Source organism: Sander vitreus, chromosome 6, assembly GCF_031162955.1.
Source record: "Sander vitreus isolate 19-12246 chromosome 6, sanVit1, whole genome shotgun sequence".
In the NCBI taxonomy this organism is placed as follows: Eukaryota; Metazoa; Chordata; class Actinopteri; order Perciformes; family Percidae; genus Sander; species Sander vitreus.
The window spans coordinates 14,870,267-15,010,477 of NC_135860.1; the positions used below are offsets into that span (position 1 = coordinate 14,870,267).

At 40.2% G+C, this 140,211-nt stretch overlaps 12 protein-coding genes and 1 pseudogene across 29 annotated transcripts in view; 6 read left to right on the top strand and 7 right to left on the bottom strand.

Moving 5' to 3' along the window:
- The window catches only part of rundc3b (RUN domain containing 3b), an 11,447-nt gene extending 6,354 nt beyond the window's left edge, over positions 1–5,093 (bottom strand). Inside the window, exons 1-3 of one of the 2 annotated variants that reach the window (XM_078252949.1) lie at positions 4,876–5,093; positions 920–1,035; positions 113–246 (exon numbers count right to left, since the gene is read on the bottom strand). In XM_078252949.1, coding sequence (XP_078109075.1) covers positions 113–246; positions 920–1,035; positions 4,876–4,970 — 345 coding nt within the window. In that variant the 5' untranslated portion in view covers positions 4,971–5,093. The remainder of the gene's footprint in view (positions 1–112; positions 247–919; positions 1,036–4,875) is intronic. The other variant, XM_078252948.1, reaches the window with a different exon arrangement.
- Positions 5,094–12,646: 7,553 nt separating this feature from the next.
- abcb4 (ATP-binding cassette, sub-family B (MDR/TAP), member 4) lies at positions 12,647–32,874 on the top strand. Of its 2 annotated transcripts, none has more exons than XM_078251854.1 (27): positions 12,647–12,711; positions 12,865–12,934; positions 13,562–13,724; positions 13,825–13,873; positions 14,176–14,367; positions 15,430–15,601; positions 15,762–15,886; positions 16,719–16,890; positions 17,046–17,159; positions 18,167–18,277; positions 18,373–18,498; positions 18,750–18,953; positions 19,044–19,214; positions 21,515–21,676; positions 21,798–21,983; positions 22,965–23,111; positions 23,231–23,335; positions 24,481–24,558; positions 24,854–24,937; positions 25,065–25,268; positions 25,360–25,460; positions 25,603–25,743; positions 27,222–27,378; positions 27,486–27,683; positions 30,150–30,356; positions 31,796–31,942; positions 32,668–32,874. In XM_078251854.1, exons 1-27 carry the CDS (start codon positions 12,647–12,649, stop codon positions 32,872–32,874), a joined length of 3,858 nt encoding a protein of 1,285 aa, XP_078107980.1. The 2 variants fall into 2 exon arrangements, with proteins under 2 accessions (XP_078107980.1, XP_078107981.1); XM_078251855.1 differs by having other exon boundaries at positions 21,798–21,950.
- A 4,139-nt stretch (positions 32,875–37,013) lies between these two features.
- On the bottom strand, positions 37,014–47,070 carry crot (carnitine O-octanoyltransferase). Of its 2 annotated transcripts, XM_078252953.1 has the most exons (17): positions 46,932–47,070; positions 45,296–45,435; positions 44,409–44,533; positions 44,149–44,330; positions 43,894–44,018; positions 43,671–43,779; positions 42,727–42,820; positions 42,475–42,600; positions 42,264–42,365; positions 41,989–42,072; positions 41,775–41,882; positions 41,532–41,662; positions 41,316–41,439; positions 41,139–41,217; positions 40,380–40,473; positions 39,597–39,716; positions 37,014–38,864 (listed from the first exon to the last, which is right to left on the bottom strand). In XM_078252953.1, the coding sequence occupies exons 2-17, from the start codon at positions 45,408–45,410 to the stop codon at positions 38,744–38,746; spliced, it is 1,839 nt and encodes a 612-aa protein (XP_078109079.1). In that variant the 5' UTR covers positions 45,411–45,435; positions 46,932–47,070; the 3' UTR covers positions 37,014–38,743. The 2 variants fall into 2 exon arrangements, with proteins under 2 accessions (XP_078109079.1, XP_078109080.1); XM_078252954.1 differs by lacking the exon at positions 39,597–39,716.
- Positions 47,071–48,171: 1,101 nt separating this feature from the next.
- On the bottom strand, positions 48,172–49,492 carry acbd7 (acyl-CoA binding domain containing 7). Its single transcript, XM_078252955.1, has 4 exons — positions 49,481–49,492; positions 48,577–48,694; positions 48,423–48,482; positions 48,172–48,329 (listed from the first exon to the last, which is right to left on the bottom strand). The coding sequence occupies exons 1-4, from the start codon at positions 49,490–49,492 to the stop codon at positions 48,256–48,258; spliced, it is 264 nt and encodes an 87-aa protein (XP_078109081.1). The 3' UTR covers positions 48,172–48,255.
- Positions 49,493–50,395: 903 nt separating this feature from the next.
- Positions 50,396–53,817, top strand: rpp38 (ribonuclease P/MRP 38 subunit). Of its 3 annotated transcripts, none has more exons than XM_078252958.1 (2): positions 50,396–50,507; positions 51,235–53,817. In XM_078252958.1, the coding sequence occupies exon 2, from the start codon at positions 51,263–51,265 to the stop codon at positions 52,094–52,096; it is 834 nt and encodes a 277-aa protein (XP_078109084.1). In that variant the 5' UTR covers positions 50,396–50,507; positions 51,235–51,262; the 3' UTR covers positions 52,097–53,817. The 3 variants fall into 3 exon arrangements, with proteins under 3 accessions (XP_078109084.1, XP_078109083.1, XP_078109086.1); XM_078252957.1 differs by having other exon boundaries at positions 51,256–53,817; XM_078252960.1 differs by having other exon boundaries at positions 51,261–53,817.
- A 2,597-nt stretch (positions 53,818–56,414) lies between these two features.
- On the bottom strand, positions 56,415–62,508 carry nmt2 (N-myristoyltransferase 2). Its single transcript, XM_078252956.1, has 12 exons — positions 62,329–62,508; positions 61,741–61,858; positions 60,946–61,087; positions 60,143–60,261; positions 59,695–59,786; positions 59,455–59,571; positions 59,179–59,349; positions 58,951–59,059; positions 58,678–58,848; positions 58,416–58,583; positions 57,876–58,013; positions 56,415–56,724 (listed from the first exon to the last, which is right to left on the bottom strand). The coding sequence occupies exons 1-12, from the start codon at positions 62,439–62,441 to the stop codon at positions 56,704–56,706; spliced, it is 1,479 nt and encodes a 492-aa protein (XP_078109082.1). The 5' UTR covers positions 62,442–62,508; the 3' UTR covers positions 56,415–56,703.
- Positions 62,509–63,259: 751 nt separating this feature from the next.
- On the bottom strand, positions 63,260–86,357 carry fam171a1 (family with sequence similarity 171 member A1). The gene is made up of 9 exons (XM_078252961.1): positions 85,970–86,357; positions 78,118–78,345; positions 77,213–77,305; positions 74,493–74,651; positions 73,305–73,481; positions 69,012–69,128; positions 68,699–68,813; positions 67,380–67,497; positions 63,260–67,069 (listed from the first exon to the last, which is right to left on the bottom strand). Exons 1-9 carry the CDS (start codon positions 86,079–86,081, stop codon positions 65,513–65,515), a joined length of 2,676 nt encoding a protein of 891 aa, XP_078109087.1. The 5' UTR covers positions 86,082–86,357; the 3' UTR covers positions 63,260–65,512.
- Positions 86,358–89,979: 3,622 nt separating this feature from the next.
- LOC144518959 (class II histocompatibility antigen, B-L beta chain-like) lies at positions 89,980–93,817 on the top strand (annotated as a pseudogene). The gene is made up of 4 exons (XR_013502060.1): positions 89,980–90,046; positions 90,174–90,447; positions 91,291–91,568; positions 91,671–93,817. The product of XR_013502060.1 is annotated as a class II histocompatibility antigen, B-L beta chain-like (transcript).
- A 532-nt stretch (positions 93,818–94,349) lies between these two features.
- On the top strand, positions 94,350–96,764 carry LOC144519663 (SPRY domain-containing SOCS box protein 4). Its single transcript, XM_078252962.1, has 3 exons — positions 94,350–94,724; positions 95,546–96,316; positions 96,392–96,764. Exons 2-3 carry the CDS (start codon positions 95,584–95,586, stop codon positions 96,520–96,522), a joined length of 864 nt encoding a protein of 287 aa, XP_078109088.1. The 5' UTR covers positions 94,350–94,724; positions 95,546–95,583; the 3' UTR covers positions 96,523–96,764.
- A 1,294-nt stretch (positions 96,765–98,058) lies between these two features.
- Positions 98,059–108,590, top strand: msh5 (mutS homolog 5). Its single transcript, XM_078251857.1, has 25 exons — positions 98,059–98,151; positions 98,232–98,355; positions 98,527–98,607; positions 98,933–98,986; positions 99,118–99,239; positions 99,369–99,478; positions 99,797–99,832; positions 100,426–100,508; positions 100,601–100,646; positions 101,336–101,474; positions 101,672–101,734; positions 101,822–101,950; positions 102,076–102,148; positions 102,301–102,410; positions 102,602–102,682; positions 102,789–102,876; positions 102,992–103,059; positions 103,995–104,113; positions 104,282–104,408; positions 105,026–105,175; positions 105,262–105,336; positions 106,541–106,687; positions 108,081–108,218; positions 108,299–108,372; positions 108,470–108,590. The coding sequence occupies exons 1-25, from the start codon at positions 98,059–98,061 to the stop codon at positions 108,588–108,590; spliced, it is 2,451 nt and encodes an 816-aa protein (XP_078107983.1).
- Positions 108,591–119,115: 10,525 nt separating this feature from the next.
- Positions 119,116–133,324, bottom strand: l3mbtl1b (L3MBTL histone methyl-lysine binding protein 1b). Of its 10 annotated transcripts, none has more exons than XM_078252968.1 (22): positions 133,237–133,324; positions 131,409–131,543; positions 130,973–131,168; positions 130,643–130,856; positions 130,414–130,564; positions 130,138–130,189; positions 129,388–129,482; positions 129,155–129,259; positions 128,926–129,061; positions 128,704–128,795; positions 128,453–128,604; positions 127,498–127,601; positions 127,059–127,144; positions 126,862–126,972; positions 126,649–126,763; positions 126,336–126,435; positions 124,137–124,334; positions 122,955–123,056; positions 122,788–122,852; positions 122,520–122,692; positions 122,175–122,237; positions 119,116–120,588 (listed from the first exon to the last, which is right to left on the bottom strand). In XM_078252968.1, exons 2-22 carry the CDS (start codon positions 131,517–131,519, stop codon positions 120,460–120,462), a joined length of 2,550 nt encoding a protein of 849 aa, XP_078109094.1. In that variant the 5' UTR covers positions 131,520–131,543; positions 133,237–133,324; the 3' UTR covers positions 119,116–120,459. The 10 variants fall into 10 exon arrangements, with proteins under 10 accessions (XP_078109094.1, XP_078109093.1, XP_078109092.1 ...); XM_078252967.1 differs by lacking the exon at positions 133,237–133,324 and adding an exon at positions 133,001–133,202; XM_078252966.1 differs by lacking the exon at positions 133,237–133,324 and adding an exon at positions 132,902–132,974 and having other exon boundaries at positions 127,525–127,601.
- An 876-nt stretch (positions 133,325–134,200) lies between these two features.
- Positions 134,201–135,959, top strand: LOC144519667 (putative transmembrane protein 244). The gene is made up of 6 exons (XM_078252977.1): positions 134,201–134,296; positions 134,608–134,693; positions 135,231–135,304; positions 135,397–135,522; positions 135,615–135,659; positions 135,752–135,959. The coding sequence occupies exons 1-6, from the start codon at positions 134,264–134,266 to the stop codon at positions 135,844–135,846; spliced, it is 459 nt and encodes a 152-aa protein (XP_078109103.1). The 5' UTR covers positions 134,201–134,263; the 3' UTR covers positions 135,847–135,959.
- Positions 135,930–140,062, bottom strand: sgk2b (serum/glucocorticoid regulated kinase 2b). 3 transcript variants are annotated; one of them, XM_078252975.1, is made up of 12 exons: positions 139,789–140,062; positions 139,534–139,609; positions 139,345–139,417; positions 139,053–139,078; positions 138,463–138,520; positions 138,296–138,379; positions 138,165–138,224; positions 137,734–137,846; positions 137,227–137,446; positions 136,984–137,139; positions 136,807–136,896; positions 135,930–136,708 (listed from the first exon to the last, which is right to left on the bottom strand). In XM_078252975.1, the coding sequence occupies exons 1-12, from the start codon at positions 139,814–139,816 to the stop codon at positions 136,547–136,549; spliced, it is 1,146 nt and encodes a 381-aa protein (XP_078109101.1). In that variant the 5' UTR covers positions 139,817–140,062; the 3' UTR covers positions 135,930–136,546. The 3 variants fall into 3 exon arrangements, with proteins under 3 accessions (XP_078109101.1, XP_078109100.1, XP_078109102.1); XM_078252974.1 differs by having other exon boundaries at positions 138,093–138,224; XM_078252976.1 differs by lacking the exon at positions 138,296–138,379 and having other exon boundaries at positions 138,093–138,224.
- Positions 140,063–140,211: the final 149 nt, after the last annotated feature.

The following is a 140,211-nucleotide window of genomic DNA, read 5'->3' on the forward strand; positions in this document are numbered from 1 at the left end:
CAAATGGTCTATTTGTATTCGACTTTCTAACGTTTTGGAAATTCAAGTTGTTGTCTTCCCTGCTGCCTTGTGTTATTAAATCAGATCCCAAGACAGGTAGTTTTATCCTCACTTTAGCTCTGGATGCTCGCACATTCTCCATGCTCTCGATGCTTCGGATGCAATTATGAGGGACTTTACTGCAGGCGGCTTTTATGTAATCCCAGAAACTCCGAGGACTCTCATAGCCAAACCAAGTGGTCTGACCTGATAGAAAGAGAGACAGAAACAGAGGTTTTTACAAGCTTGAATCCAAATCAAATGTATGATGCTCTAAATTTTAAAGCTGCACAAAGCAAGTTTGTATACTTGTTATTCAAATGGCAGTGGAACACAGTTGAAGGGCTCTTTTACCCATAAATTAAGTTAAAGTGACATCAAATGTGCACTGTTAAGGGTGGTAAAGATGTAAAGAAAAGAGTCAAACGTTCTGAAAATGGAGACCTCAAATATTGGTCTTTAGCAGGCCAGTATTATACAATAGTTTAAGAACAATAAGAATACACTGTGTTTGATACTGAAAATATTTTTCACCAGTGTCCATACTTAACACTAATCTCAATAAAGGGAAACAAGAAGCTTGTGATTTAAACTGATGAGTCACTGCATTTTCACATAAAAATGTTGCTTATTTTTCAATATTCTCTTCGTCCTCGTGGGTCAACGGTATAAAGACACAACATCCTGTGCTTATTTCCGACTGAGGACCATTACTATACATCATCTTGCGCTTTCTCTCTCCCCATGTTTCCTGTCACTCTCCTATCAACTATCAGATAAAGTCAAATAATATGGCATTCTGCAGTTTAAATATTACATGTATGTGTATAGGTTAATTACCTGCATGTGGATGAAAAGAGGGATGCTTATGATTTTTTACCTTTGAGTCGATGACTGAGAATGTGCTCCAGGATGGAAACAAAGTTAACAAAGTCTGGAGATGTGTCATCTATTGTCTCAAAACAGGAGCGGTCCAGTAGAGTCTTTACTGAAAACCTGAAGACAAAAGAAGATGCACACGCTGTTATTAAAAAAGGTTATTGGGCCTGTTGCTTAAAGGTAAACTTTATAGGCAGTTACCTTTAGGTCTAATGCAGATATGCTACTAGTTGCATTATGGTAATTGTAGAATCCAGTGTTTCAGTAACACATACTATAAAGTCAGGATATCTTGGCCCCTGTGAGTTCCCCAACTTTAAGAAAGTGAGTAACCCTTGAAATCTGCGAGGGATCTATTTCCATGTTTCATCTAAGTGTCCGCAATGATAAAATACTTTCTTTGTAGCATGCTGTCTGATCCCACACTGAATGATGTCAAAGACGAAGACACACTCTAACTGGTAATGCACATTTTACCAAATGCACATAGCAACAAACAAACAAAAATAAGAAGAATCTTAACTGACATACAAAAAAACACTGTTAAGTTTATTTTCTTACTCTGAACTTAACATGTATGTCATTAATTACAAGGCAAGGAAAATAAACACATTTGGCCTCCATAGTTGTAATGAGGCTTTGATTATAATATCCTTTGGTGACACCAGCCATAATATGCTGCCCACTATGACAGTGCACCGACTAATCTGGTTTTAACTAATCAGATAGAAAGAAGAGTTAATGGACAAGGCAACGAAATGTGTGTGTGTGTGTGTGTGTGTGTGTGTGTGTGTGTGTGTGTGTGTGTGTGTGTGTGTCAATTCTGCCAAATTGTGTGTAGCCCTGAACGTCAGCTAAAAAATCTGCCTCTATCTCGTTGCTTAGCAGCAGGATGACCACAGAGTGCACACTTCCTGTGAAAAAAAGATCAAAACGGATAGATTTCAGCTTAAAACCAAAAATCATGTATATTTCACTTTCAAACACTTTAGAAGGTAACTATTGTATAAGGGTGTTTTTTTTCTGTTAAGCCTTCAGTCTATAAAAAATAATTTCCTCAATTCTTTATAAAAACCAGAACTGAAGCAGTGTTTTATGTTTTCCTCCATGTTTTACATGATGGAGAATATTGAAATTTGCTAATCTACATGGAATGCAAACAAATGTTATTGACATGTTAGTTTCCTGCTGTCAAATGTCTTCAGTAAAAAAAAAAGGTCTATTGAAAAAGGTCCGGCAAACCTACAGTACATCAACAAAATCGGTTGTAAGGTTAATTAGGGTCTCCAGCTTGTCTTACTCAAGGCTGACTGCCCCAAACATAAAGGAAAAGCTGATTAAGCGAAAAAAAAAAAGAAGAAAAAAAGTCTCCATTTCAGCAGAGAAGACTTTAAGAGACAGGGGCAACCAGTGACATTTATCAAAGTATCACAAACAACTTAAGAGGCTTTTTCGGCTTGAGACACATGATCTAGACATCTGGAGAAAGAATAGGTATTGTGGACTGATTACCAGTATTAGATAAGTAAAAACAACTGGCATCTTTTCAATGGCATGTGTAGTTGTGTTGACGGCTACTGCAGCAGCAACAATAGAGTCTCTGCTTTCCTCTCACACTCACTCCCAGCAGCAAGCTACACTTTTCTTAAAGCTTAAAGTGCTCATATTATGCTCATTTTCAGGTTCATAATTGTATTTAGAGGTTGTACCAGGATAGGTTTACATTGTTTAATTTTCAAAAAACACCATATTTTTGTTGTACTGCACATTGCTGCAGCTCCTCTTTTCACCCTGTGTGTTGAGCTCTCTGTTTTAGCTACAGAGTGAGGCATCTCACTTCTGTTCCATCTTTGTTGGGAGTCGCACATGCGCAGTACCTAGGTAAGGACTACAACCCAGTCAGAAGCAGAGTATGAGGGCATGCCATGCTAGCAGCTAGGCAAGTATTATAATGTGTTACAAAGTGACACACGTTCGTCACGGAAGTAAAGGCTGGACTACAATAGAGCTGTTTGGAGCAGTTTGTCAACAGTGTTTTCTGTTGGAGATGGTAACTCCCTTTGGGGTGGACTTTGGGCTTTTTCACTTTGTAAACCTAAACCCGTTAGGCCAATCAATACAAACTCATGCTGTGCAGACAAGCACTGTTCAATCTTTAACTTTTGGTGAAAATCCTCAAGTTTCAAAAAATACCAAATACTGTATACCAGGTAAAAATTATGCACAAGATTTCGACAATTTGCATGGAAAATATTATAGTCAATGTTAAACATCACATTATCATGTATAGTTCAAATAAAGAGCTGCTACAAGCAATTACAGAATATGTTAATATGGCTGAAAAACTATTGATTTGTCTGCTTGACTAATCATTTTGTCTATATAATGTCAGAAAAATAGTATAAAATAATGTTGTAATATGTTTGACCAACAAAGTTTACTATCATGTATAAATAACAAGAAACGCATCAAAATCTTCACATTTGAGAAGCTGGAAAAAGGGGATATTTGGCTTCTTTTTTTCAAAATGATTTATCAATGTGTCAGTCAACAGAATAATTTCATCTCCATGATAAGATTCTGTCTCACAGTGTTGCAGAAGATAATTTCAACAACATTAAAGCTACAACAAACAAAGGTAAAATGTATGTAAAAAGTGAATTTCCTCCCTCTATTTTGTTCAGTCTATTTTCATCTTCTGTTGATTAATTTGCCAATCTGCCATCACTTCTCCCACTCTTCTCCCTCCTCTGCTTGAGCCACCAGCGAGTTGATGGCTGGGGCTGAGGCAGAAAGAGTCGCGAAAAAGACCGGAGAGGCCAGCAAGGAGCAACTGCGTCTAATTACTCTCCCTTTACTTCTGTTTAAAGTGACGGTAATGGAGGAAGGCAAACCAGGCACAGTCCCACCTGACACTGTCCTGAAACCTGAAAATTATATTTGTCCACCAGTTTGACCAGGTGGTGCATTATCAGTTTGTTTTCTAAACTGTTACCATTTCTTGGTGACACATCGCAGGGACTGTCAGTCAATTACTGAGATGAGCACAGATTAATAATCTGAGTGCTTTTCACTTCAACTGACAAAGAGCTAAGGACAAACAGGCAGGTGACATGTGTGTGCATACCTTAGCATCTATCTATTCATATGTCAGCCATGCTCCATATTTAATAACCAGCATATCATACGTGAATGCATTGAGAAAATTAATTGAATGACTAAATTAATTGGAATGTTTACTGTATATTCTACAAAAACACTGAATGTATGCATTGTTTTCTAGAATCATCTAAATCCAGGCTATACAGTTAAAACAAATAAAGCACACTTAGTAACACTTAATATGTATCTACTTGAATTATAGTGCTGGTAGTGTGGAGGGGGGTTCCAAACTGTCAAATCAATCAATGTAAAACATCAATAAAGGGAAATAAATAAATAAATAAAAAGATACATATCTGCAGTTACATGAATAATAATAATAATAAAACAGAACATATTACAAACAGTTTTTGATGACTAATTCAACATTTTTACTGGGTGGGGTTGTGATGGAGGAATTTGGACTCTTGGGTAATTAAAAGTGAAATGTGATTGTATGTTTATAGGAGGCTTAGGCTGAATGTGGGTGGTGGGCGTAAATGTGTAGGCTCTGTGTGCGTGAGTGTTTGAGTGAATCAAAGAGATGCATTTACCTGATGTAAGCCAGCTGATTAATTCATGTTTTTTTTCAAATATATTTGTATGCATCTCATCCAGCAGACACAAAATTACTTTATTATGTATATGAAGTCATATTTTTAAATACTGATGGAGTGCGGAGTTGCAGTCCTGCTCCCAAAGCTAACCTTTAAAAAAAAAAACGCCTCTGAAATTATTAATAAACAAATCTGCCGTCAGACATTGTTTCATCCTCTGTCACCATTAGAAAAAAAGAACAGGGTGAGGAATTCCCACCTGCACACCGTGAGAAGATTCCTCCTCTCCACCGCGGCGCTCCTGCCTGCTCCCCTCTTGCGGATGAGATGCAGCCCCACGCCGAGCGAAGCCATCCCCGGCCAGTGCCCGAGCCTCTCCGCTCCCTCTGCACCAGGGTAGCTGTCTCCGTCACACCGGAGGAACACACGATGCTCAGCTGAAGGAGGGGCAACACAAACCTGCGTCAAGTCCACTGAGTCTTTGGTCAAGTCAAATGTTATAGGACTTCCGGCTGGAACTTTCGAAATAAAAGCCTGTACGGCAGACCAGCAGCAAAATTGTAATTTGCAGAATTTATCAGGAAGTTATCTGCTCAGGCTGTTTGCTTTCAAATTCATTTATGTCAACACACAGTGGGCCAATGTTGGTAGATGTCTTATAATATCCTGCTATAGTGTTATATAAACAGGGATAATATTTAATATTAAAGACACTAATGTCAGGTCTGTATTTTATTTGTATTATTTTTTTTTAGTTTTAGGGACCTGGGGGTTTATTTATTTATAGGCTATATAAATGTATTATTGTGATTATGATGATTTTTATTATTATCATTTATTATTTTATTAATAATGTATCATCTTTTTAATTGATAATACAATTGCAGTGAACTGAATAAATAAAACATCAAATAAACTAATTTATTTTGTTTGTTATGTCTAGTCATACTTTTCACAAATAAATAATAATAATAATAATAAGTTGGCTTTAAAATAAGGCTACCTGTTCATATCACAGTTTTTACATATTGTGTTATACGCAATATTTACCTGCATATGTCATTCTGTTGCTCCTCTAAATACTAATTTGGCCTACTTTTATTTTGAAGGGAGATTTTTCCAACCGTAGACTGTGGAGGGTCCTGAAAGAAAAGCGAGATGATTTTTAGCTTGTCATCAGTGTGAAAAGTTAAATGAAATGTGTGAGTGACTGCTACTCTTCCATACACAGAAAATGATCTCATGTGTGAATAGCATGTCTGTTTTATTTTTCAAGCGTTAAAAAGCTGATTCATCCGACAAAATTAATGAAAAGATTCGGAATCTTATATTTTCCTGTAACATGAACTTCACATTCAAGAGTTTCTCAGTCAATCATAGGCTACTTGAAATATAAATACATACAGGGCCCTGTGGCTACTACTCCTGTGTTAACAATAGGCTACATTAAGCTGCAGATGTAAACAAACCTTTCACAGCATCGTAAAACATTGACTCACATTTTGTTGTTTTCTAGTGTCCATGTCGGTTTTAAAACGAGTTGTCAGTGAATACGAGTGTTCAAGTCCTGTGTTTTGATTTTCAACATGTGCATTTGATCACAATCAGATCACTGATTGCCTACTCATAGCCTTTTAACTGCCTTTTAGTTCAGTTAATCTTGAAGGAGGAGAGCGCCATCCAGTGGTCCCAATAAAAAACAGCACATTCTGTCTGCGTTCCCTGTCATCATCAAAGTGTTAAAAAAAAACATGATGGACTCTTCAGAAGAGGTAATTATCTTCACTCGAGTTTCTGCGCGCGAAAGTCGACACCAATTTCTAAACACAGCCATACTGACAAATACAAAGAGAGTTTTGTGGAGCTGTAGCAGTAGGCATATAGTCTAAATTACATTTGTATCAACTCATTTGGCAATGGCTTGAATGTAACGGAATGTAAGTTACGCACTAAAGCTTTAAAACCAGATTGTAAGCTATTATTATTTATTATTCTTTGTGTAAAATATAGTTTTACGTCTCTGGGTCGGAAAACGTATTCAAATCAAACCATCTGAGAAGTTTAGGGACAAACTGGCTCTCCGGTGGAACTGCTAACTCAGTGAAAGTAGACAAGGTGCTCCAATAGACACTGCTTTTTGTAAAGGGTTATACGCCAAAAAGATTGGCAACCACTGGTTTAATCTATAGCAAATGTATCATATTATCACGATTTTTATGCAAAATCTTAGTCAGCAAAGTAACTAGTTACTATTATCCCACTATTGTGGGAGTTACTATACTCATCAGTTCATCAGTCTTGCAGTATTTCAACATTCCTCTGCCGTCACCAGCCATCTCCTTCGAACCTGAGCAGGCTAACCTACTTTTCAAAAATATAAGTTAAACTTCACTTGTCTCTTAGTTGTGTGTTACACTTGGGTCCACCTTTTGAACTTAAACGTGAAATGATAACACAGGGTGAAGTCTGTCCTAATGGTACTTTATTAAAAGACTGAGAGTTCAACAAGTGAATAAACCATGAATATACTATACATGGATATAATATAATTATAAAACAAGTTAAGAACTTTTAAGGTTTACACAATGAGGACTTTAATAACCCATTCAGTGACGTCTGTATTTCGTGTGTGGTTGGAGTTGTGCTGTCAATGGATGACTGCAGGTGACTCATCTTACTAAACCTTTGACCCACACTGAGAAAACATTATGACTATATGTAATGTAGTAATGTAGTAGCCTAGTAACACACACACACACACACACACACACACACACACACACACACACACACACACACACACACACACAAAATATATATAATAATATTTTGTTCTACTTAAAAACTACATTGTAATTGAATATGAACAAAACAAGCAACTGAACCCAAATGACAACACAAAAGGATAGATGATAAAGCACTGTTAGATTCAATCATGGACATGGACACCATTTACACACATTAAATTGATAATAAGTATCTAATTCTATAATATTATTTAAATTATATATCACAATATTATATTCTAATATTAAGATAAAATAACAGTATGATGTTAATGATATACTTTGGGGATATTACAAAGATGTAGGTATTGAAGAAGCAAACAATAACGTATTTTCTTTTATGTTATTCACTATCCTCACTACCATTGTATCTGGTATCATCATCATCATCATTATTGGACTTTATCCAAACGTTTTAAAACTAATAGAAATAAGGGAATACAATTAGTTTCAAATCAATTGACTTAAGTTAGAGGGGCAATACAATAGGCTAATGTAAAAATACTCCATTACAAGTAAATGTCCATTTAAAATCCTGCTTAAGTAAATAGGCTACTGTGCAGAACAATAGGCCCAATAACTCATATATTATTATAGCCTTGATGTTGGAGTTTTGATTACTTTATATCAGGTAGGCTAGTTTGGTTTCCAATCTGGGGGTCGGGCCCCCTCTAGTGGTTTCACAACAATATAAATGCAGTAGCGCTGAGATTGAAAGTGGCTGATGATATACCCATCAGCCGATCCCTGAGGGGTGTGCTGCTCATTACAGGACAACATCATAATACTCAGACGACGGAACGACTATTCAAAACTTCAATGCAGACCTTAGGCTATACCGTACGGTCCTGTAATTCCTGATTTCCTATTGTTTGTTTTGGAGTTTTGTTTGAGTAAATTTGCATTAGCGTATAGGCCTATCTCTTGTGTGGACTCAGCTCTTGATTAAAGGTGCTGTAGGTAGGATTGGGAAGATCCAGGACTTCGCCAAAAGATTTGAACATCAACAACTTCTCAGTCCCTCCCCCCTTTCTGCTAAAGCCCAAAACTGTCTCCAAAGCCCCTCCCCCCACAACGGAGAATGAATGCGTGTGCATGAGCAGTGACTGACACGCAGTTAGACACCCCCCCGGCCCTTTTTTTTGTTAAATTACCTGTTTCATGTAGTTCTACTTGAACATAGGGTCAGTTTCAGCAAATATGACAAAAAGTAATTTTTATAAGTCTTACCTACTGCACCTTTAACGCTTAGAGAATGGACCAAGAGATCGTTGTTTTCATGATCATGTTTAAATGGATCTAAAATAAAAAAAAACATAACAGCTAGAGCATGTATTCTATAAGGCTTCTGTCTTTCCCGCCATCATGTAGTACGCTCGTGATGACGTCATCACGTTATGTGATGTGACACCATTTTTTATTGCAGATGACACTATCAAAACGTCTTTACACTGCTCATAAAAGTTAGAATATCTCAAAAACAAAAAAATTCTGAGAGTTCAACTAACTTCTGGAGTGTTAAGAAATATTTTATTAATGTTTCTACATTTGGTAAACTTTTGGATAAGTTTGTTTTGTGTTTTTATTTAGTAAAAATTTCAAACACATTTCAGATTTTTGTAATTTGTTTTTAAATTTATGACAATATTTTAATACTTTCATCAATTATTATGGTTTAGTGACTTACATAAACTTTTAGCTTAGGTTGTACTAATTTAAGGGATATGAAGCATTCAAAGATACTCTGAGAAAATACTAATGTAGGCACATTTCTTTCACAGAGTTCAATCGTTAATCCCAGGAGAAAGGTACGAGGTATGGTAAGTGCTGTTCCTTGAAACAAACCGATAAACCTTTCAGCTTTCTGGTTCTTAATTCGCCTCAAGCAATAGAGCTCTTCCACAAACTACATATCGGGCCCTTGTCAAACCTGTAGCCAGGGTTTTAAATGAACTTTATTGATCACTAGCCAACATGGCTAATAGATAGAAGTGGCTGGTGTTAATTTAAAGCCCTGCCTGTAGCCTATTGATCATGCTCCATATGCTTGAAGCAAATTAAGATGCCAACCAAATATAGGCTACTATTAAATAAGATAGTTGTAAAGAAAAAAGGCCCATAAATAATAAGCTATGTAACACTATGACATCATAGCTATAGAGTATTGTGGGAGTTTTTTTCCTTTAGTGGGAAGACGAAAAAACCTCATAGACATACTTGTGTTCATGTGCATCCATGATAACAACCACAGGTTCACAGATTTAGTCTGAAGTTAATAAGTGCCCTGTGCATTGCTGTGCCTTCAATCTACAGCAACAAAGCTAGTGCAGTAAACTGCATTCTGACCGATGCACCAAAGTGAATGTCTGTAGGCCTATACTGAAAACATTATAAAAACTAATTAAAATTTTTATTTTTTTTATTTTTTTTAGTGAATAGCCTACTTCTTGTGTAAGAACTTTAATTTTGCATATGGATTGATTCCTGTTTTTTGGACTTTGAATAGGCTTATATAGCATAGAGGCTACATGATATCAGTTGTCGTACATTAGGCTACATGTTAGCCTGATACGGTTTGTAACGTGAATGGTGGAGAAAGCTAGCAGTTAGCCGGTTAGCTCAAACAGTCGACAGACAACTGAACGGAGATTCTACACTGATACTTTATTCTACAACATCGAACATACAGTAGCCTACAGTGCCAGGTCTCCACGATGCTATATTTACTTATCATCCATGAGCAGTAGTAGCCTAGGCTACATAGCATAACCTGCACCAACTCGTTAGTAGGGGTGCATGATATAGCGACTCAATATCGTTATCGCAATATCACGTTGCGCAATATTATATCGAAAGGGGTTTGCAATATTTGCAATATTTTGTTTATTGTGGAGCGCTGCATCCCGTCCCTTGGCTGTGTGGCTTAGTTGTGTTCGATTTAGAGCCCGCTTGAAACGCTATAGGCCTAATGATCATCATTTCATTGGCCAGTTACCGTGCCACTTGCACATGTTAGTGGTCAGCGCACGGGGCCACTACGTGACAAACCCTAAGGGTTGTTTTTGATGCAATACCTTCAGCTGTCGTTGCACTCTTTAAAGGTTTTAATGGAGTTGGTGATCACACTATACTGTTAAATGTGAAAGAAACAATTGTTGGGAATATGTGTTTTTCACTACAAGCTAAAAGTAAGAATAAGGCAACCCGTCAAGCAGTACACCTGCTGCTTTATCGTACTGGTCTTCATATGTTGAGGAGATTTGTTGGGAAAAGGTTTGGCTATTGCCACACAAGTTCTTCTTAACCAACAAAGTTAAAGAGATCTCTTTCAAAATGCTCCACAGATTTTACCCAACTAACCATTATCTGCAGAAAATGAAAAAAGACATTGATATCAGCTGTAGTTTTTGTGGAGAACTAAATGAAACACTGGTACATCTATTTTGGTCTTGCCTTTATACCAAGACACTTTGGAGCAGATTGTCACATTTCATTGCTGTTCACATTTACCCTCAATTCACACTACTTTGGGAAAATGTATTGTTTGGATTCACTCAATAGGATAGAAAGCTTTATTCTGAGTATTATGTGATACATTTGATAATTATTTTAACCAAATTGTATTTACATAAGTCAAAGTTTTTGAAAAAGAAGCCAAGCTTTTTGGAGCTGACTGCCAATATTAAACAATAAATTTTTTCCAGTTCTACCTGTACAAACAAAAAAGCTGTTAGATCATATGACCTTTGTAAGCTTTACAAAATATTTGTATGAATTGTTTTGCTTTGTTTTGGTTTTGTTTCCCTTTAGTAACCCCCTGGCTCGTCTAGAACATAAACTGTTAAGATGTACAGAAGACGTTCCTTCCTACTGTATGTCCACATTCTTCAATAAAGTAAAAAAAAATTAAAAAAAACAAACCCTAAGGAGCTTACCACATGACCTGTGTGCATATTGCCACAGAGTGACAGTGTAAGTGAAGAAATTGATAGAGACAACTAAACGGAACGAATCAGAAAAGCAAAAGAAAATTTGTGTCCTGTTCTCTTTATTTGTTTATTTTATACTACAACCAGTAGGCTAAAACATGTTCTGTTCTGTAGACATGGTCATTATTTATTTATTTATTCATGTAGCCTCCCAGTTCAATATGACATGTCAGTTGAAATAAACATTGTGTTGTAAGAAAACTTGTTTTATTTGTTATGAATCTATTTTGATGCGTTTTCCCATAACTTTTGTAATTTTACATATGTTTAAAAATATCGAAATTAATATTCATAATCGTTATCGCAATATCACATGTTGTCAATATTGTGCAACCCTACTCGTTAGTGAAGTCTCTCTTGATGTGTGTCGGTCCGAGGAGAGAAGGGTTACAGGTTCATTAGTTGCATGTTCACTGTCGGAGCATTTCCAGTGCTGCTTTTAACATGCAAACAAACTTACAGTAGGCATATAGATAGCCTAAATGGAAATTAATAGGCTACATAAAACCCCCAAAATACGATTTTTAGTGGGTAGGCAATTGTGTAAACAACAGCAATGTTTCAACATTTAAGGAAATAGTGTTTGCTTTTTTGTCAACCGTTAACGTTAGATGAGAAGATAGGCGTAGCTAGTTTGGCTCTGCCCAAAGGTAAAACAAACATTTCAGCACCGTTAAAGCTCATTTAGCCTACACATTAGCATATAACTTGTTTGTTTAATCAGTACAAAAAAACAAAATGTAAAAACAAAACGTGGCAATTTTACGGGGTTTGTGGTTATGAGCTGGACTATTTCTTAGCCGATCACCTTTCTTCAAGAAAGCTTAAACGTATTTCCCCAAATTATGGAAGCTTGCATTCCTTTGGTTATGAAAGGTGAAACATATACAGGGAAACGGACTTCTGTACCCTGCAGCCCTCGCCTGTTTAATGTATGAAGCGGAAAAAGGAGGGGAGAGGAGGAGGAGAGACGCGCGTGTGCTGATTTCGACCTTTGTCAAAACCGGAGGACTGAGACGGGTCGGAGGAGAACCGGTGGGTCAGCGCCTGTTTTAGTCTCTTTCTATTTTATTCTACTTTATATGCTATCTCTACTTTTGTTTTGTTTTTAATAAACGTGTAAGCTAATACAGTTGAACGAATCCTAAAGCTGCTCTTGGTGTTGTTGTTTTTTATTTATATATATATATATAATCAGACAGGATCCTATAAATTGTTTCGATTGAGAGGTGAAATCTTCTGACAGGACCCAGACATGGATGTGAAGGACGAAATGGAAATGTTGGCCACAGCCAAACTCCAACAAAATGGAGATTTAAAGTAGGCCTACTACTCTCTTTTTCTAACCAAGATTTCAAGAGTGATGGTTTTCAAACAGCACCAATTTATATAACAGGTGTCTCAGTTATTCTCTAGAAAAGAATTGTATGCAATTAGACTATATTCATGGATAATGCTTTTTATATCCTCCAGTGAAAGTAAAAATAATGGAAAGAAGAAAGAAAAAGAACCAAAGTTGCCTGTGGTTGGTCCCATTGATGTGGTAAGCTGTCATAATCACACTGTGCTCTCTTTCTGTCAGAACCAGTTGTTCATACAATGTAATTATTCTTTTGAAGTAGCCTAGTTAATTTAGCTTTATTTTTCACTATCTACAGTCTATTTTTTTCTACTGTTTTATATTGCTATAAAATGCAATTGAAATGTTGTGTAGTGTGTGTGTGTGTGTGTGTGTGTGTGTGTGTGTGTGTGTGTGTGTGTGTGTGTGTGTGTGTGCGTGTGTGTGTTCGAAACAACGGAAAATACGATAAAGGCTGCGTGTAGTATGATCTTTTAGGCATAAAAGGTGTGTGTGTGTGTGTGTGTGTGTGTGTGTGTGTGTGTGTGTGTGTGTGTGTGTGTCGAGGTTTGTGTGAGTATGTGAAGTAAGAGGAGGAGGCCGGTAGAGAAGACGGGGGGGGTGCGACACATCCTCCTGTTGTTTTGGTTTGACTCCAACTGTCCCCTGTTGTGAGAATATAATGGAGTTTAAAGTCGCTCCCCGTTCTGATTGCATAATTCAAATTGTTTACACCCTAAAAATTATCATGAGCATCCACAACATCTAAGATACTGATTTCTGCTGTTCTGTCGTTGGTCTTTCCAAACTCTCTCCTTTATGTGAGTGTAGTTTAGGTTTGCAGATGGCTTGGACATTGTGTATATCCTGGCTGGGACAGTCTGTGCCATTATCCACGGTGTAGTGCTTCCTCTTATGTGTATTGTGTTTGGGGACATGACAGACAGCTTTATAGGGGACTCCATGATGGGCCAAATCAACACAACCCACCCCAGTGAGTTTTCAGTAACAGACATGGGCACACAAAATTCCCTAAAATAAATAAATATGGTGTGATGCGTATAACAATGTCTTTTGTTACCTTGTGTCTTCAGATGTCACCCACATACCGAGTAACAGCACCCTACAGGAGGACATGACGACGTAAGACTTTATATGATTAGCAGCAGCAGAGCAAGCTGTTGTTGTCGGGTGAAAATGTCTCCAAAATGTTGAATTTAATGTTGATATTTGTGTTTTTTACTTTCATAAGTGCAGGAAGGTCAGGGAACTTGCAGTGGTTTCTGTAGACATAAAATGACATCAATTATGGATTTTTTGTCACTTGAATCATCCATTGCCAACTTCCACTTTATCAGACTAATTAGATAGTTACCAGTTTTCTAAAGAAAGTCTAAGCAGTAGTTTTTAAGTCATATGTGTCACAATTCTTCTCTTTCCTTAAGGTTTGCCATCTACTACTCTATCATGGGTTTTGTCGTGGTGGTGGCAGCCTATGGGCAGGTGGCTTTATGGAGCCTTTCAGCCGGTCGGCAGGGCACACGCATCCGCAAGTTGTTTTTTCACAGCATCATGAAGCAGGACATCGGCTGGTTCGATGTCACTGAAATAGCAGAGCTCAACACACGTCTCACAGAGTGGGTAACATATTTAACTTTTAAGTTTGTTTTGTTGAACCAACAGTTGAACAGAAAGATATTCAATTTACTATCATAGAAGACTATATAACAGCAAATATCATTCCAATATACCCACTGCTATAATTATGAGTCATATCTGTAGGCCTCTCTCTCTCCTTTTCTTTATTTCTCTCTCTGTTCTCAAATTCAAATTCAAAGGGGCTTTATTGGCATGAAAGTTTCAATAACAATGTTGCCAAAGCAACAACATACAATTTGTCCAAATATTTATAACAATAAACAGTTATTTAACCATTAACAATATTATAATGGGTTTATATTAATTATATAATTCGATTTACATACATAAAAAATACATACATAAAAACAAAAGTTATTAGGCAATATGAAACAAAAACAAAAAAATGAAATTCTAATAAAAATAGACAGAAAGACATTAAGACATTAACATTAGATATACACTCTCTCCCTTCCCCCTACCCGTAGCTTCAGAGGCAGAGCCAGGTTCTGTCTGAGGTTTCTGCCTGTTAAAAGGAAGTTTTTCTTTGCTGATTTCGCACCAAATGCTTGCTCTTGTTGGAATTGTTGGGTTTCTGTACATTATAGAATGTGGTCTAGACCTCTAGTAATTGTCTATCTGTAAATTGTCCTGAGATGACTTCTATTATGATTTGGCACTATAAATAAAACTGAATTCAAAATGTATTTGAAATAGCCTATTCCCACTTGAGATGCTGGAACCAGTGAATTTTGGGCATTTTTTCTTAAAAAAAAAAATCTTTTTTACAATTAAATGATAATGATAATTTTCTGTTGATCGAATTTATTATTTCATCTCTTCTGTTAAATGGCTTCCATTTCTGACATCAAAAAGAAAAACATCTTTGCTTTCAGGATTTCTTTCATTATCGTAAAATAAAACATTTAATATAAAGTTAAAACATTAAAGTCAGGATTAATAAAGTTTCACAGAAAAATGGTTTTCCTTTCATTTGTAAAACATAAATGTTGCAGTACTCTGAAGATCATGAGTGGACATGTTTATATTTGCATTGGCAGTGATGTCTATAAGATCCAAGAGGGTATTGGCGACAAGGCGGGGAAGCTTATCCAGGCCTTCGTCAGCTTCATCACTGCCTTCACCATCGGCTTCGTCAAAGGCTGGAAACTCACTCTCGTCATCCTGGCTGTGAGCCCTGCGCTGGGCATTTCAGCCGGACTTTTCTCTAAGGTGAGCTTCTCTTCGTTGTCTTTGTGTTGCTCATTCAAAATTCACCTTCTCTTTGTCCATCTTTTAGCCTTTCTCTTGCTATCCATTTGTTGATCATAAGGACACAGCTTCCCTGCTGGTATTTTTAAAAACTTTTTTGTTTTTCTCCTTGTCTGATTAGGTGCTGGCGTCTTTCACTTCTAAAGAGCAGGCTGCATATGCCAAAGCTGGAGCTGTGGCAGAAGAGGTGCTCTCTAATATCAGGACAGTGTTTGCCTTCAGTGGGCAGGACAGAGAAATCAAGAGGCATGTACATTATGTTATACATATATTTTTTATTGTTAGGCATATAATTTGTGTGTGTGTGTGTGTGTGTGTGTGTGTGTGTGTGTGTGTGTGTGTGTGTAGGTAGTCCACCGCTGATTCTCAACTTATTAACAAGTCAGTGGATATAATCACATCGATTCTCTCAATAGTGTGACAAATATTCAATGTTTGAGTTAATGTCATTCCCAGATCTGTGGTTATAATAATACAACGTTATTTGTATGGCACATGTCTTACAAAAAGGTGGAATACACTGTGCTTCACAAAAGATGAAAAAAAACATAAAAAACAGATGCAAAAAGTAGGGACATTAAAAACAAAGAACAGATATTTAACGCCAAATAAGATTGATAGTAAATCAACAAATGAAGGCTGTGTGCGGGGTATAATATAGCATTAGTAGTTTCTAGGTATTTTCAGTCACCTACCTGCTAGCTAAATATCTGTGCTGGAATATCCAAATCTAAAGTGTTGCCCTTAAATTACAACAAGATTTTGACATTATGAGACCACATGTGGTTATTTTCTACTCAACAAAGCAAAACGTCTGTGCAGGGCAAATCATTCTTGGTTTATAAACTGATCAAAGTCCAAGAAATAGCCCCTGCAAAAGTCGGAAACTGGATGAACCCCATAAAAAACCCATATAATGACATTTGTGTTTTCTACTGATGCAACATTTGTTGATGCCAAAGGGCCATGCAAAGTTAAATATAAATTAGATTGCAATCACACAATCTAATTTATATTTAACTTTGCTTTCCATTGAACTAGTATTTATGCTTATGTATTTGTGTGTGTTGCATCACAGATATAATAGGAACTTGGAGGATGCAAAGAGCATGGGAATAAAGAAGGCGGCATCTGCTAACTTTTCCATGGGCTTCACCTTCCTGATGATCTACCTGTCCTATGCTCTGGCCTTCTGGTACGGGAGTACACTCATTCTGAGTAAGGAGTACACCATTGGAACTTTACTCACTGTGAGTAGACACATTATGATGGAATTTCTAACAATTCCCCTTTAAGGGAGACTCTGAAAAAAAAAGGTTGCTGTAACTAACACTGGTGTGTGTGTGTGTGTGTGTGTGTGTGTGTGTGTGTGTGTGTGTGTGTGTGTGTCTTCTTACTTCTTAAGGTGTTCTTCGTTGTGCTTATTGGAGTGTTCATTTTGGGACAAACCTCTCCAAACTTGCAGACCTTTTCCAGTGCCCAGGGAGCTGCATATAAAGTGTACAACATTATTGATCATGTAAGAAATGCAACATTGATTGAATGATCTTTTTGCTGCTGGACAGTTGTCAGTTTGTATTACTGAACATGCACCGCTGTACTCTGGCACTGTGGGAAGCCGCTTTGATGCAGCCGACAACTTGCAGTCAGACATGTTGGATTTTGCTCTAATTGGAGCACCTGCTGTCAGGTCATCTGGTTGATATTGCACAGCTGTGGCTCTACCCTTCTTGAAATTAACCGTGAATGTACTGTGAGGTTAAATAAGGTGTCAGTATTACACCCTTATCACACATGTATAGCGGCTTCCTTGTCATGGCATGTCTTTGACTATACATCAGTGGATTTAAAATGGTCAATATAGCTTCAGAAACATGCAGCATAACTTGTTGAACCACTTCTAGGGTCCGACAATGTCTCGTCTCCAGCTATTCTGGGACGTGCCTGTGTTTAGTTAAAGTGCCCCTGTTAGTCTTTCACTGTGACAACACACTCATCATCAAATGAATACAAATACTAGTAAGCAGTTAGCACACAGCCTCAAGCTAAACTGAAAAAGTATGGAATCTTCTCTCAGGGCTTTCTCCCATTTGACTTGACCTTGGTTTTAGCTTTAATATTATTATCTATTATTTGAATTACTATTATATTGTGTCTCTATTTTGTCTTTTCTCATGAAGCACTTTACGACGTCTGATATACAAAGGTGCTTTATAGATACACTTTCTACTGTCTAGTCTGAATTACAGAAGGGTGAGGCCTCCAAGAGGTACATAAAACGTCTCAGCTCAACCTTTGAGGGACAATAGTGGTGTGTGTGTTTATCCGCACTGAGAGAAGCAGTGATAACAAAGAGAGATTTTTAAATATGCTCCCCCTAACATGGAGGGCTAACAGCCTTCCTCCCATTGTCTGTTTGAGGTTGTGAAAAGAATCAGGTTCTTATCTAAATGTGGCCAAACTACAAACGAGAACAGAGCTGAGTTTTCAGAAGTAAAAATATTGTTATAACTCTTGACTCAATAGACGCCGATCATCGACAGCTATTCAAAGGCTGGCTTCAAGCCTGATTTCATCACAGGAGACATAGAGTTCAAGAATATCCATTTCAGCTACCCCTCCAGACCAGACGTCAAAGTACGTTCCCCATAGACTCTGTTTACTGAACTCTAAAACAGACATCATATTACTTACAACCTGTATCTCATAACTGACATTGCTTTCATTTGTAGATATTAAATAACCTGTCTCTGAGCATAAAAAGTGGACAAACCATTGCCTTGGTGGGTAGCAGCGGCTGTGGTAAAAGCACCACAATCCAGCTGCTGCAGAGGTTCTACGATCCTCAGGAAGGATCTGTAAGTAATATGTCAAAACCAGTTAATTCAAAGGATTGATTCAGTAGTCGTCATTATATCCAGTTTGCTGTAGTTAAGGAATTAAAAGAGTACTCAACTGATTTATTCCTATAACATTTTGTTATTTAATTAGAGAAGGTTTCACATGAAGTAAAAGATCAAGGGTTTTGTTTGTTTCAAATTTGTTTCAAATCGTGTATACGCTGTGTCACAGCGGTAAGTGCTGTGTCTGTTTGACTCTGGTATTTTAGGTAACTGTTGACGATCACGACATCCGTACTCTTAACGTCCGCTACCTGAGAGAGATGATCGGAGTGGTGAGTCAGGAGCCCATCCTCTTTGCCACTACCATCACTGAGAACATCAGATACGGCCGACCTGACGTGACGCAGTGGGATATCGAACAAGCTGCCAAGGAGGCTAACGCTTACGACTTCATCATGAACCTTCCTGATGTATGACTGTATTTATGACTCCCTGTCCTCTGTACTTGTCAAGAACTCTGTCCACAGCTTGCTAATACTGAGACTCTTATCGTTGAGCAGAAGTTTGAGACGATGGTTGGAGACCGAGGGACTCAAATGAGTGGAGGACAGAAGCAGAGGATTGCGATTGCTCGAGCTCTAGTCCGCAACCCAAAATTCCTTTTGTTGGACGAAGCCACATCTGCTCTTGATGCTGAGAGCGAGACTATTGTGCAAGCTGCACTCGACAAGGTACAAACACACCCAGACAAATGCTCTGCCTCATTCAGAACACAGCATTAGGGCTTATTATGCACTTTGACACTGACACAGACATTTTGAAGAAAAGCAGTTAAAATACTTAATATAAATTAGATTACTTTTATGTTTACTACTTTCTTTGTCGACACCAATGGTGTGGCCCTACAGATGGCAATGCTGGTCCGTCTGTCGGTCAGTCCACGACTTAAGGCCTGACAGAAATATCCATCCATTGCCATGAAATGTTGTACACTTGTCTTCTAGAGCCAACAGCAGGTTGACATCTTTGGTTTTTAGTGAATTGTCTCTTGACCATGGCTGTATTAAGGAAAACTTCCACGCGTTCCAAGATGGCACCCCATTCATTCGTATCAAAGCTTTCACAGGCTTCCTCACGCCGAAAGACTTCCTTTGGTTTAGCCAGCTGATTTACTGTTTGCTCCGCACACACGAATGGGATTAAATAATGTCATCACACAGCTCCTCTAGACGCAAAATCTATTGGACCTAATGGACCAAATCATGATAATAGAAAACATAATTTCACTGTGTTTGTGACACTCAAAAATACCATTCCTTTTCTCATGTATGGGGAAAAGTATTTTTGGGCCGGTGTGCATCAAATGATGATGCACGAGTGTGGCAGCAAAATTGCCTTACAAACGTGCGTCACTTTGTAACACACATTATAATGCTCGCCTAACTGCTAGCGTGGCATGCCCTCATACTCTGCAACTGCCTAGCTAGCAGTACTTACTGCGCATGTGTGACTCCAAACAAGATGCCTCACTCTGTAGCTAAAACAGAGGGCTCAACACACAGGGGGAAAAGAGGAGCTGCAGCAATGTGCAGTACAACAAATATATGGTGTTTTCTGAAATTAAACCACATAAACCTATTCTGGTACAACCTCTAAATACAATTATGAACCTGAAAATGAGCATAATATGAGCACTTTAATAATACCTTCCAAAACGGCAGGCATTACGGCACTCGGGGACAGCTTCGATATACCAGACGTAGGCTATATAAGATTTAACAGAACTATATGTATTATATCCAAACAAGCCTTAGTGATAAAGTTGAAGATTATATATAATATTTATGAAAAAAACACTTATAGCTGTCTGCCATTTCCCTCTGGAAACAGCAGGTTTCCCCCAGAGTGGCGAGGACCTGTATTTGGACATGTTTTGTCACGAACAGTATTAAAGTTCAGACTGATAACGAGGACATTAAGTGTAACGATTGTGCGAGAGCAAACGGCTGTATTTTCAGACTTTGACATTTGATGATATATGCACAGTTTTAAAGACAGATATTTAGTTACTGTGTTCTGCAGTTATCTAATGGTAGGGTATTTGATGCTATCCTGTAATCCATGGAATCGGGCCATCTCCTCCTCCTGCGCTCCGTAGCAGATAATGTGACGGTGAGACAGCGGCGATTAAATATTAAGAACAAAATTTTATTTAAGATTTGAGTTGGATTTTACAAGGTGTTTATGGAACAATTATCACTCGGTATAATCGCAAATAACACCGCTGGATTTAATCTTAATGGTAACATGGATGATATGGAGTGAAAAAATGAGGCATCAATACTTGAAAATATTACGAGTAATTGTTATTCCCATTTACTTTCTGCAGTCTGACTTCAGTTCACCACCTCACCACATTCTCCCGTCAAGATTGTTTTTATAAATCACAACCTTTGCGTGGGAAGTGGCGTACGCACATATTCAGCCCCGTTTTGTGCGTACGCCACGTTTATAAATGAGACCCCAGAGCTGTCCTGTAGGCTTGGTCTACAAAAATATTGGATATGGATATCCATGGTATACCATATGTCCTATTGGCAGAACTAATGGCATGTTAATCAGCTTCATTATGGGAAACATCAGCATGTTGTTATTGTAAGCATGTTAGCATGCAGATGTTAGCATTAGCACAAAGCACCACTTTGCCTAAGTACAGCCTCAAAGAGCCACAGGCCATAGGCTAGATGGCACCCCATTCATTCGTATCAAAGCTTTCACGGGCTTCCTCACGCCTAAAGACTTCCTCTGGTTTAGCCAGCTGATTAGTGATTTACTGTTCACTCCGCACACACATGAATGGGATTAAATAATGTCATCACACAGCTCCTCTAGACTTTTAGTCTTATCACTAATATTAAAATGTGTCCACTGCAAACATGTTGTACGTTCATAAACTGTATGTATAATTTTAGCTCCTTCTTGTAAATATAAGCAAAGACACAAAAACTTGGACACATATCATTGTGTGCAGGTCCGACTGGGTCGTACCACCATAATTGTTGCCCACCGCCTCTCAACCATCAGAAATGCTGACGTCATCGCTGGCTTTCAGAATGGTAATGTTGTAGAGCTGGGGACTCACAGCCAACTGATGAAGGAACAGGGAGTCTACCATACACTGGTCACCATGCAGGTAATATAGACACATAAACACGTTGACACCCCATTTGGTTTGGCTGGAGCTCAGTTACTTTGTCATTTCAGAATGGCCAGTCTTTGATATTGTTTGTTTCTGTGGTCTCTTCCTGCCACAGACCTTTCAGAAAGCCAAAGACTGGGAGGAGGCAAAGTGGGAGCTTTCTGCGGATGAGAAGAGCCCTTTAGTCAAGTCCCTCTCTCAGTCTTCTCTACACAGGAGGAAGTCAACAAGAGGTTCCTCCTTTGCTGCCTCAGAGGGAGAGAAAGAGGTGCAAAAGCTCCAGGATCACGCGATAGAAGAAGTGAGCTGTGGTGCAACATCTCTGGGGTTTGAAAATCTGGGTCAACATTGTCAACATGGTCTATGCAAGCCAAACCAAATTATATACTCTCATAGTCCAACCCCACCATTACCTTAAGTCCATTTACCGTTAGTCAAGTTAGACTTTTTTTTTGGTCCTCAACAGGTTTTGGTGATAAATGCATGGGTGAGGTAATTAGACCTGTGTCCTCTCTCTCTTCTCTGCTCAAGCTAACTCTTTTAGATCCAGGTTCTTCCCATTATGACAAATCAGGGCTGTCTCTTCCCTATTTAATTTGTCCTTGCTCTCGAACCCTAGCTACAAAAAATCCTGCCAAATCAATACCAATTATTACGTGTGTTCTGAGGGAGAATGGATGGCTCTCTGGTGACAAACTCAACCTTTACCACTAAACTCTGTAGCCAAGGGTATGTCATAGTCACAGTTTTCATTCAGGGTTGTAATGTTGAACTGGATAGGTGGTCCCATCTTTTTCTGTTGGGTAAAATAAGTAAGGAATAATGTAGAGCCAGCCGGTCATTATTGCAAATTAACTTTCCTGCTACGCACCACTCTCCGTAGAAGAGTATGACAAAATATATCGAGAAAATGGGACTACCTCAATTCCAAGATGACTATGCAGCCTCTCCTTAGTACAATCTGTTAACTCTGATAGTGATACAGATGGAACAGGCTTAGAGCTATTCCATTCTTAGCAAATCTCATATTTTCTGCCTTACCCCTGGCTCTAAACTACGTAAACGATAACCCTATTGTAAAGAAAATTGTCCAAAATTAGAAAATATTTTTGATGACTCTGTACTAGCTAACCACTCTTTCCCTTCATCTTTCCCCACATTCCAGCAGTTACATACTAAATTCAGTTTACCACAGTCTCCCTTTCTGAATCTCTTCCTGAAGAAAAACAGGAGAGGTAGAGGGAAAGGAGATGTGACTCAGCTGTTTTTCCTCTTTCTGTAGGATGAAAATGTTCCCTCTGTGCCGTTCCATAAATTGATGCATCTCAACCTTCCCGAGTGGCCGTACATTTTTGTGGGGACCATCTGTGCTATCATTAACGGAGCAATGCAGCCACTGTTCGCGATCATCTTCTCCAAGATCATCACTGTATGTTACTCTTAGTATCTGTGTACCACAAAAGTTTTTTTTAATGCTTCCTGTTAATTGCAACATTTGTCAAATGTTGCCAAAAGCTACACATTAGCTGTTTTTTCCTCTCCTCTCAGGTGTTTGCACATCCAGATCAAGCGGTTATCAAGCAAAGAGCCACATTCTTTTCTCTGATGTTTGTCGTTATTGGAGCTGTAACCTTTGTCGCCATGTTTCTACAGGTATGCATGTACACACACACACACACACACACACACTTTCATGCACATTCATTTCCCAGGTGTTTTCATTGCCCTCCAAGGAATAGTTTGACATTTTGGTAATACACTTATTTGTTTTCTTGCTGAGAGTTTGATGAAAAGATGATAAGATACCACTCAAAAAAAGGAAAGAACAGAGCCAGAATAACTGTTTCCTCTGTTTCCAGTCATTGTGCTAAGCTAGGGTAACTGTCTTCTGGCTGTTGTTGTACATTTACTGGACAGACATGAGGGTGATATCAGCTCGATGGTGTTTTAAGCCCCCAACGTCTCCTTTCAGGCAGTGCTGCGACCGTTGACTTCAAGGCACCTAACCCTAACCCTAACCATAACCATAACCATTGCCTAATCCTAGTGCCTTCCAGGCCGCGCTGCCTGGAAGGAGACGTTGGGGGCTTAAAACACAGATAAACGTGATATAAATCTTCTCATCTAACTATGGTTAGAAAGCTAATAAGCAAATTTCCCAAAATGTCAAGCTGTTTCTTAAACCATATATGCCTCAACCCAAAGATTACTTTAATTTTACTTACTCACATTATAACTATAACTAAGAATGGTTAGAAATTAGACTTCTCTTTATTGATCCTTTTGGGATGACTCCCGCAAGGAAATTAGATTTCCAGCATACAAAACACTCTTTAAATAAAGAGGTATAAAAAAATACAGTATAGAAAAAAATACAGTATAAGAATAACAATGACAATAAACTTTTAGCTAAATATTTTTTACAAAAAGTAAACAATAAACTACAGATAAATATATATATATCTATATATATATATAGGACTATGTATGGTATTGTGTTATTGTACAGTTAATAAATAAATGGCATTTAGCATAAATTAGCAGTTAAGAGCAGTTAGAGTGTCCAGGTATGTATGTGAGTAGATATTAATTTATTGCACAGTGAATGAGTGAGTGGCTACCACTCCTTCCCTTCCTTCCTGTTCTGAAGGAAATGTGGAAACCTTGATACCTCTCACACAGACTTACAGTATGATATAACGAGAGTGCTGTTGTAGTATAAACACATGCAGGTGATGTGACAGAAGTTCATGCCAGTGTTCAGGTGTGCTCATGTCTTCTGTGTAAACTTTCAACAGGGTTTCTGTTTTGGTAAATCTGGAGAGATTCTGACCCTCAAACTAAGACTGGGGGCCTTTAAGGCCATGATGAGACAGGTGAGTGTAACCAGCTCTATATGGGAGCAGGTTCTAGTATTTGTAATAACTAATTAGTTCTAAGTCGCAGTCTTGCCTCTCTTTCTCTCTACTCTGCTATCTCTCTGTCGAGAGTAAGGTTTTCCAGAAATTCAATTCTTTTCCAAACTTTAACTTTGTTGATTATTAAGTAATGTTTAATGTTACAGTAAAGTGAGGTTTTCAGGAGGTCTGCAGTATTTTAGTATTTTAATTCTAAGTAAATGTATTCTATTTTCATGGCCAATTGAAAATGTTAATCCCTGTTAACTTGTAGGACCTCAGCTGGTTTGACAACACCAAAAACAGTGTTGGAGCACTCACTACGAGACTGGCCACAGACGCAGCCCAAGTACAAGGGGTTAGTCTCAACAACACACACACACACACACACACACACACACACACACACACACAGAACTAACAAAGCTATCAGAAAATCAGTGGTCTTGTTATCTGCTTTGTTCCCATCTTTTACGTCTGCTCAGGCTACAGGAGTACGTATGGCCACGCTGGCCCAGAACATAGCTAACATGGGCACCAGTCTGATCATTTCTTTTGTGTACGGCTGGGAGCTGACCCTGCTCATTCTGGCTGTGGTGCCCTTAATGGCACTGGCTGGAGCTGTGGAGATGAAGGCACTCACTGGTTATGCTACTAAGGACAAGAAGGAGCTGGAGAAGTCTGGAAAGGTAGGGATTCAGTGGGGATTTACCAGAGTAACAAGCATAATTTGTGGGCATCAGCATATTTGTTTCTACAATGTATGGTTTGTTTCTACAGATTGCTACAGAGGCCATCGAGAATATCCGTACTGTTGTCTCTCTTAACAGAGAACCCACGTTTGAGGCTTTGTATCAGGAAAACCTCAAAATACCATTCAAGTATGAAAAATAACATTAATTAAACCACAGATCCATCATCTCCATGGGATATATAAACAAAAATATATGTATTTTAAAATCAATTTTGATTAATTTGAGGAGTGCTCTATTTGATGCCATCTTTCTCTTCCTCTCTGTACAGGAACTCACAGAAGAATGCCCATGTGCATGGCATTACCTTCTCCTTAACCCAGTCCATGCTCTACTTCGCTTATGCAGGCTGTTTCCGCTTTGGAGCTTGGCTCATTCAGGAAGGAAGGATGGATATTGAGGGAGTATTCCTGTAAGTGTCCCCATGACTTTGTCTTTTAATCAGGAGATTACGTTTTAGTTTATGTTAGAGAAGAACAGTTTGCATGCACTGGTAGGTTACAGAAGGTAAAATCAGACAAAAGCATTGTTGGGAGGAGAGGCTGTTTATATGGCTTATAATTATAACCCTGGCCTGAAGTATGCGAGGGAACGCTGTAAATGGGTTGGCTTCAAACCCAGCGGACATAGTCCCACAAGACACCTGCACCTTTGGTCATCCAACAGACACACACACACACACACGTGTTTTAGGCTGCAAACGTAACATAACGTGTGATATTGTTGAGGAGGAGCCATCCACCTTCATTTATATTCTGCTTGTTACACAAAGAGAAAGTCCAAAGGTCATTGCACCATGGGCTTCTGAAGGAAGATAAAACTATAAAACAAAGAAATATTAACTTCTCACCCCATGAAGCATTTTATGTAAACGCATGCATTGTAAACCCTCAGATTTGTATTACTTTCCAAAGGTTTTCAAAGACACCCAGTGTGTCAGGCTGAATGATATGAAATGTATTTATAGTGATGCACAAGACATCTAGAATTGTCTATTTGGTGTTATTGTGCTATAATAAAAAAATAAATCATTTGAGATAAATAAATATTTCACTCAATATCAGAATGATGTAGCTTATAAAAATAACAAGCAGATACATAATACATGTATTGTATGAAATGTTATCAGTGTCAAAACAACACTAAGTCTACAGCCATGCCAATATCAGTGTGAGGCTTCACACACAGCGGCGCTTGGAGCTAAATGCTAACATCAGCATGCTAACATGCTCACATGACAAAGCTAACATGCTAATGTTTAGTAGATATATCACAATCACCACCATCTTGGTTTGGTGTGTTAGCATGCTAATATTTGCTAATTTAAAGTCAAGCTGAGGCTGATGGGAATGCCATTAGTTTAGCAGGGTTTTGGTTATAAAGCAAAGTATTTGACAAAATGAAGGGATACTTAAATCTTAGCCACATTTCACAGCAATCCATTTAATATTTGTTATGAATTTTCACTGAAAACCACAAATGTCAATCTCATGGTGGCGCTATAGGAAAAGTCAGGAGATCACAAAAGTCAGTAAAATGAATCCTCTGGGCACCATGACATTTTTTAGGGCAATCCATCCAATAGTTGTTGACATATTTCAGTCTAAACCAAAGTGGTGGACCGACTGCACGACCATCATTGCCATCCCTAAAACCATGTTGCTAAAAACTGCAAAATCTAAGTTGGAACCAATTATGGGTAAATTAAAAGAGGATATAGAGAACATCAGGTGGCTATAATGTAAAAGTTAATTCATCTTTTTCCATTTAACATTTAATAGAACTTGTCATTGGTCCATGTTAGCTTAGCCTTATTTATGTAATGCCATTTAACACTCTGCTGACTCGTAAATGTGAAAGGTAAAAGGTGCATTTGACTTCCTCTCCCAGTGTGATTTCGGCTGTTCTGTACGGTGCCATGGCTCTCGGAGAAGCCAACTCCTTTGCTCCAAACTATGCTAAGGCCAAAATCTCAGCTTCACACCTCATGATGCTGCTGGACAAAGAGCCCGCCATTGACAATCTTTCACAGGAGGGAGAGTCACCGGTATAAAACAAAAAGCCCCACAAACCAAACACGACACTTATAATACAGCTATTTACACACATGTACAATAACATACCACTCTCTTGTGTCATCTCTTAAAACCCCAGGACAAATTTGATGGTAATGTGCACTTTGACAGTGTTAAGTTTAACTACCCTTCACGCCCTGATGTGCCCATCCTCCAAGGGATGAATCTGAAGGTGAAAAAGGGAGAGACTCTGGCCTTGGTGGGGAGCAGCGGCTGTGGTAAGAGCACCACCATCCAGCTGCTGGAGAGGTTCTACGATCCCAGAGAGGGGAGAGTGGTGAGAAGACAAATATACACCCACGCTCTGTGTAACTGGCTGATTAACACTTGTGCCTCTTCACCTACTGTCAGCTAGCTAAAGGTTAGCTAACCAGTGTGTTTATGGCTGTTTTACAGCACTGTACTGGGACTTAGAGACTGGACGAGGCTAGCGTAGCATGTGTTTTTATCTTTACTGCACCAACAGGTTAGGGTTAGGGTTAATCTTGATGGGATTCCTGTTGTTGCGGTGGTCTTCTGATAGAGAAAAGAAGGATATTGATTGCTATCTTAAGGTCATAAACCCTTATGAGTCATCGAGGAAGAGGTGAAGTTACCCTGCCCGGAGGAAGCCCGGAGCCCCCGTCTGGAGCCAGAACCAGATGGAGGGCTCGTCAGTGAGCGCCTGGTGGCCGGGTTTTCCACGAAGCCCGGTCGGGCACAGCCTGAAAAAGCAACGTGGCACCTCTTTCCATCCCATGGGCCCACCACCTATGGGAGGAACCGCTGGGGGCGGGAGCGCTGCCACACGGGTGGCAGTGAAGGTCAGGAGCCTTGACGGACCAGACCCGGGCGGCAGAGGCTGGCTCTGGGGACGTGGAATGTCACCTCTCTGTGGGGGAAGGAACCGGAACTTGTGTGGGAGGTGGAGCGCTACCAATTAGATCTGGTGGGGCTTACCTCTACGCACAGTCTTGGTTCTAGAACCATACTCCTGGATAGGGGTTGGACTCTTTTCTTCTCCGTAGTTGCCCAGAGTGTGAGGGGCCGGGCGGGTGTGGGGATACTCACAAGCCCCTGACTGAGCGCCGCTACGCTGGAGTTCCCCCCCGGTGGACAAGACGGTTGCCTCCCTATGCCTGCGGGTTGTGGTGGAGGGGAAACCTTCTTGGAGACCTTGAATGGAGTCCTGTATGGGGCTCCAGTGGGGCTCCATAGTTCTGCTGGGGGACTTCAACGCGCACGTGGGCAATGATGGAGGCACATGGAGAGGCGTGATTGGGAGGAACGGCCTCCCTGATCTAAACCAGAGTGGTTGTTTATTGTTGTAGTCATAGATTGTCTATAATGAACACCATGTTTGAACATAGGGATTCTCATAAGTGTACTTGGTACAAGAGCACCCTAGGCCAAAGGTCAATGATCGAATTTATAATCGTTTCATCTGATCTGAGGCCCTATGTTTTGGACACTCGGGTGAAGAGAGGGGCGGAGCTGTCAACCGATCACCATCTGGTGGTGATTTGGGTCAGGGGATGGGGGAAGACTCTGGACAGACCTGGTAAGCCCAAACGGGTAGTGCGGGTAAATTGGGAACGTCTGGAGGAGGCCCCTGTCCGACAGACTTTCAACTCACACCTGTAGAGGCTGGGGGCAATGAACCCGAGTGGACAATGTTCAAAGTTTCCATTGCTGAAGCTGTGGCGGGGAGCTGTGGTTTTAGGGTCTTAGGTGCCTCAAGGGGCGGTAACCCACGAACACCGTGGTGGACACTGGTGGTCAGGGAAGCCGTCCGACCAGTCGGAGCTGGTTAATGTGGCTCGGGAAAGGGAAGTTTGGGGTCCCCTGCTGGAGCTGCTGCCCCCGCGACCCGAACCCGGATAAGCGGACGAAGATGGATCTTAAGGTCACTTTTTTAAAGCCCCTCTTCAGCTTTTTAAAAAATATTTTCAAGTGATGCACAATATTTTTTAAAACAAACTCACAGATAATCATCATCCAACTGCTCCTTGGCTCTGTGGAGCTTTATTCTGTTTTTCACCATTGTTTAGGTTAGCCGGCCCACGGTCACAGCTCACATTAAAGGGAAAATTGGATGTTCAATCAGTACTGATGGTATATGTAGTCTATTGGAGAAATAAATGGCAGCTGTGCCTTAGGTACCACGATGCATTGCACGCTAGCGGCAACTTCGCTTGCAGCTATGGCCGGCTTAGCGGCTGAGCCCCAGAGACACAGAGAACATTGGAAAGTGCAGTAGGCTTTTTTAAAAAAAAAAATGTAAGATTATTTTTTGGGCATTTCTGCCTTAAATGGATAGGACAGCTAGATATGAAAGGGGAGAGAGAGGGGGAAGACGTGCAGGAAATCATCACAGGTCGGACTCGAACCCTGGACCTTCTGCGTCGAGGAATAAACCTGTGCGCCTGCTCTATTAACTGGCCACACAGCAGCAGGCTTTTTTACATCATCCCTCATTCAGATGGATATGGTTGAAAATCGCTGAAATTTCACTTTAACCTTGTTTTCAGCCACAGCAGGCAGCTATTTTCAGCAAATAAGCTCTAAACACCTACTGCACACTAACCACGTGTTAACACAGACAAAGTTAGCAACTAGCTGGTAAACATAGTGGTGTGTTTAGCAGCTAAAGAGGCAAATATTTTACTCAGGAGTTAGGGGAAACCAAAACTATCCATTATTACATGACAACAAGCTCCACAACTCCTTCTACAATAATTACTGCTAACATTTTCTTCTTCAGCTGCTGGACAATATAGATGCAAAACAGTTGAACATCCACTGGTTGAGATCCCAGATAGGCATCGTATCCCAGGAGCCTGTGCTGTTCGACTGCACCTTGGCCGAAAACATCGCCTATGGAGACAACAGCCGCACTGCAACCCTGGATGAGATAAAGGAAGCTGCTACAGCTGCCAACATTCACAGCTTCATAGAAAGCCTGCCACAGGTAACTGCTGTGATGGTTCTGATGTTTTCATTAATGCTCTGTTCTCAGTCATGACATAGCCACAAATAAAGGGAAGTGTGATGTTTTTATATCAAGCAGTTTTAAGCTTTACAAAATCTCACAACAGCCCTCTACTGGTACTGGGACAACCTAGAAGCCGTGGACCCTTCCCAATGCCTCTATGTCAGCTCTGCAAAAATGTATGCTAATTTATGTTTATTTTACAAATATTAGCTGTACTTTTTGTGATTAATATTGGACAATGATGATAACATGGCTACGACGAGTCACTCATCAGGATAGGGAAATCAACTGCTAACTGGTCGGTCATAGTTTTCAAATGCAAACATCAGAGAGAAAACGGGAAACGGAGAAAAAGGTGGAAAAGCTGAACTCCAGCTACGACTACGACAAGCTACACCAGCTCTGCATCGGAGGAGGCACCAGGGCAAAGGTGGAGGGATTAAACACCAGCTACAATCCCGGCCACATGGATGTTTTCTGCCAAGCATCCTACTAGCCAATGCACAGGCGACAATAAACAGGATGACTCCGTGCCTGGATCAATTTCCAACGAGATTTCGCACCTCTCACACCCACCAAGAAAGCAGGACTCAAACTGTGTGCTGACCAACTAGCGACAGTGTTCACAATAATATTCAACCTGTCACTGGCTCAGTCTGGCATACCCAGGTGCTTCAAGAAGTCTACCATCATTCCTGTGTCCAAGAAAGAAGACCAACCTGTCTGAATGACTCACTCATCTCTGTAGTGATGAAATGCTTTGAACGACTGGTCAAGGATTACATCTGCTCCTCATTACCCAGCACAGTGGACCCACAGACCCTACAGTTTGTCTACCGTCCCAACCAATCAATGTAAGACGCAATAGCACACATCCTCCATCCCACCCTATCCCACCTGGAAAAGAATGGAAGCTATGCGAGATTGCTGGTCATTGACTTCAGTTCAGTATTTAACACCATAGTTCCTGATGAGTGGTCTGTTTATGTAGAGTGTCGTGAGGATAACAAAGTAGTAACAGTGGTAATTTTATAAAGGGGACCTGAATGTTCACGAAGGTCTTGAATCGTCCCTTCATGCTCTGGACTATAAGGGATCCAAGTGCTGAAATTTGCCCATTCGTACAATTGAACAGTTTTGGCTGCTGTACTTGTTCCTGCTCTCTAGACTAACAGCAACAATATCCCTTCCTAAAGTGATTTTAATGTAAGAGACAGGGGGCAAAATCCACGGTTCTCACTCTGAACATTTGCCGTGTATCCATGCATTTCTTCCTCCTCTCCATCATCGTGTGCTGCATCGTCATCCAGAGAGACTGACAGAAGTATGTAGCAAGCAGATCATGCTTCTTTAGTTTAAAAGTATAACAATATCATGTGCCCCCTCTCTATTTCTCTCTCTGTTTGTATGAGCAGAAGTACGACACTCAGGCAGGTGATAAGGGAGCGCAGCTGTCAGGTGGCCAGAAGCAGCGTATAGCCATAGCCCGAGCCATACTCCGCAACCCTAAATTGTTGCTCCTGGACGAGGCCACCTCTGCGCTTGACACTGAGAGTGAGAAGGTGAGTAATGGAGGGGGAGGGCTAAACTAAGTCACCAGTAACTAAATGATTACTTCCCACAAACGATGCTGGCACCAGTAAGACCAATGAGAAGGAAAATGAAAAAAAAAAAAAAAACTAAAATTAGTTATTTTGCTAAAGTTTTACTTGATTAAAATTGTGTAGAAATATCTGTTAAAGCAGAAAATCTAATTTAAAATGTACTAAGCGCCAGGGCATGGTGCTCCTCCACTGCCACGGAAGGAAGCCAAACACTGTTCATCTGCCCACACAAAGATGACACAGAGCTGCTTTAAAACCGGCAGTATCTCTTTAAGCACTGCACAGAGTAGTTAGTTAGTTAGTTACAGTGTTAAATTAGATCTTTTGTGTTTAAAGAGGAAAAAAATAGTAAAGATATTTTCATTTTATTTTCTATATACTGTGCTCCAATCTTGATCAACCAACACTGATTACAAAACATAAGATATAAATACCAATACGATTATACAATATTCAAAAAGCGATTCAAAAAAAAGAAATAGAATAGCTTACTTAAGACTTATGGGTGTTAATATGGAGCAAACAGCAGTATTTCATGTAGACAAACATAAAAATGAGTGGCTATTTAATCAGTATTAATGCAGTATGTACTCACATTTTAATAACAGTGTTGGAGTGGATGCATAAAGTGTACTCAATGCTCACTGGAAATGAAGTAGTTTCATTCATTCTGCTCTTTCCAGGTGGTTCAGGAGGCGTTGGACGAGGCCAGTAAGGGCAGGACGTGTATCATTGTGGCCCACCGTCTGTCCACCATCCAAAATGCAGACCGCATCGCTGTCTTCCAGGGAGGAGTGGTGGTTGAACAGGGGACACATCAACAGCTGCTGGCCAAGAAGGGAGTCTACCACATGCTGGTCACCACACAGATGGGCCACGGGAGGGAATAAGGGTGCAGAGAGAGGACATAGGGAGCAGTACTACTCTACACAGATTGTTTTTAATCCTGCCCAGCTTCAGTGGGACCGTTGTGGTCTGAATGTGGCCTGGCTTGTTTGGAGATTTGACTCAGGGACCTTTCAGCCTTGTGAGAATCTGTCTTGCAGCTGTACCTCTTTAGGTCACATAGTTTGGTCTCGATCAGACAAGTCACATTTCAGTCAAAAAAGCCAAGTCTAACTTCTTACCACTGTTCATTGGTCGTCACTTTTATGGGCCTTTTTCACAAAAGATATTGACACGTGGCAGTAGGAGTAGCACAGGTGTAAATAATAAAAAAGTGACTGAATTCCATTAGCTGCTTCAGTTTCAGGCTATTGTGCATGCTGGCAGGTCCGAAATTACTGAAGTAGGCTATAGGCCTCCTCAAGTGTAATATTGTGATTATACAACAAAATAAGTGATCAATCTGTATTCATATTGTGGAGCAATTTCCTCTTGAAATACAAAAAACAAAAAACAGACAGGATTTATAGTCCCTCCCTGTTTAGTAAACCAGCCAATTTACCGTGGGATTTATCAATCTGAATAAATCCCGCTCGCACATATAAACACAAAACTGCTTTGCTAACTCCAACGTGTTGTAAGTAAGACATCTGCTGAAAAAGTTATTGTATTCATTAGCATGATTGCCGTACTGTTTAGTTCAAAAACATCCAAAACACCAAAGTATGAAGACATAGCGGACCAGGGGTCCGTTTCAGAAAGCAGGTTTAGTGAAAACTCTGAGTTTGTTAACCCTGAGATGAGGGAAACTCTGGGTTTTCCGTTTTAGAAAGAGAGGTAACTTAACCTCAACTCAACCTTAGTTTCTTCTCTCTCATTTCCTCATTCATTCATTCAGTCTGTATCAGGCGCATTTTAATGCAGTTTGTTATCTGCATGAATAAAAACTTAATAGATAAAACTTATTGTTAGGCAGATTATACAAGTTTTTTTTTCTCAAACATGTCATGTCCTTTTGTCGACGATCCCGTTGATGAAAAAGCTGTATTACTTCACAGAGAGTTTACGTCGGGAGATGATATTGAGTCCCCACTAAATTTTTCATTTCCACATTTTTTCACAGTCATCAGATATGTAGATACCTTATCCGTCCTCATATCACTAACATCCACCATCGTGGACATGCTTTAACATCCCAGCAGATTCTTTGTGTCGCATTACTTTGCAAACGGCAGTTTTCTTTATAACAGTGTACCGGATCATACTGTAATAGTAAAGCCACTGTAGCCGTCAGAAAAGTGTGACTCACTCTGAAACGTTTTTTGTAGTTGTTCCCTGGACACAAACCAGTGAGCGCCATTATAAAAAAATAAATTATACATTATAGTTCTGTTAATGATCATGATGCTGCAGCCTCAGAATGGGATATAGTAGTAGGCCTATAGCTTACTTTTTCGCCCGCAGGATTGCACCCAAATGAAATTAGAATAATACAATTCCAGTTTTCACCAGTAATATATGTTAACTGTGATTAAATATGAAATTAATACACTGTTAATGCTTACGCATTGACTCGAGCAGCAACCAATTCTCTCTCTGTTGCAGCAGCAGCAGCTGCTGTCTTGCTTTTTTAACAAAATACATGTTCAAACTCGTTTGTGCGCATGAGTATTTCCACCGACCCGTTTGTTTGTGGTTGTTGCCATGGTGAATCGTAGTATTATGGCTCCATTCATACTGTCTTTTTATTGTGGTGGTGCACGCCCGTGAACCTACTCGGAGTTGATTGAACCAACTCATATCAGCTGTTCTGAAACCGAAAACTCACATCTCAGGGTAAATCAACTCAGAGTTCAGGGTTAGACTCAGAGTTTGTTAATCCTTCCTTAAACGGGCCCCAGACGCGAGCTTTTGTTTTGAAAAGTCAAAACTCGGGGACAGCACCAGCCGGGAGGGCATGAGACGGGATCGCATGAGACGGGAGCATAGACTGTATATTAATAATATATTATATTAGGCTATGTTATTAATAATAATATATTTAATATACAGTCTATGGACGGGAGGGCATGAGACGGGAGTTCTCGTTTTACTATGCAGCCATACCCGACTGGAGAACTTCCGTTGTGTAATCTGGGGCTTGTTGCACAAAAGTAGAAGGAAGAAATCCAGGATAAATGAAAAAGCGCAGCTTGACTTAGTGTGGTCCGCTCATCGCGGCTTAATCGGTTGCACGTTTGCCGAGCCAGGATGAGAAGGTGAAACTATGTCAAGCCAGGTGTAGATATCTGGGATAAGTGCACGTCCACGACTTTCTTAAATAGACCACGGTATCGATCACAGATTTACTGATGCAGAAATGGAGAAGACGCGTGCGGCATATGTTTAACCCGCTGAGCAGCAGTTGTTAATGGAAAATTACGAGGTGGTGAAACATTTAATATGCAAAAAGGGAAATAGGCTACGGCTCTTGTTATCAGACAGAGAGAAAAAGCCCAACAGACGATAGCGGACTGAATGCTTAAGGATTTAAAAAGATCTACTTACTAGTCACTCCACATTTTTACAAAGTTGTGCACTCTGTTTTAATTGCTTTTAATATGCTTGTTTTATGTGTTGGTTGTATTGCTGTATCTGTTTGTATGTGCTAAATGTGCTGGTTTTACTGTAAATTGTCTTTGAGTAGCCTGTAAAGCACTACATAAATAAACATTTTATTATTTTGCCTATTTTGCCTTAAAAGTGAGCAGAGGGAATTAATGTTCCTCGGGAAATTTGAGGAGAACATGACTGGACAAAAACTAGAAAATGAAGTAAGTGACTTCAAAACACATTGTAAGCATATCTGTAAAACAATATAGCCTATTATTCAGGGTTTTTTCCTCACTCCCAGATGCGTGACAGCACCAAAATAAAAAGATTAAGAAGCTTTGTGGCATTCCAACACATTCCCACTCACATTTCGTAAAACACGGACGTTTGGTCAGGTGCCATTGTCGTCGTTATTGACGCTAAAAGTCTCCTTTAGAGTCCGCTGCACGGTGTGGGAGGATCCCCCTGCCTCCCCCGCCTCTCCACGTTGCACTGGGCAAATTTCACTGGGAGAGCAGCGGAGGGAAAAGCCCCTTTCCTCCACATTGTCCCACTTTAGCTCCGGTGCCAGTGCAACCATTTCTTATCATGTAAAGAACTGCAATAGTAGGATTTACATCAAACTTGTGACAGCAATAGTGACAAGTAATGCATGTTAATACAAATAAAGCAAAACACATTCAGAAGACAACGGAATAACCGTTTATTTCGGATCAGAGCGGCAGCTGATTTAACACATGAGACTCCAGGATTAATCTTAGCCTGGCTGTTAGCCTGCTCTGGAGCAGGCTAGCTGCAAAGAATAAATGTCCATGGTTACTTGGCTGGGTTTAATTCAACCTGCTTTTGTGCAACCAAGTCAAAGCTAAATGCATCCAGGATAACTTGAATATCCCAGCTTAATCCCTTATCCTGGTTTTGTGCAACAGGCCCCTGGATGCTGCGTTTTTTTGTTGCATTTGTTTTCGGGGTTTGTGTCCTTCGTTTTTTTATTTGCAGCGCGTTTATGTATTTGGTTGTGTTGTGTGCATTTGCAGCGCGTTTGCTGAATGCTGCGCATGTGTTGTCAAATTAATGAAGTTGTTTTCTTAATTTGCTTGTGTTTTGTTAAGTTGCAGGGCGTTTGCCCCTGTCGGCCACCGTAATTAAAGCTAACAATACACTGGATTTATTATGTATCATAGTGCATCAAGTATACCTCTGAAACTGGGATCATCATCACAAATTAGCTATGTTCTACAGTTTGTGTATTTGAGCGCACTTGATAATTACTTTGATTGTCATGATGCAGCTTATCTTTGTTTTAACAGTTTGAGTTAATAATGGAATTGAAGTGCCTAAACAGAAAATATTGTATACACAGAGCTGTGCAGATTTGGTTTTTATTGTCACACGTTGGTTGCAAACACTAGGAATCTTATTTGCCCTGTTTCTACAAATGAAAGGAATTACTAATTATTTTGTAGAATATGCTTTGTATATGTGTTAAAACTATTCAATTTTGTTATGTTCTGTTATTGAACCATCACCTCATTTTAACGGGACAATCCAACAGATTGGAATCTCAACTTTATTTGTCAGAACAACTTTGCTACATTTCCAAAATCACATACATTTAGCAAATTTGCAATCATAAAAATGTATTTAAAATGTTTAAGCTATTTTTCATATTTAAAGAAGCACAATCCTATTTACATTTTGCCATTTCCAAAATCTTTGTCAACAATCACAGAGAGGAAAAAAAAATCAGTTTAAGGCTCATTTGTTTTACAGCAGTCATCCTAATACAAAGTCATATGAACTTCAGCCATCTTTATCTTGACAGACAGAAAACACAAATAAAAGGAAAGCTGTGTAGTGTGTAGGCACTATAAGGTGCAGTGACCAAATAAGTACAAACAACCCACAAACCAACAGTTTCAATTAATAGAAAAAGAATGTGCAACACCTCAATAGATTGGAAGGCAACCCTTAGTTTTCAGTAAGTTTCTATTTCAGTCGCAAATTAGAAGGTAGCAAAATGTGATCCAGATACACTACTGGTCAAAAGTTTGGGGTCACTTAGAAATTTCCATTCCACTCCATTATAGACAGAATACAAGCTGAGGCAGCAGTTTTCAGATTACATAATGTGCTTACATAATTGCAAAAGGGTTCTCAATGTTTTCTCCAATGTTAGCCTTTTAAAATGATATCAGATTAGTAAACAGAATGTGCCTTTGGAACATTGGATGAATGGTTGCTGCTAATGGGCAATGTAGATATTGCATTAAAGATCAGTCTCTTCTTTCTACAACAGTCGAGAACCCTTTTGCAATTATGTAAGCACATAATGTAATCTGAAAACTGCTGCCCTGATTAAAAAAAACAATGCAACTGATCTCAGCTGGTATTCTGTCTGGAATGGAGTGGAATGGGAATTTCTAAGTGACCCCAAACTGGTAGTGTATAGTGATGGCAAATGACCAGACTGTCAAAACCCACAACAGGTAGTCCTGTGACCTCAACACTACTTACGTTACCGTGTTCAAATAAACTTTTAGAGTCAGAGAGTAATGTAGGGAACGTCTAACCTATACCTGTGTGGCTCTTGGCACTGAAGCATATTACAATCTATTTTTAGTTCCCCACTATCAAAACTTGAATTACTTCTTTTTGTTGAGCATAATTTTGATCATATAAAAGGCCAAAGTAAAAAAACAACAACCAATAAGACATTTACTGATTTCTTAGGAAAACTATTTTTCAATTTCAGTCCAACGTAATAGTTGAGTACTGTTGTTGGATATTTCTGTAGATTTTCACTAATCTAAAACAAAGGCAAATCAATCCTATTTACCTTTTTCTTTTTCTATGGGTTTCATTGGAATGCCCTTTAGTATCACAGAAAAATCTAAGTTCAACAGGCAAAGCAGACAGAAGTTATTTTCTTCAACTGCACACCTCTGAATAGTCAGTGTCCGTTTGTCTGGGGGACACACATCATAAAAAAAAAGGTCTTGAGCCTTAGCATCAGCTTATCTTTAAGTTAAATGTGGATTAATACTGTCAGGATTTTAAATTAAACATTCAATATAATTTACACATGAATCAGAAAATGATATACTCAGAAAAGAACAATCTACACTAAAAGTCTTATCACTACAAGAATGTTAATAGACTTTTTAATGCCAAAGCCATTAGCTAACAGCAGTGCGGATTCTGTACCTTTGCATTGATCTGTGCTCAGAACAAACGGAGGGTTTGTGAACTGTGTGTGCAATAATGTGTTGGTGTGAGTACTTATAGCTGAGATGTGGTGGCCAGGTGGAGCATCTCATGCAAGGAGCTACAGAAGATGTTGAACAGTGACGCAGCATCTGTCTCATGGCAAGATTTCCATGCTGAAATGGACATCACAATCCTGGAAGAAAAAAATAACGTAGTGTGAATATGATTGCAGTTGCTTAAAAAACAAATGCAGGGACAGTATGCACAACTTCAAACTTTGATGTTGAAAAAAAAGAAAGAATTGCGGGCAATGTTTATCTCCTACGTAGGAGATTTTATCTTAGATTTTAGGGCATCCGTAGGTGTTCTGAAAATTCTTTCAAGAACTATAAAAAGCAGCTTTGATTTTGGCTTGACCAAAAGCCATTTTTGAATTTGTTTATTTGCACAATAAAATCAAGGCAACAGAAATACAACAAGAACATACAAAAAGATTGTAGGATTGCAGGTGAGCTTAAGAAAACCCCTAGGGGCTTATAGAAGCAATCTCACCTAAGGAAAAGAAAACAAATGTATAATGAGCAATTACAAGAGTCCTAAAATCTACAAATTGAACACAAGTAAGCACTGACTTTAAAAAACAAGCATAAGGTTGGCTACATAAAACAACAAAGGCATACAAATAAATAAGAATATAAATACAATGAGGATGTGTGGACTTGTGTGTGTATGTGTATATGTGTTTTAAATTCACCCTGTGTTTTTAAAGGGCTTGATCTGCCCAAAGGTTGTAACATTTTGTAGTTATTATTCAACTTCAGTTTTTAACACCGTTCACATAAATCATTTGGAGACAGTTGGAGCGAAACATTTTCAGAAGAAGAAACAGCATAATGGAAAACAGGCTTATGTCTTGTCTGCCCACCTGTCATCTCTGATGCGATAGAAAAAGCCATAGCCATGATGCACCATGGGAGCCACAGCCCCCAGAACTGTAGTGTAGCCCACCAGACTGGAAGACAGCACAAAGTTCCCACCACCACCACTGCAGACACAAACACAACTCAGTTACAGGCAGACAGAAAGACCTCCCAAACTCGTTTCAACTAATGCAATGTCTTGTGTCTGCTTGATCATTTCTGTATTGCAGTTCAGTTATCAAGCAGACCATTTATTAGAATGTCCATTATAATAGTAGTATCAGTACTAGTATCAATGGTATTTTTTAAACATTACTTACAATCTCAAATCGTTGTGCTTCTAAACCTGTTTTTCAACACACTGGTTGCCAGCAGTGATTCCTCAAATTTGGTTATTTAGCAGTTGAGGAAAAGAGCCAAGACTATCAAAGTGAACAGTAACAGTAAATGACCGTAAAATTCGAAAAATAAAATGTATTGAAAACTTAAACATAAATAGGACCTCTAAATAAAAAACAAATAGACATTTTGTGTCATAGTAGGAGATCGGTCATTAGTTTAATTCTTTCAGGTGAGCCAGTTGTGCACTTTGCTTACTAAGACATCGTTAATGTCATTAGTTACACCTGTGCTCTTTTTTACTAAATGAATTTTGGGGCAGGGTATAGTGAAGAGAGGGGTCATTAAAATCTGTAAATCAAAAGTAGTTTTACATGTGATTGTACACAACGATATAACGAGTGAAGACACACCGTTTCAAAAAAACAAATTAGCTTTACAGATAGTACCTCTTTGCATAAAGGGGATCCATGAAGAGATCTGGAGTGGGAAGTCCTTCCTCTTTGGCGATAAGATACAACCCAAGAAGATGCCTGTCAAAACCTGTCAACAATGTCACAAAATGACATGTATTACTATCAGAGACACAAAGGTCAGTGCCCCCCCCATTAACATCTAATATAAACAACATGTAACACTGAGCCATTCAAACGGTGATACAAACAGTGAAAATAATGACTGTTCTGGCACCAGTTGAACATTCTGTTGCTATAGCAACCCTTACTGAAACAAAGTTCCATAACGCTCACTGACATATAAAAGATAACACTGTCAAGCCGGCTACACATGATCCGCGGTAAAACCGCAAGGTAGCGTGCAGAGCAGAGAGGTAAAGTGCAGCGCAGGTATACGTCGTCATTGCTTCTGTAATCGGTTGCGCCTTGAAAAAGGTCAGCAGCAACAAGGTCAAAGTTGAAATAATTTGAACTTTGAGCGCAGCGCTCGGCGGCAATTCCGAGCGGTGCGTGACGCCAAGGGTAGCGATTCATCCGAGTTGTCTCCACCGCTCTCTTCCCATAGGAAAACAATGGCACAGCCAGCGCAGAGCACTTTTCCCCGTGGTTCATGTGTAGGCAGCTTTACGTTAACATTGTAACTGACATTATAACAACCTACTGTTTAGTAAAAAGAAAAAGAAAAAAAAAGGGTGGTCTGACTACTGAACAGTAATATAAATATCAAGGAATTACATGTACGCATGAACTAACCTTTTCCTTCCTGGGCTTCACCCATCAGTTTGTTGTGTTTATTGAAGGCCAGCAGCATGGCTTTCCTCTTGACATCAGCCTGACAGAAAAATGTGGATGTACCACGTCAACAGCTACCACCTACTTCCTCTTTGTGATTTTGCCACAGTGCAGGGTTTCAGACATGCACACACTCACATCACACGTGGGGTCCACCATGGCTTTACACCAGTTCACAGCCTCCTGGGTGCAGGGGCGCATCGTCTCTGTCCTGCCGTGGTAGAACTTGCGAGTCATTGCTGTCTCATAACAACTTCCTGGCCTGTCAGGGGTAAGAAAAGACATTTAGGGCCATTTACTTTATAGAATTTAAACATAAGTGAAGGTATGATCCCATTTTTAACCAGTCCATACCTCTTGTGCATTTTCTGGTAGGTCAACTGCATTGCTAGTTGAACAAAGGTGTCTGGATGCAGCTTCTTCTGTTTGATGGCTGCTTTTCCAAATGCCGTGAAGGCGTAACACACAATCTGCAGGTCCTGTGCCTGTAAAACCAGCAACAGAGTGGACACCCACGAGCTGTGACTATGGACAAGTCCTTTTGCTTCTTAGGCTTAGGCTTCTTCTTCTGTAGTTTGGTGTTTAACGCTGGCTTACCGACACAAGGTATTGCTGTTTGGCGTGGGTGATGTCACTTTGGACTTTTTCGTCAACAGTAAACACCAGCTCCTCAGGACGGGGTACGGCTCTGACTGCGTCTGAGCCCTAAAAAGTAGACATCACTGTGTGAAAAGTGGACGGATACATTTATATTGAACTTACAAAAACAATTTAAATGCATTTACAGAATAAAGTAATAGTCAATGTTTACCTTCCATTTGCCTGTTGTAACTTTAATTTGCTGGTCCAGATACCAACACATAGACACCAGTACCATGGCATCATATGGTGCATGCTGCAAAACAATATTATAAAACAATATATAAACTATTATTTTTATCCCCTTAAAAATGATGTTTTGAATTTTAGAATGATTTGCTTTTGGACAGGAACTATGTAAGATGAGCAGCATCTAAAAATGTGTCATATAAGCTTTCACAGCGTTTCTCAAAACTCCTCTAGCATTACACACAGATACAAACTCACGTCACAAGTGGATCCAAAAGTGCCATCTGCAAACGCGAGTGAATTGTACGATTTGTCACCCCAGCGGATGGTGGTGTTGCCTGTAAGGGCTTCCAGGGTCAACTGTGTTCATATTTTCAAAGTAAAAACAATCAGACACAACTATTTTCTTTATTAAATTATTTTATATTTTCTGACATTAAGTCATTAGATAACTTTGTGCAGTCCATACATTTGTGTAGTTCTCTGGAGTGGAGTAGGGTTTTGTTTCATCCAGAGATATGACAAACAGGCTGCTCTGGATGATCTCCAGGATGGTGTTATTGTGTGGATCAATGTTTATTAGATATTCCCTGGCCTGCAGAGAAAGTAAACCGATAAATGCGGACAGTACTGATCCTCAACTTTTTCACAAATGTGATGCATAATCGGTTTTAGATCTTATCCACAAGATACACCAAAGTCCAAACGTGAGCACTCCTACCTGTGCCCAACGAGTCCTCTCCTCTGAGGTGAGAGCAGCCACTCCGTCTCCCTCTGGTTCTCCCTCACAGCACTCTTTCACATAGCTCAGCTGCCTACAGGTTAACACACAAAATATGTATGCAGGTATAACCGGCATACATAATATAACAGGCATACCGGCCAAAGTATGAAAGAATTATGGCAAACCAGTGGGGACGATATCACCTAGAATTATTTACTACCATTTTATGAATTCTTCATTACTTCCCAGCGGTATAACATTCATTTCAAATAATATAATTCATTAATTAATTAAATGAATGTGACCTGGACCCAGATAAGCAGTAGAAAATGGAAAGATGGATTAACTAATGGAAAAAAGTTAACTGATTTAGGTTAATCTAAGTTTTTGCTAAAATTAACATTGACTCATTGCCCTGTTCTTTTTGTAATAAAATAATTTGAAACATCTGGTGTTATTCCCATCAGTCATATTCTGTGGTGCTGTGATGCCACAGTAGATCTATATAAAAAGGGTATTTTTTTTTACTTGATTATTTCTAAGGACAGTTTGGACGCTGTGCATCATTATTAATGTGGTTAAAATATGTTCTTGCATCTCTTCATCACATTTCTCTCTCTCTTCCCTGTTGAGAGGAGCTAAGACGTGCGAAGAGCCGCGTAACCCAAATGGAGAGCACCCCTTCTCTGCCCCCCAAAGATACTTTGGGGCGTTAGCGCCCTCTTTGGGCTAATAGGTGGAATGCAATTATTTAAAACTCAGTGGTAAAAAAAAAAGAATTTAGAATGTTCCTCCATGTTTTCAAAAGTTCAATTAACAGTGTCAGCAGAAGTTGGTTCATGGCCTCAACCTCCAGCCAGAAGTTTGTTCTCTTAGATACTAGGTTAAATATTTGGGTTTATTTTTTGAGTGGTGTGTGTACCTGGGTGTGTAATCACTACCTGAGTAGTTCTGGAGGAGTGAGAATTTGTCCATCACAGACTGCGTCAAATGTGAAGATCCGTCCGCGACAAATCACTACCAAATGGGAGGGGCACGGACCCTCACTCTCTGTGGCACAGCACAAAATGCACATACACAACAATAATACGTAAGCTGAGAAACTGTGCTAAAGCGTATGCAGGTGTGTCTGAAAGTTAGCAATAAGAGCCAAGTTTATTCTACCTGTTTTGAAGTAGTTACGAATAGTGTCCTTCTTTACTCCAGGTACTTTGCAGGTGCAGAACAGCATTCTGAACTGGTCCATATCTAATGGTATTTTGCCAGCTTTCTGAGGATGCAGCCTCTCCCTAAAACACGCAAGTGGAAGAAAAAAAAACAACAAATTACATATATACCTGACTTCAAATAAAAAGAAAAAGCAACTTCTTGCGAACCACAACAACCCAGATTGTAAAGATCTTTGTGAACATGTCTTACGTGCGGATCAGGTTCCAGTACTGTAGTGTATGCCATATCGTAATACTGGCCCTCTGCAGTTGAGTTCCCTCTTCAGCAGGCCAGCAGTGCTCCAGGTAGGGCCCCGGACCGGCAAAGTTCACATTCAGCTGAGAGGGAATACGGACCTCCAGATACGCAGCGTCTAACCACCATTCTTCCAGCTAAGGACCCAACAGCTAAATAAAACATCCATGACTGAAGAGAACATCTGTAAAACCAAAAACAACACAATTACACACCCAGTTCCTCTTTGTCCTGGCTCTCTGCAGTAGTTTCTGGTGCAGCTCTTTGCCAACACCTGCTTGAAATTTGCTCACAATGTCCGCTGTAGCCTTAAACTCTTTCTCAGATGCAAATGGATGAACTGATGGAAAACATGACAATGCAAAATTAGTCAAGTAAGACCAACCTCTTCTACTGTAAAAACTGTGAAACATGCAAACACCATTAACACACTTGATGTTATAATAGAGAGTAGAGTTAAAGACCTACTGAATTTGACATATGGTTAAAGGTCCCATATTACGCTCATTTTCAGGTTCATACTTGTATTTTGGGTTTCTTCTAGAACATGTTTATGTGCTTTAATGTGCTTAAACATTATTTTTCTCATACTGTCCGTCTACATAAAGCTGTATTCAGCCTCTGTTTGAAACACTGTTTTAGCACATGTCTCTTTAAGCCACCCTCCTGAAAAGCCTAGTCTGCTCTGATTGGTCAGCGATTTCCGGGTCTTCCAATTCTGCCCTCTCTACACCATCACTGCAGCTGGGGAATAACTGTAATGGCACTTTCTACATATATATAGTATAGTTGTGACATCAAACCATACGGAAGTCCTGACTTTTAAGGCATTGTTTGAGTACAAGCTTCTCTGTGGATTGAGCGTTAATACTTTTACCGAATTTATGATTTAAAAAAACATGCAAATCACTCTTTTTACAATATGGGACCTTTAATAGAAATTACAACACCTCTAACTACAGTGTTCTGGGAAGAATAATTGTTGCACCTATGCAAAGATAAATCCAGAGAGTTCATATTTTAAATTTGCATGGTGAATGTTAACAAAACCTGAAACAGAGGAACTCGTGACATGGAAGGTTGTTCAAAGTTACTATCCCACCTGCATCCAGGTACTTCGAAAGGCTCGTCTCTAGTAATGGGACAGGCAGGGATGGCAGGCTGCTTTGGTACTGGAAGGTCCTCTCTGGCAGAGACTCTGACAAATTGTTATCCATGTTTTCTCCCTGAAAGGAATTCAGACTGGATCCACAAAACAAACATCTGTAATAGTCTTGTCCTAATTTAAATGTTTCAGATTTTATATACAGAAAATTAAAAACCTACATTCCCAAAATCAGCCAGTCCAGCTTATATGCAATGGTTTATTCTGAACAGTGAGACTAATTTCCCTTTAAAAATAACATTTAGAATAATTACTGTACAAGTGAGATTTTAGTGCTTCTTTAATATTTTTATGGAAAATGAATGCGTTTTTGTTCCCAATAACTTCAATGGAATGTGACCTAGCTACTCAAACGTAACACGAAAATGTATCACTACATAGAACACACCACTGGAGTACGCATGAACTTTACTACAAGTTTTTTTTAAGTGGATTTGGCCATGAATTGACTAACTGTTCCTGGGTACGGTACACACTGTTCACAATAATCACACAAATTGGACTTTGGGGTCAAGTGTACTAAGATCCAGGCCCAGGTCCCTGATGTGAAAGCCCCTGTACTGCATTATATTCCATTATATTATATTTTGAATCGTCACCTGCTTCCTGAATTTTGTGTTTTCCATCAATTAAATAAAGATGTTTCCACAATAAATTGGTGCATAAAAATGCATCAGAATTGAAAAAAAGTGTTTAATGCTCACTTTTGGTGGACCCAGAGACCCCCGCTTAAGTGTCCACCAAAAGTGAATAATTTAAGTAATTTATCAAGCAAAAATGCCATTTGGAGTTCCAGCTACCCAAACGTGATTAGTTGCTGATTTTCTTTGTTTTACATCTCTGTAAATATAATACTTTTTGGTTTTGGACTGTTTGTTGAACAAAACAAGCAAATAAGACTTCACCTCGGCTTCTGTGGGGCATTTATCCCCATTTTCTGACATATTATAGACTAATCAATCGACTTATCAAAAGATAACAATTGATCTATTTTGAAATATAATATAGATTAATCTATATTGAAATACCTGTTAGTTTTAACTCAAATGTCAAGCATAGCCACATATGCAGCTAGTGCAAACAGTAACTAATGCTACCCAATCTGACCCCATGACAGGTGTACACAATAACGTTAGACACTTGAGCTTTGACCAGTCTGTTTAGCATTAACGTTACCCAAAATGAAGTGCCTTTTTCTTACAGCTGTAATAACGTATCCCACAGTTCTGTTGTGGAATATAAGCCGCAACGTTAGTTTTAAAGTGATGCTAGGCTGTGTTATTATCTGCATGTTAATTCATAAACTCCTTTTACGACCAAACGACTCGATAAAAGTTGTAAGTGAAACCTGGCTTTCAGCGCCCAATTAAATAGAATTGCAGACTACTAGCTAACCGGGCTTGTTGAAAGCAGAAACAAAACAGCTAATGTTATTAACGTTACGTATACAGCTTATGTTACTCTCTTCTGCGGTTAATGGCTAAGGTAACGATAATGCTGTCAACAACGTTTGTCATGTAGGTTAAACTTGATTTAAAACCTTTTTTCAAACACGGTGCTTCTGTCTGCTCACCTTCTTCAGGATGGGTTGACTTTAGCTTACTGCATCCACGCACAGCATAAATATAATAAGTCAACTGGAGAGGTTTAGTGTGTTGCTGTGCGCAGAGCGTATATAGCGGTCCCCGTAACCTTTACCCCACTGAACTGTCCCGGTGCCTACCCGGAAGATCGTACTGCGCATGCCTGGGGCGACCTACATTTTATCAGTGAAATAATCAGTAGTGAAAATGAGTTTGCATTCTGCAGAGAAGTGGATTGATTTAGAGGCTGTGGTAACAACCAAACCACCAGAATAAGGGCAATGAAACTTGAAACAAAACCACAAAGTACAAAATGTATAATTATTATAAAATATTAATGAAAATAAGGTATTTTTGGTATGGCTCTGTTTTTGCATGGTTTGGACTACACCCAATCAAGTGGACTCCTTAAGGATAGATTCAAAGGTCTATTTTAAATATATATATTTTAAAACAATGCTATGCCCATATATAGAAACTGATTTCTGTAATTATTCCTCCTGTTCATACAATCAATTAAGAGATTAATGTCTAATATGCTTTAAATGTACAGTAAGTGATGGGGAACAAATGCTACAGTCCTGGCTTGTTCTGAGCAAAAAATACACTCAGTTGTCAGTTTATAAGGTATACCCCTAGCTAAACCTAATGCAGTCTAATACAACAGTCCTGCAACAAATCATTGTTGCAGGACTGTTGTATTAGACTGCATTAGGTTTAGTTAGGGGTATACCTAATGTTCCGTTTTTTGTTAAAACGGTTTCAGAAAGGTGTTGATTCAACTGTAGGCTATGGTCATTTTGGAGAATGCAATTTGTGTTGCTGTTGAATTGTATTACGTCAAACTGTCAGGTATTTCTATTATTTGGACCACCCCATTTATACATAAATGAGGTAGGGCTAAATAACAACAAAAAACAAAAACAGTGCATAAAGATTTTATTTTCACATTTGACAGCATTTAGTATGTCCTGTTAAGATTCAAGCTACATATGTAGGATTCAAGCTACATTTCAAAGTGCACATGTAAACAGTAGCCTATATAAGAACTACATAAATTAGATTAAAAAGGCAATTAGAAAATGTAATATTTCTAATCTTAAAGGATGCATATAAGTTGTTCAATTAATAATCTATGTAAAAAAGACAATCCATGAAAAGAAATCACAGCAAATTTTAAAGTACACTTCATCCTGCATAAGTATGGTCTCTGAAAGCAAAAGGCTATCGAGACAGCACCATTGTTTTAGTTGTTGAGTTAGTAGACTGTTGTCGTTATTGCATTAATTCTCTCTCTTTAGTTCATTGCAAGCCTTACAAGCCATATTTACTGATGACTTCCTTTGCAAGTGTAATGTATGCTGACATGGCACTGTCCTTGGACATTCCTGAAAAAAGTGTGTATATACAAAATATTTGGATTAAAAAACACGAAGTACCAATAAGTTGCTGTTTTACAAGCATTTTTTTAAACTTGTTACCTTTCCTGGATTTCCAGGCGTCCCACTTGGCTTTTCCTTTAAAGTCCATCACTGGTCTATCTACAATTGTGACAGCACACAGGGAAGAGGGCATGTTTAGAATTCAGGTAACATTGCATGGAAGTGATTCTGTTTTTTCTTCAGCAAGTCATACCGCTGTTAATGTCTCCTACGATTGCCTGCTTATAAAGGCCATACAGGTCCAGCAGCTCCTGGTCCGTAGGCCTCGTCTTCACCTTCTTCACATCCTCTGCCATCTTCTCAAACTCTGCCTGCAGATAATTAATGATCCGAAAAGAAGTCACTCTGTACTGCCAATACATTATTCAAAACTAACCGAAGAACATTGTTCAAAACTAAGCTGTTATGTTTGTGCAGGGTAAGGAGTAATAATATAGTTATTCTGCTCTTTGCCCAGTCTGACAGATGAATCACTCTAAAGTATTTGGTGCAGCTGCACAGTGTATAGTAAACGCAGACAATATGAATGTGCATATTAATCAGGTACAAACAACACTAAATCTGAGCGTAGTATTCTAGTCATGGTGCAGAGTCCAGGGGACCTATTGTTGCACAAGTTGGAGATAAACAATGGGCTTTTATTCAAGACTCTAGTGCTTTTGTTCCTACTTAAATAGTGTGCTTTACAAAGGATCTAGGACATTGCACAACAGACAATTATAGACCATAGGAAACCTGAAAACCCTTTAACTCTCAGTGTAGGAATTTAGATGCTCCAGAAATCAGTTTAAATGCAATAAAGATTAACCCTAACTTTTAGTCAAAATGGGCATTACATAACTCAAATATTTTTCATCTTCTCAATCTGCTTGCAATAAGTTAACTGTAGTTGTCAGTCGACCACAGAGCCAAAGGATAAAAAATGTTTAGTCACGCTTTGCTTACATTTACTCATCCCACACTGTTAAAGATGGATCACACCACATATAAGCTGCATGTAGATGGCGTAAACACCCTGCCGCTACAACCGTTATTCATTTCATAGCGATAATGTGTTAGGCCTACTAAAATGAAGACAAAAGCAGTAATTATTTTACCTGAGGAGACATTTTCGCAGATGTAGCCACGTTATTCGGATGAATGTATTTCTTCTGTCGGCTGGACGGCTCCGCGCAGCTGTAACTACAACACAGCTGATCGATGCAATATAATCTGCCGAATCTGCAAGGAGAGGCCTGCAGAGGAGGGACTAGAGCTGCTGAGAGCTGCTGAGGAGCTGATTGGCACACACACACACACACACACACACACACACACACACACACACACACACACACACACACACACACACACACACACAGTTATAATGTATGGGGAATTAAAATAGCCTACTGTTTTTATGCAATATAACATATTTCAGTGGGACTACATTTATCTTTTTTAATAAATTATTTGTTATAAAGTACCCAACAGTAGTTACAATAAGCAAAACATCAACCAACCACAACAGTAAAATGCTACTTACCCATGAAATCATCACTAGGCTAATAGCTAATAATAATATTATTATAATGATGATGGTTATAATGAATAGATTTTGTGCATAATGAGTAGTCTACTTCCACTTTTGATACAATAAGTAAATATTCTACTTATAGTTAGGCTATATAGTTTAACTTAAGTAAAATTATGAACACAGAACTGAAAATTGAGTATTTTTAGGCTACATTGTGGTATGGTATAGTTATTTAGAGGAATAACGTTACAAGATAGATATTTTCAAAGTTCATGTTTGGATCAAATTAAACAATTAATTTCAACTTTAATTTGGTTTAAGAAACTTTTTTTAAACACGTTGTATGTTTTCGGTGACTCCTTTATAATTTGTGGCACACATGCACCATGAATGTCTCACTGCCAGTTAAACGCTGGTCGGCGCTGTGGGCCGCTCCTTCCCCCACTTTTTTCTCTTCTTTGTTTTTTTTAAATAAAGTTATTTCAATTCAAAAAAAATGGCAGCGCCCTGTGGTCCACCCGTGTTGTTGGACTAGCTAATAATGTGAACGGAGCACCAATTTAAAAAGAAAAGAAAAAGGAAAGTCATTTTGCTGTATTAAAAATCAGGTAAAGTAACTCTTGTTCGTCAGGTATGTCGTTGACTGGCATAGTGTTGATGCCGTTGTCAGAACAGTTAACAGTAAAACTGCTCTGCCCATCAGACAGCCAGACTATCTAACTTGTGTTTGTTTTCCCCTTCAGAGAAATAATCATTAAACTCTAGTTAAAATATTGCATGGAATCATCGATAATAACACCATAAACAATTCCACAATATCATCTAAGTGCTACATTATTTCTTTATTATTATTATTATTAGCCTATTTGTACCCAGCTCAAACCTGGATATCAGGGCCCGGTTGATTCTGCTATAAGTAACGTTATTTGTAAATCTACACACAAACATTTTGATAGGGATCCCTTAAATCTGGTCAGTAAAAAGTTATTTGTATTGTTTGGCCTTTTTGTCGTCATTTGTTTGTATTTATAATATTTTTAATATGTTATTTAGTTTTATTACAGTTTTATATTAGTTTTTATAAATCGCTATTATGTGTACCTATCAGTATCCCCTTTACGTTATACAACGTATACAAATACATATTAGGTTTTGAGTGGGACATTTTACAGTGGAAATATAAACTTGACAAGCTATATAACAGACACGGTTTCTAATTATCTTTGACATTTCTATAATTTCCTCTTACGACTATATATCTATATATATATATATATATATATATATATGTATATGTGTATGTGTGTGTGTGTGTGTTTTTCTCGTTTACTTCAGGTTTTCTTGTCTTAATTTCAGAGGAGGTATGGCCACTGCAGGAAAGCCAGGTAAAAAGGAAATCAAAAAGTATATTCCAGTCAAGACCTCCTTCACTTCACCATTCAGTCCAAAATGGGGCCAACTTCCTCAAGAAGACATGCATTTCATCCTGAAAACCCTGATGGACAAGCTGGGTTCCACGGGTCTTGAGAAAAAAGAGGTGAAAGTGTTTCGCCCGGGGAGGAAAAAGAATGACCAGAAACCTTCTGCCACATCAGAAGTTGTTCCCCAGGTGAGCCAGGATGGACAGGTGCAGGATTCTCCCAAAAACGGCTGGACAGATGTGTCAACTAGGAGACAACTGGCCATTGGCATCAACGAGGTCACCAAAGCTCTGGAGAGGAACGAGCTCAGACTGGTGCTTGTGTGCAAGTCTGTCAAGCCGAAACACATGACGGATCACCTGATAGCGCTGAGCGCAACCAGAGGTGTGCCGGCCTGCCAGGTGCCTCGTCTGAGCCAGAGTGTGTCGGAGCCGCTGGGGCTGAAAAGTGTCCTCGCTCTGGGATTCAGACAGTGTGCCTCCAAAGATGACGAGGTGTTCGCTGACACTGTTGATGCCATTACACCCAGAGTGCCCCCACTGGATGTTGCATGGCTACAAGGTGCAGCACCCAGAGTAACACCCAAAGACCCCGTTGACATGGAAGAGGAGGAGGAAGATGGTGAAAAGAAGGGCCAGAAAAGAAAACTTGAGAGTGAATCTGAGGTTGTCACAGAATCTGCCTCTTCCTGCACTCTGCAGCCTCTCAAAGTGAAAAAAATAGTTGCTAACCCTGCAAAGAAAAGAAAAAAGGTTAAGTCACAGCCAGTCAAATGAAACAGAGACTCTGCCTAGATCTTAAAAGGATCATTCCTATGTTTTTGCATGTTTTTAGCCCACTGGTTTACAAAGATTTTTTTTTTGTGGCTTTTGACAACCTAAAAAGAGTCTTCTTATGATCCTTTGTCACATGTTATTGCCTCAGTGTGGACATGAGAGTATATATATATTTTTTCTTCTCAGGTTGATCACTTTAAGGACTTTTACAGGCCTAAAGAGTTGAAAATAAATTGTATTTCACCTCCTGACCCTCAAGTTTGGATCCCCTGTTTTAGCTCATTCACATAAACTTAGCATATCACAGTTTTTAGTTTTGTGACTGCATTTTTTCTTGCTTTAGATAGATGGATAGGTACGTATTTCATTAGAGTGAACTAGAGCTGAAACACCTAATCAATTAGTCGATCAACAGAAGATTCTCTGGTTTAAGCTTCTTCAATGTGAGGATCTGCTGCTTTTATTTTGAAAGTGTATTGAATATCTTTGGGGGTTTGGACTGTCGTTCATACAAAACAAGCAGTTTTAAGACGTCACCTTAGGTTTATTACACAAATTCTCTTATTTCATTGACAAAACTATCAAGAAGGTAATGGGCAGAATATAATTGTTAGTTGCAGCCCTACATTTAACACCATGTCAACTTTCATTTTTGTCAGTTATGTTAGTATTGCATGGTAAAGCAGTTGACTGGCTTTCAAAGTCAAACAACGCATTAAAACAGAAAAATATGAATTTGATTCTTTTAAAAATAGAAGCAGACATCATTTGTTGGAAATGGGCCACCTTTGTAAAGCAAGTAAGTCTGTTCTAATACTCCATTAAAATGAATGGAAACCAGTAGCTGTAGTAGAAAAAACACCAATTCGTATGGTTTTGAGGATGGCTTGCATGACTTAGAATAACTTGGTTAAAAATGTTAAGGACCCTGGTATGATCCTTTAAATTGACTATTTTAGTAAGATTTCATTGGCCAGAAACAGGCACAAAATGGGACCTTTAAATTGATGTTTTTGCGCTTCTAAATTAAACCTACTCAACTGTGTGTGAGTTGATATATTTTTCATGTTCTTCGGCAAATATGACAATATAACAAACATCTCAGAGCCCACCCTGTTAACGTTTTTGGGCTGAGTCCGTTTAACAGTTTTCACAGTTAAAACTGAATATGCATAAAGAAAAACGACTTTGTATTTCCGTTGCCCGTCATGTTAAGAAGTGCATTACTCATGTCCCTTTTTAAAGTGAGTTTATTCAATCAAATATCCATGCTGGTATAGCCGACGTGTGTGTTGAAACAGATTGTTATTTGCATGGGGGTCATGTCTAAATGATGCTGGTACAAGTTCCTCAGCCTTTTCACAGCTTCACAATGGATTTGATTAAAAATATTGTTCTTCGGTTAGAGAAAGCTGTACGTCGTTTCAAAAGTACACCCTACCCACCCCAAAATCTTAATAAAAAAAAAAAAAGATCTTTTAAATAAGGCAGGTACTTCATGTTGAGTTCTCACTAAAGGTTGTGACTAGTAACATCAATGCTAAAAATCATCACAGCAGCAAAACTGACATGCTCAAAGTTCATTCAGCTACAGGCAACACATCTCTGACACAACCAACATCCATGAGGCACACCGACTCAATAACCCGGTGTCAGTGTTAAATGAATGCCTGTAACATTGGTATATGTCAATATAACTTGTTTAACCTCCAAATGGTAAAGTTAAGCCCTGAAACACTCACTGTCCATTAGTTGTCCTTTTCTTGCTAATATATAAAGGGATAAGAAGAAAATGATATCACATACAGAAAAAGTAACAACAAAAATGGCAGCAGCCTTTACCTCTTAAGTTATGCAGAGCCACATGAACAGGAGCATCATACACAAAGTAACAAACTCAGAGCAAGAAAGACAATTTGAAAACATGTTTAACCTTTGAGTACACCAGCAGCTCCTCCACAGAACAAGTGGTCTGACAAGATATTCATCGCTCAGTTGAACACAGGAAAATGCCAAATACTCCAAACCCTCAAAAATGTGTTTTGAAGTTGCCAATTTGACTGGAAAGTTTGAGGAAATACTAGAAAGAAAAAGAACAGGAATGATGTCTTAAGACATTTTGCAAAGTACAATTATAAATATCAGAATTGTTTAGCTGCACGACACGCTAAAAAAAATGACCCACAGTATATTTTTCACACACACAAATACAGTACCATTTCCATTAAAAAAAACAACTAAATCCAGAGAAGTCAATAAAAATGGACCCCCACAAACAGGAAAAGCTCAAATTTCCAAATGTTGCAGTTACAGATACAGGCTTTTGTTTATTCAGCCACTGTGCTCTAAATACATGCTGTTAAATTATTCCCCAGACATTTTGAACGTTCTCTTTTTGATTAACAGAGTTCAATTAAGAACATGTTTAACATGAAGGTTATGTATGTATTAATAAGGGAAATGTTTCAGTGTTGTACTTCTGGCCACTCTGCTGTTTTACACGGGGCATCACTGCTTTGCAACCAGCTAGTGACAGTAAAGCCTGTTTTGCAGTTCTGCGGAGGCTCCACGCAGAGCTTTCGCTGTAGCCTACGTAAGTGTCCTGATGTTTATACTTGGGCGCTGGTGTGTGCTTCGAGCCGGTCTGTGTGTGTGTGTGTGTGTGTGTGTGTGTGTGTGTGTGTGTGTGTGTGTGTGTGTGTGGGGGGGGGGTGTTAGAGCGAGGGAGAAGTGAGAGAGTGACGGCGATTAGCTCCGGAGCGAGTGCTGACTCTAGAGTCATAGTGAGAGAAACAAAGTGTCTCCCCTGTGTTTTCTGACCAAGGTGGGAAATCTGGAGCAGGAAACGTTAACCCTCTCCTTGATTTCATGTATTTTATATTATTCATGTTTATGGAGAAGGAGAACCAGGAAATGAGTCAGGGGAAATGCAACGCTACCAAGCCACGGCCGAGCGACATGTAGTTACATTTTTCGAGAGGCGCACGTCAGGCTACAGCATACGGTCCAGCGTAGACGCAGAGGGGTCTGTGGGGGTACGCCGTCGATTCTACGCACAACCATAAAACGGCCTTAAGAAGTCATTGTTTCTCTTGTGAGTCACAATGACTAAACAAAACAAAACTGACCTTGGCTGCTTTAAATGAGACTTAACTGAGCACATTACTCTTTTAAGGTTAAGTAAGCCATTTTTACACTATAAAACAGTTTCTAGACTATTTTGAGATATTGTTTTTGTACAAAATCTAAATCAAATCCACTCTGAATATAGTTTAATTGGTATTTGTTGTTTTCCAGCCTTTGATGCTGTAATTCTCACTGCCCTGCTTATGCACTCAGCATGTCATCTTTACTTTTTTGGGCTACTGTAACTTTTGCCTCTTATTTGACAGCCTTGCTAATTACACAACAACCCATTTACATGCAGATAACCCTGAGCTGCATGAGCGTATCAGTGGATATAACCAAACAACATGTGGTTCAGATGTTCTCTTAAAAATCTACTCTAGAAGCAGGTTCATAACGTGAAAATAGCTCACATCCTTTGTACAAACCAAGGTTGTTTAGTTTGTACCGCAACCCATTTTGAAATCTGACCCTTTAAATAAAAAAGGGACCCTTTGCTTGTTTAGGAACTCAGAAATTGTGCTTCATTGATGCAATACATTCTTCTTAAAAAAAAAAAAAATACTTTAAATCCACATTGTCTGAACAAAAATCAGTGACATCTACACTACCTATGAGGAAAATACTTTGGATCAGCCCTCCCGAATCCCAAACTCACACAACAGGAATAAATATGATCTGGCTTTAAATGTACAGGTAACTATATATATTATAAAAAAAAAAAAAAAACATGTATATCAATGCACCAGTTGGATGAGTCCTTCCATGAAGATATCCTTTTTGTATATGTGTGTTATTTGACAGTGTTTGTGTTTCTGTGTGTGAAACGTTGAGATATTTTTCTCCTAAATGCTTGAGGGAAAGTTTTTTTTCTTTTATATGTCAGCTATCACAGAAACACATTCTTAGTATTTCTAAATCTACTGAGGCCCAAAACAGCCAGCAGAGAAACTTCAGACCACAATGATATGAGAATGAGAGAATAACTCTTTAAAATGCCTTTAAGACCCTCTATACTGCAGTTGCAGTGGGGACACAATAACTTATCGCTTGGTATTGTGGTCATGTGTATTGGTTGATTATTATCTACGTAGTTCAATGTCAGTGAAGTTAATGACGTGCCAGTCCCTTGTAACGACATGTCTGCTGAGGAAGAAGAACTAAACAAAATTGACAATGTCAAGGCATCCTCTTATGTCGAACTAGTATGTTTTAAATGTGAGTGTGCATGGCAGGAGCGTTGTACTGTATGAGTATCTCAGGCATAGCATGACTTCACATTCAGGATGTTGATGATGTAAGAGTTTTCCCCTCCAGGGGAACTGAGAATGTTCTTGAACCGTCTCCCAGTCTCCAGGTTGGTTTTACTGTTGTAGTTCTCATTGTCTAGCTTGGGCTACCTGTATGTCCAGGTAAGAAATAGGCAGAGGTTGCTAACGGCCTCTTGATCAGCGTTTGGGTAGCAGCCGTGAAGAGCCCTGCTACTGAAGGACGAGGCCAACCTGAAACACACACACACACAGAGAGGGGAGCCGTTGTTAGAGGAGTTTTATAGATGCTGAAGCCGGCTGCCTCAGCTGTTCGGAAGTTCAAACTTTTCAAATTACTACTATTGCGTTTGCTTAGCTAACTGAACTAGGTAACTGACAAAACTAACATTTGCTTGCTAATACGGAATGTAACGCTTTAGACTGGGGAGGAAAAGAGATATTGTTGACAAATGATCAAAATGCTGTCTAATAGTGATAACTCTGAAGATTTTAAATCACATTTTTACAAATTTGCATTTGACTGGACAGTGTTACAGATGTTTCCCTAGCAACTAATTCACACATTACTAGTTGTAAGGTTTTACTATGAAAGACATCCCTTACGTTTTACTGGTGCAACCTGTAAATCTGTAAATCACTAGTTTGAAACTAGCTGGTAGTTACAAAGAATTTAGTAGGGGCTTTACACAGACTTAGTGAAGAACTAGTGCAACCCAATCCAAATGAAAAATAATCATTCTATTAATAATATGCAATACTGCCAATAGAGGTGTTGAAATGAATCAAAAAAAAAATCGATGCATCGAATCGTGGACATGGACGATGCTGCATCGATAATCGACCGGTCCAGTTTACAATTTAATGTAGGCCTAACAGCATTTCTGTTTACATATTCTGTTATGTTTTGCACGTTCAGGAAGTGCCATGTGCTCAGTGCTGCAGTTTTATGTATCCAATTTATTTTTGATTATTAATAGAAAAATGTATCTGACGCATCGTGATATCGAATTGAATCGAATCGCTGACGTGATAATCGTAATCGGATCGAATCGGGAGATCAGTGAAGATTCACACCTCTAACTGCTAATATGATAAGCCCTTAAATAGTCTACTTTTTACTGAGCCTTTGTGAGCTGGATGGCTAACTTAACCCCACTTTTCTACAGTATTACTAATCCCATTGACTACAGCATTTTAGTGCACGGAATTTGATTGTGCAACTTGCAGAGGTAATGGCATAACAAGCTAATATAAAAACAGAGATGTTAAATACAGACTACTTCCACTAACAATTATGTCTACAAAATAAATCTAGGACCTGCTTCACCTCTTATTACTGGGTCTTAATAGTTGATCATTCTCAGACAAATCATGCTGCTGACCTTATCGGGGTCCATAGGGGGACATTTCCAGTTGTAGAGGTAATACTGCAGATTTCCATCTCCTATGCCAAACTTGAGCTTCTCCAGGAACACCTTATTCTCCATTAGATCCAAGGCATTGAACACATCAAAACCTTTCTGTTAAACACACAGAAGGAGTCACAAACTAAATATCACGATGAATCACACAGTAGCAAAAAAGTTTAACTTTCAAAATTGTTGATGATTTAAACAATTTGTAACAAAGATGTAAGGATAGGAAAGTTACAAAAGGGGGAGAGAGAGAGGGGGAAGACGTGCAGGAAATCGTCCCAGGTCGGAATCGAACCCTGGACCTTATGTGTCGAGGCATAAACCTCTGCATATGTGCGCCCGCTCTACCAACTGAGCTATCCTGGCCACTGTGTGCCCTTTTTCATGCAGCTCTGGAAGCCTCCTTCCCTTTTTCCTAAATTTAAACGTTAACAACTGATAGTACCATAGAACAGGTTCATTATTTGGTAGTGTTTTACAACAACCCTACATACAGAGTAACATTACCAGCTTGGCCAGGATCAGTGCATCATTCATTAAGTCCAGTAGTGGGGTTTGTGTATGAACGTTGTAAAAAGAGTAAGCCGCCTTCAGGCTCCTATGGAGAGGGTGATGCATCACAGTCGAAGGCAGAGTGTAGAAACTAACGAAATCTGTCAGTACACCACCGGCACCCTGGGAAGACAGAGGCACAATGACTGTTTAAACAGATGGAAGAATCAACAGACAGGCCGTAAATATCTTGAGAACAGACACTCATTTCAGATACCTCTACGACAAATGTATCAATTATGTTGTCCTGTGGGAAGAACCAGTGAGCCACCTCCTCTTCTCCCATAGAAGGTGCAAGCTGGAAACGTCTCAGGAATTTCTGTAGCAGCTCGGTGACCTGGCGGATGTCACGCCTCTCCATCGGCCGCAGACCTGGGGTCTTGGTGCTCTATATGGGGTGTAGAGAGCAAGAGGGAGAAGGTGATATAAGTTCCTGCCATTAATAAGAATTGTAAAGAGAGATCCAGGACTGACAAGTTTAAGTGTTTACATCTGGTAGTCTGTAGAGCTTCATGGTTCTTTGCAGGGTCATGTTTCTGCTCAGGTGGGAGAATTTAACTTCCACAAGCTTTCTGGGGTTCAGAGAACGATGCCAATACCTGACACAGACAGAGAAAAATGCAACAAAAAAAGGAGCAGAGAAAAAAAAAAAAAAACGTTAAGGATGACCTTCTGACACTGTCTTGTGTGTTTCATGTTTGCATACTGCATGGAATACCTGCATGTGGACACAGGTTTAGGCAGTACCACTCCTGCTGTGTATACTGCCTGAAATATTCCTTCTATGTTCACTCTCCGTGTGATCTCTCTTATTAGCACTGGAGCAACGCGCTTTGAACGCAGCTTCTTATGGACACACAGGAAGTTGATTTCAACCATCCTTTTCAGTCTGGAGCAGCAGAAGGAAAGAAGATGTACATTACAGTAAAAGGGTTTCTATTGACTCATATCAGTGCTCTGCTCCAAATGGATATGATCAGTAATGAGTGCTCACGTGTCATAGATGCGTATATCTGCAGGGATGGCACTGATGAAGCCAACAAGCTTCTTATTTGAGGACACTCTCACGCCACAATGCCACTGTGGCAACCAGCCGGGTGGACGCAGAGCCCTTGGAGGGAAGGAAATGTTTAGTGGGAGAGCAGACAGTTAAATACCTTATATACATATTTGGTGAGCAGTTGATTAAACATCAACAAAGTAATAAACAACAATATCAGAACTGAAAGCTTACCATTTGAGAAAGTTTGGTGAATAATCAAATCTGAACATGTTGTCGTCGTCCTCCACATAGTTTTCATTTAACAATGTGTACAACTCTTTCAGCTGAAAAAGACACAAACTATTTATTTTGTGTATCATTTCTACAAAATGTATTTTACAGCTGCTCTGATTAGTCAATTATTCAATGTATTGTTAAAAATTAATTGAATTGTCATCTATTTTGATAATCGATTAAGGCCTTTTTCAAGCAAAAATGGCAATGGCAACATTTGATGGGTCTAGGTTCTCAGATCTGAAAATCCCCCACTTGGTCTTATATTAAAATTTTATTTTGTAAGTATACTGTGATGGGCATTTTTCACTGTTTTCTGATGTTTTATAGACCAAACAACTAATCAGTTTATTAACAAAATAATTATTCAGCCGATTGTTTAGCGTGAGACAAACACTGTACTTACTACATCTGCATTGCTGAGATCCAGAGTGTCCCACATAAAGCCTTGAGGTAAGGAATATGGCTCCTGTCTAATGTTTTCTTTATCTGCTTCTATCGGCCCGTGACTGGTCACCACCTCGTCTACAAACATAGCACAGCTCTTGTCAAAGATATAAAACCATTTTTTTTTTTTTTCAATCACCACATTTTTAAATGGATGTGTAAACTTTGCATTTTGATGAGGTGACAGTGATCCTGACCAAATATGAGTGTCTTCTTAAAATTGCTGACAGTTCTATTAATAAAATCTGCTTCTCTTGGTCCTGTGTTGTTCAGGCAAACCTATGGCAGTAGCCCTCCTGCAGAGGCCTGACTCTTTGGCCATTTGTTGTCACAGAAACAGCTTAATATAATGCCACTTAGCATGTCCAGTGAGTATGCATGGACCCCCACTGAATTTCACAGCTGACATGTTTTTGGGAGACTCGCTTTGAGCAGCACAGACTGTAAAACCAGCAGATGGCACTGGTCCACAGAAAGAGTATTCATGAAAGATGATAAATCAAGCCTCTGCTGCTGACGGCTGAAATAATACTGTTTGGAAAGCAAATTAAGCAATTCCCGTAATCATCCATTGGCCAAGCTGATGATTAAAAATCACTAAATCGTTAAGAGCTTAAAGGGTACCAAATGCATGCTTTTCCTCAACAAAAGCATTATTCAAACATGACATGAACTATTGATGCAGCACAATTAAAATAAATGAGATATCAATCAAATAAACAATGCTCTTGCTCACTCTGCCTAAGTAAAGTAGGTACTAACTTAGCTTTGGCACAGGCTGGGTGTCCCAGAACTGGTACTTGTGCTTGGCTGCTTCATCGATGCTCTTTGCTGGACCCTGGCAGGACAGCAGCTCCATGGCTCTTTGGATGTCCTGCAGCTTCTGAATGGGCAAACCAGGGTTCTACATGTAGAGAGGGGACATGTACACAAATAAGTACAAAGGCAGCGGTGATTTAAGTACAAAGACAACATGAAAGGACCTTTTCCTGCATGTGTGACAAGACACGCCGCAACATGCAACACGTTTGTACGTCTGATCATCTGAATGTCATACATAATTCAAATGTAGCCATAAAGACACAACTGAGGGCATGTGTGAAATGTATTACTATTTCAAATAAAACCCTGTGCTTGATAGGGGATGTTGAACACAAGTTGTCCCGGTTTCTAAAACCGGGACATGGTGTGTACATGGACAAAAAACACAACTGGGATAGTATTGTCCATGGATGTGTGCTCAGCATTTCAAGGTTGCTTTAACTAGAAGCCATTACCATATTATAATTAGGATTACCTCAGTTACTCTAGTTATTATTAGCAAATTCTACTCTAGACCGAGGTTGGATAACCCCTATTGACCCATTCACACTGATGGCAAACAAACTGGGTGTTCTTGGGCTGTTGCTTGAGTGTAAACAGACTATTCTGCGTTTCCCTTCAACTACTCCTAATACTATGTCTACCATCAGCCTGGCGAGTGACTCCACTAGGTTAGTGGGTTATGGTTATGCCATGAAAGGTCTCTGTGCACATTTCAATGGGTCGTTTTCGCACCTTTATCTCCTGAGAGTCAGAAGCAGAGTCGGACTTGGCTCCCCCCGAGCTTGGCTTCTCTTTCTTCCTCTTCTGCTTCTTCTTCTTCCTCTTGGCCCCCAAATCGCCCCCTGGACTCCTACAGATATGAACACAAACGCACATCACATCATTAAACAGGGGCTGTTTGACTCACATTTGAACACACACACACACACACACACACACACACACACACACACACACACACACACACACACAGCTAACGTTAGCTACCATAGCAACGAATGACAGCTAACTAACGTTTGTCTGAACGGTTGGCTGTCATCATGTCATTCAAGTCAGGACGCTGGCTGAGGGTATACAGTTGCACCTGACTGTAAAAACAATGAAAATTAAAACGCCATTCAGGTTTCAAATCAGCACTTATCCTGTGGTTACTAGCTTTAAATGACGGCCTTGTAGCAAACAGCCTGGCGGTGTTTGTGTCGGCTAACGTAAGCTAACTGCGCTAGCCATTCCCTACAGAGCACACACAAACAGGCAGCGCACAAACAGGCTGGCTGAAATAACGTTACTGCGTTTCCCAAACGGACAGGCCATCCTCACCCTTGCATATGCTCATTCTCCTCTTCATTGTCTCCGTCTATCCCGCAGGTATCCTGGTCGTCTAGCTCCAGGCTCTGCTGACTGGCCGCGGATTCACTGTCCTCCGCCATCATAAAAATGTTTAAAAAAATTGTCAGCCACCGTATATGATAGAGATCACGGGCAACGGGGGAGAGATGGAAAAACAAAGAAAGTGCCGAAGGAAATCGCACCGCCTAGAGGCCAGTGGAGGGAAAACTCCTGCCTTTTAACGTGAAATACAGATCAAATCTATATTTATTATCCAATTTTAAGATAAACCTAACTGTCACAACATGTAGCTACACATCAGTATTCCTGTTTCCTCTGTGTCAGTTTGTGGTAATTTTATTCAACACTACACAACTTTATTTAGCAATATGCACCATCTGAGCAAAATTCAAATATAGGTCTACTGTCTACAAGACAATCATAACATCAGACAATAATGCAAAACCTTTATTGTATTTTAATGGTGCAAATTCGCAAACAAATTAAAACTTAATTAGAAAAACAATTGTAGCTAGCTAGTGAATCTGAGTTATTTAGGTGCCTTGGCCAGGCTTTAACTGGGTGGTAATACCATAGACATGGGTAATACAGCCTTGTTTAAAATAACCCTTTTTTTGTAGTAATCTATTTTCTTAAATCATGGGAAAATAACAAAGCAAATGTTTTTTTCCCCCCTCACCATAGCATTACAAATGTACCAATTTTATGAAACTCACCATGGTTACATGGTATAAAGTACAACATACATAATAATGACAAAAACAATGAAACATAAGTAAACAGTGGTAGAAAATACTTTAAGAAGGCATTTAATTTACATTCAACTATAGGAAAATAAAAACTCGGGCTGCAAATTACTTCTTTCATATTTGTTCCATTAGACAAAACACAGACACACAAATCATTCCAGTTTGGCGGTTTATTCAGAATAATAGACTTCAAATATAATGCAAGCAACCATGTTGAACACTCAGGATGCTGTACTGCAATTCCACCCTAGAACTGGATGTTGCTGTGGGATACTAACTCACATCATTTTGACCGGGTAGAGGAAAGGAAAGAACTATACACACTCTGTAATATGATATCTATGACTATATGAACCTTGAGTGGATGCATGTTGATCATCTGTCAGCGCTCTCATGTGGACAGTCTGACAACACAAACTTACAGCCAGCGCCACCCAAGCGCACATACACACATTCGAGACAAACATTCACCCTTTACAAACACAAAAATGCACTGAAATGACCTGCAGTTTAGCTTGACATACAATCGCACTTAGCTTTATCTATCCCGTGCTACAATGCTTACTTTACACAGATAGACATATCTGTGCCTTGCTGATTACTGTAGAGGATTGTATGATTGCAGCAGCTGGTAGACATTTTCTGGGATGTCTGCAGTGTAGCTTGTAATACGCTAGTGCTGAGGAAAGTTTACTGCATGCTTTCTTTCACAAGTGGTAGAGAAAGGGAAGGCTGAGGTAGAGGAGAAAAGCTGAAGGCAAAAGAAGGTGAGAAATAAATAAGGTAATCTGTTAGACGAATTCAATGTAGTCAGGTTGTTCAAAGGCACTTGGAACATGAGAAAATGGTAAAAACAATTAAGGTAAAACACAGCATGCAAAAAAAAAAAATTGGTTTCAGGTAAAACTTATGCAATTATGGGTTTGTTTTTGTAACTAACAATAAGGTGGGTGAAGAAGAAAAGGCCTCAACACATTCAAAGAAATAAAAATAGCCTATTTTCCGGATAAAATACTTGGCAATTAAAATCATAGTGATTAAAATGACAAAAAAAAGGCATCTCAAGCAGCTGTATAAAAGTGATGCATAGCCTTCATAGCAAAAATATGCCAGTCAGTGGTTCAACAATTATAAAACCCTTCATATTGTTACACCTCACAATTATTTTGGGTGGAACTACAGTTTCGTAGTGGTATTACATCCTTACCCACCAGCATAGTGGTGTGTCACATTATCTGTTGCAGTGCAGATAGTGGTTTAATTTGTTCAGTCCAAACACTTCGTCCCCTCTGTAGATCATAAACAAACACCCATACAAACTTCTGACAGGCTTGATTCAATTCTAGCGGCATACTTAAAACCATTCAAAGTACAGGATTCACATGTTTAAGTCAGGGCTGATTCTTGTGCAGGAACACGCTGAAAGACTATTTCCTAACAGTCATGCAAGAGTAAAATCACTACTGCTGTATTTTGCACAGCTGCTCCACAATCTTAGAAATGAGGGTTATAATATCACTTTAAAGAAATGTAATGTATTGTTTACGGTCAGTGAACTGAGGCCAATATGGCTCGAGAAAAAGGGCTGCTATAGTTTTTTCTACGGTTCCTTTATGCTTACAAGGCTATTTATAAAAAAACGGCATACATTTGTTGTGCATAAAATATTCTAATTTCTTGCCTCAGGCAACGTGTACATCATTCCTGATGAGTGGTCTGTTTATGTAGAGTGTCGTGAGAATGACAAAGTACAACAGTGGTAATTTTATAAAGGGGACCTGGATGTTCACGAAGGTCTTGAATTGTCCCTTCATGCTCTGGACTATAAGGGATCCAAGTGCTGAAATATTTTCTCAGTGCTCTATTAAAAAAAACAAAGGCTTCAATGGTCTTATCCTTCACGTTCTGGTATGAGCAGAGGGGAGAGTCATGATTAAAAGGATAAGTTCAAATCTTTTCAAGTCATTGTCAAAACAAAACTGATGTGCCCATTCATACAATTGAACGGTTTTGGCTGCTGTACTTGTTCCTGCTGTCTAGACTAACAGCAACAGTATCCCTTCCTAAAGTGATTTTAATGTAAGAGACAGGGGGCAAAATCCACAGTTCTCACTCTGAACATTTGCCGTGTATCCATGCATGTACAGACAATTATCACCGGATTACTTCAATACTGAAGAAAACTTAAAACCTGAGGATTGTCAGGGTCCAAGCCTAAATTTTAGCAGAGAACGAGGACTGTGGATTTTATCCCCCATAACTCAAATTGAAATCGCTTTAAGAAGGTCCAGTATATACAGGAGGAACAATTACAGCAACCAAAAACGCTTTCAATGTACATATGGGCATGTGAGTATTCTATTAAGGAAAGATGTGAACCTATCCTTTAAGTGGTCCTCTGTGGATCATTTCAGGTTCAAAGCCAGCAGGGGTCGCTCCTCTCTCTTCTGCCAAGGACTCTTCTTTTCCTCCTCCTCCTCCTCTCCATCGTCTGGAGAGACTGACAGAAGCACATGATCAGTCCTGAACGTCTCTTCCTCTGGTGTTGGCAGGGGAGGAAGAGAAGCAGGGGATGAAGAGGAAAGTGAGGACGGTTCCTCTTGTATTTGTACTTCCTCTACTCTTTTCTCCTCCACATCCCCCTGCCCCTGATCCCCTCTCTGACCCTCAGCTTTGTCTGATAAGATGGGTCCTGTTTTACTGTCCTGTGTGCTGCATTTGGCCATCTCCTCCTCGCTGCCTCCCCCGTCCAGATCATCCACATACACCAGCTGAGTGTAGGCCATGGCTGGTACTGTCCCCTTCGCCCTGTTTTTCTCAATATCTCTTTCCTCCCGTCCTCCGTCTCTCCCCCTGCGACTCACTCTCAGCTCGTTCAGGTCCACACCAGAGTCCAGACTGGCATCGTTGCCACGCCTCCCACCACTGACATTACCTTGTTGACCTCCTCCACCTGGCGCGTTGCTGTGGCACCCTGCCCGCTGGAGATCGATGTAGGAGTGGCGAATATGAGCGTTAGAGCGTCCATCAAGTGAGACAAACCAGGCTCGTGGGTGAGGCAGAGGCTTCCCTCCTCTGAGCTCCATTAAAGTCTTTTCAGCCAACAAGGTGTCCTCACTGTTTATTTCCACAAGACCCGTTTCCCCAAGCGCTGCTGGGATAGACAGAGACTCTGACAGGCCGTGCCTTTCTCCGTCACCCTGCTTGGTTGGACGTGGGGCGCAGTCAATGGGGGTTTGCCCAAGGGGCTGCTGGGAATGTGAGGCATTGAGCTCAGCCTGTATGGTCTCCAAGTCACTCTGCTGGTCAGTCTGCAGCAGGAGGGCCTGACCAGACAGAGGGTGCTCCCCAGGCAGACGCATATAGTGCGCGGGGATCACCAATGTAGGACGCACTCTCGGGTAGCCTTCTCCTCCACTCAGCAGGTCCACAGAGCCGCAGCAGAGCAGCTGGCCCGGCCGGGAGAGCAACGGGGGGCTGGGACGCTCCAGGTGGTCCACAGAGCGGGACAGAAGGTAGTCAGGAGCTCTGCACTCACATCCCTCCCCTCTACTGGGGGAGTGAGGAGGAGAGGAAGGGGAGATGCAATCAACAATCCCAACACTGCTCATCTGATTAGCCAACACGTGTCCGTGATTGGCTGATGACAGTGCATCTGAAATCGGGTTGCTGGCTGAGCAAACGGAGGTATATGATTGACGGTAGCCTCTGTCTGTTCCACATGAAAGGGCAGCCTTTAATTGGAATGTCTCCACAGACTGCCGGTAGTCTCTGCTGCGAGGCGTCAGATTGCCGAGAGACGAGCCGTGGTGGCTGTTGTTGCCGAGCGAGGAGCGGCTGTGTTTGCTGTGATGGATTAGGCTGTGTTGACGATGATTGTCTTGGTGCTCATATGAAGAAGGCTTCAGCATTGGCGTGGTCATGTCGGGCTCAGTGGCTGTGGAAACAAGTTCCAGCTGCACCTAAAGATAACAAAATATGAAAGTGTAAGAAACTTTTAAAATATACTCATTGTAAAGTAAGATATAACGCGGACACAAAACAAGGAAAACATATCTATTGAAGTAATCATATCACAGACAAAATAAGAGCATTTTTGCACTAATGATTCTTGAGAAATTAATTTGTCTGCCCACCACAAGAATGTTTGATGAATGATTAACCCCTCAACTAGGCAGATGTTCCCTGAGCAAGTACTACCTCTGACATTTACGAGGACAGTACATTGTAGACTAGTGATTGAACCGTTGTCTGTAATTCAGACAGACAGACCTCATTGCTGATGAGGTTCAGATGGGACATGGAGGTGGCTTGGTCCCTCTTACTGCCATCCAGACCAGAGGACAGTGTGAGCTTGCGGTGAGACACTCGAGGCTTCAAACAACGACGCCTGCGCAACATAGAGACACAACAGATGTTATGATTCAATCAGAGGAATCCGTTTGACTTTAAATGCTTCTCCCCTACACAAATAATCTGATATAAACAGGCACATGCATTGGAAAACAGAATTCCCTGAGTGCTTATATTTGCAGTAGAGCACACGGTTACCTGAGTACTTGTGCAGTACCAGTCTGCTTTATTTACATTCAATTAACCAACCATTTTAAGTAACTACACATATGCTGCAGATTATGTAATGTGACCTGCTATGAACAACTTTCCATGTGATTTTGATTTATTTGGTACCAATATCACAACTGATTTATGGATGAATCAATAAAGAGGACAAGCCACATGCAGAAGAAGATAATGAACCCTTTAAAACGGCTCATTCTTTTGATTTTTTTAACCTTTATTTATCCAGGTAAGTCGATTGAGAACAAATTCTCATTTGCAACAACGACCTGTCACATTCACACAGTTACACATTCATACCTGGAAGCTGCCCAGTACAACCACTGATCTGCTGGCCACTGAGCAGCTCCACTTATGCGGTTGGAGTTAACGGCCTTGCTCAAAGGCACCTCAGTGGTGGTAATGAGGGAGGGACAAGCGCTGCTCTTTTCACTTTTCCCACCCAGATTTTTATCCTGTCGGTATGGGGATTGAACCGGTCCCAAGCTCGCTTCTTTAACCTTTAGGCCACCACTACCCCATAATACAAATTATGTTAATGTTCATTGTACCATCCTAGTTAGATGAACTTGAGCACACTCCGATAAGTTGCTAAATACAGTAGGTCAGATTGTTTTTAGACACAACACTGAAGGGATTCAAAAAATGGTTTCTTAGCAAGAAGAAATTGTTTTCTTACTTGGCAGAAAAGAAAAAAAAAATCAAAACAAACCCAATGCCTCCCTCTTTTTATAAGTCACTGTTGAATAAATGTTCAAGCCATAACAAGCGATACATGCACTAATGAGTATTATATATTTAGTTTACACTGAACAACATCAATTAAAGCCTACATTAGTCAGCTGCTGTACATTCACATGTTCCACACAACCTGTCATGAGAACTTGACTCATATTATTGTACATTTCTGACACTGTCAAAATGCCCTTGTGACCTCATTTTTGGTGACAAGTCTGGCAACTTCTGACATTCTTAAGATGGAACCATATTGCTATGGAAAGTGTTTTACACACCTGCAGTAGTACAACAGGAGGCAAAGCAGGCAGAGCAGGATGAGAGCCATGCCTCCCAGTATAGCCAACAGGAACACAGTGTGGTATGTGCTGATGTCCTTCGCAAACACTGGACCTGATGGACAGACAAGGCCATAAAAAACTGATTTATTAAAATGGTTTCACTTTTTTCATTTTTTCTTTTATTATTTGTTAAAATTATGACTTCATCTAAATCTTTCTACATACAGTATGTGAGGGCATGCATGACAACATGTGAGTGTGTGTGTGTGTTTTTACAATAAATATAATCCGCATCAAAGCATTCTCTCACCTGAGTGTAGTGGGGACATGGCGGCCACCCAATATCCCAGCTGAGGAGCGATGTAGGTCAAAGTGAGCTGGTTGCCCTCCCGCTGCACGTGACCCCAACTGCTCTTTATCCAGGCACCTGCACGCACACACACAAAATCAAAGGGCTTTAAATCAAATTTGACCAACAATAATTTTTGTGCCAGCTCACAGAATACATTAGTGACTAAGTGACAACTGACAACCTCCCACCTGACCCTTATTAACTCAGTACAGACAAAGCAGCACTCTACTTGGCTACACGTACAGTAGATATCTGTCAAGTTTAAGTTATTTATGTTTTAGAACAAAAAATTGTTACTGTGACAGAAGTAAGCACAATTAACAGCAGGGTTCACCAAGTTAAATGTAAGACTTTAAGTAATTTTTAACGCCACATTGAATGCAATTTAACACGTTTCAGTATGATAGTATGAAGAAAAATCAAACAATTTGGCCAAGAATGATTTTTTATTAAATCATTTTGGTTATGGTTTCTAGCAGTAGTGACAGTGTTTGCTAAAGGTCTGATGGTGCTGACAGAAACTCCACATAAATGGATTAAACAGCTTCCTGTACACACAACCCACTGTTGAAATAATCACTTTTAGTTTGTCTCCCCAAAAAAAAACAGCAATCAGATACAAAAACAATTTACAACTAATACTACGTTTCTATTACTTTTGTAATTAAATTTAAGACTTTGTAATACATTCTAAGGTTTATTTAGAAGAAACTGAATGTAATCTTTTATAAGACTTCGAGATATTTTTAAAAACACAGATTCAAGCTCAGGAGTGTGAGGGAGGAGAGTGTCTTGGCAGTAACTAAATCTCCCACAGGGAGGCAGCATGCTCATTCAAATGTCACTGCGGGACTATGAATAGGAGCACAATAGCAGCTCCAGCAGTGCAAGTACCAAAAAAAACACAAAAAGCCAGAGTCACTGATTTATTGGCTCACAGTAAATCTGCTCCTAGAGGAAACATTCTGTTGTGCCTCAGTTGACACTTCACCTCCTCTGGTTCTTAGGGCTAACATGGTGAGAGACACTTTGTTTCTTTGTTTATTCCCAGTTAAACAACCTCAAGTGGTCAGGAATCTGCATCGATCTTCAGGAGAGAGGAAACAAAAATAGGGAAGGAGAGGATATTCAAAGAGGAAAGACAAATATATAAAAAAACAAGTAGAGGAAACAAAGCCGACAAAGAGGAGGAATGGAAGGAGAGATAAGGGAAAAGGCACAATAGCAGAGGAGAGAAATGAGAAAGGCTGTGTGACTCAGCACCACATGCACGCACGCACGCACGCACGCACGCACGCACACCAGCCCTGCACGGATTCCCCCTGGTTCTGTCAGATTGTTTCCAATAAACACAGCGACATTTAATTACTCTGTTCCCACGCTTTAGTACAATACACAGCAGATAGTCTGGTGAATGTTAAGTTACAATGCAAACATTTAAAATGTCAATACAGCCTGTATATTACTTCTGCTTCTCGCCCAATAATGCAAAAGTCAACACAGCTGACGTTGGGTCTTTTTTTTTGTTCAGAAAGTAGTCGGATCATCTGTGGAAGCATCATCAAACTACTCAGATGAAGGTGTGTCTGTCTACGAATGACACACAAACAAACAGGTGAACTTGATCTCTTTGTACATGACATCATTTTGCCCCACGCTTCGTTAACATGTAACAATACTTGAGTTGTTGAGCAGTTAATACAAGAAAAACTGGTTTTTGTGCGTGTGTCATCCGAGTGCGCACTTTGTAAACAAAACTGAGCTTCTTTTTGAGGGAGCTTTAATCAGCCTCAAGTAGTCCTCCAAAAAGGCACCAGACAGATTTTAAAAGATCTTTTTTTGTGTCCGTTTCTATCCTCCGTTTAACACATACATAACTGCACACACACACACACACACACACACACACACACACACACATCTTTGTGGGGACCCGTCATTGACATAATGCATTCCCTAGCCCCTTACCCTAACCTAACCATCACAACTAAATGCCTAACCTTAACCCTTACCCTAACCAGAACCTCATTCTAACCCTAATCCTAAAACCAAGTCTTAACCCTCAAACAGACCTTTAACCTTGTGGGTCCAGCATTTTGGGCCCCACAAGGCTGTGAAGACCCCACAAGTATACTGTATTTCCCGATTTTTGGACCCCACGAATATAGTAAAACAAGCACACACACACACACAGTAAAGAAACTCAAGCAGGAGCCGGGTCTTTCTGTTATTTATTTGGTGGGTTGCTAAGGAACACGAGATGTAGCCCAGAGAGGGGTCCAGAGATGACTTCTGTTGTGGAAATAATTGCTGCTACAGGCTCTGCATAGGCTACAAGTGTGTGTGTAAGTGTAAGAGTGTGTGTGTGTGTGTGTGTGTGTGTGTGTGTGTGTGTGTGTTCTCTCAGCTTTTATCAAAGCTCTTTTTATAAGCTCCAATGCTACTTTGGGCACTTTAAAATCTGGACCATCTTTGCTCTTTAAGGATCTCAAGCCTCAGTTTAAACATTTATTGGCTAAATAAAAATGTTTCTTGCTTAGCAGGAATATTTTCAGGGTAAATTTAGCATAATGCTAGTCTCATCACACATGCAGTTAGGACTAAAATATGTTTACTGTGGAATACATTTAATTCCATTGACAAGTGGCCTATTACGCCTGTTAATGTTCATGAAGTCTGACTCAACACGTGGACTGCTGGGGTACTTCTTCAGGCTCTCTCTTCTAGTTGACAAGTTGAGAAAAATGGTCACCCAAAAAAGGGATTTCCTTGTATTTATGTCACATATTCAAATTGCTTGTTTTGTCAAAACATCCCTAACCTCTAGGCATTCAGTTTACAGCCACAAAAGAGTAAGGAAATCAGCAAATATTCACATTTGCGAAGCTAGAGCCAGTGAATCTTTTGGCTTTTTTTTATTTTATTTCAAAAAAAATATATACTACTTATAAAAGGAGTCGCTCATAGTGACAAACCTACAAAGAATTATTCCTCCATTCTGCGGTTCCCCTCAGCTCTATGGGGAGTTTCAGCATCTTTCAGCTCACTGTTTTGGTTTTTCAGGCCCACAACTTTACTATTTTGGTATACTTTCACCACTCATAGCGTCGTTTGACACAGAGGGCAACAAAAAATCTCAGATGAACCCACTTTACACTACCTGGTCAGCACAAAGCAACATACAGACACAGTTAGCGGGTAGCTGGTGAACACAGTGGAGCATTTAGCATTTAGCTAAAGAGCCAAATATTTCCCTCAGGAGTTAGTGGAGACCAAAAACAGAGCTAAAGAGAGTGAATATTGGACCTAATGAATGCTAATGTTTTTGCTGGATGTGTAAATAGTGTCTGCTAACAAAGTTTCCTTATCAACTTAAAAGGCGATGATTATACGTCAGTGTTGTGATCACAGCTTGTTTCTGCTGCCCCCAAGTGGCCAGAAACCTCAGTTATTGCAGGTTTAAAAAATGACAAATGATTGAATATCAACTTTGCTACAGATTATTCTGTTTCACTACTAATCGATTAATCCGACTAAATCTTTTAGCTCAACATCAAATAACCAAGAAGAATTTTAATAGGTCCTGACAGAGAACAAACATAATGTACAGTAGATCTGGAAATGTGAGACTAATGTACACAGAGAAGGATGTTTTGTTGTGGAGACACGTCTGACTCAACTGATGATCTAATCACTGTCTTTCAGCTCAGCCGTTCCAAGAAGAACTGGGTGTGTCATAGTGCAGGCCGTCTGACAACACAGATTTAGGATTGCTGAAATGAATCAGTGGATACTGAGAGGCTTGAAGGGTCTCTGCCGTGGGAGCCAGCACCGCAGAGCTCTTTGCTATTGTTTAGTTCAGTTCAAGACTTAACTGAGCTCCAGCAGATTATACATTCACACTCTGATCTTCTGATGTGTGGCAGTATTTGTGTTTTGATTTGCAGATTAATGTGGTCATTTTTTTGTGACCTTATGAATAAGTTCATTCATCACTCAGACTCAAGTTGTGACCTGGCTGCACTGTGTGAATATGCACGTGATTTGCGTTAATGCTTATATTCTGATAATTCAATAAATCATTAACCCATGGAAGTAGGCCTAGTTTACAAAGAATATATTACAGCGCCACTGCACTTTCAAAAGGGTTATTTTTCAGAGATCTTAGTGGAAGACACAAACACAGATGTGTAGATGAGAAAACTTTGTTTAGAAAGTCAGAAAAGCTTTTGGGTTTCTGTCAGTACATACCCAAGCGTGGGTCAAATCTCCAAGCAGGGATGTGATCATTTTCCTTCAGGCCACTGTCAGCCGGCAGGGGGACGGAGACCGTGATTGGCTCATTCACCTGCAGCTCCACTCCGTCGCTGGCCAATAAGTGAACAGAGATGGCCGCTACAGGAGTCAACTCAAATCCCTTCTCGGTCCCTGTGAGAGAAGGAGGAAAGTGTAAGAGAGAAAAATGCAGCAAAAAGGAAAGTGAGTAGGAGTAAGGTGCACAGGAGGGGGAGCAGAGAAAGGAGCAGACAGCAGGAGGGGGGTGAGTAACATGAAAAAGATAAAAGGAGAGTTGTAAGGGAAAGACAGACAGGAAAGAAAACAAGGAAAGACAGGAAAGAAGGAAACAGGGTGGAGAGTGAAAAAGCTGAGAGACTTAGGGTGGAAAGTGTCACAAACAACAAGTAAGCTTGTGTTGCCCGGAGGGAGAAGGTACGTGCTGTGGGGAGGGGGAGCTTTTGAGAGGTATTCAAGCTGAAGGACAGACACACAGAGAGAGAGAGACAGACACAGAGAGAGAGACAGACACAGACAGACAGAGAGAGACAGACACAGAGAGACAGACAGACACAGACACACAAAGAGACACAGACAGACAGAGAGACAGACACAGAGAGAGAGAGAGAGAGAGAGAGAGAGAGAGAGACACACACAGACAGAGAGACAGACACAGACAGAGAGAGAGAGAGACAGACAGACACAGACACACAAAGAGACACAGACAGACAGACAGAGAGAGACAGACACAGACAGAGAGAGAGAGAGACACACACAGACAGACACACAGAGACAGAGAGACAGACACAGACAGAGAGAGAGAGAGAGAGACACACAGACAGACACACAGAGACAGAGAGACAGACACAGACAGAGAGAGAGATAGAGAGAGACAGACAGAGAGAGAGAGACAGACAGATACAGACAGAGAGAGACAGACACAGACAGACACACACACACACACACACACACACACACGGGTTATTGTGTTTCAGGAGGTCAGATAGAGAGGCCTCTCCAGGGTAGTCTCTCTGATGTACCATTGCTTCTTCTCTTCAATCCCCACCCCCTCTCAGCAGCCTTCTCCTCTGTCATCTGTGCCCGACTATCCTTGGCCCTATTTCTACAGTCGAGTCTGTTACCGTCCGCCACTTCGAGCCTCACCTGTGCCGTTGCCGCTGAGGACTTGCAGGTGGGGAAAGTGCTGGATGTGCGAGGGAGAACTGGCCACGGTGAGCAGGGCTGTAAGGTTGGCGTATGATGTGTTGGAGGGAAGACTCAGAGCTCTACGCTGGAAATAAACACTGGGCTGATGCCTGAAACCTTGAGGAGTGACAAACAGAGAGACGTCAGAAAAAATTGACATGTTGAATGACTGAGTGTTAAAGTTTCAGTTTTTGACCCTTTTTGTTTGCATGTCGCCCTTACTTCTGTAATTGATAGTTGAGATAGATAGCATGCATGGGGAGAGGGGGGATGACAAAATTAAACGGGAACATTGCTCTGTTATAACAACATTAGGTACTTCTTTAAGTTGTTTGATGTGCAAGAGATGAATCATGAATGGAATTTTCAGTTGTGATTAAACTGAACTTCTTGCTAGCCATTACAAAAAACCTTGTTCCGTATTGCAGATCATGCATTGGTAAAATATTTCTTTGAAAATCTAGTCTTTTAAAAAAAAGTCTATAAATGTTGTCTTTATTAATAACAAAAGCCAAGACCAAATCTCTTTAGTACGTCTTAAAGTATGAGGCTGGTGATTTCTTATTTTTTAACAAATCCCTGGAAATTGTCCCAAGGGGTTCTATTTGGATTTTAGGGTTGAACAAAGTAGGCTGTGTGGTGTTGTTCACTCATAAATGGAATTTGAGTAGACAAGCGTTCAATAAAAAATATAAAACACCAGTTCTCCATCTACATTCAAGCCAAGTGTCCCTTAAAAATTCATCAGATAATTCTGACAAAATAAACATACAGATGTTGTTTCGGGATGTTTTACATGGCAATCTTCAACTCCTCGTCTTCACCGAATGCCTTTTACAAATTCAGCCATCAAATTAGGCTTAATGGAGGCAACTCCAGATCAATATAGTAGAGATAATGCTTTGCTCGGCTTTTTCTCTCGGCCAGTGTAATGCTTTTTTCTGATATTTTGCTGTGCAATTAATAGTTGCCTTTTCAGCATAGCTTCCCACCCAGTATCTGCCTGCCATTAAAAAAGTATACATAAAGAGGATAAACAGTGAAAACTGCATGTAGCTGGACTCAGCAAGGTGATGTCATTGTGGTCCGACTGTAACGAGTGCACATTCCTGAGCAGTGAGACACACATCCAGCTGTATACGAGTGTTCACGGGGTTTCTAGTTGTACTCAACATGTATTTGAGCTCTGCAGTTATGTGCATCTTTTAACTTTCATGTTTCATGTTTTCTTTCACTTGTTCTTAAAGTTCAGGTGTGAATGTTATTTCCCTTTTGTGGCTCTGTTTTTGTGAAAGGAAATGACCCTGTTTCTGTTCTTGTGTGTTCCTTTCGTCTCCTCCTCGTCTTTTTTTCCCCTCCACTTTCCTCTCACCTCATCTGTTCCTCCTTCTGTTGGACACTGCACTGCCCATCCCCCCTTTCTCCCCTATTGTCTCCAACTGCTCCACCCACAACCTCACTTTCCAGCACATACTGTATCATCCTCTTCCTCCTCCTCCTCCTCTTCCCCCTCTTTTATTCTCTTTCCTCGTGCCACATGCCAAGGTTTATCACTCCCCTAGGCACCTAAATCCACAACATCGTGACAAACAGTGTGTCGGACACAGGGCAGAAACTCCACTCCACTCAGGCACGTGCTGTGAGTAGTGTGTACTCAAGAGGTTTACATGTTAATGGTGTCTGTATATTTATTACTGTGAAGTTTTTCCTCTAGTCAGACAACACAGATGACATGTTAAATTACTCCCTTGTCGGTCACAGACACACAAAAGACGCAGCAGACAAAGAGGCTATATTGATTCTGCCTGAGTGAGAAAGCCTTATCTAATATAATTACACACACCTTAACAAAGAGGCTGACTAACAAAGACAGACTCATGATTTATATTTGTGATATGTGTGGCTGGAGGAGGGTGGATTTTTACTCAACAGTGGGCTATTTAATGTATAGTTAGGGATAATCATTTTCAGTTTTTATTAGAAACAAATGTGAATTTATCGGTTTATTTTTGTTATTAAAAAAGGGTTAAATCTGATCATGACAGTTTAACAAATTATTTGTCTTGCGAATACAGACTTGGAGAGGTTGCATAGTCAGCAGCTCAATATGTATACATAATAATATCATGCAATTATGTATTCTTCTCTTCACTGACAAAGTATAAACTGAGCTGTGTAGAAAACCTTATTTACTGTGAAGTACAGTGATCAATATCTTCTTGCAGCTCAAATCATAACTTTTAGATGCGTGGAAACATAAAATCTTGGTGAAAATTGAGATAAAAAAAAATGAATTCTTGATCTTAAAAAGCAGTTTGTAAAACAATCTTACTACAAGGTCCTTTAGCAGCTGTTCTGGAGCTTTCGATCGCATCACACTTACTTCTTCAACAGATGGAGTTTGCCCAGTTGTCATGGAATTGTAGACGTTAATATTGTTTTAAAGACTTCTCACCAATGTTGGCCTACTATTTGAGAGGTTTGAGAAGAGGAAGATCGTGTGATATGATTGAAAGCTCCAGAACAGCGGCTAATGGACCTTGTGGTAAAATTGTTTTATAAACTGTTTTAATCCAATCTGGTCCTTTTAAAAGATGTGGGTGCTTTTTGGTGAAAATGGTTTAAAATCAATAACAATGAGCTGTATGTATAGCCACACACACACACACACACTTTACCTTGTAAGCCTGAAACAATCTCCACAACATCTTCATACACCATCAGAGTAGCAGCTCTTTCTGGTAGCAGGTCCAGGCTGATCGAGGAAAATACTGGAACACAAATAAATACCACAAAAGTATACACACTACATTACGGACAGTATAAATCCACAATCAGATAAAGGAACAAACCGCAGCAATCTACCTGGCCACTGACATAACTATCTGGCATAAAAGCTATCTGACACAACAGGTCATTAAACCAACTTTATACATTTTTAATAGTCCTGCTTTCATCCCGTCTGCTGTGCAGGACAGAAGTCTGACCCAGCAAACTGCACTTCTTTCCTCTTCCTTCATTTCAGTCCTCCATTGTTCAGAGCTAGTAAGCGGGATAATCCTATTGGCTGCTGTTCCGTTACAGCCCCCCCCCCCCCCTCCACATACACGTTTGTTTCACTATCTTTGTGGGGACCCGTCATTGACATAATGCATTCCCTAGCCCCTTACCCTAACCATCACAACTAAATGCCTAACCTTAACCCTTACCCTCACCCTAACCTAATTCTAACCCTCAAACAGCCATTTAACCTTGTGGGGTCCAGCATTTTGGGCCCCACAAGGCTGTGCAGACCCCACAAGTATACTGTATTCCCCGGTTTTTGGACCCCATGAAAACACACACACAAACACACACACCTTAAGCAGCCCCCTTGCTGGGTTTTGGCATCTTTTGTAATAAATTACTAATGTAGACCTACACTTATTAGCTCTCACACCTGGCACAAACTCACACTATTTCTATTTCACACCAACAGACATACACTAAATGTGTCATACTAAACAAATTCTAAATGTATCTAAATGTTTAATAATTTCTGCATTTGTCTTAAAATATTTCTCTGTCACACACTCACACTCACCAGGTAATCTGGAGGGACTCCAGGGCACAGAGTTTGGCACATATCCCTGTTTGGATGCGGTGACGACCAACGGTGTACCAAGGCGGTAGGGGAAGCGCAAGTAGGTGTTGCCATCAGGTGATGAGGTTTCCGTGGTTACAGAAGTGTGGTTGGCGAAGAGCTGTATGGTGGCTCCTCCCAGGGGCTGGTGAGTGCTGGCATCGCTCAGGTGAACCTTCAGAGTCACCTCTGTAATCAAACAGAGTGTTTACTGAGCCGTTTATATATCTGAGTGTTGGTGTGAACAGACTGCAGCGAGGAGTGATCAGACATAAAACACAGTGGTGTTACAATTATGGCAGACTAAAATACAGTCATCTCTTTGACTGGGTTTGTTTCCGTGCCAGGCCCTTTGCCTTTAGTCCACGGAGATGGCATTCCACATCCCAGCCAATCACAAAGAGACGGTCGTCTGACCATTTCATGGACTCTAGCCAGTGGCACTTCCCTTCTAAAACAATGGACCATTTCCCTCTCTCAAAGAAGCCTTGGACCAGAGGGGAAAAACAACTGTATGTATAAACTCCTTCTGTAATGGAGAGGAGGAATAAAATAATGTACACAGACTGCCTGTTGATTGATGAAACGCTTACACTAAAGATAGATAGCTGCTGTGGCAACTGTTAAGTGTGATCGCAGGAGGGGCTGTTACATCGATGTTAATTTGTATAAGTGGTTGTTGTGGATTATAATTATTGATACATTGGTGTACATCATTACAGGTAATAAATGTCGGTTTAATTTACTTTATATACTGCTGGGTGGTTTCTGAATCCCCCTAAGAATCAATAAAGCCTTATTGTCAACCATAATAGTACATCATACATTTTTTGTTGATTATTTTTTGTATTATTAATCTGAATCTGCAAAGTGACTAAAGTTATCAAATAAATGTAGTTGAGTAAAAAGTATAATATTTGCCTCTGAAATGTAGTTAAAGTAGAGTGGCAGAAAATGTAAATATTCAAGTAAAGTACAAGTATAATACCATGTTGTACTTAAGAGCTGTACTTGAGTAAATGTACTTTCCAGTACGTACTGCCAAACAAAGTATACACATATCTATTAACGCCTCTGCAGAGAGGCAGCTCAAACACTGTGTGGTTCATTATATCACAAGCTGAAAAACAAACAAAAAGTCAATTTCAGCTTTATATCCCAAAGGTATGATAAAAACAAACTTGGTACAAAAACACTATAATTTAACATCCACACAAACCCACGCTCTCACTTCAACCTAAACCCTGTTTGATCATTGGCTGCTGGTTGACCCATGGTGACCTTTCAATTAAGACTAAAAGGGTTTCTTCTCCCTTCACCTAAACATGCCCACCTCCCCCATAGTCAATGCAACTGAATTTCATCGTTACTCTTTATGGTAACCCCACACGCTAACACATACATACTCCTGGCGAGACTGACCCCCCTCCCCCCACTCAGGGATCCTGCGGTCAGCAAGGAACCACTCTGACAAATCTGTTGAGAGTTCAGCCTGAGTGCAGCAGGCTCCACCTAAAAACAAAGCGCTGCACCAAATGATACCTTTGCATGTGTGAAAGTTAGGAGGTTTAGCAGAGCAACGTGTCAATTTCAAACCACACACATAATTACCCTGAAAGGTTTGGTGTGAAGATCTGCTCTGTGGCTGCTTTCTGACCCTTCACTTCATTCCTCCACGTTATTACATTTGCACGGTCACAGCTACAGGATTGGAAAACAAAAAGACGTCTGACAGAAACTCCCCACTGCATTAAGATTGTTTGTGCGAGTGTGTAAGAGAAAGAGATCATGACCTCAGTTCCTGTCCCACTCCCAGTGATAGGTTGTGAGGGGTACCAGCTGTGCTCACTTAAAAAAGAACTCCCCTTGGAGACTCAAGATTGACAAATGCAACAGCCCCTCTCCCAATCCTCATCCAATAAATCACTACTGTGGTGACATCATTGTTAAACAGCTAGGAGTCTCCACTCTGTTCCGACACACAGTAGAGGAAGATGTTCCGCCTGAAGAATGACTGAAGACCTCGATTCTGCAGCTAAACCAACACCTTTATAACTGCCCCTTACTGTATTAACTCATTATCTGAGTGTTTTGAGTACCATATGGAGAATAAAGACATCAAAGAGTTTTGCCTGCGATCTCAGACCAATTATCCCAGGCAGCAGCAGCCAAAGCAGCAGGGTGGTTAAGTGCGTTTGTATGTGAGTAGAAAGAGATGAACCCAAGACGCGAAAATGGGGAAGACAAAATCAGTGTGTGCATGTTTTTTCAGCCTACTACAGCTTGAATTGATGTGTATTTGGTTTATTATTTAGAAGTTAAAAGGGAAGCAAAGCCTTTCTGCGGCATAAAAGTGAGGTGTGATAAACTGGAAATGCTTGGTATGGCTGGCATCCATTGGGTGTGTGAGGAGGTTTGGTGTTCTTCCAAACAGAGGAGGGGGAAACAGATGCTTTCTGCACACAAGGCTAAGTGAAAAGCTTGCTTGTACACAACATCTAGTATAACACAGTTGCAGCTTATTAGAATCAATGGCTTATCACAAGTAACTGGGGGTCAAAGCAATGGCAGCGAAAAAATAATGAGCACAAACAAACACAAAGAGCATTTTTGTCCAAGTCTAATACATGAAACAAACATAAATGCCATATTTCCATCACATTATGTACACTGTTTTCCAACGTTTGAGGGTTGACTGGCGCTCTTTTTATTACTTCATCTCCATACACCCTCTTCTTCTGCGATGATTTAATTGGCACCCAACTGGAGAAAACGCTCAACAATTTGGAACTGGTTTGGATAGAAAAGATCAGCTCTTCAACAAACCCCAGTAATATATTAAGGAGTTTGACATACCGGTAACGGCAAAACTTATTTCTCACCATCTCGAGCAGGATGCATGGTGAGACGAGAGGAGACAGAAATCATGTGATGTGACTAGGCATGGGCCGATTACGATTCCGACGGTATGATAACCGTCAGCAAAAATATCACGGTTTCACCGTATTGCGGTTTTGCAATTACAGCTTAAAATATATATATATTTTTTTAATTTCTGGGTTTCCATTGAACACAATGTATTTTATTTTTAAAAACACACTGCACACTGGCAGGGAGACGGATTACTAAAGTGCATTTTCTGTCCTTGACCACTAATTAAAAAACAGCTTATACCTTAGGAACGGTATGACAGAATTTTTTGTGGTTTTGAAACCTTGACTTTTTCAAACCGCAGTATACCTTCAAACCGGTAACCGGCCCATGCCTAGATGTGACAGGAGCGCAAGAGCTCTTGAAATATTGGCAAGTTCTTCAAATAACAAAGTAAGATATAGTAAAATATTTTAAAGTATTTTATCATTTATGTACATTAAAAAAAAACAATGCAGTTAAGTATTCAAGTCTATGAAAACTACACCAATGCATGCTTAAACGTCAAGCTCCAACAGACTGTTGTTTGTGTTTCTAGATGTAATAACTTGATCAACCACAGCTAAAAGAAAACCACAAGGACTGAAGCTATTTGTTTACCATTGAGATAAATATCAAAAAACTGAGTCTCAGTATTGTTATCTTGATAAAAAGAAGAAAAAAAAAGAAATAGGCCTTTTAAAAATGTTATAGGCAGTGATGGGAATACTTTTTTCAGTAACGAGTAATCTAAATGATTACTCTTCCCATCTTAATAACGCCGTTACTGCCAAAAAACGTGGCGCGTAAAACGTGAATTATACTAGACGCATCCAAGGTGGCGCGCGCCATCGTGACGTCAAAATGACGTAATATCCTGCCGGCGCGCAAGCAGAGGTCGCGCACGGCTCTTTTTTTTTTTCCAGCGGCGTGCGACAAAGCGGAAACGGGAGGCCTGAACGAGTTCGCCGACAACCAGATGCCAGGACTCTCAAAGTCTCTCTGGTAAACTTACTGGGTTAAGATGAGTTCTTTTATGGTGAATGAAAGGCTTGATCCGACAAAGTAGGTTATCGAATCAAATCGAAGCATTGACGGCAATGCTGCTGCCAGTTCTGCCGTTGTTTACTTTTTTCTTCTTCTTCTAGTCTGTAGAAAGAGCAACGTTGGTAGCCTTTGCTCATTAGCGCCACCTCTGTTCAGGAGAAGACTGCAACTAAGGCTGTTATATACTGGACGCAGCCCAGCTGGCGCGTACAAATGTGACGTCATGGGATCGCCGTGACTATTTATACCCACGCTGGTGCTCGCGACACTAGTTGCAGTCTTCTCCTGAACAGCAGTGGCGCTAATGAGCAAAGGCTAACGACGTTGCTCTTTCTACAGACTAGAAGAAGAAAAAAGTAAACAACGGCAGAACTGGCTGCAGCATTGCCGTCAATGCTTCAATTTGATTGGACCCAGTAAGTTTACCAGAGAGACTTGCAGTCACTCAGAGTCCTGGCATCCGGCTGTCGGCGAACCCGTTCAGGCCTCCCGTTTCCGCCTTGTCGCGCGCCGCTGAAAAAAAGAGCCGTGCGCGACAGCTGGGCAGGATATTACATCATTTTGACGTCACGATGTCGCGCGCCACCTTGGATGCATCCAGTATAATTCTCGCTACGACGGCGATCCCATGACGTCACATTTGTACGCGCCAGCTGGACTGCATCTAGTCTATAAGACCCTTTACTATATTTGAAGCTATGTTTCTCATTAGACCTACTAGATCTCTGAGTCTGAGCCGAGAGGCAAATACTTTTTTTTACTGTTGTTCCTTGGTTAGTGGGCAATGCACGACGCAAGCGCATAAATGCTGACGATTGGCTGTGTATGGTAAGCCAATCAGAGGTAGAGTTGGGCGGGTGTTCAAAAGCACGCATAGTCGGACACACAAGAACAACACAAGCGGGTCAGTCAACGAGAGAGAGACAGGTATGGCGTTATGAAATCAAGGAGAGGGTTAACTTTTCCTGCAACAGATTTTCCACCGTGGGACATTTGTTTGGAGGTTAGTTTCACTTTGTCCCACAGCAACATTAAAATAGTTTAGATTTGTGTACATTGTTTCCGTTATTAATGTATTGTATTAAGTGTCCATTTCATTATAATATTCAGATTTATCATAAATAATTGAACATGCACATGTATTTTAAGTTCCATTAAAGAGGGGTGGAGGGGTCACATATGAGCATTTAAAAATGTACTTGAAAGTAACGCAATAGTTACTTTCTGAAGTAACTAGTTACTTTCATAATTTGTAACTGAACAACTAATTTAGTTACTTTTTGGAAGAAGTAACTAGTAACTGTAAATAATTACTTTTTAAAAGTAACTTGCCCAACACTGGTTATAGGAACAAAATGTGGATAACACAAAAGGTCAATGCAACATGCAAAATGTGGAAAAACTGAAAAACAAAAGCATGCACACACATACTTCTGTATGATGAACTAAAGTTCTGTCATTGTAAATGAAGAAAAGGGCTATCAATGGGTGTTCAGCCTGCTATTTTGCCTTATCTGGATTTAAAGTGAGATTAGAAAGCGATGGTCGATCCTATTAACTTAGCAGGGGACGCAGCAATTAGGTTACATCATCATGTCTCAGGCTGGAGAGCAAACGGACTCTCATCTTACTACATTAAATATTCCCGTCTACATACTGTACTACACACCACACACTGGTTCTGCTCTTTGGCTCAGGAGGTTGGTGACCACCTCCCTAAATATGCTTCTCATGACATGATGCAGCTTCCCTGAAGTGGATCTGCCGTTAGCACTCTTGCTTGAACGCATCTTGTGATTACAAATCAAGCCTGGCTAGCTGGTGGCAATATGATTGGATTGGTTTACTTCCTGGCAACCCTTGTCCAGCTTCAGCGAATGTTGGTCTGCTGGAGATGCAATGCCATGCCTATTATGGGCATCAGTAACGTGAGTGAGATCTATATCTGCGGGGAGATTGTCTGTCTGGCTCCACTCATCTATGTTGTCTGCTGGACAGACCAGGAAAAAGTCCTCAGTATCGACCTGAACATAACCCCCCCCGGGAACAACTGAAGGTCAATCTGGGGCAAAGTGAACTCCAGAGAAAGAGAGTGAGAAAGAAAGGGAAAACAGAGAGCGGAGAGGCCGGGACAGACTATACCTTGTTCTTACAGGAGGTTGTTGTTGTGAATTTAGCCAATTTTCATGATGCAGAAAATGTGATGTCTTAAGCAGAACTACTTCAAAAACTCCTGAACTAATCATAAAATTATAAAATATCAGAAACTAACTCAACAGCTTTGAGAGAAATCAGTGCTCAGTGTTGCTTTTTTTTTTTTTTACCCTGACTGATTTACAGCATTAGTTACTGTATGTTTACATTCATATTTTTACTCGTACTGTAAACACAGTTGTAGCAAGAGGACCGAATGTGGGCCAGCCAAAAATGTAAGCGGACACAGACGACTGCGATGTGTGCGTGCTTATGCATGAAAGTGAGGGATAAAAGTGACGAATTAAACAGATGTGGCTCCACTTTAGTAGTTACTATGAGCTGCAGCATTTTTTAAGTTAGTGATAGAATGACATGCCAACAGATTACTGTGATTCATACTGGCTTTCAAACTTTTAATGAGTCTGCTGTAGTGACAGGATACCCTCAAACACATACACTGCAATCTGCAGACACGAGAAACTTTACCCACTAATTTGTATTCCATCAAGTGCAATATTTGTATTTAATTCTTTATTGCAACATCTTGTCTTCTGTCTTCTTTTGTTTGTAGTTTATTTTTTATTTTTTCCCCCCTCAAAACACTGGGGATGCTTGGAATATTACTTAGTAGGGCTGATGATTATTTTCATCATCAATTAATCTGACTTTTTTTTTTTTGTCGTAATAGTTTTGTCTATAAAATGTCAGGAAATAGTAAAAAGAACAAGCAGTTTTCTATCAAATCCTTACATTGGAAAAGCTAAAACCAGGTTTGGCATTTGCTTAGGAAATGACAATCAATTATCAATATTGCTGATTCCCACTTCCTAAATGTTAACATTTGATGTTTTATGATAGTTAGCTGACAAGCTTTAAGTTGAGGACTGTTAGTTGGACAAGACAAGCAATCTGAAGATGTCAACTTGGGCTCTGGGAAATTGTGAGTGTCCACTATTTGACAATTTTAAAAGGCAAATTAATTACTTGATTAATCAAGAAAATAACCATTAGCTGAAGCTCTATCACCAAGTATAAAGTTTGAGCTTGTTGGTATTCATCTATTCATTGCTGTTTGACACCTGAACAAGGTGAACTTTCTGGTTAAAAACACACAGAAACAGCAACATACCGTACTTTCACAAAATGTAAAGTTAAAACAGTGCAAGCCATTTAGACTAAATGTTGTACACATTATGGTACAAGATATTGTCCACAATATGGTGTAGCCTACAATACCCCCCTTCTCAGACAGACACTTATAAAGAGAGAGAGAGAGAGAGAGAGAGAGAGAGAGAGAGACTTTTTTTGTAACGCTACAAATGACAAATCACAGCAGCTGGTCTCCTTTGCTGCATTATTCTGCACAATATGAGGGCATGTTTTCAGTCACTACCACTAACAAAGTATTTTACACAGATATGACGTACGTTACACCACACTGAAAAAATATATAGTTTTAGAAGGTTTGAGATATTAAACCATGCTGGATATTAAACATGTCAGAAGTTTTCACGCTCTCTCTCTGCCACCAGCTAACTTGCTAATGTTAGCTAACTTTAGGTCACATCAGCATCCAAGCTGGCTAGCGGCACCATTAGCCACCAAAAATGGCCAGCTAACTAGCTTGTTTTTAAGGACAAAATGTTTAATACACTTTTACCTTGTGTGACTGTGTCCTCCGGTAATGTTTTGGCGACAGCTCTGTTGACAAGGTATCCCAAAAGGCAGACTAAAATTGCAGCAGCTTGTCTCCAATTCACAGCCCACATCATTGCAGATGTGTATCAACGGTTCAATACAAATAAAGTAGAATCCGAATCTTTTGCTTTTACAAACTCACTGACCGGCCACATCAGCGTAAACTCGGTTTATTCCGCAAAGGAGGCAACACTCCATGTTTCGCAGCATCAGCATTCCTGTTTTTTGCCTTTAAATCCGTGTTTCCTCTGTGCATCCCCCGGCCCTTGTGCCGCTCGGTCGGTTTTTTTCATCGACGGGTCAGAGAGGAAGACGGCCCCACCAATTCTCTGAGCCACATGCCCCAAAACAGCACCAACAGGCGGCTTCTTCCATACGCAGCACTGCTAATATCTGCGGTCCTCCAGCGCCACCTGCCAGCCCAATAATGAAAAGTTTTTTGTTTGTTTTCACAGCTTTTTTATTTGTTGAATACATAATAGTTAGTCACATAATCAAAACTACTATAAATCAGAACTATAAAGCTTTATAATCACAAAACAACTTTTTATTTATTTTTCCTAGTAACCACCATTGATCAAATTAATTTAAACTTAATTATGTCAGTCCTCATTTAATCTTTTCACACTCCACTGTAATTATTTAACTAGTACCCTAAACTAATCGTCTTTATTTATGCATTCAATTCTATTTTTGACTTGTCTGATAACCTTTTATCCACATTGTTTTCACGACAGAGTTTCAATGTGCCAACGCAACATGCCATTCTCCTCATTTTGGGCTCAAACTTATGGAGCCCCAAAACTGACAAAATGTAGTAAAAGGTTATCAGACCAAGTCCAAAGTCCAAAATATAAATAAACGCATCAATAAATAATATAATTAGTTGAATAATTCAAATGGAGCGTAAAAAAGAAAAATAAAGCTTTATTATCAGTTTAACAAAAAACAACCAAACAAAAAGTATGTTAGTCCTTTACCACTTATCAGCTGATAGAATACATTTAAACTTAGTGTATACTTTTTTTCACCAGTGTATTTAATGTATGTAGTGTATTCAGTTATATTTTTCACATTCATGACTTCATTTATCATGTATTAAAAGACACAAGTTTCCATCATGTATGTGTTTTACAGACTATAGGAAAGAGAGAATTTGAATCCCCAAACAATGCATGCTGGAAAGTATGCTAATATGATGATCAGGTTCCTTTCATAAACGTAAGCCGTGCACTCCCATGCAGGTGTTTTCAATCACCTTGTTGATTAGACCTCTAGTTAAGTGGAAGTTGGGTGACGCTATGTTAAATTGCATGAGAAGAACTCTAATCAGACCACTTTAGTGGAAACACCTGTGTGTGAAATAGGCCTACTATGAGGGCTGCAGTGTCAATTCAAATTAGATATGAAGTAAAAAAAAAAAAAATTTTTTAAAAAGACCTGGAACGCCATCCAATGGACCTATTTCAGAGCAGACATTTTGACTTGTCATAGTAGGAAAAGCACAGCTGAAATTGATAACCTTAACGCTCAGATGCCTAAGGTCATTTTTTACAGTTCATTGTCCGTCTGGTTTTATTTTCTAAAAAAGCTTGTAAAACATCAACCCTGTTGTCTACAGTCAATTTATGAACATCATTTTTTTTCAGGAAAAACTGGGCTATTAGAATATGTGTGCTGCAGTGAGGTCACTTGAATGTAAAGAAAGGTTTTATGACCTTAAAGACAAATAAATAAATAAAACGGAACATGAATCTCACAGATATGTATTGATATCACACACATATCAATAAATGCTAAGCCAATCTCCTGTCTGAATCAGTTCCCATATGTATTAGGAGTCACACTGTGAAGAAATAAACATTATAACTTATGCAGTTGACAAAATATATACATTTTTTCAAAAAAAGTCCAGACGCTTTTGCCCTCATGACATTCACTTATGCCAATAATCAAATAATAATGTCATATTTATTGAAATCACACACACAGCAATGTTCTAAAACAGTTCTCCTGTATATTTGGAGTCATGCAGTGCAAAAATAAACATAATTAACATTATAACTCATGTAAAAGGACAAACTATTTACATTTCTTCAAAAAAGGCCCAAATGTGTGCCACATCTCAAAACATTCTTCTCTGTAGAACGGTAATAGACTGGAGTGACCTATCTTGCCACTCTATAGCCTTTGTTCTCGCTCGGCTTTGCTGGAGTGATCCATCTTTCCACTCCATAAACTCTTTGTATGACGGACCTGCCTTCCCATTGGTTGAAAGACGTCAACACAATCTCGCAAAGCATCATGGGATGTTCAAAATGGCAGCTAGCATCGAGCTAGCGGCAAAAATGACGGAAAATTGATAAATTATGGACATCAAGTGGATAAATCTTGGATATAAGCGTTTGGATTTATTGCTGAACAACTCCGAAAAGAGGCACAACTTCCAGGCTGGATAGAAAACCTTTTGTAAAGGCTACAAAGACACCCCCGTGATGGCTAACTCCTTAGCTTTTAGCAGGAAAAATCGGTAAGTGGCTAAATTAAACCGTTATCAAATTATCAAAATATTAATCAGAGGTGCCGTTTCGTACGGTACCGTATCGTGGACGATCCCTTAGGGCTCTTACCAATGGCTCAATTCCATCAAGTGTCCCAGTAAGCTATTTTAGTGAGTCAGCATGCACAATACCAGGGCCTCTCCTTCTCCTAAGTGGAATGCAGCCAATGCCACCATTAATGGTTTTGAATACACCTGTGCTTTTCCTACTATATGACATGTCAACATGTCTGCCGTGAAAAAGATCTATTTGAACTCTTCAATCTGCTTTAACTTCCACTAGTTCCCTTTTCACTTTTGTTGTTTTTGAGTTTGTAGTCTGGCACAGCCAAAGTTATTTGCAAATGCGTATCTGCCAGAGCAAATAAAACATGAGCTGGCAGATTTGCCTGGTTTCCAGACTTAAGTGTTTGTAGTTACCAACAAAAACAGCACAAACAGGCAGCCTTTTCCTCCTGCTCTCATCTACGGAGCTCCAGCGCCACCTGCTGCCCAACATGGGGAACTTCTTATGACATGAGAGAAAAAACCTGCCAGAGAAATGTAGGTACACAATCATGTTACCTGTTCTTATGTAAGTTAGCTTTTGCAGACCTTTATAAATAAAAATGACAGAATGTAGATCTATTCTTGTTGCTGGTGCAGACCAGTCTACTTCTACTGTAGTAGTACTCAATGATGACTACATATTTATCTCCTGAAATGAAACGCAAAGCATGATAAACTGCATGAAGTTGTTTTTAAGGTATGAGAATAAAGAATATCTCAAGAACAGACATGATGTTTGACTAATTGTTTTCCTGTCCTCAAGTAAAAAGTGGTGAAAAATAAGTCAGTACATTTTCTCAAGTACTGTACTTAGTAGTACTACATTTCAGAGGGAATTATTGTACATTTTACTCAATACATTTACCAGACAGCTTTAGTTACTGTTACAGGTTAAAGTTCACGTACAAAACAGCATATAAAGGTAGTTTAAACTAAGCTTCTCTTCCAAAAAGTGAAAATGCTCTTTATATACATATGTGTAATAATGTAAAATATAAATGCATAATTTGTGGCGCTTACTGGTGTTTTCTTGACGCCTACTATGATTTAGATTAGATTCAGATTTTTTACTGTGATCTATTTATTATTCATAAAGTTTCTGCAACCAACCACTGAAGGTGACTTTAGTTGCTTTAATTCTAAGTTAATTAAAATATTTTACGAATGAACCAGTTCATCCATTGATGCTGAGATCAAATTATAAAAAACTTCAATAATTTATATCAGACAAAATAAAGGTGAGTGGTGGTCAGATTACTAGAACAACACCACTTTAGATGTTCTTGTGACTCTGTGAACACACCTGCTTACAAAAATGTTGAGCGCTCTTGCTGCTTCACTTCCAATTTTAATTTGTCTTTTCTCATATCACCATGCGTATTTGCAGCTTCTTTTCACTGCCGTTTCTGCTCCTGTTGTTTTCAAGAGCAGGTAAGTAACATAAAAAGAAAAAGCTGTAATGAGATTGTTTGTGTTGCTCTTGACAAGACTGGGCCAAATATTCAGTTGCCACAACAGGTTTCTACATGATCTATCTAATACTGGCTTTCTGTTACAGGTGCTCTTTTCGGTTGTGGTTTGCTTCACTGCCAGTTTATTTCCTCTGGGGCAACATGACATCATGACTGTTTATCTTGTGCAAATCTACCTCAATAAGGTGCTTCAGATCCAATACAGCAGCACTTACTGAAAATATACTGGCTGCACAGAGAAAACAAAAGAAATTGCAGATGGCCTCAACCAAAGCCCTGCTCTTTTGAAATGGGAAGAAAAGAATGCAGAAAAATGCAAATCCCAAGTCTCATTGGTATTTGATATCCTTTCAAAACCAGGTGATTTTACCTTTTTCTTGTTTATTAGCTCTGAACACAGAGGTTCAACTAACCTGGCTAATATGTTGGTAGTAGTCAGTGCGGTGAGGGGCCCCTCTGCACACTATTATGAGGGGCCCTTTTATGTTTGAAGGGCATGACTACTCGCTCGGCTTGCAAATGTACTCAGCTTGTCAGTCTTGACAAATGTTGCGCCAAAACAAGCTACCATATACTGTATCATCTCATCACATGATCCAACAGAAACTTGACACCGGACAACATCAACATACATATTACTCAGCTATCATCATTATATATCTGTATATGACGAAAATAAGAAATTATTCTTTTAATTGAATAGTTTATAGCCTATATTATATTTATATAGGTTCATAGTTAATGTAGAATAAGCATATCATTTTGTTATAGATTGCTACTACTTATACATGTGAGTTCTTCTTAGAACACAGGTATATTTCCGAGGTGGCAATCTGAATCGCTCACAAGGGCCCATTCTCCGCACAACACGTAGTTGGAAAGTCCGCTCTCTCTACTATCTCTCTCTCTCTATATATATATATATATATATATATACACATATACTATATATATATATATATATATATATATAACATATCTAAATATGTAACATATCTAAATATGTAATGTACAGTGTACTAAATTACACTGTTTTCCCTCCTTAATGCCTTTACTTCTATCCTTCTGCCTCCCATTGAAACCCAGTAATTTGCGGGCTGTTATCTAAAGTGTTACCAAAACTCTCAGCATAATTGGTGCATAATAAGTGAACAATGTGCTATTTCATGCCAACTTGTTTTGTCTATGGGTTCTTTCCCCAAGTGGAGCCCTCTGTCAGGCTGAGGTCAGTTGAGGCGGAGGGCAGCAAACATCCAGGCATGTCTGCGGTGTGTATGGTTTTTATCCCAAACAAATCAGAGTGACACGGCTGACAAATGGAAAAGAGGTGACATCTGATGTGACGTCCACTGAGGAACTGCCCAATGGTAACTGGCTGTACCAGATGCATTCCTATCTGGAGTTTACACCTGCACCTGGAGAGAAAATCTCCTGTATGATAGAGCACGCCAGCCTCATGGAGCCCGAGCTTTATGAATGGGGTAAGAGAGTGACAGGTTTGATTAACTTAAATTTTACCAAGGCAAATCTTCATTTGAATAGTTACAGTAGAAGACTAGTGTTTGTGATAAATGTGTTTTCAGAACCGACACCTGGGTCACAGAAAAACAAGATCGCTGTCGGGACAGCAGGGCTGCTGCTGGGTCTTGTGTTTTTAGTTGCTGGGCTGATTTACTGCAAGAAGAGCACTGCTGGTGAAATGTAACTAAAACATTACCAGAGTTAAATTCTTTAGACCTCCAGTGTTATCAGCTGAGGCAAATAGTATGAAGACATAAATAGGCCTTATCTCAAGACTTCAAAGACACTAACAGAACGTTCTTCTTTTGATGACGCTGTTACATTGCATCACATTGTTATCTCAAGTGCAAATCATAGATGTCCCTCAATAAAGCATATCTGTCAGAAAGGATTTGTTTCATTATCCTTTAAATCACAGAGGATGAAAGTCAGCACTACCAGTGATTATTATATCTAAATCCATCATGAATGAGTTCATGTAGCACTTGTAGTTTTGACAAGAGCCTAAGGCTAGTTTTTAACACCTATAAACACCAAATTATTGTGAATCAACTTTGAGTTACTTTGTTTTTTTGTTTATTTTTTTATTCTAGGCCGAGTGTTAGTGTCAACAAGTTAAGGCAGTCTGCCACTTTTGCTGAAACATTTGTAATACAAGCCAAAATGTAAAAAGGATCTAATAAATAAGGTTTGAATGTAGAGTCACACAGTTCTGCATGGGCAAAAGAAAGTCTACTTCCTATCTAAATTACAAACATGAACAAACATCTTGTTCTGCCCGTTAGCTTGCTGAACGAGCGACCAAACAAACATTCACCGGGGAAATTCACCTAAAGTCAGCAAGCTAGATCGGTAATTAGCCGCAGCATATTAAACAGCATGTAGACGTAGCTGCAAATGTTACCTCAGTCAGTTAGGAGACTGGTGAGATCCTTACGCTTCAATACAACTAACAACACTACAGTATGTCTGCCCAAGACATAGGCTAGCACAAGTTTGTTTATGTTGTCTGTTGTTCCCCTGCTAGAGCTCAGCCTGCTGTCTATCCATCAGACACATAACAACAGCCCTTCCAGCTGGCAGTGTACAATTGGTATATATAATATCAGAAAGGAGCATTTCTGATATTTACCCAAATACCTTTGTTATTCATTTTAATTGTATAAAACTATACAATACATTTAAAAACATGTTGACATTATTTTTGACTGCGAAAAGGGATGACTAAATGTGATTTCGGTTGGACTTTAAAGGCAAGCTACAAAGGACCAGTGTGCCGCCACATGAGTTACCAAGACAAACAGACTCCACGAGAAGAGAAATGGACAGATAACGGGATAAACATCCATATCTGCAATGAACGTGTGATTAGATTTTTTTATTTTCCCAGCATTGCCATGTATCTTATTTACTTAACGGACAAAACCCACTATTACAGCAGTTCTATGTTTGTTTTTTGGACTATAAACAGAGAGATTATATTTCATAAATAAAGATACGTGAAACAAAATAAAGCACAATTGCCAAAATCTCAATGTGTGAACAGTTATATACTAACATTATGTAGACATGAGATTATCAATACTATATAAGAGCCTCGCTGATGTTTGAAAAAAAACAACTAAATATTATATTATATGTAGCATTTTGGTTGTTATTTGATGGTTGTATGTTACAGATTTAACTGTCCAGTTACAGCAACATAAATCCTTATAGATAACAAAAACACTAAATTAACAATCACAGCAATATGCATTTTATTACACAATTATGAAAGTTTTATTTAATTTTAATGATTGTGTTTTTCTTACTTCACCTGCAGGAGCTTTGTTTATCTGTGTAAGGATGAACTTCCTCATGCAGAATCAACGCGCATTTAATTTTTTTTTCCTTATCTGTCCCATTAAGACCCATGTTGTTCACAAATCTGCTCTTAGCTTCTTTATCTGTCCTGCTGCTTTTACTCTCATTTTCTAGAGTGAGCAAGCAACATCAAGTGCCAACGTTTTAAGGTAGGTTAAGGTACTTTACATTTAACAGTTCAACCTAAAAATCAGAGAGGCCTGTGGGGATTTACATGAGGACCCTGATCAAATCCAATGTTGCAGTCTGTGTGTGCTGACATCCTTAAATGACTCATTCTCATCATGTTTACTCATAGCCTACATGTTTAAAAAAAAAACTTTCATGAAAGGGGGTCAGGCTTGTGGGTATTGCTACCCTCAGTCATAGCTGTAGGCCTTACCAATGTTGAACAGATTGGACACACTAACCTTGTTTACTACTTACGTGAAATATAGGGAAGGAAAATGATGGGAAGTAGTAAACAGAAAATCAACAAAAGCCACATAAACTGACTTGTTGGTCTTTTTGGGGGGTGTAGTGATGCAATTGGGCAATACACATGCTGCATGGGTTGTCTCTTGCTATGCACATTTAGCCCAACCACTACAACTAGTGCTGCCCTTTATTTCTATTCTTTTTCTATCACGAAAATCACCTGGCTCTCTATTTATCTAAACGTTTAATTTTGCCTAAGTAAGTCTGTCGTTTACCGTAAAACAGCGTCCAGGGCTTAAATCACCCTGCTCACGGTTCCTCTTTACGCGCCTGCGCACTCTGGAATAATGAGTCGATTTGGGTTCTATTTTATTTTTCTCTTCTTATTATATAAAAGCCCGAGTTTTATTCTGTTTTTGTGTTTCGCCATTTATGTTTACATTCATTACAGAACGCGATAAAAAAAAAAAAAGTAAATTCGAGGGGGAAAATTAGACGTCTATATTGATAGCTCGTGATCTCCTCTACTAAGACCGTGGATGTAGGCTATTAATATCACCATGGTTTCTTTTCAGTTTCATAAACACATCATATGATTTCCCGTCCTTGTCACTGCTGCTCTGTATGGCGTCAGTCTGAAGTGATGGACTGTGCTGTTCCCGTCTCGGAGGTCGTCCCAAAACACCGGATCAGCGGGCGGAGGGATTACGTTACCGAGCCGCGATAAGACCAAGGAGATGCTTTATAAGAGACTGGTATAAACACACGGATAGACATAGATGTCTGGAAACAGCCTGCGTTTAATGACCACAGAGAAGGATTCAACAAAACATCTGGTAAGATTTAAAGATGTGTAGGGCACTGTTTGTTTTTACTGAGCTGCTCCAACAGGTAAAATATTCCGAATCATATTTAAATATGTGCACGAGGAGACTTTATATGTTTTGTTATTAATCTACTAATTTCTTAGCTCCACTTTCCTCTATTCTAAGTCACCATATTTTCTCTAGCTTACCTTATTCTACTACATCACTCACTGGTGGAAAGTAAGACGGCATACATTTGCTCTGTAGCCTACTTTTGGACAATTTTGAGGTAGGCCTACTTGTATAGAAGAGTAGGCTATTTTAATATCAAGTTACTTTACATCAAATATAGCCTACTACATTTCAGAGGGAAAAAATGTTCCTTTAACGCCACTGTGTTTATCTGACAGCTCTAGATTTTTAAAACATATAATGAATATAAAATGTGATTCACAGTAAATGCACCTACCTCTCCCACCACTGCACTTACCTTATTCTGCTGTGCTTTAACCTATTCTGCTGTCCTCTACTCCACCATACTTCTTTACTCTACATTACCTTGTTGTCTGCTACTTTTCAACCCTACATTACTTTACTCTACACCGACCATAACCTAACTTTATTCTTCTCTACTCTAGTTTGTATAAAACAATGTGAAAAATCATGAAAATTATCATAAGTTGCAGCCCTTTTCCTTTCAGTATAAAAGTTCAAACATACGTCTATTAGGTTAATTACATTCTACATTCAAACTTCATACAAACTGGAGCTGAAAGTAGTAGTTTTTTTTCCAGTGTATGAACTAGTTATATATATATACAAATATAGTTTGTTGTCTGTCCTCTCCACAGTTCTTCTCTGATGACACTGATAGACTGACATTGTACCAATGGGTGTCTTACTCTCAGTTTGGCTGTACAGCAGGGCAGACAAAACCCCTTCCTCCTCTTCATCAGCTTTCCCTCCTCTGGCTGTCCCGACATCCTCTCGCCTCGCTGTCACTCTGAATTCCTCTCCGGTTGCTCCGGGAGACAGTCGCTCACACTGGAGCTCAGTCCACTGCTCTCCACACTTCCTGCTGTCTGCCTGCAAACAGGAAGTGACACGTTCACCGGTTGAGATGAGCAGCGATGGGGTTAGGGCAGAGATGGGGGTGAAGAGTGGGCTTCATGTCTGGGAGATGCTGTGGAGCCCCAACCACAGAGGGAGTCATGCCGTCATGGGCATTTCCAGGCAGAGCTGCCCTCTGCAGGCCTCAGGGTACAATGTGCTGATTGGCATAGAGACACAGTCCTGGGGCTGGGAACTCAAAACCAATCAGCTCTGGCATGATGGACAGAGTCTGGGACTTTACCCAGGAAAGAGGAGGAGGTGCCACTCTGAGGCTGTGACACAATCTTTCACTTCATCACACACAAAGGTGGCACAGACACCTCTCCCCGTCCCTGAACGCATCCTGCTGGTCCTGGACGCCGACGCAGGGACTCTGGGATTCGTTGTTGATGGCAGCTTCCTCGGCATGGCTTTCAAAGACCTCCCTTGTGGAGTGGAGCTTTTCCCAGCAGTGAGCAGTGTGAGAGGAGGAGCCAACATACGACTACGATACCTGAACGGTGCCACACGTGAGTGTCAGGTTTTACACAGATCTGCTTTGGTTAGATCTACTACTCATAAAAAAAATTCTCTCTCCTTCCCAGGTGATCCCCCTGCCCTGATGGCTTTATGTGGACTGTCAATTCGGCAGTGTTTAGGGCAACAGACGCTGAATCAAATGGACAAACTGCCTCTAGCCCCTCGTCTCCAGCACTATCTGCTTTCTAGTCAATAGTTTACATACATACAAACATAAACAATAGGAAAGATTTAGTCAATCACTGAAGTGTACCAAGAATGTATAGATTTGTATATGAAAAATGATGTGCATACATATTATATCAGACACATGGATGTATTATCTATCTTCTTTATTACAATATAATATATAGGCCTACGTATTTCACTGAAGTTTCAAAGCATAGTCAGTGAGCTTGGAGACATTTTCTTTCTGTTTCTTCCTTTGTGTATAAAATAAATGACTCCTTTTTTGAATTTGACGTCATTATTGCTGTTTTGCGAATGTTAAAAGAAAGGAGAATATGGGCAATTCAGTAGTGTTGTTTAGTGGTATGGAGGTTTCCCTTTTAGAAAACATAAATCACATTAAGTAACGAAGGGGGAATTAATATTATGCAGAAACAGTGATCCAATCCTAAGGTTTCCAACAAACATTAAGCAGCCAAAACTTTTCCCTGCAAAGGGGTCTATACATCTGCTTTCACTGACTGAACACCTGCCTGGTATACAGGTGGAGATGATGGAATAATGCTGATAATAATAATTAGGCTTCTGAAAGAGAATCATGATTATACCAAATAGGTTAAGGAATGACCAGATGACACCTTAGGGAATTAAAATTGTGTTGATACCCATAAAGAGTTAGAGAGCCTAGATCTGTGATTGTGCCATTTTCATTAATTTCTGTCAGTTATAAAATATGAAACACATTTATGATGCCTTAATTGGCATGATACAGTTGCTTATTTCATTCATTACTCCTGAACAAAACTATGAATTAATTACATTTCTGTATTCATCTATATTGCTCAATGATAACAAACTGCTTAAATTCATCTTTAAATGAGCATCTATGTGGTTAGACTAATGATGAGTCAGATTCTTGGCTGCCAGTTCAGCAGCTACAGGTGCCAAATAAAATAAAATATTTATTTTTTTAGTATTTATCATGTTTTTCCCCAATGGCCTATATGGTATATACTCAGTCTAGTAATGGAAAATATTTAATTCTGAATTAAAAGGTCCTGAATTAAAGTGCTAGCATTTAATATTATCAGTATCAGTGGTGGAGACAACATAAGGGGACAGTGTTGTCATGACAACAGTGGGACAAGTACAAACTTGCGCGCAAAAGAGGTACGTAAAGGTCAGTTCTCTGGGAAACTGACTGTCACAGAAAATATTTTATCAACTCCATGTAATAGGGGAACATTACCAACGACACTTAAAGCCCATTAATTTAAAAAGTCCCAACCCATCCTGAGTGTATATGTTAGTAAATGAACGTTAGTTAGCTTAATTCAAGTTAGCTAACATGAGTTTACAGTTAGCTCGCCCAGCTAGCTAGCTAGCTAGCTAATGGCTGCAAACCTGGATACTAATTTATTAACCTAGATGCTAACTAGCTAAACTTTTTTTTATTTATTTAAGTTTAATTTAAACATTGTGCAATTTATTATAATGAAATAACCGATGTAGAGCATTGATTTATTAGCTTAATTTGACTGTTCACATCTAGAAATAACTGGTCATGGCAGCACTTGAGAGTCTGAGAAAAGGAGAGTTAGGTTTTGGTCCGCTTGGCATAAATAGAGATGAAGAAGAGGAGGAAGACTCACCTACGGTAAGCTCAGACGTCACACTCACACTGGCAAAGTAGTAGATATTTGCAGCGGTCAGATTCCTGTATTTGTCGATTATCAGGTTTTACTGAGTGTTTTAGCCCAGCATGGACAAATGGGCCTCTGCTTCTATGACACGAAGGACTCATCTTTACACTATATGATAGACACTCCCGACAACTACGAGCTCCACCTGTTGGCCAGAGGTAAACAATACACAGCCTGTTACATAATCTTGGTCTCTTCCTAAATAAGATTAGGATTATGGTTTTCATGTATTTTCAACAGCTCATAAATGTATAAAAAAAATATAAACCGACACTTGTTCTTGCCTTAATATACTGTTTGTACATCGTACCTCCTTGTTTTCTGTTTAGTCATCCAAGAGGTCAGTCCCCATGTAATAATTACCAGTGCAAAGCAGGAGCGCTGCATGACAAGCTTCCTGCAACAACTTGGTGAGTTCTGGGAGACAAACATTTTATCAGTATTGGGTGTGGAAACAGGAAAATTTCACACAGAGAAAGTTTTGTTTTGACATCGTACAAGACAAGTAGTTTCTAGGTCAAGGGAATGAAATGAGATTAGGGATGCTTGACACTGCAGCCAGATAGTGTGATAAGGGAGAAGAGTGATTGTACAGCTATTATACACAGCTTTATAAGGCCTTTGAGACTACAGTGAAACAGTTCTGCCATATGAAATAACTCCTTTGACGATAATGTTTTCTTTCATACAACATACTATTTTTATTTTTTCAAATCCCCCTCTGTTGTATCCCAGGTTCAAACCCAGACTACAAACCAGAGGTGGTTACTTATCCATACGTTGACTTTGGTAAACAGACGCCCACCCATAATATCCAAATATCCTCATCAATTTTAGGGAGGATTTTATTTGCATACATTTGCATGATTTCCCACAATGAACAGATTGATTTTGTGTCATTTTTTTTTTTACTGTTGCAGGTCTGGAGGTCAGTAAGCAGAGGCTCCTTTCGGCCCATCTGCCTTTCGTTCCTGCCTCCATTTCAGAGAGAGACAAAATGTCCTACCTCTCCTCCTGTATCTCATTTGACTCGCCCATGATGGTGAACCAGCTGTCTACATGTCATCCTATCCATCAGTCTATCTTTGTACAGGAGATGATCATGTTTTTGTGTGTGTGTGTGTGTGTGTGTGTGTGTGTGTGTGTGTGTGTGTGTACATCCTGTGGGTAGCTGAGGGCAGTAGGCGCTCTGCTGAAATGTCTGGACAGGAGGAGAGTGGGAGTGGAACTGGAAGACAGCAGTGTTGGAGTTCCTATCCTACAGTTTCACTCCTACACGCTGTAAGACACACATTAATGTAACTTGGCACACACACATATGACTGTGATCACACATATTTCTGTAATGAGGACCTTGAAAGAGTTTTGTCAATGAGAAGTTTTTTTTTTTTTTACTGCTCTGTATTTAGCTACACAGGGTTTAGTCTGTTAGACAGGCAGCAGTAGTATGCATTTGTGGCATTGTGTTTCATTTACTGTATTACATGTTCTCTATTCTATACCATCTACAAGCAGATCAAAAATTGTTTGATGCAGAAGTTTTTTAATGAAATCAAAATGTTGCTTCTCTGAAATGTGCATTGTTTCTTCCCAATATAGTAAAGGTGTTGTTTGCATTGACCGAGACACCTACAGGTAAACATTTTCTTTATTATATAGATGATCTTTATTCAATATTATTATCTCATTAATTGTTTCGTGTTCCACAACTAAAACATACAGTGCAGCTGTTTAATACATTTTATTATGACTTTTACTTCTCTAACTTGCCCACCTGAGATCCTTTATGTTTTTAAATTACATTACATTCATGTAGCTGACGTTTTATCCAAAGCTACTTACAATAAGCGCATATAACTGTTAAGATACCAACCAAAAATAGAAAGAATCAAGCAAATACATAAACTTGATCAAATAAGCAAAACTGCTTCAAGTGTTGCATTTTAGAAACAAGAGATACATGTAGAGAAACGTTTTTTTTTCTTCATCTTTTCATGGCTCAAGACGCAGTCTGATCAAGTGAGTTTTCAGTTTGCGACAGAAGATGTGTAGAGATTCTGCTGTCCTGATGGGGTAGGGAGGGGCTCGTTCCACCATTGTGGAGCCAGGACAGCATTTTACTTTTGCTCTCCTATCCTTATTATATACATTTTCTTAACAAAGGCAAAACATATAGAAAGAGACAAGTGTCGGGTTAGACACAACAATGGACTTTGTATTTGTTTCAGTGTACTGCAGATCTTCAAATCCGAACTTCACCCATCAGTGTACAAGCTGCATTCAGGTGAAAAGGAAGGACTCAGTCTTTATGGTATGTGGCCCAAAGGGAGTAATTAAGGACATTGTTACTCTGTCTAATATAATTGTTATTACATGAACTTCTGTACTTATTGTTTGTTGCAGGGATACTGAACCGCTGCAGGTGCAAGTTTGGCTCCAAACTGCTACGGTGAGAAACACCTTGCTATTCAATTTATTTATAGTATCAAATCATAACAACAGTTATGAGAGCTAGAGTCCAATCACACAAAAAAATATGAAGGGGCCTTACTGCATTAAACCAAATTTAAAGTGCTCTACCTCATGCATACACAACAATAATACTGAATATAACAATTATATAATTAGAACTACAGTATGTGGTTAAAATGATCATGTAGAACAATTATTTTCTTTATATAAGTCCATTTATTGAAAGGAACATTTGGAGCACTACTAAAGCAAGACAAATTGAAGTGTCATGTGTTTACAAACGAACTGCAGCACTGCTGTTTTATGATTCAGGCAGAGGATTTGTGTTTGTCTCAGGAATTTCAAGGTTTAAATTCCGCTGCTTGTATCTATGGCAACAAGATAAATGTTTCAGCTTTTCCAACATAACACATCATCTGTTTTTGGTACTGTCAGCGATGATATTATACTGATTTTAATCCCATGCTGTGATTATTGTGGGAACCTACATTCATGTATTTCTGCCATTTTTCTTTACACAAACATTATTTTTTTCATACACGGAATATCTGGTTAACTCTGGTAACTCTGGTTATTGTCACATACAGAGAACGTAAAGTTTGCTAGTTTGTACTATTTGCTTTCTAGAAGTACCATGAGTGTAAGTGATGTTCTCTCCTCTCTCAGTCAGTGGTTCCTGCGTCCAACACTGGATCTGGCCGTGTTACACAGGAGACAGGAAGTGATACGTTTCTTCACGTCACCTCGGAATTCCGACGCCCTGAGCACCCTGCAGTCCTCGCTACGCAACATCAGTAACATACCAGTAACAACTCTGACCAATGACCTCCTTTTTTTTCTCCATATGTGACCATTTATCCCCTTACCTGCTGTGTTACAAACTGAATATAGAAAGTATGACTAAAGCCAGTCTATGTGTGTGTGTGTGTGTGTGTGTGTGTGTGTGTGTGTGTGTGTGTGTGTGTGTGTGTGTGTGTGTGTGTGTGTGCTTGTGTGTGTTAGACTCTTCTGCGCAGGATGTCTCTCTCTCACACCAAAGTGACTGACTGGCAGAGTCTCTACAAGGTTGGAGCTACAGTATCACCATACACACACCACATGCCAGGTTCTGTTAAATGTGTGCAAGATGTTGTGTTTGTGTGTGTTTGTCAGACAGTGTACAATGCAGTGTGTATCAGGGACACGGTGCGACACCTGCCTCAGTCCATTCATCTCTTTCGTGATATCAGTGAAGGGTTGTCTGATGACCTCCACCATATTGCCTCCCTCATCAGCCGAGTTGTGAGACACACACAAAATAACACACAGCTGCAAATCCGAAAAATCCCCCCGCTGTTGTTGCAGTTGTTTTTACAGACTGTTGAATGTTAATGAGTTTGACTCCATCTTTGATTTGGAACATGTAGGTGGATTTTGAAACCAGCTTAGCTGAGAACCGCTTCACCATCAAACCAAATGTGGACCCAGCAATCGATGAGAGTAAGTGCCTCCATACTGGTTTTAAAAACTGGAACAGTCATTTGATAAGTGAAAAAAGCCTGATCAGAAATCTCCATGTGTGATGAGCCTGTGTTGATGAGGTTAAATGGTGGTTGATTTAAAGTCTTAACAATGCTCCCTCCCTCTGTCAGAGAAGAGGAAGATGATGGGGCTGTCCGACTTCCTGACAGATGTAGCCAGAAGAGAGCTGGAACACCTGGACCCTCGCATTCCCTCCTGCTGCGTCATCTACATCCCTCTGGTCTGAGCTTCTTTGTCGACACAGCTACCGGCTGATCTTTCAAACAACAACCTTTTTATTTACTCCTCTGGCTTGAGCCCACATGTACTGTATTATTGTTGTTGGGATTCATACAATCAGATATGGCGACAGTGTCTCTTGAGCATCACATATATCCGTGTTCAGAAATCATTGTTTAATTCTCCTTGCAGATTGGATTCCTGCTATCTGTCCCTCGCCTGACCAGCATGGTGGAGAAAGAGGATTTTGAGATAAAGGAGCTTGATTTTATGGTTTGTGTATGATTTTGTCAACATGTTAATTGTGTTTGTTTGTGTTCTTCAAAATGCCAAATGCTCGTGTGATGTTATACCTTTTCCATGTGTCCGTGTGAGCTAGTTTCTGTCGGAGGACCGTCTGCACTACCGCAGCCAGAGAACCAAGGAGCTAGACGACCTCCTAGGAGACTTGCACTGTGACATTAGAGGTCTTTTACCTTCTTACTAACAGAAAGCCTTTACCTGATAGCTGTGTACCTGACATTCTTAGAAGTGACCACAACCACTGAAGGCTTTCCTGATTGTCTGCTTTTTGCTTCTCAGACATGGAGACGGCAGTAATGACACAGTTGCAGAACACAATCCTTGAGAGGAGCGCCTCCCTTTACAAGGTTGGTATGTATCACTGTGCACTCCCAGGTCCCAGTGTTTGAAACATGACTTTCACTCTGATAAAATGATTGCGTGCATGAAAGTAATTCTGTTAATGTGTGTACTGGTGGAGTTTGTTTCCGATTACGTAGCTATGATTGTTTGCTTATTGCTGTTGTGTTTTACAGTTTGATTATGAAAAAGGTCCTGATCCCATTACAAGTTCTTTTCAAGTGATATTTGTCTCATGACAGATTTTGCATGCTGTAATTGCAAACGTTATTGTTTTTTTTTAGGGCAGAATGATTAGTAAATTCAGAGGATGAATAATTGTGTTTGCAACTTGGCAATTACATGCGTGTTAAAAAAACAATTAGTGTATTAAGATGCAGGTTTGCAGGGTTTCAAACTTATCAAGCTTTATTAAAGTGATACTCCACCCAAGATCTCTCTTTTGAGAATTTAACACTCATCCACCCTCCCTGTGGTTACAATGGATTCCCATAACAATAAGTATCAAAACATACAAAGACAATTATCACACTGCTCCTGCAACATAATCCTTTTCTTTGTTGTTTATCTGTATGCTCAGTATGTTCCAAATACTCATATTTCCCACCAAAATGAGAACATGTACATACACAGCTTCTGTCTCATTCAACATGCGCAACCCTGTTAAGCTTTAGGTCTGTCACTTGCTGCTCTTTCATCGGTCAAAACTGCTCTGTTCAGGGCGCCCAGATAGCTCAGTTGGTAGAGTGGGTGCCCATATATAGAGGTTTACTCCTCGACGCAGCAGGCCCTAGGTTTGACTCCCACCTGCGGCCCTTTGCTGCATGTCATTTCCCATCTCTCTCTCCTTTCATGTCTTCATCTGTCCTGTCAAAAATAAAGGCTGAAAATAATCTTTTTAAAAAAAACTGCTCTGTTCAGGCATAATGTGTGTGTTGTGTAGGTTTTGGATCTCACAGCTGAGCTGGACTGTCTGATGGCTATGAGCAGCGCCTCCCAAGAGTACGGCTACGCCTCACCCAAACTAGCCAGCCACAGGAAGATAACAGTCACACAGGGCAGGTAACCACCTACACACTAGATGGAATTATCCAGGGACTTGCAATTTCATGTTTCATTAATTTGATTACTAATCACATACACAGTGCACACAAATACAGTTGTATTCAATACGAGAATGAAGAATGCAGTACAGGACTGATAAATGTCTGTATTTTACAATTCTTTTAGACATCCGCTGTTAGAGCTGTGCTCTCCTGTGTTTGTGGCCAACTCTTTCCAGAGCTCAGAGTCACAAGGCAGAGTCAAGCTCATCACTGGACCCAACTCATCTGGCAAGAGCATCTACCTCAAACAGGTGGGACAGTCAGAAAAAACTATCTGTTCCTAACAATTACATACAAGTTCTATCGTCTTAGTAACAGGTACAGTTCTAAACTGCTTCCGGTCTTGACTAGCACAAATATACTCCTACAGTATACTGACACGTTTTGACACTGTGTTGACAGTTATCCGTTTACCTGAAATTGGCTTGTCATTTGATGTTTTGAGGCCAACAATTTTTTTTCTTTTCTTTTCTTTTGCTACACCCAGTGACAGGCTGTGTTCAGACGAGCAGTTGCAGCAAAACTAAAAGAGAGCTTTCAGAAACAAAAGACCAGTAAAGTTATACAAGTGGTAGACAATACTGGTTCAAAAAATGCATAATTGCACATGATCTGCTTTTTAAATTTGTTTCTTCAGCACCAGTAGCTGCACTACAGATAGTAGTTACCTCAGCATTCTGCTATATGATGACAGCTGTCATGATTTACAAGATTTATATTTTCCCATTCCAAACTATTACAGAAAACACATTTAGAGTGTTGAAATTAAGGGTTACAATAACGTTTCTTAATGAGAATATCTTCATTTTGCACAGTTTTGACCTCCCGGCTGCTATTGAGAATCATTGTTCTGATTTTACTTTGTCAGGTGGGCCTGATTGTGTTCATGGCTCTGATTGGCTCAGACGTGCCCGCGAAGGAGGCAGAGATTGGTCTGGTGGATGGGATCTTTACCCGCATGCAGAGCAGAGAGTCTGTGTCTGTTGGCCTCAGCACTTTCATGATAGACCTCAACCAGGTACCACACACACAAACACACACACACACACACACAATAAACAATAAAACAAAAAGTAGTATAACACGTGTGTCTCTATTCTCCAGATGGCCCAGGCTCTCAACAGGACTACTGGCAACTCATTAGTTCTCATCGATGAATTTGGAAAGGGAACTAACACAGTAAGAACTTGTTCCAGGACTTTGTGAATTAAATACATATGTATACACATAACAAGGACAGCAAAGTGGCATTAATGTGAAGCGCCTGAAACCAATCCCAGCCAATATTATCCAATTTATAGCTGCAGCACGAACAGACCTTCAGTTCAGCCCAACATGTGCCACCTATCAGCAAGAAAACAGCAGCAGATGTTCAGATCTGCAGATATACTATAGAGGTGTTGATGTGCGCCAGCTACAGGCAAGAGAACTAATAATGCAATTTTGAAACTTGTGCAACCTGCAGGCAAATACTGAGGCTTTTTAAATAGCTGCTGCTTAGTTGTGTTATAGGGCTTCATTTATACTTTATTTTTTTTACTTTTAAAATTTTAAGTTTTGGCAACTGTGGTATATTTCCTGCCAGATACTAGGAATAGAGTATCATTATGTTCTCTGTCCTCCATCACTGTCTGCAAGGTTACTCTGGAGAGGGATGGAGAGGGTCCAAACCAAATGTATTTGTTTAAAGAAGAAATACAGGTGTGGGAGGCAGAGGCCAGAAGGAAACAATAAAAGAAAATTAACATGTAGGTTGAATGAGTTCCGTCTAAGCCCAGTTCAAATTTAAGACAAATTTAAAATAGCTATAATCAATATTTCTTTAGCTCTTTTTAGCTAAACACCCACTGTACACTACCTGCCCAGCATCAAACAGCAGACAGATACAGTTAGGTACTAGCTGGTGAACACACTACAGTGGAACATTTAGCAGCTTAAGAGCCAGATATTTCCCTCAGGAGTTGCTAGAGACCAAAAACAGCTAAATGACAGTGAATATTGGACTTACAGTCCTCTTGTGGCTAACAGTATTATTAGTAATGTTCCCCTGAAGTAAGTGTGACAAAGTGCTAAATGTAAAACCCCAAAAGTGCACTGGCATAACAACAGCAGCTTCAAAAAAATAACAATAAATAAACTAACACTCTTACCTGCAGGTGGTGCATGTGTTAAAACTAAGCAGCTAATTGCTCCCTTGCCTGTAGGTGGCTAGGACATACTTTTATCCACAGAACAATAGGCAGGAATTTTCAGTGAATTGGTTTAGTCATGACACCAACTCAAACTCAGGCTTTCAAGGGTTTGCGTCAAGAGCTTAACCTGAAGAGTTTGACCTATAGCAGCTTAATCTGTGCTCAGAAACTGAAATAATGTTCCCACTTAGGTGGATGGACTGTCCCTGCTGGCTGCATCGATCTCTCATTGGCTGAGAAAACCTCCGGTGGATGTTCCTCATGTCCTGTTGGCGACTAACTTCCACAGTTTGCTGCAGCTGGGCCTGCTACCCTCCTCTGGCCTGCTGTCTCTTCTGGTACTGAAAGATATTTGACTGAGCTAGCACAATGATGAAATGTAGCCTGAAGCATTTCGTGAATGTCCAGTGAGGTTTTATGACGATAAACTAATGTGCTGCAGAAAAATGTTGACAGCAAAACTTCTAAATGACCAACTAGCTTAGGAGATCTGTTTTACCTCATTAGAAGTTTATTTTATTGTGTATGTGATTTTTTTAAAGGTCCTATGACATGGTGCTCTTTGGATGCTTTTATATAGACCTTAGTGGTCCCCTAATACTGTATCTGAAGTCTCTTCCCCAAAATTCAGCCTTGGTGCAGAATTACAGCCACTAGAGCCAGTCCCACAATGAGCTTTACTTAGGATGTGCCATTTCTGTGTCTGTAGCTTTAAAGTGCCTATATTATGAAAAAAATCACTTTTTCTGGGATTTGGGGTGTTATTTTGTGTCTCTGGTGCTTCCACACGCATACAAACTTTGAAAAAAACAAACATCCCTGCTGTTTTGAGTGAGATACGGGTTTCTGAATGTGTCCCGCCTTCAGTCTCCGGGTGAGCTGTTCAAAATCTGCACGGCATCTGCTGCTAGCTAGCGCTTGCATGCTAGCTCATTTTCAATGGCAAAACACTGCTACACGAACACACACAAATTCACCCTAATCTACAAAATAAATTGTATAGAACTACTTACATGTCCCTGTTCTGCAGGTATTCCACGCAAAGTTGAAAGTGCGCCCTCGTTTAGAAGAAGTCTCTCGGCTAATCCTGCCTTGTACAGGCCGAAGTTGGAGAAACAGCTAGCTAACTCATGTAATCCTTAGCTAGCTACTGCGCATGTGCGACTGCCAACAAAGACGTTACATAAGTTGAGATGTCTTACTCTGTAGCTAAAACAGAGACCTGAACACAGGGTGAAAAGAGGATCTGCAGCAGTGTGTAGTACAACAAAAATATAGTGTTTTTTGAAAATTAAACAATGTAAACCTATTCTGATATAATCTCAAATTACAGTTATGAACCTGAAAATGAGCATAATATGTCCACTTTAAATACTATTGAGGAGGAGAGAGGGGGGGCAAGGTGGAGGGTGAGGGTGTGGCCTTGACCAACTGCCATGTTTTGCTTGTTTTCAGAGAAAGGGGAGGTAACCTTCCTCCTCATGAGGTCATAAGGAGGAGATTCCAGATTGGCCCATCTGAGCTTTCATTTTCTCAAAGGCAGAGCAGGATACCCAGGGCTCAGTTTACATCTATCGCCATTTCTAGCCACTGGGGGACCTCATATTAATGTTAAAAAACCTCATAAAGTGAAATCTTCATGCTATGGGACCTTGTATGTGGTTGTGTATTAATGTGTGTGTGTGTGTGTGTGTGTGTGTGTGTGTGTGTGTGTGTGTGTGTGTGTGTTAGACTCTAGAGACAGCAGTGGACGGGGATGAGTTGGTGTTTCTGTACCAACTGAAAGAAGGAATCTGCCAATCCAGCTATGCTGCCAACATCGCTACACTGGCAGGCCTGCCAACTAGCCTTGTGCAGAGAGGAGTGGAGGTAAAACACACAAACACAAGCAGATACACAGAAGCATGCTCACATAAACTGAATGTTTGTGGGTGGGTGTGTTTGGCCAGGTGTCTGAACTGTACAGGACAGGAAGGCTCATCAAACGCATTGACAAAGCATCGTCAGATGAGCAGGCAAACAGGTTTGTTAAAACTCCTGCTTTACAGAGTGACAATGAAAACTAACACAAGAGAGCAGTGTATGCGAAACAGATATGTATGTTTGTGTGCGACTGACAGGTGCAGGTCTGTGGTGGAGACGTTCCTGAGCTTAGACCTGGAGGACAAAGATTTGGACCTCCAGCGCTTCATGAAAGAGGAGCTTCTGCCCTCTGCTGGGGAGCTGCCGAACCGCAGCTGAACTGTTCTGCTGCAACTGCAAAAATGTGTCTTCAGCTCTGTGGTCAGTTTGTTCGTTCACTATCTAATGTTTTCAGCTGGTTTTGGGATAGGGCTGGGGTTTACTGATGCTCCAACGGTAGACAGGAAATCTATATACATGACAAGAATTATAACAGTATGAATTAAATTATTAATTATACTGCATGTGTTTTTTAGTTAAAAGACCAAGTTAATATGGTACCAACAGATGGCCTGATTAAAGTTTTTCTAAATGAATATGTTTAAGCTATACTTATCTAAGTAGTGTTTTCTAATTCAATAGTCAATTAGACAGTACAGAAATGCCTCAAACCTGGTAATATTTCTTCACCATACGGTTGAAGTCCTTTCAGTCTTTTTCATTGACAATATGAATAAATGCAGGTTGTTTAATGTTATCACTTTGAGGCTTCAGTGATTTGCCAGGTAGTTATGACAGCTACAGTGAGATACAAAAGTGTGGCGATTGGAAGTTTGCGCGCCAGGTTGCATAAGGGAGTGACCAAGCAGTGTTTGGTCATGACGAAGATGGTGTTGTTAGAGAAGAGCTCCACCGTGGTCTCGACATCGCACTCATCTGCCTTCACACAACCCAAAGTCTTAACGTCCAGGGTATCAGCTGTGGAGACAAGACGATGGTATTCACTGTTAAGATCTCTAAGTGAATTAAAGTACATTTCATAAGTTTACCCTGATAACCTTTAAATCCGTTCTAATCTATGGTTATAATGCTTAGATAGTAAGTAATGGACATACACTGCAGAAACTCCTCCTCTTTCTCAAATTCCACTGACTCCATGAGGTGCTCTAGTTGCTCATTCTCCTCACCTGAGCTCAAGAAACACCACAAAAACAGGACAAATTGACAGAATATGTTGCCAAAGCAGACAGTGTCTAACATCAAGATAATTGACAAAAAACAACTTTATTATCAAAGTGATGTCGACTGCATTGAGTAGTTTATGAGCCCCATTGAGACTGGAAACTTCTTTTGCAAGAAAGACAAAGTCGACGGGATAAAAAGTGAAAAAGACAAACAAGCTAAGAACAGAGAATATACACTTATTTAACAGTTTAATTGGTGAAGAGCGTTACATTTTTCATATTTCACAGCATCTACGTAATGTGTAGTTGGACACGTTTTTAGGGGGTGCTGAATGTGTGAAAGTGTTGGAGCGCTGTTGAGGGACATCAAGCCAAACTGATGAGCCACATTCTGCCGAGCACTTGAGCTTCTCAGAAATATTTTGTTTATTCTGCAGCGTTCTGGAATTTCTTTCTTTAAGTGGATGACTTGTGTTATTGAGGGAGTGCTCCAAGTCTTAGGGCAGCATCGTGTTTTTTATTAACCAGACAGATACTGGAATTAATAGAAAGAGTTGGCAGCAGAACTTAGTACAAGAGTGGGACAAACCCTTACTTATTGTGAGCACACTGTACTGCACAATCCCTCAAAATAATATAACTTGTGTCACACATTAGCACTTGAAAAGCAAAGAGGCGTCTTCCTAAAATTAGAGATTTATTGGCAGTGCGAAATAGGTGACAGAGCAAAATGTATTCTATCAAAATGTGATGTCAAATGTGTCTGAAAATCCCATTAAAGTTTAAGCCATTTTATATTCAAATAACTGCAATTACAGCATATTTCGATTCAGAAACATGATTATCCAGGTAGTTTTGGATGCCACAGTGTCTATCTTTGAGATTTAGCTTTGGAGTTCATTGTCAGAGCACATCCAGTGCTCCATGCTGCTATATGCTGCTGCTGCTGCTGCTGCTGCTGGAAAAGGACTGACCTCCTTCTTGTCACCATGAGATGAGTTTCAGTGAGACTCAAAAATCCTTAGCCCCTCTCATCTTGTTAGCCAGTGCTAGCTCGGGTGAACAAGCAGACAAAAGAGTGGTGAGGTGGGGTTCACTGTGAGGAGAATGCAGACTTACTAAATCTGCACTCAGTTGCCAGTTTATTAGGTACACCTAACCAGTGCAGTCTAATGCAACCGTCCTACAATAAATCCTACCCTCATGATCATGTTATCATGTTTTAACTGTTTTACTCATTTTTTCTTCAACCCATGCCTTCTAAATAACTATGAACTATTTTCAAACAGATTAATCGATTTGTCGATCGACAGAAAATGTATCAAAAAATATACCGATTATCAATGTATCTTATGAGTCATTTTTCGGGCAAAAATGCCCCCAAAATGATTGATGGTTTTCAAAAGGTGAAGATTTGCTGCTTTTCATTGTCCTACATTATAGTAAATGAAATACTTTGGAGTTTTAGAAAAGACTAGATGTTAGACGACATCACCTCGGAACCTTTATAGAGCGATCAATTACTAGATTAATTAAGAAAAGGATCTGCAGATTAACCAATAATGAAAATAATCGTTAGTTGCAGTCCTAATTTATTGCAGGGCTAAAGTGTTAGACAGTATGGACATTAGATATTTATTTGTTTATTTGCCAGTGACAGCGCACAGCTTCTTATCTGTACCAGCGTTAGCTATAAGCTAATTTATATCTGTAGCCCCTGGTAAAATAGGCCTTGTTACAGTTTATTCATTTTACATTAACAATAATTAAGTATATCATTCCTAATTTTGTGAAACCATCTTATAATCTGTCGCTCATGAATAACTATCAACCAGAAATTAATAAGATTTCTATGCCCAGTTGTTGATCTTTAAGAGATAAGATTTCTTTACCATCTTACCTTGAGCAGGTGTGAGCATCATGATGGCAAAAACCCAGAATATTAGTCCTTTCATTCTGAGCGGGACACTTCTTCCATTGACTGCACGATGAGGACTGCTGGGGAGACCAGACGCAGGGCTGAAATCGGACTAGTCTGGAATCCACCTGCTATTTGTCCTGCTCCGATTACGGCTGTTGAAAGGCTAAAGATGCAGACAGACATTTTTGAGAAAATAGAAAAGAAAGATTTTATGTCTCCTTAAATCTCAGAAAATGTAATTCTGTTTTTTAGATTGTTTTATTAGAAGATACAACATGAATGTCACATATAAAACCAAGCTGGTAACTCATCCCTCTGGTTTCATGAAATATTGAATGCCAGCTGTAGACAATGGTTAAAACTCCTCCTTTGTAATGGAAAACATTTCTCCATCCAGCTGATGCTTCTCACTTTTTTTACAAAGACTTCTGAACTGAATCCCTTTTCCTGCTGCAAAAGGTAATGTCCGTGAGTTAAAAAAACAACAACAACACTTCTTTAAACTGGCATCTTCCGGCTGGTTGATCCTCAGTCACTCACATCTTTTATAGCAAAAAATATGTCGATCATAGCTCCTCTCTCTCTTAAGGAACAGAGGAATTGCATGTGTCCTGAGTCAGCGCAGGGTTAAGCAGCTTACAGCCTCCCATCCATCTGCTTTGATATATGTATCAACACAAACACATTCATCTCTCAGAGAAGGGGATTCGATTCAGTTATATTTTCAATGCAGCAAAAAAAAGTGTGTCACTGACACTGTCGTACACTCACATATACGCATGAGAAACCTTTAAAGATTTCTTGTATTCTGTGTTGCTGCAGTGCTGTTTGCATGTGATATTTAAATTCCCTCTGGTCAGTTTGGTGTCAGATTGATGCCTGGTGAATCAAACTATATGCAACATTATATACAGAAACAGGAGCAAGATTACTCCTGCTACTGACAGAGCTGAAATGGGTAGTTTTGTTGCTTGTCTGTTTAATATGATACTAAACTCAATTTCTATTTGACTGTTGTTAGGACCAAACAATTCATCCTAAGCAATTTAAAGGGATATTTCACCGATTAGCATTAAGCTTTGTATCAGTAGAAACCCGGTAGTATTTTCGAATGACCACGCTTCCCTCCCTCGTGTCCCCCCTGATACGAGAGATAGCTGTATTGTGTGTCTGGAAAAAACCCTCTGATGATGCAAAAATCGTCATTTTGCATCATCGGAGGCTTCTTTGGCCAGAGGCTAGAGACTACAGCCCAAAAAAAAAGTTAAAAAAATAAATAAAAAAGCCTCCGATGATTCGAAAATACTACCGGGTTTCTAATGATACAAAGCTTAATGCTAATCGGTGAAGTATCCCTTTAAAGGCTTGTGATGGCATTTTTCACTATTTTCTGACTACTTCATAATCATTTTGCAGGATGTAGTTTGAAGTGATGGTATTTGTGTTTTTTAGCCCACACTCATTGATATAAATGGGGTGGACAAAATAATAGAAACACTGTCGGTATAAACACCACTGAAAACCGCAGCCTGCTAAATGACCGTATAACGTCAAATCAACACCTCTACAACAGTTTCAACAAACACTGAACATTACAACCAAAGATAGGATTTACTGTTGAATTACACCGCATTAGTTTAATATGGGTGTAGCAAAATAAACAGGCAGTGTTCTGTAGACAAAAAGATTTGACAATAATCGAGAAAATAATCTGCAGATTAATCAGTAATAATCTTTGGTTGCAGCTCTGACATCCAGCATCTTTCCCTCTAAATGTAAACACATCAGAGCATCTCTCACAGTGAGAAGGACTCGTGTATGTGTGAGAGTGAGTGAGGAGAGAGCTGCTTTTCTGAGCTATAAGTGCGAAGGCTTGTTGCAAGATTCAGACACATCTGCCCAACTCATACCAGCTACTGAAATACATCCAGCATCTTATAACACCATTATGTACCTACACAAAACCCTCTACTGAGTCTCTGTGTGTGTGTGTGTGTGTGTGTGTGTGTGTGTGTGTGTGTGTGTGTGTGTGTGAGAGAGAGAGAGAGGAGAGAGGAGAGAGAGTTAGAGATGGGAGCTGTTTTTAGTGAGTAAAATGTGTGGCTGGAAATTACTGTACACTTCAGTCTCAGTCGTCATCTGGATGGCAGGATCCCAGCATGGGCCCGAACAACAAGGAAATACTCTGCGGTCCTAAAGCACCTATAAAAACCTTCAGACTGATCCCCTGTGTAATTAGAGGCTGGAGGAGAAAATTCTGGCGATAATTAAAATCCTACCCCCTTTACCTCTCAGACTGTTCAAACAGGCTCACTTTTGCTTAATTGGACCCGATAACATTTTACTCTGCAATGTTTTGCAGAAGCCAAGGATTGAGATGGAGGATGGGGTATTCGAATAAAGCGTAGGAATCAGATGATGAAGCGAGAGCAAATAAAAGGTCGGGATGTTGGGAGAGTGAGGCTTCAGTTACACGACTCATAGGACCGCTTTACTCAGTTAAGCTGCGTCAGGAATAACTCATAACAGCCTTACCAGATTTTGCCAGCCTTATCAGTCATTGCTCTTTTTTTTCTATCCACCATCTGATTGAAATTCTTATATCTCGCCTCACCACACTCGACAAAGGAAGAAAAACTGAGCAGCTGACAATGTGAATTAAAAGTTGAATTACAGGACAACACTGAAACTGGAGTCTACACTTGCATGTGTACAGAGCAGCAGCTGGTATTTATAGCGTGGATGTAGGTGTCGAGTAAGAGAGTGTGGCCCTGTGTGCTTCTCCTGTTTATACCGAGACGCAATTTCCTCAAATAAAGAGTAGATTACAGTACCTGTGAGATTAGATAAAGACTCGTTTAAAACCTAATCTGGCTCATCCACTTAACAAATCCTCTCCAGCAAAGAAATGAAGACGTTGTACCACTGCATGTGTGTGTGTGTGTGTGTGTGTGTGTGTGTGTGTGTGTGAGAGAGAGAGAGAGAGAGAGAGAGAGAGAGAGAGAGAGAGAGAGAGAGTGAGTCCATCTGCCAGTACTGCACCTAAATAAGTTTTCAGCAATCCTTCTCACGTCCAAATATGGTCAAACAAGCAGTGGCTTTAGGGATTTTGGGGCATGGGTTAGTTCAAAGACAACACGATGGTGAGTTGACATCAAACAGCATAGCTTCAATCTTTCAAACGTGGGTGAGTCAGAGAACGATGTAGGACAAAACACCCTTCACAGACAGTGACTCAGAGCCACTGCGCCACTCGGAGGCACTAAAACATACCAACAAACATTTCATCTGTTCATTGAAGAATGCATAGTCTTGTCCTAAGTGTGTGTCTGCATGTGAAACTTCCAAATGAATCTCATCATGCATATTTTATGATACAGTAGAAGTTGAACCAGTGGGGGGGGGGTTCAGTGTTGAGGAAAGCCTGTCTGTATGTTGAAGTTGATTTCACTGGAGTTGCAAGAGTCTGAGTAGACAGAGGAGTGGGAGATGGACGGGCAGGGGGAGAGAGGGTGAGGAGTTGGCTCCTGGTGGTGCAGAACTCGGGCCAGCAGAGTGGATCTTCCCTCCTTCTCCTGCTCCTCCACCTCCTCCCTATCTCCACCTCCTGCATCTGAAGGAGGTGGCGGTGATGGCCTGCTGCCAGTGTTGTGTGTGTTCCTGTGAGGTGGGTTAAGAGGAGGGCCGCAGTTCTGGTTTGAGAGGGGGAGTGTGTGGGTCGGAGCGCTCCAGGATCCCTGCTCTCCATCTTTGTACTCCCACTGCTCCTGACAGCTGAAGCTGGGCTGCTCCTGCGAATCCTCCCAGCCGTCTCCTCCCTTCAGATCCTCAAGATCATCAGGTGACTCTCGTCTGAGGACTTCCAGATCCCGGTTCTCGTACAGCAGTGTGGCGGCGCAGATGAAGATGAACAGGCCCACTCCCATGATCACGGGCCCGGCCAGTTTCATCCGCTCAGTGTGGGTGCTGCCTCGGCCGACGCTGACAGGCTTCGGCGCTGCGGATACGTAGCCTGCCACCGCAACAGCCATTCCCACCAAAACCACCACTACACCCAGCAGGAGCCACACACCTGGGGCAGAGCGCAAGGGCAGTTTGGTCTGGAGGGCTTTGCCTTTCATCAGGTGTCTCTGGCATGCTGGGAGGCAAACAGGTGATGACTGGGAAGAGTGGGAGGAGGCGGGGCTGCAGACAGGACTGGCTGCTGTCATCCTCTGGCTTCAGACTGAACAGAGAGAAGAAGACAGAAAAGATGACTAATAGCAGAAATTTAAGAATTAGGTAAGGTGTTGCCTGCAGCACCGGAGGGAGAGCACTGGGGTGTTGGAGAGAAGATAGTTTACTCTGCATTGCACATAACAGGAAATAGCTTCTTTAATAAGACATGTGGCTGATTTAATGAGATGCCAACCTCTCTGCAGCTCCTCCAGTGTCTCTGTGGAGCCACACAGAGACTCACCACTCTCTTTACACTACCCTGCAGCAGCTTCCCTGAACCCGGACTGAACTGTTATCCAATCACTCATTCATCCACATGGGAATACAAACGACTGACCCCTTTTAGGACCTTGTGATTTAACTTCACAATCTCACTCCGGTCATGAAAATAGAGTCACATTAGTACGGTTATTGCTCCAATTGAACTCATGATTTAATTTCCCCGAGCGAGTGAACACTATACGGGTGATTCAACAGGACGCAAACGTAGCCTACAGTAGGCTAGATGAATTGCTGTTTTAGAAGTGCTTTTATGCATGCATCTTTAATGTTATATTTTAATTCATGTTGCTGACTTGACTACAGTAGCCTAATTCACTGCAGCTCACTGTACGGTTACTTTAATGCAGTCAATATACAATCAGAGTTGGTACTTGCCTTGTTTTTGGACGTAAATCCGAAGCAGAAACTGGCTCCTCAGCATCATCAAAATAAATAACCATGAGTTGCGTTATTCCTCCCGCTCCTCCGTGTGTTAAATCCAGATTTTCACAGTATTCCTATTCACATTAAGACGTTTTTCATCCTCTCCTTTACTGTGTGAGCCAATTTGTGCAGCGCAAAAGAAGGCGCTGCGGATCCTGAAATGAAGCTTTTATAGTGAAAACAGTCTTACTAAAAGTGGTGCAAAGCCGCTCTGCCTCTGTGTCCTTACTGCTTGTGCGCCTCTGCAGCTTGTGTTTTGATTTGTCTGTTTTGTGTGTGTGTGTGTGTGTGTGTGTGTGTGTGTGTGTGTGTGTGTGTGTGTGTGTGTGTGTGTGTGTGTGTGGAGGAGGGGTCGTGGGAATCTGTGGCTGGTCCAGGCCAGTCCCACGATGAGCCCAGTTATTCTTGGTGATCACCAGTCATCAAGTAGTAGCAGAAACAGGGAGATAGTTTAAAGCCATCCTCCACCACAAACCTTAAAGATGTAGGCCAGAGCAAAAACCTGGACACTCCTGGACACATTTTTATGACTTATTTCAAATAATTGTATTTCCTACCGTTCCAGACAGCCGTCATGGTTTCCATAAGTGTATGAAAATCAATTAGCAGAGGGGAACTCCACCTGTGTTAAAGTATTAGGGAGTAACGTTAGCCTACTACCGCATATGTGAAGAAAAAAAGATATATAAAGCCTTTTGTGGCTCCAGAGGGAGCTGCTATTGCCTCGAGTGATGTCACTTGAGTCCACTTCAGTTCGGTCTGAGGACTACCTGTTTGAAAATAAAAGTATGGGGGTGTGGAGTTAGATAAAGAAAGAAGTGAGTTTACCAGACTTCTGTAGCCCGCTCCTCATCTCTGTTTGAGGCTAGCCACTAGCCTACATCTTCCACTACATTAGCCGCTACTAGCATAACACACTTGAATCCCCGACCAAACTGACGGTGGTCAAATTGCATTGTGGGAAATGTAGACGCCAGGTTTTGACAAAGAAATGCTAAATCAGTGGAGTGCTCTTTGAAGTTGTGAAATCTATCGCAGTGCTCATAAATTTGCGTTACGTTACTACATTCTGGCCCACGATCTGGGCCACTTTTGGAAGTCACGGCTCAGTTTCCAGGAATGGCAACAGGTGTCACATGGGCCAACAGATATGGCCCACATACCACTAGCCAGCATTTAGGTGAGTTTTCCGCTTCTTGCTTCGGGGCCAGGTGTTGCTATACAGCATGGTGGTTTTAGGCTAGGCAGCGATGTGTTTCCAGATATGGCCCACACACCATACTGGTTTGTGGTTGAGTTTTTCCTATTTGCATATGGGTCATGTAGCAATATACAACCAGACAGTTTATTGGTTTAATGGCCACGACCACATTGCAACATCATGTCTCAAAAAATGTGACTTACTGTCATGTAACAGAAAATGTGGGCCACAACACTTTCAATAGCCTCGTTTTAATAAGATAAGATCATTATTTATTCATCCCACAGTGGGGACATTTGCAGTGTTACAGCAGCAAAGGGGAGTGCAATAACAAGAGGCATCAGTTAAAAATGCAAGATATAGCCTAATAAGTAAACAGTATATAAACACAGTAGACAGGAAAAAGCTAAATATAATAAGTAGACAGACTGAACAATGTCTAGAGCAGTTTGTTTTAACAAAAAACATGACTACATGCCTGTTTTAACTATTTTATAAATAGTTAAGGGTTGAGTCTAGTGGTTCCAAACATAGTGGTCGGGCCCCATCTAAAGTGTCATATACATAGGAAAAAAAAAGTGTTTTGTATCCATTTTATTTTGTATGGTCATATATCTGGGGGTCATGAGAGGATGAATGGGATAGGAAAGAAGTAAAACAATATATATATTTTTTGGACTTTTCTCTGATCTTTTTTTTTTTTGATGTAACATTGTTTTACTTCTTTTGGCCTCAAACAGTTATTTAAATCAAACCATCTGGGAAGTTTAGAGGGGAAATCACTCTTTGCTAACAACTCACATCTGAAAACTGACAAGGAGCCCCAAAGAGACACTGTTAATTTGAACAAGCCAAAAAGGTTGGGAACAACTGGCTTTAGATAAAATCTTAATTTGAAAATAACTGCAGTAGAGTAAAAGTATTACAGTAAAAGTAGTATAAAATGGAAACACTCTAATAAAGAGCAAGTTGTTGAGTAAATGTAATTACTTTCCACTACTTATTTTGATGCTTACTTTTTTTTAAGATTCTTTTTTGGGCATTTACTTTTGACAGGACTGCTGAAGACATGAAAGGGGAGACCGAGGGAGAACGACACGCAGCAAAGGGCCGCAGGTCAGATTCGAACCTGGGTCCGCTGCGTCGAGGAGTAAACCTCTCTAACTGCGTGTCAATCACTGCTCATGCACACACATTCATTCTCCCTTGTGGGGGGAGGGGCTTAGGAGACAGTTTTGGGCTTTAGCAGAAAGGGGGGAGGGACTGAGAAGTTGTTTATGTTCAAATTTTTTGGTGAAGTCCTGGATCTTTCCAATCCTACCTACAGCACCTTCACACTTTTAACAGCTACTGAGCTCACACGTCAACAGATCTTCAAAAAAGTGGGGAAACTCCTCTGCTGTTGAAGGCCATGATATGGTTAAAAGCTCCAGAACAAAAGCTAGTAGACGGACCTTGAGTTGTGATCATTTTGTCAAACTACTGTACCTCAAAAATGCATGAAGTGAATGTGGCTTTCACCACTGTAAAGAAGTAAATAATTAAAAACATATACACTTAAAGACCAGTTTTAGATTATCTGTGTGTCTGTGTGTGTGTGTGGTGAAATGACTGAGGTTAAATAAGGACAGCAGACAGTGTGCATCTCATTTATTTTCATCCATTCACACGCTTTCCATCAGCCACAGCTTACCTCAAAACCAAAGACAGCGTACCATGACCCTTTAAATAAGAAGACATAAATAAAAGCCGTTTGCATATAAACAGTTGCTGATGTACACATTCCAACTTGCTGAAGTACACGCTGATTTACCTTAGACACTGACAAGGTTTCTTTTCTTTTTTCTCAAAATATTTGTATGAATTGAAGCTCTTTTTTTTTTTTTCAGTTCACTGTCACAATGTCCTTCCCTGTGGACAGATGTCAAGCCTTTGCATAACCAAGCAGGAGTAAACTCTGTTAGGGAGCGAGGACAGTCCTTTTGTAGCTGTATACTATTTACAATGTGAATGAACCAAACAAGGTAATATCAACAAAAACAACTGAAAGCTGTTTAACATTCATATTTATGTGCCATTCTCAAAAACAAAACAAAAAAGCAGATAGAGAAGAACAGAGCTGGTTTGTTGTCTCGTCCACCTTTAAAGACTGCAAGTTTCCTTGATTCAACTTTAGCCCTTAGCGTCACAAAACAACCCTCTGACCAGAAAAGAAACACGCACAGGCTAGTGGGAAATGACATTCATTTCTCAAACACTTAGTCACTTTTGCACACACACATGCGCACACACACACACTATTTACCATCCCCCATTCAATCTAAGTTTCAGTCAACTCCAATTTAATCAAACTCTTTCCTTCAGGCCTGAGGAGTGGCCCACTATCTCCATCTAAAGGAGAAAGACTGAACTACATAGTGCTTCTGCTCCACAGGGTTTCACATTTTTAAAACCTCTCGCCACCTCACGATTGTATTTTGCAGCTTTAAAAAAAAAAAAAAAAAAGTATCTGCTGCTAAGTAAAATGCAACAAAGCAGTCATGTTTCGTCTGCTCTGAGCTCAAGCATCATTACATTTCAAAGAAAACAGGAAATGCAACTGAATTATGACACAATCCAATTCAGAAACTGTACAATGTTAAGAAGCATTAAAGGTGCCTTTAGTTTTGTTTTTGTTTTTTTAAATGATTCGGTAAACAAACACAATAAGAGTCAAGGAATCCTCATGGTATCATGTAAAACTCTCCCTCAGGTTGATCAGTACTGTCCATCATGGAGAGAGGAGGGAGAGGGGACAAGGATGGACGTTTTTTTCTGAGATGATGGCTTCCACTTGTTTCTCTCGTGAAGCTGCACTGTTGCAGAGCGAAACCTGTTCTGGCGGATTTGATCAAGTGTCTTATAGCTGAGTGTTGATGAAACCGACACTGAGGGACCGGTGAGGAGGGAATGATTTCTTGTCAGTCGTAGAGTCTGGTCTTACTCCTCGTCTGAGTTCTTCAACATGAGGATGGAGTTGTAGATCTTCAGGGCGGGTCCTAACTTGATGGACAGGATCTTGACGATGTCTGCTTGGGTGAGCAGCAAGAAGGCCTCGCCATCTATTTGCTAAAAAGAAAAAACGGAAATTTGTATAACATAGGTTTTGCTCCATATCACTGTGTTTGACTATTACAGATTCTGATTTCTTTTAATGGAAGCTGATCCATATTAACCATCAGCAGCAAGAACAACTTGTGAGCACAACAGTGACATTATCTACCTTTTAATATGACAAACTTGTTAGCAAACAGTTGCTGATATGCACAGCTAGCAGTGATGAAGCAACATTATTTATTTGCAGTCGAGTTTTTGGCCCCCTAATGATTTTCCAATATTCATTTTGTTTTTAGTCTCTTTAGCTGCTAAATGCTTCGCTATGCTCACCGGTTAGTCACTAACTGTGTCTGTCCCCTTTCCATACAACAGTTTAATTAAATCCTGAGCAAAAAATATTGCAAATGCAAAACGTGATAAGCATTTCCTGAAGAATATGCGTGTGGTTGCTGTGCGCTCTGATTGGCATGATTTTTGGATGACATTTTAATCTTATGAAAACTAAGTGACTTTAATAAATTGGCTGAGTTAATTATGCAATGGGAATAAATGAGGGTATGAGCACACTTCTGCACTTCTCGGGCTTTAATAGACATCAGTATATAACTCAAACTGTACATGTCATCATAATGGGCCTATTTACAGTTGATTAATGTGATATTTGAATGGAGTTTTTATTGTAGATCTACAAAAGAAATCATACATTTGACAAATCATGTGGTAGCATTAACTGCAGGAGAAGATGTGGATCAAAAGCGTCTTTGAAAAAATATGAAATATAAAAATGTATGCTAATGTTATGAAAATGCAGAAAACTGCATAGACTTATGCAGAGCTGCACAGCAAACACACTAATGAGGCACCTACAAAATCTGCACACTGACTGGTATTACAATATGATTTAATACGCAAAAACATTTCAGGCCCTTTTTCCACGTGCTTTATGTCAGACATCAGAATATACACAGGTGGCAGCAATACATTAAAATTGCAATTATTAAGTGATTATGTGGACAAGTATATCATCTTGATCAATTGTTAATTAAAGTAATCATCAGTTGAATCTCAGGGCGTTTCCACACCTGTAGTTCATTTGCTCTGGTCCGAATCAGTTGATGAGTTTGTAAACTTGGAGCGTTTTCTCCTTGGTTCAGTTTTGTTTCACATGGAGAAAAATCCAAGCGAACCAAAATGCATCACTCCATCACGGAGATGCGAGTAGCGGCGAGCTTGACCACAGTATTATTGTGACAGAAACGTTGCAAGCTGCTACAGGTTGCATTCTCTGCCGCATCGGTGATTTCAGAGCACACCTGACTACAGGAGCCATTTAGCTCAGACTTGCGGCATACACCTGGTAGATGGGTCGGATCGAGGTCGGATCACGCTGTCACCACAAACGAAACGCACCGAAGCGTACCGCAATTAGTTTGTAACCGGACCTTAAGGAGGCAGTCTCGGTCGGGTCGTTTCGGTCCGCATACCTGCCCAAACGGACCGCACCAAGGGGGGTAAACACTCCAGGGTTTGATTCAACCAGACTAAACAAGGCAGATGTGAAATTGCCCTCAAGTAGGTTCAAGTCTTGGTTAGCTTACCTCGGTTTTAAATGTAGCAGCATGTTCTTTACATCCTGGGAGTCCTTTGACAAAAGTGGACACCTGAAGAAAAAAAGAGAAACAACTTACCACTAAATGCGTCAGAGAGACTGTCAAACCCAATAAGTTCCAATCAATAAATAATCAAAGTGCCTTGTATGTCTTTATTGAACGGACAGGCAGAAAGAGAGCACCAACACAGAACCAGAAAAGTTTTCCTTGAATATTCATGCACAGTGGCAGTTTCCCTGAATAACATGAGATGCCTTCATGTTGGATGAGTGAATGAGGAGCATGTCTGCTTTTCATGTGTTGGCGCAGTGTGAGAGTGTAAGCATGTCTGACCTCCTCAGCACTCCAAGTGGCCACTCTCTTGGCAGTCAGCCCCAGGACCTCAGGCAGCAGCTGGCAGTGTTTGTCCCAGCAGAGAGCCACCCGGTGAGGGGGGGAGGCAGAGATGCCGGGGGAAAATACAGACTCGTGGAGGGCCTGCTGGAGAGAGATGGCGTCTGGAGAGGCTAAGAGGGAAGAGGAGGGAAGGCAGCATTCAGTGGGAGTGAGGTGGTGATTTACGTGCTTTATCACGTCTGATTTTACACACATTCAGACGCACCTTTACTATCGCCAATCTCTTCTTTAACGTAGTGCATTTTCAGGTATTTGGGAACTGGAGCCGTCCTGGAGAAACATACAAGTTAGAAGTCATTCTCTAATACAGGAGAACGTCTTCTGCAATGAACTACAGCAGCACAGCTTGGTGTGACGGTGTCATGACTGTACCTTTTAGGCCTTGTTCCATTGTGGCTCCGCTCACTGGCTCCACCCGGTGGCTCCAGCCGAGCGTTACATCCTAAACGCTCAGCTTCCAATGTCACTGGTTTCCTAGCAACACAGATAACCCGCTCTCAGATACAGACCACTGGATAGAGTTGCATGCAAAACACTGAAAGGAGTTCACTTGGGAGTGCTAGTGGCTTTTTTTGCGATTAACATTTTTTATTTCTTTTAACAACATACAAAACATACAATTCGCAACATGAACACACCACAACTACCCCCCCACCCCTTCGTCATCACCACCCACCTAGTCTCGCATTGCCAGACCTATCTCCACAGCGCTGTGGAGGAGGGTCTGGCTAGTCCACACAGCATTCTGGGATGGGAGAAAAACGTGCGGTGGTTTATTGGCATTTCTTTAAACCAATCACAATCGTCTTGGGCGGTGCTAAGTGGAGCCACGGTAAGGAACTTGTTTTGGTGGAACTTGTGTACGTTCAAAGGTTGTTTTAGTCGTGCAACAGAAAACTCAGATTCAACAGATAGTCTAGCTAGCTGTCTGGATTTACCCTGCAGAGATCTGAGGAGCAGTTAACCATAGTCCTCAGAAATCCACCGGAGTTTAAAATTACAACGCAAAGAAAGCGGAAGGTAACGGACATCCGGCCCGAAAAGAGGGACATCCGGCGGAATTTCCGGCAGCAATCCCGGAAGTGGAACGTCGTGGATGTATACCACAACCCACAGACTAAAGTCAAGAAAAGATGACACAGTAACTACAATATTCAAGACCATTCAACAAAATAGTAATAAAACTGACAATGAACCACAAACCAAATAAACCCGTATAAATGACAACACCATAAGCCTATCATACACGTCTCTCCCCAGCACAAAGCGTCTGAGGAGCCCTCCAGAAAGCACAGGTACTTTCCCCATTTTCGAGTATAGACATCTAATCTGGCAAACCGTTTATATGACATTGTTTCAAGCGCCCCCCACTCTAGCCATCTCACAAGCCCACTCCTGGATTGACGGCACCCCTTCATTCTTCCATCCTCTTAAAATAATCTGTCTGGCTATCATTAAACTAGTCTGATCTGGAAGTGCTTATCCATCCCGCTTAGGGTGTTAGTGGCTTTTAAGATGTGTTCATGCTGTTTTTGTGGAGTGACAGCCACAAACCTGTTTGCCTGGGAGTCTTCAGCTCCTTCCAGCTGGTCTAGCGTTGAGGAGGTCTGTGTCGTAGTGTTTGTCTGAGGATCCGGGCGTCGCCCACGTGGATGAGGTCCACTGAGGGCGAGGGGTCGTTCTCCACTGAGGCGATCTGGCAGCAAGCCCTCCTTGTTAAAATTCATCTCTGAGTAGGGACAGCTCACCTGACTGCACACACAAAAGACACACAAACTTTACCCAGGCCTAAAACAAACCGCCCCTTTCTACTTTTGATGCTCTGCAGTTTAACAGGTTACAACAAGAAAAAGGAGATAGATATCACCTTAAAGACTCTAAACTCCTACACATACACACAAGCAACACATTTACACTGCAGGCAGCCCACACAAGAATAAATGACATTTAAGAACACTGAGACTCTTTCTTCTCCTCCTGTATGCATTACATACACAGTCCCCAAACATGGATAAAAATTAGACTAAACTATTAATGTGCTGTTTGAGCAAAAGTGATCGGATACAGCAAAGATGGAGAAGAAATATGAATACTAATTTAGAAAGGGAGGTTTTCATAAAGCACTTTGCACAGCATTTAGGTTACAATGTACTGATAAAAGGTAGCCTATATTAAAAAGTATTATACCAAAGGGTAAGTGCAAAGTAACAAACGTTTACTGAGACAGAAAATGCATTCAGAATATTTAGGCCATGAAAATTGACTTGCACGGCAGCTGGATTCTTGCAAAATCACATCACATTACAGATCACGCAAAAATCTATCTTGTCAGGCTTCAAGTAATGTGTTTGTGTCCAAACAGCAGCGGACCGAACCAATCAGCGTACTGTAAGGAGCTACTGGCAGCTACGTGGTTTAGGTGTTTGTGATGGCTGCGAGGGATTGTTCAAAACAATGGCGGATGTGATAGACAGGGAAAGTTCCTGCCCTTTTCCAAACAGTTTCCAAAGACGGGTTCTCAGATGGTTCTGGGTAACGGACCATCTGGCGCATCAGGTTATATGAATATAAAAGAATTACATATATTCCCTATAAAGTAAGTGATAATCATATGTGCCATACAGCATTAAGATTGACAAACAACAGGAAACAAACAGAAAGAGCAACAATAACAAACAAAGACAAAGAGGACCTATTCCCAATTCCCAGTTCGTGCATCCCCGATTCCTTTCCTCGCATCTTAGTCCCGCCCACAGGAGATTTGGGCCAAGGAGTCGAGAAAGAGACTCGAGGAGAGAGGAGTTGAGGCAACAGGCATTTAACAAACATGAGACATCTTTGCCTCGGAGCTGTCAAATAAATATGACGTGCGGCACAACTGCATCAGCTGTTCATTGTTTTGTCATACACAATATTTTATGACAAAACAGGGTTTATGGTAACTTCTATATTTGCTTTGAATTCAATTAACAATGTAGCATAATGTGATAAGAATGTACAGATGTCGTACATTTGTTATATTTAACAGACCTAAATATTTATAATATACATACACAGTATGCTATATATATAGCCTTTTAGTGTAAAACACTACAAACGTTTGTATGAAAAGAACTACACAAATATATAGAGTATATTATGTACACACAAACACACTATCTATACATTAATAAAGCGTGGATCATCTCTTCATCCGAATCCACATGTAGGCTTAAAATCATCCACCCTCCACCCACCTGAATGAATTATTTTCTCTGAACTAGAGACCCGCATGGACACGTCACTACCCCTCTACAGTCCCCGAGGATCCAGAATACATTTTTTTTAATGTATTGTATTAATGTACGAGTGTTATCTATAACGATTTACTTTAATGATTAAAGAGGCTGCTTTCAGTAATTAAAAACGTTTCCATGCGCGCAGTAATGTCACTGCAGCTAATATAACTGTAATATAACTAACTGTAGTTATAAATTTGACAGAGACTAGACCCTTAACTTCTAAAATCAATGACGTAAGCTGCTGTTTCAAGCTTCTCTCTGGGGACGCACTTACAAATGAAGTTCTGCTATGTTCACATTTGAGAGAACATTCATATTTTCCTTGTTAATTATGTGTTATTTCTCCCACTCGTTATTAATCAGAATGTTAAGTTATATGATCCGACTGGGCCAATCTGTGGATTAACAACATGTGGATTTGGGAATTGGGAAAGGCCCTGTAAAAGCACAAAACTGAGCATGTGCTACTAACGTGTAGTGGGTCCCATAGCGAGGTCCTCTAATGTGGCCAACCCCGTTGCATCCGGGGGTAGGACATCCTTGTCCTGGGGCAGTTACTAAATCACTGGAGCCTGAAAAAAAACACACACACACACACGCGCACACACACACACACACGCACACACACACTATGTTTAATGTTAAATGAAGGCAGAGACAAACAGTGCTGACTCATCTGTTGAAATAACAATTTTGGATCTTTCTCTGAAGAAACCTCGACTGACCTCTACAAATATCAGGTAGGACATACAAGAAGAGTGTGTGAGTGAGAGAGTGTGTCTCACCATTAGGGTATTGTAGTGGGTGTCCGGTTTTCTGACACCACCCTACAGGGTGCAGATCAGGGCAGTCTGTCTCCACCCAATAGTCATACTCTGAACTCCAGCCATCAAAATGAATCTAGAGAACGGGGGGCGGGGGGCGAATTAAAGACAAACTAGACAGAAGCTGAGCACAGAGCAAAACGAAACACATCCTGACGAGGAGCCACGTTGTACCTTTAGTCGGTGGTCCTCTGTGTCTGCTATAGTTGCGACACGGATGAGCATGGGGTTCCTCTTATCCACAGCTTCCACTTTCATCCCAATCTGAAAGCCATGTGGAGGCCGCTGCAAACACAGGGCAGAACATCAATCGCATGACTATATCTAGACTACTATTGTACATATTATAAATCTTTGTGTGCGAGTTATACCGGTTTGAAAGCGCGCGCAGGAGCAGCCTGTGTGCCCGTCTCTTCCAGGTATTTCTCCCATGAGAAAGTCTTGGGTTGCTTATATTCTTTAGAGAGGGAATTAGATCCATTAGATTCAGTCTTGTGACACATGGATCAATAACTAGTGACAATTATGACATCCACAGGAACTGACAGTAGCATGCATTTCACCATTGATGTACTTTTTAAAATGATCTTCAATATAAATCATTTGAGTCATTCTTTCTTACAGTAGCAACAGTATTTTAGAAATACCAGAAATGTGCAAAATACTTTCTATAGAACAAACACATTGATTAAACAATAATTTAATAAAGTAAACAATAATTCATCAGAATCAAATTTTTTGATTAGCTTTTATATCTAAAAATGTTAGATTATGCATTCCCTACAGTATATTTAAATAGTTTATACTGACCCACATGTGTCTTGGTCTGTGTCTTACCAGCTGGAGTGGTCAGAGTTAGCTCAGCCTCTTCACAGTATCCCACAGGATGGATGTATGGACTGCTAGCGTCACACCTTGACAAAATACAACTACGAGGTAAACAGGCACCCAATAACGGCAACATTTTAGACATTTTTTTCAAATGTGCTCCAGCTGCATAGACTCTAGTTATGTATGTTTGTCCAAATTCTCCAGACTTTTTGTCCAATTTCCAAATTTGTCAAGACCTTATTACATTCACTTCCAATACCTTTCCATGCTCTTCATACCTTAAAAGGCAGGGTTGGTAATGTTGAAAAGCTAGCAAGATTTGAAAGTAGCATCTCCTCGGGGCTCAGTCTAAGCCCTCCCTCTGCCCTTGGGGCTCCCACCACACACAGAGGTGGACACACAGAGGTGGACAGGCGCCGCTGCTTCAGAGCAGAGCGGAGAAAGGCCCACAATTTTACTTCACGTCTCATTCACCAGATGGCAACCACCTAATATTATCACCGAATGTTTAAAACAATCATGACTACTGTTACGTAGCAATGCAGCGGCGATGCGCATTGAGCTCAGGCTTGTACACTGTAGAGTACATGCAGCGGGGCAAGGAGGCATTTCATTGGTTCTTTCCATGCGGGCCGCGAGGCAGCGATTGGTGGCCGTTTTTACAGGATTACAGCAGCTACAGATGACGGATCTTTTTCACTCCTTTATGAGAGCCCATAAGTTATTTATTGCTGCAAGGGTGTAACCATTTCAAACACATAAAAAAGTGCATATTAGAAATAGTTACCAACCCTGCCTGTGAATACACAGGCACCATGCTGATGTTGTACAGACATTAAGCTACCGTAGATTTCACTTGGATTTACAGCAGTCCTCCAAGTGGACTTGGAGATATCTATGAATCATACTCCTTCCTTCAAAACCAGGCTCTTACCAATAATCATATGTGTCATCCCAGTTGTCAAAATGAATGAGCAGTCGGTTGTCAACAACAGCAGCAATGGTTGCTACACAGATCAACGATGGGTTCTTCCTGTCGATCGCCTCCAGCTTCATCCCTGCTCTAAATCCAGACGGAGTCACTGACTGAAATAAAAAAGATAAACATTTAGCAGAAATAAACCCTGAATTAAAGAACAATCTGATGGCCTTAGAGTATACAGATTGTGTGTGCTTAATACTCACTGTGTTGAGGCTCTTGAAAAGGTGTTTTGGGGCTAGCTGACCCCTACAGTTCTTCACATACATGCTCCAATTAAACTCTCCATCCTTACAACCTACAAGACAAACTTCCTCAGTAAAGTTGTTTGTAACTTGCAACTTTACTCACTTAATGTAAGTAAGTAAAGTTGTTTGTAAAAGCATGGATAGAGTTGTCAGTTTGTTTTTGTGTGTGTGTGTCACTACCTTTAGGCAACAATAACTTATGCCCATTCTTTTCACACCAGCCAGCTGGTTTCATATCCCACGAGTCAGCATTAGCCCAGAAGTCGTAGCATTCTGGGTAACCGTCAAAGTGAAGCCTGACCCTATAACCTTGAATCTGAGAGGCAATGGGACAGTCAAATTCTTAATTATAAAAACGGGGATAAAAAATAAATGTGGTCTAGTCACAAAAAACTATAAGCACACATACCTCTGCAACAGTGAGTACACAGAACAGAGACGGGTGAGACGGGTCCAACCCCTCCAGCTTCATTCCCACCTTAAAACTGTTCCTGCTTTGAGGAAGCGACTGGTGCTGCAAGACAAATGTACATCATAGCACAGTTAGGATTTGGCTTATCTGAGACCAAATAAACAAAACCATCTGGTCATACTTAAATAAATAAATAAATAATTGAAACCGTGTATATGAGGGGAAAATACCTCTTTGAATAGTTTAACAGGAGCAGCAATGGCCCTCTCCTCTTCCAAGTAAGCTGGCCAGCTCCATGCCCGTTTCTTATTGGCTGGGGCAGTCACTGAGGGTTGGGCAAATAAGACTTAAGTGTTATGAACTGTAGTTGGTGCATGAGGACCTCCATCACATTCATGAAAAACATACAGATGCAGATACACCGCTTCTCCAAGTTTTATATGTATTTTATTCAGATCAGCTCACTTTACGTGACATTTTTCTGAAATCGTGATATTTTAAGCGTACAAAATATTTTAATCTATTACTCTATATGTTATGGTCCTGTGAAAACTAGCCCATAAGATTGATAGAACCTAATTAATACCCAATTAAAATAAACTCTTCATCATTTCTGTCTTGTGTCACACTTACAGACACAGGGTGCCTGTATGTTTCATAAGTTAAGGTAAGATATTTAAAGACCTGTTAAATGCTAAATGCATGCTACAAATTTGAAAATAAAAGTTGATATCTCAGAGGACAATCTGCAAGAGGTTTAATGTCTCACAAGAACAACAGCACGACATTAAGCTGCAGCATTTTTAAGACTTATAAAACTGAATTTATCTTATCTTGAGTTGTATTTAAAACCTGTTAAGGCCTTGCATTTAGGTAACCATGTCAGTCATTTATTATGGGATTTAGAAACACTTTGAGACAAGAAAACCTCTCTCTCCATCCCTCGCTCCCCTCTACAGTGGCAGCAGTCTCTAACATACCCAGTTTGGCAATTTTGGCACCTCTTCTGCCTTTGGTAGTCTTGGCCTTTTCCTAAAAAAGGTGGAATGAAAGAATGTGTCAATAATCAAAACTATCAACTTTGTTTCTCACCCATCTTGTGTATTTTCTCGACTTCAAAAGAAGAAGAAAAGAGAAATGATCAGAATAGAAAAATTAAATTAGATACTTTATTGCAAAACCTCAATTATAACAGCAACACTTGAGTGCTGAAAGGGAACAAAACTGGAGACCAATGCCAAGAGTATGCTCCTTACCTCTGGTTCCTCTTGGTTGTCTTCCTCTTCATCACCAGAATCCATATAGATCTTCCGCTTTTTGCGCACACGTTTACCCAGCCTCTCACACTCAACACTTTGACTCTCCCTTGCTTCCCCTGGAGAGGATCTGTAGAAAGGTAAGATTTGGCTGCTGATGAAATAACAAAACAAAAAAAACTGAAGGACAACAAAGAGGCGTCAGAGAATACCAGCTGTGGGATGTTACCTGCCACTGGAGGGCTGGGCACAAATGGAGCTACAGAATTTGCCCTGAAGGAGGGCATCCCGGGGAACATGGCCACCACAGGCCCGGCATCTTGTAATCTTCCCATTTGGGTCCATGTCTGCGCTAGAGCCAACCTCAACACTGGGACCAACCTCCACACTGGGGCCCTCCATACTGGGGCCCTCCTCTAAAGAGAGAAGCACAGGACCGCTTGCTAGAGTACAAAGCAGAGAAAGAAGGGCTGAAACTGACATGGAGAGCATAAAAAGTAAACACTGCAATTCTTTACAATAACAAAGTTGTAAGGGTTAAAAACATGTGCCGTCATACCTTTACATTGAGACAATCCTGTCTGACTCTGATTGGCTGGAGCTGTGGCTGTGCCAGTCTGTGATTGGCCCTCTGGTGGAGGGGTAGGAGTGTGAGACTGTGCTGGGTCCAAGGTCTGTCGATTAGGCTCTGCCTTCTGCCCTTTGACCTCTAGGTCTGTGACAATCTCAAGAGTCCCAAACTCTGTCATGCGGAACTGAAAGACATAGGTGAGGTAGAGCTCATCAAGGTTTCTCCCAGGAAGTTGTGGAGCTAAGGTGGTACGTCCCCCCCTAATTCATCTTGTCTCCTGACAGCCTAAATAGTCACATTCAATAAATATATGGCATACCCTTTATGAAATATCTCTCTTTCTTTTCCTCTGAAGGCTAATGTTTTCTTTAATAAAAATTTAAGATGAGATGATCCTGGACAGGAACACAAATCTCACTCGTACCCTGATGTCACTGCCTGGCAGTGTGGCAATACCATCCTTCCAGTCCAGAGCACCCATCATATCAAACTCTGCTCCCTGGGAGGGGCCATCACTGGGTGGAGTGTCGGTCATTCCCACTCCTCTGATATCCCCGACCTGCATAGACAACAGTCACATTAAAGACATTGTCATACACTGACAACTGACACAAAAAAGTTACAGGTGTTCAAAATCTCACAAAGGTTGAATAGAAATGTTCAGTCCACAAATCTGACTCAAATCACTGTATTGTTCTCCGTCTATTGTGCTGACTGTGCGTGATTATCACAGAGAAGCAGCCCCCCTGTATGGTTTTATCTACAAAGTAGCTCCCAAAGACAACAATTTCTACCTGCACTTGTAAACAACATTACCCAACATCACCACTAGATGGCGACTGCGTTCTTGCTTGCAGGATACACCATGCACTTCGATTTCAGACAAAACAGTCAATAATAATATTGTTTTGCTGGTCAACTAACAGGGAAATACGTGCACAAACGGCCCCATTAGAGTGAACCTTCATCAGGATCATTGACAAACATGAGGAAAGATGTCTCAACTTGAAGTTAACCACACAAGTTCATCTTTTCCTTCTTTTAACAGTATCTCTTAAAACCGGCTGTTTGCCTGGTTATGAACAAGGGAGAGGGTAATTTGTTTATCGATTTTAAAAAGAACACTGTTTTCTGTACTGACTGGCCCAACTTAAAAACGTTTTATTCCGACTAATATTACGATATAACGTTTTAGTCTTGACGCATGTTCAACACTGAATTAAGGTGATATTTTCTGTTTTCATGGTGGCCATAACCATGTCAAAAGTAAACAACAGCCCGAGCTAATAGATGTTGATTAAGTTTGACTTTGCACTTGATACCTCAGTTTTATTCTAGCCATAAATAAAGTGTATGTAGGAGCGCCCATGATTAGCATTCGTCTTGTACAAAATGGCGGAGCATAGGAAGAGGCCACCAACACGTTTAAACTATGTAAATTACTCAAGTTACCCATTTAAACAAATCATGCAAAGCCTCTACGCGTCGAACAAAGGCAAATGGTTGCTGTGTAATTTCCTGACTTTGTGTTTTCCGTCACTCGAGTTATTTTCTTCACTTTCCCCTTGTCACGGAATGTCAGCCCAGGTTGCTAGCAAGACATGAAGCTAACAGTCTGCTAGCTCCACTCCGTTCAACTGAACTGAGGATTGCTAGACTGCTGCTAGCCGTAGCATTGTGACTGGATGCAGCCAGCTAAGGACAATCTGTAATAAATAAGTTTCCCGGTTAATAACAATAGGAAAACGCATTTAGCAAAACGCTAATATTTCGCAAAACACCACGTACACTCGCAATAACATCGCGCTACTGTTACGAGCTTCAACATTGTTGCGTGATTAATTTCTTCAATAGAAACTTGAAAAAAACGATTTATTCTCGCCGTTTTAAATCAGAGTGGAAATAATGTGAACTTACGCTAATTAGCATGACGAAGGCCGTTTTTTCAAACTGTGCTACTGTTCACGGCAATAAATGAGTATTAACGCCCGTATTGTTTAAAAATGTGGAACTCACCTCGTTTCTGTTTTAACTCTTATTTAGAGCTGGATAGAAGGATGCGCATGCGTGCAAGATGCGCTGCCTGACAACTTTGGGTCTCGGAAAAGTTCAGTTTACTATCGGTGGTCAATACTAGGCCTGTTTACACTTATAACACGCCCAAAACTCTGTTCAGTGCCGATATAACGAATACTATCGATGGCCTGGAGTTCATGTTCCACCTTTGCTCATAACAGCCTTAAAGTATTTACCTAAAGAAGTACGACTGTGTATCATTGGAGCGCAGGGACTGCAGTGTCTTCCATTACCGTTGAGGAGCGGTTGGTTCCCCTGTTGAACTGGATGCAGTTACAAACCATCGGTCGTCAAACAGCTCATTTGTGTAGATGCAATCCGAGCACAGGCGATAATCAGTTTGTACACATCGGTGCTAACTGTAGGATTAAATACTCAGGCCTGTAAAATCACCCGAAGCGAAATGTTTGAACAAAAAGCGACCCACATAACGTGCTACACAATATTCTGGACTGATTTGTTTCTTAAAACGTGCAGTTTCGGCTGGTACATGATGACTATCTTAACCAGTAACGTTGAATGAAGTCGGAAAGGATGAATATAAAAATATATTGTGTTTAGTCTAATCAAACACTACGTTTAACACGGGTTTACATTTTGGCCGAAATTCAACATCCAAGAAGCCACGAAGCGGCTGTATCTCCATTACTGGATACATGGTTTTAATGTGACAGCTAATCTACTTCATTTAATATATATATAACTATGGGTGTGCATTCCTTCCTGGGTTTTTTAGATTGATTTGTTGATATTTGTTGAGTCACTAATGGTCCAAATACTCATGTTGAACCACATCATCTCAGCTATCCTGCAGTATTCAATCCCTCCCACATAGGGCGGTTATGGTTTCTCCGGTTTAATAAAGCTACATATTTTATTGCGCCGTTTTAGCCATAGCCTACTTTTGATTAAATACACACCGTCTAAACATAAAATAGCCATATTATCCATTGGGATGTATTAAGATGCTAGCTAACAGGTACATAGAGAGAAAGGTGTTTATTTCATTCAACAAAGGCCGCCCTGATACGAGGTGAAATGAGTTCAGTGCTCCGTTGTGCGGCCGGCGGCGCTGGTTTGTGTCTTGTGTTTGTCGCTAGATGGCAGAAGAAGTCCAGTTTTCTAGGGGATTAACGGGCTCGTAGGCTATCGTGCTGCAGCCTGATTATTTTGTAATATAACATCAAGTATAAACCATGAGATATGGCATTAAAAGGCAAAGCGGTCGACTCGAAGGTAAGAAGACACTACAGTGTCATGTGTAATATGTCAGTATATCATTCGGGATCGACTGTAGGGAAATCATGTGCGATCAAATAAGATTATATATGACAAGTAGCCTAATGGTACGTCTGAGGTCTATTTTTTGTAACATACAGATCATAATCTAAACTTTATGCAGCAGGTCAGGTTTTGCAGCATAGAGTCGCTGTCTGCTTCCTACTGCAGTCTGATAGCCTGGACTGCGTAGCTCCAGGTTAGTGTTTGCGTGGATGTGTGTAATGCACAAATGCTATATTGTGATATATTCTGTCTCAATCCCACAGACCGTGCTTTTCAATCTGCTGCTATGCCTGGTCATATTTTACTCTCTTTTCTACATGATTGGGAGTGTGTGCTTCGGTGCCTTCAGGTGAGAATCTCCCACACGCATGCGCACAGGCACACGCAAGCAAACCAGCCCTCGAAAGCATCATTATCAACCTCTCCTGTAAATACCGCAATAACTTTTTTTCTTTTAGTTCCTGTTGTCCTTACATGGTGAATATTAAATTGTGTATAAAATATAATTGTGTTTTTAAAAAAAGATAACAAATAGCAAACCAGAGCAGGCAGTATGTATTCTTACTGGTTCTGTAGGTGAAATTTGATGCCATGTGGTCTGCAGTTTGTATTTGGAGGTTGTGGTATGTGCATACACAATGCAGTGGGTTATAGTGGGTTAATCTGGCCATGGATCCGTTTTAGCAAATTGCAGCAGTGATCGCAGAGGTGAGATTTAGTTACTTTATCCACACCATGGAGCCTCACTTTACCTGTTGCCAGGTAGACAACATAAGATCTAAGATATGTTTACAATTTACAGTGGTTTAACACACTTTCTTTGCAATTGCTGACAGCAGTTTTCCCTCTTATTGTATATTGAACCCAGTTCTCACTTGTCATTTAGGTTGGATGACTTTGACGGACTGATTCCATTTGACTTTAAGACCGAACCTGCTGAATCTAACTCCAAATACTTGGGTAAATAGACTATATGCACCCAGTATGGTCAACAATGAGCATGGACTTTTTTCACTTGCTGTATTTTTTTTTCATATGTTGGTCTTCCTCAGTGAACCTCCTGTCCTTGGAGCTCACCTACTTTTGCAGCGGCCTTTTGTTTGCTGCAGTAGTGAGGAGACGGGTGTGGGACTACGCCCTCACCATCACAATTCTGCATGTAATGATCACCAGCCTAGGTGAGTGGAAATCTTGCAAACACATCTACCCAGGTGTACACACAAATTGCAGAATGTCTTGTGAAACTGCACATTTTGTTTCCATGTTGCAGTGATGTTGGAGTTTCCCACGGTTTGGCAGTGGTGGCTGGCTTTAGGTGAAACAAACATAATTGGCAATTTATAGTAAGTACATTGAATTGTATGAGCTCAATTCTTTTTGATGCTCTATATTTCTGTTGTTTCATAGGTAGCGGCTTGTTTCTGATGATCTGCAATGGTCAGCTGATAGCTTACTTCACCTGCCAGAGTGACCAGAGCTACGCGTCCTTCAGCTTCTACTGACAGACAGGAAGCTGCTCTGTGTATGAACTGTTTCATAAACAGTCTTGTGAAGTGAGGTAGAAAGGATCAGACCAGATTCTCAATATGGAGACACCCGTTAGAGTGATGCTTTTTGTGTTTGTCACAACAACAACAACAACAACAACAAAAAAAGACTCCTCCCCATCATATATAATGTCAGAGCTGGGTCCAATTTGTGTTTAACATTTGCCAACAGACTATCGTTTTTTTGTAAATGCCACAAGAAGATGTTCTGTATTTTGCTTGTGATGCACAATGCCTCTGTTCCTATACAGGGTTTTAAGGCACCCTGTAAAGTAATTTCAGTAACTTTTGTAAACTGTGAATGTAATAGCAGAACGGGAAAGTTGCAATACATGTTTGTTGTATATTTAAAAGAGATTAATGTAAAGTGTTAAAAAAATAAAGCTTCAGATTGTGCAATTATTTGTTTCCATCCCCCTTACACATTAAGGCATATAGGACTTATGACATAGTGACCAGCATATTTCACATTATGAACTGATGCTTAAAATAACAAATAATGTAAAAAATATATACTGTAACCAATGAAACATGCCATGTTAGTGTAAGAATCATTTTGCTTAAGTGTTTAAAAATAGACTTTGATTTAATAATTTATGACATAATAATTTAAATAAATATTTGAACAAACATACTCCCGGAGGATTTGGCATTGTTATGAAACCGGCTCTGCTGCCAAATACTCCACTGGGTTCACAAAGGAGAATCCTGGGAAGGCCTCGCTGGTCCCACCCACCTGGCACCTCTCATTCACAGAGGCAGGGACAGGTAGACGTGTGAACACGGGGTCAATGTAGCCGACATCACAGGGACCAGTCTGGAGAGGAGAGAGGAGAGAGGAATAAACACACTTGGGTACACTGTGCATTGGATTTAAAAAACAGTGCGTCCCACTCATTTCTGAATCACTCATACCACTTTTGGGATGAACGGGGGTCTAACTTTCCTGGCCAGGAGGTCTTCCCAGTTGATAGATCCAAAGAAAGGATGCTCCTGCAGCTCCACCTGGACACATTTAAATTAGACCCTCTATGGTTATGTGTGTATTTGCATCATTTCTTGTCTCTCTGTGTTTTTTTTGTGAGCACTTACAAGGTCACGGCTCCCACCTAGGCGTTTGGAGACGTCTCTTTCCAGCAATCCCTCTAACAGTGAGCAGGCAGCCTGAGACCCCCCACTATGCACCTGCAGAGGAGCGTGAAGTATGTTCTCAAACATATCTGCTTTTCTACAGCTGTAAAATGGAGGCTGAGAGAAGGGACAGAGAGATGGAGTAAGGTGAAGACTGTGAAAAAGGTGATATGATGAAAAGATTGTTTCACCTGCAGCACTCACCAGTCCATAGAGCATCTCAAACAGCACAGTGCCGAGGCCCCACCAGTCCACTGCAGGATTGTATGGGTGTCCTTGTAGCACCTCTGGAGCAAGGTACTCCGGAGTCCCACAGAATGTATGCATAATCCCACCCATGGCCACCCCTTCTTTACAAAGCCCAAAATCAGTCAGCATCACATGACCCTCACTGTCCAGCAGGATGTTCTCTGGTTTGAGGTCTCTGGAAGACAAACAGATGGGACAAAAGTGTTGGTTACAAAAAACTTGTTTCAACTGATATTGCGGTTTTTGTTTTGTTTTACCTCTGGTTTCACCTCACTTTTCTTTACTCATTATTTTTTTAATGTGGTGTTGGAGGACATGGTGGTTTTTAGTGATAACATTTTCTATGCAGAGCTCTCTTATCAAAGTGAACGTTTTAATCGAGCAGATGAAGTGAGCCAAGAAAAACCCGGCAGAGTGACTTTGCAATGGCTTGTCTATTTATTTATTTGTGTGTGTGTGTACCTGTAAACAATGTCAAGAGAGTGGAGGTAGCCCAGCGCCATGGCCATCTCTGCAGCGTAGAAAGCAGCCCTGGGTTCAGGAAATGACCCCTCCCTCTGAAGGTGGTAGAAAAGCTAAGGACAAACCCATGAGTGGGGGCATCTTTAAAAAGGTTAGGCTTAAGAACTTTGTAACTATTTCTGTTGTTGTTATGTTAAAGGTTTGTGTGTGTGTGTGTGTGTGTATATATATATCTCAAAATAGCATTTTTAGCATTCAACAGTTTGAATGGTTGTGGGCAAAGGGAAACTCACAGTCATTCCCCCAGTTTTCAACAATCAACCACAGTTGACAGAGAGACTTTTTTTAAATAGACATACCTCCCCCCCATTAACGTAGTCTAGGACGAAGTAGAGCATGTTTCGTGTCTGAAAAGAGAAGTGGAGCCCCACCAGGAATGGATGTTGTAGTCCCTTCAGCAGTATGCTCCTCTCAACCATCACGTGCTTTTGCTACAGACACACAACAGATACAGTAAGTAGATAGACAGACAGACAGACAGACAGACAGACAGACAGTTTACCTCCTTCCTCTTGACAATCATCTGTTTCTGCAGCACTTTTACAGCATAGTAGCCTTTATTATTTCTATGTCTTGCCAGCAGCACCTGTAAAAGTTTGAGCTGATTTGATTAATGTCCCAACAAAAATCTCACAAGCACACTTACAAGAATAAAAAAAAAAAACCTACCTTTCCAAAGCTTCCTTTGCCAATTACTTTGAGGTAGTCAAAATCTGATGGTTTTATCCTGGTTAACACAACAAAAGAAAACTGTCAGATATGTGCCATACTCCTAAACTGTTAATCACTAAAAAACAAATTTGTGGTTAATAAATGATTTATTAATGCTATGCAGACCAGTTAATAGGCTATTATAATGCATGAACAAATACACGCTTTGTTGGTGGAATACTGAATACTCACTGTAAAAATAATTCAAGTAAAACAATCTGAGATGAAGGCCATATAACCTGTGATGAGGGATCACGGGAACACTTAGGGGCCCTCCCATGGATACCCCCTACCTTCTGGTCACATCCTCAAGTCAAAAATTATGACTTCTAACTGCATGTAGCATTTTTGAATTGTGACAGTTTATTCCTGACAAATAAAGCATTATTAATCATTGGAATAGGGTGTAAACTATATTGTACTGTATATTTTAAGAGTTACTCAAATGACTACAGAAAGAGTTGCTCTGAAATGTGAAGCAAAACAGTAGAACCTTTTTTTTCCCTGTCATATCTTGTTTTTTGGCATCAAGTGGTAAAATGACTTACTGTGAAGTTTCTGAGTTCACTGAGCTCTGAGGAGAGAGAAGACATGAAGGTCAGGAGGTCAGATTCAGTTTTACCATCTGTCAAAAACAACAATCAGCACAGTCTTAAAAAAACAGAACAAAATTAGCACCATCTACTAGACAAATGCTGTTAAAATATGCAAGTGGCTGGTAGATTTGCTTCACTCACTAGCCAAAAAAACAATGGTAATGTATTGAGTCGATAGTGACATTTGAACATTCACTAGCCATTTGGCTGGTGGACGAAAAAGTTAATTTTGAACCTTGCTCACCACCACTGTGCCTCTCTCCTTCTTTTCTCTTCTCGGCCTGCTCTGTCGTCGAACGATTTTCTGGGTGTCCAGGCTTCAATCAGGAGGTCAAAACAGTAGTTACATGTGGGTTTGTTTGTTTTAAAAAATAAAAAAGTCAGATTCAACACAAAGTAAAAAAGCTGTAAACATGTTTTTTTGCAAACTTACTGTCGGCAGAATTGCTGACTGGAAACATATTTGTGTAAGAAATCGCTGAAGGCAACTTTCTTCCCCTTGAGCAGAGCTGTAAAACAGACAGGGGGTTAGCTGATCCCTTGCATTAGAGCTCAACAGTAACTCGGGTCGCCATGAGTTTGACATGCCTTAATGTTATGACACTATTTACTATAACTAACTGTTATATCGTCAACTTGTTTTGAATGTTTTAAAGAGGCTAAGCCTTGATATATATCCTTAACTTACCTGCGAAAAATGAAACAAGCCCTCTCATTTTGGCATTACGTTACTTAGCTAGCTAGGTCAACGGCCGATGTCTTAAATCACGGTTATCTGGACGACGAATGACCTGGGAGGCTTGTAAAAAAAAAAAAAAAAAAATATGTTGATAGTGTTAGTTGACAGCAAAGACTGTATAAAATAGGTTGACAGCGAAGACGAACTGTCCAGCACCAGAGACGGCCCACTTGTCCCAAACTTTCAGTGTGGCTGCTCAGTTTAAAGACCGTGACGTAGGAGACGCAGAGTACCAGCAATGCTGCGTTTAAGTTCCCTCGGATATGTGGAAATAATTATGCATGCGCACATGAACAACCTAAAATGATTTATGAAAATATTGTCGTTGCTTCAAAATGCCAACAACAGAAACACATAAAATATAATAATACA

Excerpts from the sequence above, each read along its gene's own strand:
- abcb4 (XM_078251854.1), top strand. The coding sequence starts at position 12,647 with ATGGATGTGAAGGACGAAATGGAAATGTTGGCCACAGCCAAACTCCAA. Across the intron at positions 16,891-17,045 it reads CCATTGGAACTTTACTCACT|GTGTTCTTCGTTGTGCTTAT; the intron begins GTGAGTAGACAC and ends TTACTTCTTAAG. Across the intron at positions 19,215-21,514 it reads TGCAAGCTGCACTCGACAAG|GTCCGACTGGGTCGTACCAC; the intron begins GTACAAACACAC and ends CATTGTGTGCAG.
- crot (XM_078252953.1), bottom strand. The coding sequence starts at position 45,410 with ATGGATAACAATTTGTCAGAGTCTCTGCCAGAGAGGACCTTCCAGTAC. Across the intron at positions 44,534-45,295 it reads TTCGAAGTACCTGGATGCAG|TTCATCCATTTGCATCTGAG; the intron begins GTGGGATAGTAA and ends GTTTTCCATCAG. Across the intron at positions 42,073-42,263 it reads CTTTTGGATCCACTTGTGAC|CATGCACCATATGATGCCAT; the intron begins GTGAGTTTGTAT and ends ATTGTTTTGCAG.
- acbd7 (XM_078252955.1), bottom strand. Across the intron at positions 48,483-48,576 it reads CGTAGGAGACATTAACAGCG|ATAGACCAGTGATGGACTTT; the intron begins GTATGACTTGCT and ends TCACAATTGTAG. Across the intron at positions 48,330-48,422 it reads CGCCTGGAAATCCAGGAAAG|GAATGTCCAAGGACAGTGCC; the intron begins GTAACAAGTTTA and ends CACTTTTTTCAG.
- rpp38 (XM_078252958.1), top strand. The coding sequence starts at position 51,263 with ATGGCCACTGCAGGAAAGCCAGGTAAAAAGGAAATCAAAAAGTATATT.
- nmt2 (XM_078252956.1), bottom strand. The coding sequence starts at position 62,441 with ATGATGGCGGAGGACAGTGAATCCGCGGCCAGTCAGCAGAGCCTGGAG. Across the intron at positions 59,787-60,142 it reads ATCTCAGCAATGCAGATGTA|CTGAAAGAGTTGTACACATT; the intron begins GTAAGTACAGTG and ends TGTCTTTTTCAG. Across the intron at positions 58,584-58,677 it reads TTGATACATTTGTCGTAGAG|GGTGCCGGTGGTGTACTGAC; the intron begins GTATCTGAAATG and ends CTGTCTTCCCAG.
- fam171a1 (XM_078252961.1), bottom strand. The coding sequence starts at position 86,081 with ATGATGTGGGCTGTGAATTGGAGACAAGCTGCTGCAATTTTAGTCTGC. Across the intron at positions 78,346-85,969 it reads GGAGGACACAGTCACACAAG|AGGTGACTCTGAAGGTTCAC; the intron begins GTAAAAGTGTAT and ends GTTTGATTACAG. Across the intron at positions 67,498-68,698 it reads CTCCTGTTGTACTACTGCAG|GCGTCGTTGTTTGAAGCCTC; the intron begins GTGTGTAAAACA and ends TATGTTGCGCAG.
- LOC144519663 (XM_078252962.1), top strand. The coding sequence starts at position 95,584 with ATGGGTGTCTTACTCTCAGTTTGGCTGTACAGCAGGGCAGACAAAACC. Across the intron at positions 96,317-96,391 it reads ATACCTGAACGGTGCCACAC|GTGATCCCCCTGCCCTGATG; the intron begins GTGAGTGTCAGG and ends TCTCCTTCCCAG.
- msh5 (XM_078251857.1), top strand. The coding sequence starts at position 98,059 with ATGGCAGCACTTGAGAGTCTGAGAAAAGGAGAGTTAGGTTTTGGTCCG. Across the intron at positions 98,356-98,526 it reads GCTCCACCTGTTGGCCAGAG|TCATCCAAGAGGTCAGTCCC; the intron begins GTAAACAATACA and ends TTTTCTGTTTAG. Across the intron at positions 104,114-104,281 it reads ATAACAGTCACACAGGGCAG|ACATCCGCTGTTAGAGCTGT; the intron begins GTAACCACCTAC and ends CAATTCTTTTAG.
- l3mbtl1b (XM_078252963.1), bottom strand. Across the intron at positions 123,057-124,136 it reads GAAGACTCCCAGGCAAACAG|GAAACCAGTGACATTGGAAG; the intron begins GTTTGTGGCTGT and ends CTGTGTTGCTAG. Across the intron at positions 122,853-122,954 it reads AATGGAACAAGGCCTAAAAG|GACGGCTCCAGTTCCCAAAT; the intron begins GTACAGTCATGA and ends ATGTTTCTCCAG.
- LOC144519667 (XM_078252977.1), top strand. The coding sequence starts at position 134,264 with ATGGCATTAAAAGGCAAAGCGGTCGACTCGAAG. Across the intron at positions 134,694-135,230 it reads GTGTGCTTCGGTGCCTTCAG|GTTGGATGACTTTGACGGAC; the intron begins GTGAGAATCTCC and ends CTTGTCATTTAG. Across the intron at positions 135,305-135,396 it reads ATCTAACTCCAAATACTTGG|TGAACCTCCTGTCCTTGGAG; the intron begins GTAAATAGACTA and ends GGTCTTCCTCAG.
- sgk2b (XM_078252974.1), bottom strand. The coding sequence starts at position 139,816 with ATGAGAGGGCTTGTTTCATTTTTCGCAG. Across the intron at positions 139,079-139,344 it reads AGGAGAGAGGCACAGTGGTG|AGCTCAGTGAACTCAGAAAC; the intron begins GTGAGCAAGGTT and ends CTCTCTCCTCAG. Across the intron at positions 138,225-138,295 it reads TGATTGTCAAGAGGAAGGAG|CAAAAGCACGTGATGGTTGA; the intron begins GTAAACTGTCTG and ends GTGTGTCTGTAG.